The 144,179-nt window shown below is 31.5% G+C and overlaps 14 protein-coding genes across 22 annotated transcripts in view; 5 read left to right on the top strand and 9 right to left on the bottom strand.

The window, feature by feature from the left end:
• LOC107926655 (tetraspanin-12) overlaps positions 1-875 on the top strand; it is a 6,258-nt gene extending 5,383 nt beyond the window's left edge. The window contains exons 3-4 of the mRNA XM_041118070.1: positions 1-114; positions 564-875. The exon at positions 1-114 is cut by the window's left edge and continues 78 nt beyond it. Of these exons, the coding sequence (XP_040974004.1) occupies positions 1-114; positions 564-875 (426 nt within the window). The remainder of the gene's footprint in view (positions 115-563) is intronic.
• Positions 876-2,216: 1,341 nt separating this feature from the next.
• LOC107926613 (calcium sensing receptor, chloroplastic) lies at positions 2,217-5,895 on the bottom strand. Its single transcript, XM_016857506.2, has 6 exons — positions 5,377-5,895; positions 5,057-5,302; positions 3,746-3,938; positions 3,425-3,566; positions 2,628-2,759; positions 2,217-2,529 (listed from the first exon to the last, which is right to left on the bottom strand). Exons 1-6 carry the CDS (start codon positions 5,632-5,634, stop codon positions 2,298-2,300), a joined length of 1,203 nt encoding a protein of 400 aa, XP_016712995.1. The 5' UTR covers positions 5,635-5,895; the 3' UTR covers positions 2,217-2,297.
• A 2,212-nt stretch (positions 5,896-8,107) lies between these two features.
• Positions 8,108-8,938, bottom strand: LOC107926672 (probable calcium-binding protein CML15). The gene has a single exon (XM_016857563.2). The coding sequence runs from the start codon at positions 8,786-8,788 to the stop codon at positions 8,303-8,305; it is 486 nt and encodes a 161-aa protein (XP_016713052.1). The 5' UTR covers positions 8,789-8,938; the 3' UTR covers positions 8,108-8,302.
• Positions 8,939-23,318: 14,380 nt separating this feature from the next.
• On the bottom strand, positions 23,319-24,137 carry LOC107926674 (ethylene-responsive transcription factor ERF073). Its single transcript, XM_016857565.2, has one exon. The coding sequence runs from the start codon at positions 24,063-24,065 to the stop codon at positions 23,379-23,381; it is 687 nt and encodes a 228-aa protein (XP_016713054.2). The 5' UTR covers positions 24,066-24,137; the 3' UTR covers positions 23,319-23,378.
• A 3,275-nt stretch (positions 24,138-27,412) lies between these two features.
• LOC107926702 (putative phospholipid-transporting ATPase 9) lies at positions 27,413-33,672 on the bottom strand. 2 transcript variants are annotated; one of them, XM_016857599.2, is made up of 12 exons: positions 33,347-33,672; positions 32,143-32,675; positions 30,433-31,781; positions 30,209-30,319; positions 29,829-30,105; positions 29,659-29,747; positions 29,467-29,575; positions 29,147-29,356; positions 28,873-28,998; positions 28,669-28,767; positions 28,390-28,581; positions 27,413-28,298 (listed from the first exon to the last, which is right to left on the bottom strand). In XM_016857599.2, the coding sequence occupies exons 2-12, from the start codon at positions 32,533-32,535 to the stop codon at positions 27,666-27,668; spliced, it is 3,588 nt and encodes a 1,195-aa protein (XP_016713088.2). In that variant the 5' UTR covers positions 32,536-32,675; positions 33,347-33,672; the 3' UTR covers positions 27,413-27,665. The 2 variants fall into 2 exon arrangements, with proteins under 2 accessions (XP_016713088.2, XP_016713089.2); XM_016857600.2 differs by having other exon boundaries at positions 32,143-32,558.
• An 11,874-nt stretch (positions 33,673-45,546) lies between these two features.
• On the top strand, positions 45,547-49,316 carry LOC107926602 (protein Dr1 homolog). 4 transcript variants are annotated; one of them, XM_041117455.1, is made up of 6 exons: positions 45,547-46,012; positions 46,092-46,155; positions 47,150-47,239; positions 47,839-47,933; positions 48,455-48,523; positions 48,824-49,316. In XM_041117455.1, exons 2-6 carry the CDS (start codon positions 46,101-46,103, stop codon positions 48,983-48,985), a joined length of 471 nt encoding a protein of 156 aa, XP_040973389.1. In that variant the 5' UTR covers positions 45,547-46,012; positions 46,092-46,100; the 3' UTR covers positions 48,986-49,316. The 4 variants fall into 4 exon arrangements, with proteins under 4 accessions (XP_040973389.1, XP_040973390.1, XP_040973393.1 ...); XM_041117456.1 differs by having other exon boundaries at positions 45,567-46,012; positions 48,827-49,316; XM_041117459.1 differs by lacking the exon at positions 48,455-48,523 and having other exon boundaries at positions 45,639-46,012; positions 48,827-49,316.
• Positions 49,317-54,629: 5,313 nt separating this feature from the next.
• On the top strand, positions 54,630-60,133 carry LOC107926589 (DEAD-box ATP-dependent RNA helicase 51). The gene is made up of 12 exons (XM_016857475.2): positions 54,630-55,044; positions 55,467-55,652; positions 55,917-56,102; positions 56,627-56,710; positions 57,401-57,445; positions 57,632-57,703; positions 57,795-58,094; positions 58,800-58,838; positions 58,927-59,031; positions 59,319-59,387; positions 59,473-59,598; positions 59,727-60,133. The coding sequence occupies exons 1-12, from the start codon at positions 54,709-54,711 to the stop codon at positions 59,907-59,909; spliced, it is 1,731 nt and encodes a 576-aa protein (XP_016712964.2). The 5' UTR covers positions 54,630-54,708; the 3' UTR covers positions 59,910-60,133.
• A 597-nt stretch (positions 60,134-60,730) lies between these two features.
• On the bottom strand, positions 60,731-63,038 carry LOC107926604 (piriformospora indica-insensitive protein 2). Its single transcript, XM_016857498.2, has 2 exons — positions 62,667-63,038; positions 60,731-61,935 (listed from the first exon to the last, which is right to left on the bottom strand). Exons 1-2 carry the CDS (start codon positions 62,886-62,888, stop codon positions 60,874-60,876), a joined length of 1,284 nt encoding a protein of 427 aa, XP_016712987.1. The 5' UTR covers positions 62,889-63,038; the 3' UTR covers positions 60,731-60,873.
• A 2,241-nt stretch (positions 63,039-65,279) lies between these two features.
• Positions 65,280-68,864, bottom strand: LOC107926591 (probable serine/threonine-protein kinase WNK3). Of its 4 annotated transcripts, none has more exons than XM_016857476.2 (8): positions 68,592-68,864; positions 68,352-68,389; positions 67,896-68,123; positions 67,589-67,812; positions 67,334-67,491; positions 66,812-66,998; positions 66,598-66,735; positions 65,280-66,456 (listed from the first exon to the last, which is right to left on the bottom strand). In XM_016857476.2, the coding sequence occupies exons 1-8, from the start codon at positions 68,676-68,678 to the stop codon at positions 65,681-65,683; spliced, it is 1,836 nt and encodes a 611-aa protein (XP_016712965.2). In that variant the 5' UTR covers positions 68,679-68,864; the 3' UTR covers positions 65,280-65,680. The 4 variants fall into 4 exon arrangements, with proteins under 4 accessions (XP_016712965.2, XP_016712967.2, XP_016712966.2 ...); XM_016857478.2 differs by having other exon boundaries at positions 68,606-68,857; XM_016857477.2 differs by having other exon boundaries at positions 67,896-68,137; positions 68,606-68,838.
• A 5,396-nt stretch (positions 68,865-74,260) lies between these two features.
• LOC107926588 (50S ribosomal protein L19-1, chloroplastic) lies at positions 74,261-79,253 on the bottom strand. The gene is made up of 5 exons (XM_016857474.2): positions 78,956-79,253; positions 78,542-78,763; positions 78,364-78,450; positions 78,130-78,263; positions 74,261-74,611 (listed from the first exon to the last, which is right to left on the bottom strand). Exons 1-5 carry the CDS (start codon positions 79,133-79,135, stop codon positions 74,512-74,514), a joined length of 723 nt encoding a protein of 240 aa, XP_016712963.1. The 5' UTR covers positions 79,136-79,253; the 3' UTR covers positions 74,261-74,511.
• Positions 79,254-81,168: 1,915 nt separating this feature from the next.
• LOC121232072 (uncharacterized) lies at positions 81,169-83,656 on the bottom strand. Its single transcript, XM_041117453.1, has 6 exons — positions 83,338-83,656; positions 83,042-83,087; positions 82,859-82,932; positions 82,623-82,732; positions 81,876-81,980; positions 81,169-81,341 (listed from the first exon to the last, which is right to left on the bottom strand). The coding sequence occupies exons 1-5, from the start codon at positions 83,444-83,446 to the stop codon at positions 81,876-81,878; spliced, it is 444 nt and encodes a 147-aa protein (XP_040973387.1). The 5' UTR covers positions 83,447-83,656; the 3' UTR covers positions 81,169-81,341.
• A 2,715-nt stretch (positions 83,657-86,371) lies between these two features.
• Positions 86,372-88,164, top strand: LOC107926634 (uncharacterized). 2 transcript variants are annotated; one of them, XM_016857528.2, is made up of 2 exons: positions 86,372-87,396; positions 87,828-88,164. In XM_016857528.2, exons 1-2 carry the CDS (start codon positions 86,598-86,600, stop codon positions 87,899-87,901), a joined length of 873 nt encoding a protein of 290 aa, XP_016713017.1. In that variant the 5' UTR covers positions 86,372-86,597; the 3' UTR covers positions 87,902-88,164. The 2 variants fall into 2 exon arrangements, with proteins under 2 accessions (XP_016713017.1, XP_016713018.1); XM_016857529.2 differs by having other exon boundaries at positions 87,785-88,164.
• Positions 88,165-104,227: 16,063 nt separating this feature from the next.
• LOC107926608 (high-affinity nitrate transporter 3.2) lies at positions 104,228-105,301 on the top strand. Its single transcript, XM_016857503.2, has 2 exons — positions 104,228-104,505; positions 104,585-105,301. The coding sequence occupies exons 1-2, from the start codon at positions 104,376-104,378 to the stop codon at positions 105,064-105,066; spliced, it is 612 nt and encodes a 203-aa protein (XP_016712992.1). The 5' UTR covers positions 104,228-104,375; the 3' UTR covers positions 105,067-105,301.
• A 12,270-nt stretch (positions 105,302-117,571) lies between these two features.
• Positions 117,572-122,672, bottom strand: LOC107926686 (quinolinate synthase, chloroplastic). The gene is made up of 7 exons (XM_016857576.2): positions 121,706-122,672; positions 121,331-121,615; positions 120,281-120,499; positions 119,993-120,172; positions 118,285-118,797; positions 118,024-118,185; positions 117,572-117,945 (listed from the first exon to the last, which is right to left on the bottom strand). Exons 1-7 carry the CDS (start codon positions 122,462-122,464, stop codon positions 117,880-117,882), a joined length of 2,184 nt encoding a protein of 727 aa, XP_016713065.1. The 5' UTR covers positions 122,465-122,672; the 3' UTR covers positions 117,572-117,879.
• Between the last annotated feature and the right edge of the window lie 21,507 nt (positions 122,673-144,179).

The raw sequence follows: 144,179 nt of genomic DNA, 5'->3' as shown, positions 1-144,179 counted from the left end.
AATCGGATTAAGAGTTGTTTGATTGATGCTAGGGTTTGTACCAGTGGAAGCAATGCTAATGGAGTTAATTATAAAGCTTTGGTTTTTTTCAAAAAGACCTTCCCTGCAATACAGGTACATACATACACATATATGTTTGTTGAGTGCGAGCGTTTGCTTTGGAGTGTTTTAACTCTCAATAGAGATTTCGTTTTCGGAGTGTATATGCTATGTTTTAATTTGGATTTTCTCCCAACTTCACAAGAAGCTTTCGATGGGTTCATGAAGTTTAATAGGAATGTCTTGATCCACATAAGAAATATTTTTAAGGTAAGTAAGTGTTATTACCACCAAGGCCAAATGATAAAAACATTTTTTTGATGGATCGAAACGTTTTCACTAAACTTTGTGGACCTGTCCAAGACTCTTTGTGAAGTTGAAAGATAAAATTTTAAAATTAAAATCTAACATAAATCCCAAAAACAATTCCTCTGTTGAGGGTGTCAGATACTCTAAAAGTAGACACAACCGTCAACAATGTTCTTATTTTGCGTTGGTTATTTGATTTGTGAATCCTCACTTAGGGTGGGTGCTGCAAGCCACCAAGTTCATGTGGGTTCAAACCAAAGAATGCGTCATTTTGGGAAGTACCGAAATCTGGTGCAGCCACATCGGACCCTGATTGCAAAACATGGAGCAACAACCCACGGGAGTTATGCTATGATTGTAACTCATGCAAAAGTGGGATACTAGCCAACTTGAGAAAGGAATGGAGGTCATTAGCTTTCATCAATATAATTCTAGTTGTTTTCCTCTTCTTCGTTTATTCTATTGGTTGCTGTGCCAGGAGAAGCAATCACAAAACTAACATGAAATATATCAGAGGCTTTGCTTAATTATTATTATCATCATCATCATCATCATCATCATCGTATGTAATTACAATTTTAGTCACTGATGATGTTCTTGAATTTGTCTGTTGCCTTTTGAATAGATTTTGGATGATTTGAGATTCATTCACCTGTGTTATTTATCGATTCTAAATCAATCCGATTTGAATGGAGTAATTTTTATTTTTTTTAAAAATTGAATGTGGGGTAAGTGATTTTTTTAGATAATTGATATCGAGCTATTATTATAATTGTTTGCCTGACATTCAACCCGCTCTATTATATGAAATTTTCAGTTTATCTTTATATATATAAACTATTAATACGGTAAAAATGTAATAATGTAATATAAAATAATCATATATTTTATGTTTAAATAATTTTTTAAAATGTTATGTTTAAATATTTACTTTACTTTTAAAATATTGAAAATATTAAAGATAAATAACAAAATTTAAATGGGAGAGAGGTTGGGTGAGGATGAATGTATCTAATATCTTTAGATAGGGATTTTCAAGATTATATGGTGATAGATTTAGCAATATTCGTCTCATTCTACTCTAGTACTATTTCTAAAAAAGATACATTACACTCTAAAAAAGAAAACTTAGATTTAAACCATAAAAATAATAGGTAGTAATGACAATCATAAATCTCAAAAAAAAAATTATATTTATGAACTATCAAATCAACATAGAAAATACCTTAATTTAAAAAAAAAATCCTAATGACTAAAAAGTGTTTCTTTGCTAGGATATTACGACTTGGCGTGTAAACTAACCGTGTTTAAGATGAATTAGGGGTAGCAAAGAAACTATTTACTCGGTTTATTTAGGGATTCAAAGAAAACCCCTATCTTTCGTCAATTATTTTTTTGCTAGCTTGATTTATATATATTATTTTATACAATGCCTTCTCTTGAAAAATAGCATTAAATGTATTTGGTCTTTTTCATTATTGTTAAGATTTAAAGCTCAATTAACTTAATTTATAATTTTTTTGAGAGTCTTAAAATTTATTTTATGTGAAAAGTATGAACTTTTTGTCAGCTAGGATCAAGTACAAAAATTAATAAACAAGTTTAATCAAGCTTGATCTTAAATATTAATGAATATAATCAAGCTTAAACTCGAGTAGCTTGGTTACATTTCGAACTAAATTTGAACTTAAAAATTGATGTTAGATCAAGCTTGAGTCAAGTTTCGAGCTTCAAATTTTAAACCGAGCTTGAACTTAACAGTATTTGAACTCAAATTGGCTCGCTTGCACCTGATTTACGTATTTTTAGGAAAAGATGAACATTAATGAAAGAATTATAAGAGATTATTCCAAGAAAAAGATGTGATCTAAACAAACAATGCACATTCATATTTCAATTTCTCTTTGTGCATTCATAATATACCTTCCCATGATTCAATCAACAAATAATTATTCCGCACCGGGAAGAAACTTGGTGCTGGTCGTACCAAAACGTTTAGCAGCTGCCGGAAACACATTAGACGGCGACAAGACCTCCACCAGCGAAAAGTTGTATGAATCAGTTCCGAGTCGACTCTGTAACCACCCTTTTCGTCCCGAGAACCCGTCGGCAACAACCCAACAGTTGTTGAAACCGAGACTCGCTAATGTTCTAGCCACTGTTTTTGCTGAGTCACAGTAGCTGAACATTCAAAAGATTAGTTTTTGTTAGTATGGATTTGTTTGTAAATGCAACTAAATTCATGAGATGGGGGGGGATTGAAATAATAAGACACTTACGAATCCATGATTACAATGTTTGTGCTTTTGCTGATTTTCTTGAGATATGAAATCTTCAATGCTGCAATCTCTGCTTCTACTTTCTTTGTATTTCTCACTAAGCTTCTTAACTTGCTTGGCAACTCTTCCAAACTGAAATGGTGAAAGCATTAAATTGATGGTTTGAAACAATCCAAACAACATTTACATGGTGATTTGACCCTGAGTTTCTAGAACCGGACCGGATCGATTAGACTAGGAATTGGTTGAGATAGCACTTCACAGAGAGGCAAATGACTAATTGATCCACGAACACTAGGACTAGTACAGAAAAAAAACAAAAAACCAATTGACCAGCAAATCAGTACTAGCCGCTTGAACTGAGAAAAAAATTCAGCTGAAACGATAGTCGGACTATTTCAACTACTGGTTTGGTTCCAAAAGCAAAGGGGAAAATCAAGATTTGTTTATCAAGACTCTCATATTCCTGTCGGATACATACTCTGTATCTGACTCTCATATTTAACCTCGAGTAACATACAATTAGGCGGCATTGGTCTTTCAAAACAGAAATGAACGTACCTGTGTCAGATACCTATATACTCTAATCCGAGTAAACAGAAACTAACATACCCTTATTAGGTGCATATATTCGTATCTGGCTCTCATACTCAACCCCAATTAACAGAGTATTAGGCAGCATGTGTCTACTATGATCACATAGATGAATACATTCACCTCGATGTCTGACATGAGTTACTCAATTTTGTTATATAGACATATATATTTAAAATATGTGTGGGATCCGGATTACTTACGGAATAGCAACCATCCTGTTCTTAGCACTGGAGGGAAGGCGGGGGACACCGGCCCTATCCTTGTCCTTCTCCGACCGAATATCAATCATAACATAATTTTGTGTAGAGATTAAATCAAGAGCTTGAGCCGGTGTAAGATCACCTAAACAACAACAACAAACAAGCAACATATCAATATTTCTTTTCTTAAAGTAGTCGGGTTCGGGTGAATATCAGATAAAAGCATAATCAAATTTCTAAGTTTTTCCATGTATTGCATATGGGGTAGTTGAGGAAAAATGAAAATTCCGAAGTATATATCATGCTATAAGCAATGACCACCTTTGTAACCACGAAGGTTATAAGAGATGAAAGACCAAATGGGAGGAATGAGGAGATATGCAACAAATAATGCACCACCAGTTGCTACAATTGTTATTGGCTCTGCTGATGTGATGGTTTCCACTGTTGAAGAAGCTATAGGCTTGGCTACTTCAATCACCTTTGTAGTTTGTTTCGCCGCGTCCGCCGCCGTCTGCAACCAACACCGAGCCGGTAAATGATGTTTTACTCGGCAACTTGTGCAAGAAGTTGCTTATATTAAAAAATGTCGGAGCAACATTGGTTATTACACCCTCTTACAAGCCTAGGATCCTTCTTTTTGGTAAAAAGATCTTTTTAGTTCCTCTCAATTTCCAAATTAAGCAAATAGGTCCCTCTCAAAAATTTTGGAGGAATTTAATCCCTACCAATTTTGAAAGTGAGCAACTAAGGACAATGTTAATGTCTTTCGTCAATTGTACAGTTTTGGTTGATATAGTAACAAATTTAGCCTTCAATGTTTATATATTTTTTTCATTTTGGTCTTAATTCTAAAGAATTCAATAAATTCATCCTCAATATTTATACAAGTTGCTGGTTAAATTTGTTACATTAGGACCAAATTGATAGAATGTATACACTTTGAGGGCTAAATTTATTATTATACTAATCAGAATCATATACAATTGGAAAACATTAAGGTGATGATTAATTATACTTAGTTACTCACTTTCAAATTTGACAAAAATTATGTTGCTTCAATTTTTTTAGAGAGACAAATTTGCTCAATTGAGAAGGACTAGAGAGAGATTTTTACCTTTTGTTTTTCGCCCTTCCTTCCTCACTGTGCTTTGTACACAATTCAATCTTTAAAGCCTATTGCAGCACATCCTTATTTAACATTCAAGTGCATGAACATATAGAAAGGCATATTGCACTATCCGATCAGAGCCCCCCAAAATTTTGATTTCTCCCTTAAAGTTTTTAAAAAAATTTAATTAGGCCCCTCAATTTTTTTAAAATTCTCATTATATCTTTTAATTTTTTTTTTGAAAATTTTAATTAAGTTCTGTTAAAATTTTTGAAAATTTTTATTTATCTCACAAAAATTTTAAGATTTTTAATTAGACCCCAATTTTTTAAAAAAAATTATTCTGACTCTTTAAATTTTTGAAAATTTTACTAAACCTCCAAATTTAGTCCAAAGATTCTCCGCTTAATCCAATTCGAAGTGAGTATCCAAAGCTAAAACTTTTCAAACATAATCAAAATGCAGTCTTTGGCTTTGCATTCAACATTGAGAAATTGAAAGAAAAGAGCTAGAGATGAAACCTTGGCGGCACTAAGAACAGGTTCAGTGTCAAGACCAGTGCCTTGAAATGCTTCTTGGGCTTTCTTTGAAGCTTCGGATATAGCTGGAGAAGCCACTTTCAATGCTTCTTCTCCAGCTTTCTGGGCAATAGGTACCCCAGCATCTATGGCTGGTTTCAAAACTTTTCCGACAACATCAAATATCTGTTGTGCTACATCCAAGGCACTTGAACTGGCTTCTTGAACTTGATCAATGGTTTTCTCCACCTGTAATGAAAGAACCAAAACATAAAACAAAACATTGTTCAATCACTATTTTGACAGCAGTTTGGAATTCTTACTTCATTGAGAGATGAAATAATTTGTTCTTTGCTAAGATTGATAGCTTTGGCTTCATGGGGAGGTGAAAATAAAGCTAATAAAGAGATAGCTGTGGATGTTGGGAGTGATAGAGAGATGGGTTTAGGTTGTTGGGGTTTTAAAAAAGGTTTGGTTGAGATTGTGGATGATGGTACTGAAGGAGAAGGTGGTGATGGTGATGGTGGTGGAAGAGAAAGCCTTGCAGTGGGTGAAACTCGGATAGCCATCTGCACTGCCATTGAAGAAGACCAGTTTAGAGCGTTGGGTTTTGGTTGTTGCAGTGTAAAGTTTTGAAGCAGACATGCACTGTTAAAAATGTCTGGTCAATGAAGAGTTTGAGCCTTTGAGGATTGTGTGATGAGAAATAAAAGGTTGAAGATTGAGGGGAGAAAGTGGAAACCAATATGTCCAAATTGGAATAATTCTTTGTGGTTGGACCCATCATATCTTACAAGACATGGCAAAGGTTTCATTGGAGCCACCAGTGTCTCTCCAACATGGCATTGCCATAGCATCCCGTTTTCCCCGCTTTATCTTCCACTGCCACTTCTATTACATTGCGATCAGGTGAACAAAATTAAGTGGTAATTTGTCTAAACAAATTCAATATCAATATAAGTACATAATTCTTCAGTTTGTTTTCTCTTCCAATGTATGCATTGTTTTTATATTTCCTTTGGGTAGATTTTGATGATGAAATTTACTAAAAAAAAAGGAGGAATTGTAACATCTTCAAATTTGTCGTGACGAAAAGTTTGTATTTTTGCTGAAAACCAATATTACAATTCATTCATCCACAAATTTACCTAAAAATCCGACTTTGCATTTGTTATTTGGATATCCAATCCCGCATTTGTTACAAAATATAATCAAACTTAGTCCTTAACTTTAATTAAAGTTTACACAAACTAATAAATAATATACAAATATCAATAAAATAATTTCTAAAATTAAATAGAATAATTAATAATAAATTTAAATATCTTTAAAAAAATTTATCAGAAAAATATATCTCATTTATTATCATCTTATTCTCTTCAATCTTATTTTTTTATATTCATAAACTTAACTGAATAATAAGATGAAGTCATCAGAATTTCTAGAACGCACGTTGTAATATTATAATGTTACAATAATTATTATACATTCGCAATTTAATTAAATAACAATTGATATATTATATGTCCTTAAAAGTGTATGTATACTTCTTTTATAATATAATATGTGCTAAAGATAATTATGTCATGTTACAAAATAATTTCATATTATAATATTTATATTGATTATATAAATATTAGTTCTGTTTAAAATAATTTAACTAATTGAATTGCAAATGATAAAAGGAATAATCACAAATCTATAAATTATGATGATTTTATCTAATTGTTCAGTTAGGTTTACGAACACAGGAGAATAAAATTTAAGAGAAGCTACATGAGATTTAAGAGAATAATATGTTACATAAGATCTATTTTTTGATAATTTTTAAGCATATTTAAATTCATTGTATTTATTATTAATTGTTATATTTAATTGGGTAAACTATCAAAATAGTCACTTTTGTTTGCCTCAGGTTACATTTTAGTCACATATGTATGAAATGTTACGTTTTAGCCACTTACATTATCGTGTTGTAACATTTTAGTCGCTCAGCTGTTAATTGATGTTAACGGTGTAATGGTAAGTTGACGTGGCACGTTAAATCATCATTTCGAACAAAAATTTTAGGTTAAATCTACAATTGGACCTTATATTTTTTTTTCATTTTGAGCAATTTCATTTTTATATTTTTTTAAATTTCTTTTTTTTCTTTATTTTCCATTCTCTTCTGTTTTTCCCTCTGTTTTTCTCCCTTTTTTTATTTCTATTAACATAGTTTGTCTATGTTTTCCCTTTGTTAAAACTAGTCCATTACGAGACAAACTAAGTCATCTACTAGCTTCCTACTAAAAGGAATTCTCTCATATCCTCGAACCTCGAATTGCTTTGAGTGTAAGCTTAAACAAAATAAACCAATTGCACTGAATGAAAACTTTTCTTAACTTCTAGTGGAAAAGTTAAATCTCTTATAGAATTGAAAGCTACGAGCTTTTCAAAAAGAGTATAATTTATTTTAAAAATAAATTACCACTATTTTTCAACAGAATAACAATGCTCAACAGCTTGTATAAAACTTATTAAGTCTATTCATAATTTCTATTTATAGAGAGCCCATACAAAAGTTCTAGTTGAATAATTATTAATTAAATAATAATATTTTAATACCGTTATTGAGACAAGGGTTTGCCACCCCCTTAACATGAGACTGGGCTTTTGAGCCTATCTCATGTATTGGGTATAATTATGTATGATCTAGACTTTTATCGAACAATTATAATTTATCCAACTCAATAGTGACTTTCTATTTCTCAAAATATTATTTGTTTTATTAATTATTTTTTTCAATGACTGTATTAGAATTCATGAGGAAACTAATTGAATTGCCTCGTTCAACAGATTTATAATGATTAATTAATTTAATTCTCACTTTAGACTTTAATTATTTAATCTAAGCCATTTTTAAGATGTTATATCAAATATTTGATATAAAATAAGTGAATAAGATAGAAAAATATAGAGTAATTAATTTGGAGATGGAATCAAAAGTTCATAAAATGGCTACCAGCTGCTTATTCCTGTAATATATATTGATGAATGGAATTAAAGACTAAGTTAGAGATACACAATCATGTATTTTTAGAAATTCACATTTACACACAAAAAGGAAAAAGAAAAATCCATGATTTAAAGAGTGGCCTACAAACGTAAGATTATGATATTTACGATGGATATGAGTATGACAGCAATTTAAATCTGGGACCCAAATCAACCATGTCACCTAAACATTAAAACCAGAAAAATCTTTGGTTACATAGATAAACGAACGCCTAGAAAATCCAGGGCTGACCTAGCCATTACTGTAGAAAACTCATTGAAGCTAATCACACCATCTCCATCCGCATCAGCCTCTCTGATCATCTCCGTTAACTCTCGGTACGATAACGGTTGCCCCATTTTAGCCATACAACCCGCCAATTCCGCCGGTGTGATGTAGCCGTTACCGTCACGATCGAACAAATGAAATACCTCCATGAGTTGCTCTTGATTTACAAGTACCTGTTCATTCATATGAGGTACAATGGCATTCGCTAATTCTTCAAACTCCACTGCACCATTGCCATTAGAATCCATGTTGGCCAATAGAACATGGATTTGATCCCCCGTCGGTTTAAGTCCTAACGACCGGAGCAACGCCGCCAGCTCCAAAATCGTAAGGCTGCCATCGGAATCCATGTCGAACCTCGTGAAAATGTCCTTTAATTGATTGAGTTGCTCCACATGCATTGCCACCATCTTCAAACTCCCTAAATTCGTAACACTAATTACCAATTTATACAACAACAACAACAAATTGGAAATTTGTTTATAAGATAATTGATGTTAATTAATGTCTTAAAGATGGCGGCCTTAGCCAGCAACGGAGGAGAAGAAGAAGCGATTTGAAATAAGAATAAATTAAGTTTGGATGAAATGTTTTGCTTTTTAGACATTTTTGGGAAATCGATAATCTGTTAGGAACATGAGGTGTAAATTCGGAGATTGAATATAGAAAATTTTGTGGTTCACGTTATCTTAATTACCATATAATTATATCATACAAATTTATTAAACCCAATTAAGAATTACTTGTATATGTTTTAAAAAAATATTTTTATATTGGGTAAATTATACTAGTAGTCATTCAGTTATTATTATCTTTCTTTTTTGTTTATTTAATTAAGAAAAATTACAAAATGATCACTTCATTATTTAATTTTGTCTTCTTTTTTTTGTCACCAAATTGACAAATGGTGACAAATTTTAAAATTGGAAAAAATAACGGTTTTAACCCTCAACATTTATAAGTTATGTCGATTTAGTCTTGACTCTAAAAATTTAACTCTCAACATTTACACATTCTGTAATTTGGTCTTTTTTTTCTGCAGCTTTGTTTTTCTTTGCGATATTGAAGGTTAATTTTAAAAGAATGAGAAAATATAAAAATTATGATTTTGGATTTTTTGGTGTTTCAATTTTTTGTATATGTTTAATCAAATTTAGTTGATAATTTTATTTTTTTAGCTTTTTAGGTGAAAAAGTTACAAAAAAAAAAAGTAAAAGTGCAAAAAAGACCAAATTATACAATGTGTAAATGTTGAGGGTTAGATTTTTTTAGAATCAAGACTAAATTAACACAATGTATAAATATTGAGGGTTAAAGTTGTTATTATGCTAATTTTAAAAGTAGCCACCGTTAGTCGGCTGGTGACCAAAAAAGACAAATTTTAATAATTGGATAACCATTTTGTAATATTTCATAATTGAGTGATCAAAAATGAAATTTATTAATAATTGGGTGACTATTAGTGAGTTTACCCTTTTATATTTAGTGCATTGTATTTTATTAAATTTATGGGAAACAATATATTAATTTTAAGAATCATATATCTATATTATAATGTAACTTTTTATTAGTCAAATTATGAAATGATAAAAATTTTAAAACAAAAAACATATATTAAAGGATTATATAGATAATTTATTTTATTTTAAAATAAAATAAATCGTTCCTCTAAGAAGAATTTGGGCTTGTGTACATAAAATTCTAAGATTTTAATCTTACAAAATTTAATTACAAAATTGACTTTATCAATAATTATTATTTTTAAAAATTATATAAAATTATATATTAATTTTTCTCTCTTCCATTCACAATGTAGCATAAGATTTGTACAACGTTATGTTAATCTATGATCAGTATGATGTTAAGCATTTGATAATGGTTTTTAAATAACTAAAGTAAGACATAATATAGAAAATGTCATTAAGAGTTTCCAGAAAATCTCCTTATTGTTTTATTTTTAAAATTCTTTTGGGGATTTTTTAATTATTTATATTGGAAATTAACCATACTATCTATCATGTTATATTCGGTTAAAATTTTTAAAGGTGTAAAAAGTTCTTAAACTTTTTTTAATAAAGTAATTAACTCCCAACCTTTTTTTTTTGCACTCACTTGGTACTTCAACTTTCACAATGCATCAAAAAATACCCTTAAACTTTTTCAAAAAAAGCAATTAAGCCCCTACTTTTTGTTTGCACTCAATTTGGTACTTAAACTTTTAAAATGCATTAAAAAGACCTCAAACTTTTTCAAAAAAAAAAAGCAATTAAGCCCTTGATTTTGTTGCATTTGATTAGGTACTTGAACTGTAAAATGTGTCAAAAAGGCTCTTTAATCGTTAACTTTAACAGTTGATTGTTAAAGACAACCATGGCGTGGCATGTGGCAAAAAATATAAAAAAATTAATAAAAATTATAAAAATTATTTAATTTTAATAAAAATATAAAAAATATTTATAATTTATAATTAGAAAATAATTATAAAATGCATCAAAAAGACCCTTTAACCATTAACCGTTAAAGTTAATGACCCCCAAGTTTATTTTCCAATTAAAACCATCATATGTTGCAACACAGTGGGACATATGACGAAAAATGATTAAAAAATAAAAATTATAGAAAAATTATTAAATGTTTCTTTTAGTACGATAATTTTTATATTTTTTTAATGAATTTTATATTTCTTTACATTTTTATAATTTTTTTACAAATTTTATATTTTTTTCTAAATTTTAAATATTTTTATTAAAACTTAATCATTTTTATACTTTTTATTTATTTTTATTTATTATCATTTTTTTTTCAAATGTCACGCTGTGGTTGTGACATGTATTGGCTTTAATTGAAAAAAATTAGAGTGGTTCAAGTATCCAATTGATTGCAAAAAAAAATAGGGGCTTAATTGTTTTTTTTTTAAAGTTTGAGGGTCTTTTTGATGCATTGTAAAAGTTTAAGTACCCAAGTGAGTGCAAAGAAAAAAAAACAAAGACTTAATTGGTTAATTTTGAAAAAATTAAAACTTTTTACATCATTAAACTAATTTTAAATTTCATTGAAATGAACTAAATAATATCCGGCAATATAAAAAATAATTTTATTAGTCGATGTTAAACCTAGGGATTGTATTACCCCCAAAACTGATAAAAATTTCAGTATATTCTTTTTAAAATTTATAAAATAACACAATAATAGAATAGTACTTCAATTAGTTTTTTGCCGTACGATGTAAAAGTTAATTGTGTCTCCTAAGTAAAATATATTAGATTAGATTATTAAAAAATGTAAAAATTTTGAAACATTTCATAAATTTTATTATTAAAAATTTAAAATAATATAAATATTTAACTTTTAATAATGATGATAAATTAAATTATAATCAAGGTAAAAAAATTTAATACTAAAAAAAACTTGAATGATTTAATACTACTCCTAATTACTCTTTTTAGAATATAATTTAAGTACTATTAAAAGAGAAAAAAAACTATATAAATCAAGTTATAAAATAAAAATTACATAATGAAAGATGTATAGAAAAAAATACACTAGTTCAAAAAGAAAAGGAAAAAACTAAATTAATAAATTAATCTGTATAATTTCAATAATATCTTTCACTTTTATATATTAAAGAAAGAAATATTTTATATATATTACATATGAAATTTAATTTTCAATAAATAAAAAAATTGAGTGGATGAATAAATGAGTAAAATTTAAATTCTAGGAACTTGAACCACATATTTATATTTTCCTATAATGGATATTAAAAATCATATATAATGAATTAATATTAAAAAAATTAATATTGAATTAAGTGTGCAAATATTTATATTTTTTCATAATCTATGAATAAATTAATTATATATAATTATTTTTATATGAATAGGTATTTAATATTGATATATTTTCATAAGAAAATTAAATTAAAATAATATTTATTTTAAATTTTAATCAATATAAAAGCAAGTGACCAAAAATAAATGTGTCAAATGATAAAGTCTTAGACTTGCCACATAAGAATTATTTCCTTTTATTGTAACCTTATATGTATAGATTCTCAAACTTTAAAGTAATAAAATATTTCCTAATTTAAATATTCTCTCAATTTAAGGTTCAATTGGTAAATTTTAAAATTTTTATATGATATTAATTAATTATTAATTTATCAAAATTTATATATAAAGTATCTTAAACTGCGAACATATAAAATTTTCGAATCGGCTTTTTCTTTGACAAAAACTAAAATGAATATACTATAGTCTTCAACATATAAAGTATCTAAACTAGATCAGATTGATCAGTCAAATTGGGAATTGACTCGGGTTCTAATCTGTAAAAATTTTTAGATTAGTTGAGTCGTAAATCAATACGGTCCGATTGAATTTGACTAAACACCTACAATTGAACTAATTTTTAATGTTTTATATTTTTATAAATTTTTATAATTTATTTAATTAAATCATACAGATTAATTAAATTTATAAACTAATGATCTAATTTATTCGATCACCAATTTAATTTTAAAAATTTAATATTAAAATAATATTCTAAAAGTGTCTCGTAATTCCATCCATTAAAATAATTATAAATGAACATATGGAGAATATATAATGCAGAAAATGACAAAAGAAGTTATACGTTGCAGAACAAACAATAACTTAGGTATGATTTCTTACATCATATTCGTTTACTTTATTGTAATAATTAAATTAAAATAATATGTTGATGAGGTATCAAACAAGGGAAGGTAACAATGGTTTATCGCGGTTCATCCTGCTTAAGGTGATGAGGTATCAAATAATATATGTAAAATTGAACATCGATAATAGTAATATAAAATGATCACAAATTAATAAGGAAAAATAAAATACTATGTAGAAATCTTTTCAGAAAAAAATTACGAGTAGAGGAGAATAAAATTTACTAATGTTAAAAATCTAGTGATATAAAAAGAGTTTCGACTATATCTATTTAAAGGTTGAAAAATCTGAACTTCAATCAGGCCTCTTCAATAGCATGCTTAGGGTAGAAACGCAGCCTAAACTCTTTTTGGAAGGCCTCCCAAATATCAATAATCTCACCCCCCACGCCTTGCATTTTCACTCCTACGACGTCACCAAAGTAAAGCAACATCAGTTAAGTATATCAAAGCAGTGCTTAGCTTAAGAGCATCTTCCTTGATCCCGATCACACAGAAGTTTTGCTCGCACCTCCAAAGGAAGTTGTCCACATCTTTGGCATCCCTCGTGCTTTTGAATGCCTTTAGCTTCGGCACATCTCGATAACTCGACCACATCGGCATGACATCACCCTTTGTCTACCTTAACACTCAAAAGATCATTTGTTTAAATTAAACACTGATTTGTTTAGATTATTTTATTATTATTTGACTAATGAATTTAGCCTATAAATAGACTATTTTACAACCTTAGAGAATACACCCATTAGATATTAAAACTCATAACACATTTAGAGAATTTTGTGTTTAAATTAGAAGGGTTCTTTATTTTTAGGTTTTCAGGGTTTAGTTTTTATCTCCATCTTTTTTACACTTCATTATTTTGCCATTATAGTAAAATTATCTTTGCCTGTGGTTTTTTATCCTCTTTGGAGGGGTTTTTCCACGTTATATTTGTGTGTTCAATTTCTCAATTTATTCCATTATTTTTTTACTTGTTGCTTAATTGAGTCGATCGTAACAAGTGGTATCAAAGCTAGTTCAATTTTCATAGATCAGCCCATTCAGATATGGCAGCAACAAGGTTTGAAATTGAGAAGTTCAATGGTGAGACAAAGTTCAATCTGTGACAAGTTCAGATGATGGCAATTCTAGTTCAAACTGGCTTGAAAAAGGTTGTTACCGGGAAAAAGCCTAAGAATCTAAATTAAATAGAATGGGAAGAGCTTGATGAAAAGGCCTTGTCTGCAATCCAGTTGTGCCTCGCGAATACGGTATTGCAGGAGGTATTGATGGAGAAAACCTCATCAGCCTTGTGAAAAAGGTTAGAAACTCTTTATGCGACTAAGTCTCTGCTAACTGTTTAGTATTGAAACAACGTATATTTATGTTTCGCATGAACGAATGTGAGCTTCTTAGAGATTACATCAGTCAATTCATTACTCTTTTAAATGATTTAAAGAATGTTGAGGTTCATATTGACGATGAAGATCAAGCTATGCTATTATTGTGCTCTTTACCCCCTTCATACAAGTCTTTCAGGGAGACCCTGATTTATGGCAGAGAGAAACTCTCGTTCGAAGATATGAAGGGTTATTTGTTGAGTAGAGACAAACTCGACAATGAGTTTGGTTTGGATAGCAAGGCAGATAAGCAAGCTTCCGTTTTGGTAGCATCAAAGAAATGAGACAAAAGGTATCGCTATTGTAAAAAGTTTAGTCACCTCAAAGCAGATTGTTATAAACTGCGAAATAAAAGAGCTGCTGAAAGTAATGAGAAAGATGTAGCTGGTGCTAATTTGGCCAATGAAAGCGGTGATGATTTCTTGTTAGTGTCAACGAGCGATAACTCCAAGCTCACGTCCGAGTAGATCTTAGATTCAGGATGTTCTTTCAACATGTGTCATAATAGAGAATGATTCTCCACATACAGTTCGGTTGAAGGTCGAGTTGTGCGCATGGGAAACGATTCTTCTAGTAAGGTAATTGGTATTGGCACTGTTAAAATTAGGATACACGATGAGACGATTAGGATACTCTCATATGTCAGGTATGTACCTGATTTACAAAAGAATCTCATCTCATTGAGTATTTTAGATTTGAAAGGATGCAGAATCAACATCAAGTCGAGCGGCATTAAAGTATCTCGTGGAGCTCTCATTTTGTTAAAAGGTAAAAGAACTGAAAATCTTTATATTCTAGAAGGTTTTACAGTGACCGGTGAAATCGAACGTCCCTCGTCTGTTACAAAGTCGAAGTCAACTCGTTTGGAGCGAAGGCAACTTGGTTATAAAAGGGAAAAGGGTATGACTGTTTCGTTGAAGAGAGGTTCTCTTTTAGATGCAGGTTTTCAAAAGTTAGGGCACTATGTTCCTGAAAATCAAACCCGAGTTAGTTTTGATTTGGCAGTGTACAAGTCGAAGGATAGAAGTCTTCTAATTTCTAAGCACAGATTCGACTTAGTTAATTCACTGCATGGTTCAAGATAGGCTCATGGCAGGCTTTGGCAAAGATGGCGTTGTGGAAATATGAGTCAAGGTGGAGATTTGTTAAGTATGACTCCTATTTAAGTCAAATTTAAGAAATAATTTTCTAGTTAAACTCTGTTTATTTATTTAAATCAAACACTGATTATTTTAGATTATTTTATTATTATTTAACCTATAAATTTAGCCTATAAATAGACTATTTTACAACCTTAGAAAATACACCTATTAGATATTAGAACTCATAACACATTTAGAGAATTTTGTTTTTACGTTTTGAGGGTTGTTTGTTTTCGGGTTTTTGAGGTTTAGTTTTTATCTCCATCTTTTGTACTTTTTGTTCTTTTGCCATTATAGTAAAATTATCTTTGCCCGTGATTTTTTATCCTCTTTAGAGGGGTTTTTTAACGTTAAATTTGTGTGTTCAATTTCTCAATTTATTTTGTTGTTTTTTTACTTTTTACTTAATGAGTCGATTCTAACAGTTTAATTCACAACTACATCATCTTCGTATAACGTCTTCCTCGCACCACTAAGTCTTGCTCAGCGGACATCATTGTCAAAGAAAGCCACAAAGTTTATTAGCTTAGAAATGTTTTCTTTAGACCCTTACCCACCATAATGAGCCCACATCTTATCATCAAGCTCTTGAACAAAACCACATATGGATTATGAAGCATCTTCCTCCTGATAAAAGGGACATCGGGTGTAAATGGGTCTACAAAATAAAATACAATTCTGATTGTCAAGATCATATCAGTAGATGAAAGAACTTCATAATACTTTCTTCTCTGTTCATTAACGTGAGAATACAAGACTTTAATAGATGGAAGAGAGATTAACTAACTTGACAGTTAACAACTACTTTTGTTAACTAACTAACTTCTAACTTCTTATCCCTAACATGCCCCGAACTTGTTCTGTTCTGCTCAACTACAGTAGCTTGACTAACTGTTACTCGGAGCTGATTTCGAAACTTGCTAAACAAACTTGCTGCTAAAGGTTTGGTCAGCATGTCTGCGACCTGCTCTTGGCTTGGTACATGACCTACCTGAAATATGCCTTGTGCAACCTTCTCCCTTACAAAGAAGAGATCTAATTCTACGTGCTTGAATTTCGAGTGCATGACTGGGTTCCCTGCAACTGCCACAGCTACTGAACTGTCACACCATACGAGAGCTTTGCCATGAGGAGAAACACCTAACTCGGTCAACAGCAACTTGATCCACACCATTTCAGCAGTAACATGGGCGAGACTACGGTATTCAGCTTCGGCAGTCGACCGAGAGACCACCTGCTGTTTTCTAGAGTTTCAGGAAATTAGACTTCCTCCAAGAAAAACACAGTATCCAGATGTAGAACGTCGATCATCAATGTCAGATCCCTAGCTGGCGTCCGAAAACCCTTCAAGTAAAAACTTCGAACTCTTTGTAAGCTGTAATCCATGATCTAAGGTCCCATGTAGATAATGTAAAATTCTCTTAACAGCTTTGAAGTGAACGTCCAAAGGATTGTGCATGAATTGGCACACTTTGTTGACTGCAAAAGCGATGTCGGGCCTGGTAATCACCACATATTGTAATGCCCCTACAATGCTCCTGTATACATGAGCATCTACAACCGGTTGTCCTTCATTGGCTGACAGCTGACATGTTGTTGTCATGGGTGTAGGTGTAGCTTTAGACCCCTCCATAGAGGCTCGTCACAAGAGATCCAGTATGTACTTCCTTTGGTTAAGAAATAAACCAGTGGTGGTGTATTGGACTTCAATGCCTAGAAAGTAACTAAGGCGACCAAGATCTTTGAGGGAAAAAGTCGCATCAAGTTGTCGTACAAACTGATCTATAGCTTGGTTGTTGTTCCCTGTAATTATAATATCATCGACATAAACTAAAACATACATGAGCTGGGAGTCCGATTGGTAAACAAAGAGGGAAGTGTCAGCTTTAGAAGCAACAAACCCAGTAGTCACTAGAAATTCTTTAAGCTTATGAAACCAAGCCCGAGGGGCTTGTTTAAGGCCATAAAGTGCTTTCCTCAATCGACACACCAATTGTTGACCCTTGTCCCCTTGTCGTTCAAACCCTAGTGGTTGAACCATGTAAATTTCTTCTTGCAAGTCAACATTCAGGAAAGCATTATTGATGTCCACTTGGCGAAGAGACCACCCAAATGAGACAGCAAGGGCCAACACTACCCTAATAGTTGTTGGCTTAACAACAGGGCTAAAAGTATCTCGAAAATCAATACCAGCTTCTTGGAGGTATCCCTTGACCATCAATCTTCCTTTGTATCGAGCGACAGACCCATCAGCATTGCGTTTGACTTTAAAAATCCACTTGCAACCCACTGCTTTCCTTCCAGCAGGTAGAGGCACAAGGTCCCAAATGTGGTTGGCAAGCAATGCAGTGTATTCAGCCTGAGCAGCTGCTGTCCAGGCAGGGCTTTGAAGTGCTTCACCAATAGAAGTGGGCTCATAATCAGAGAGGGCAGAAGTAAATAGTTTGGGCTTGAAGATCCCGCTTTTGGATCGAGTCTGCATCGGATGTGTATTAACAACAGCTTGAATCTGCCTAGAAGAAGACGAGGAACATGTTGGAGATGGACAAGAACCAGGCACAACTAATGACTGAGCAGGACCAGATGTATGTGCCAAGGGACCAGGAGGCAGAGAGGAGCTGGGAGATAGTTGAGAATCAGACTGTTGGACTGAAGAATCCACAGCAGATGGGGACCTACCAAGACCTGCCTCGTGTGCCAAGATATCATGTTCCATGGAAGAGCCTTTAACCACAACAGGAAGAGCAGACTGATGATGAACTCCCCGAGCTGACCTCTCAGAAGAGAACTCATGTTGGAACGGAAAGTGATCCTCATCGAACGTAACATGCCGAGAAACAAACATTCGACCATCCCTGTCAAGACACCTATAGCCTTTCTGATTGTGCCCAATACCAATAAAAATGCATAACCTGGACCGAAACTGTAGCTTGTTGGGATGATAAGGTCGTAAACACGGATAACACGCACAGCCAAAGACTTTAAAATGTGAGTATGACGGTTTGACTTTATACAGTACTTCATAGGGACTTCGTCGCTGTAGAATAGGTGTGGGCAACCTATTAATCAAGTGAGTAGCATGTGCAAAAGTATATGACCAGAATTGCAAAGGAAGACTTGCTTGAGCTAGAAGTGTCAGCCCCATATCAACTATCTAGCGATGTTTCCTTTCAACAACCCCGTTTTGCTCTGAAGTATGAGGGCAAGTAACCCTATGCTTGATGCTTAGACGATCTAGTTCCTTAGATAGGGAACGATACTCGCCTCCCCAATCAGACTGAAGCATTTTAATAGAACCACCAAACTGAATATGGACCATCTGATTAAACTGTAGAAAACACTGAAATACTTCGGCTTTTGACTTGAGAAAGTAGACCCAGGTGTACCTACTGTACATATCCACAAATGAAACATAATAGGGAAAACCATTTGATTTAATATGGGAAGGACCCTAAACATCAGATTCTACTAATTCAAAAGGTGTTGAGTGCACTGTGCTAGAAGCATTAAAGGGCAGCTTATGTGCTTTTGCCTAACTGGCAAGCTGAACAAACACTCGATATATTTTTACTAACAAAAGAGATGTTACAATTACACAGAACAGTCTCAAGAATCGACGAACAGGGATGCCCAAGCCTTTTGTGCCATAGAGCAGGTGAAGAGGATAAACGAGCTGTACCCCAGAACTGTGAGTTAAACTGTGAGTCTGCAGCAGGTGGGTGAGAGAACGAGCTAGACACGTTGAACCTGTACAGACCATCATGCATGTGGCCCACTAGGAGTGTTTTCTTTGTCTTTATATCCTTCACATAACACAAGTATGGGTGAAACTCAAAATAAACCTCATTATCTCGGGCAAACTGACCAACAGACAGCAAGTTTTTACAAACAGTAGGAACATGAAGAACATTTTGAAGACGTAACAACCTGGAACCAGCCAACATACTGGTAGAACCTACATTAGCAATCCGAACAGGAACACCATTTCCTATGGAAACATGACTCGTACTTGTATAAGGAGCAGCGTTCGCAAGAGATGTTATGTCAGGCGTGATATGGTTTGTGGCGCCAGAATCAGGGTACCAAATTTGGTCAGAACCTGAAGATTGTAAAGGAGGCTACCAACACGAGTTGCAGTCATGGGAACAAGGTCGAGTAGAAGAACCATCCTGGTTTAGAACCTGATGACAGTTAACTGACATTTGTTGAGTGGTGCTGACCCCTGAAAAAGTCTCATCAAAACGATGATAACAAGTCTGAACCAAGTGACCAACTTTGCCACATAGTTGGCATTGAGGCCTAGAACGAGACCAACCTCGACCATTCGCACGACCCCTGGTACGAGACCAACCTCGACCATATCCTCGATGAGCAAGCTTATACTCCTGCTGGTAGGTAGTTGTGGTCCTAGGTTTTCCATCAGTGGCTTGTTTGTGATGAGAAACCAAATTCGCTTGTAAAGGAATTTCTGTCAGAAGAGCGAGTTGCCTTGCTTCGCAGTCAAACAACATTTCAGTTAAGATATCAAGAGACACTTAAGTCGCCGAGGCAAAAATACGAATAGACTCGTATTCCATCGAAAGTCCAGCTAGAATTATACTGACCTGTTCCTGTTCAGAAATTGGACTGCCAGCAGCAATCAAGTTATCACACAATGTTTTCACCTTGGCCAAGTATTCTTTCACTGTAAGATTTGCCTTCTTGACAGAGTACAAGGCATGCCGCATGCTAGAGATTTTGACATTAGATTTTACACCAAATCGTCGTTCAATGATTGTCCACACCTCTAAACTAGTTTTGGCCATTGTAAGATGGACCAAGATTTCATCAGTTACCATGGAAAGTAACCAAGAAGCGAGGAATTTATCTTGCTTCTTATAAAGAAGAAAAGCTGGATTATTAACAGGCTGCCCGTCATGTCCAGAAATAAAAGGAGAGGGAATAGAAAAAGTACCAAGAACATACCCTTCAAGCTCATATCCCTCAAGAATGAGTAAAATTTGATGTTTCCACAGCAAGTAGTTTTGCTCACCAAGCTTAACCGTGTCATGTTTCGAGAAATACTGAACGTTCGACAACAGAGTAGAAGTCTGACCTTGCGAAGCATCATTGGACGAGTGACGTGGTGTATCACTTGGATGTAGGGCTTCAGTATCCATGGACAAAGCACAAGAAAAAAAAATTAAAGAAGAGAAAAACTCAGCAATGCCAAGAACTCACTGGCTCTTGATACCATGTCAAGATCATATCAGTAGATGAAAGAACTTCATAATACTTTCTTCTCTGTTCATTAACGTGAGAATACAAGACTTTAATAGATGGAAGAGAGATTAACTAACTTGACAGTTAACAACTACTTTTGTTAACTAACTTCTAACTTCTTATCCCTAACACTGATTGATCCATTTAGTGTTTCAAAGCTCGTCCTGTTCCCAAGGGTTACACTCAAGTTGAAGGTTTGGATTACACTGAAACTTTTCTCCGGTTGCTAAACTTACTACTGTTCGTATGCTTTTGGCTCTTGTAGCTATTTGAAATTGGGAACTTCACAATTAGATGTGCATAATGATTTTATTCGTGGATATTTACATAGGAATTTTACATGCAACCACCACCTGGATATTTATCTACAAACGATAATAAAGTCTGTCATCTCCGTCGCTCACTTTATGGGTTAAAACAAGCTCCGCAACAATGGTTTGCCAAGTTTTCCACTGCTATCTTGCAGTTTGGTTTTAATTAATCCGAGGCTGACTCTTCTTTATTTATTGATCATCAAAGAAATTCTTTTGTAGCTACCCTTGTGTATGTGGATAATGTTATTGTTGCCACTAATTAATTATTCATCAAAAATTGAGCTTTAAAGTGCTACTTAGCTTCTTGGTTTCCCATTAAATATTTTCTTTGTTTTAAAGTTGCCCCGAGTTCAAAAGGAATAGTTCCGATGGAGTAACACCATCATTTAGCTTTGAATGAAAGTTCTCTTCTTAAAGATCTGCTCCTACCGAAGGTTGATTTATCTCACCACTACTAGACAAAATCTTTGCTATTATGTTCATTTGTCATCTCAGTTTATGACACAATAACTAGCTGGCTACTTTGTGCATATTGCACTATCTAAAACTTGCACATGGTCAAGGCTCGTTTCTATAGACTTCAAGTCCTTTGTCACTCAAAAGCTTTTTATGATTCAAATTGGGCAAGTTGCCCACTCAGTGGCTATTTCATTTTTTGTGGCATTCACCTATTTCTTGAAAGAGCAAGAAACAGGTAACGGTGTCGCGTTCTTGAGCTGAAGCAGGCAGAATATCGCTCTATGGCAGCCACTGCTTGTGAGATTTGGCTACAACAATTACTTGCAAATTTATGTGTTAATCATTCAAATCCAATTCCTTTGTTTTGTGATAGTCAAGTTGCATGCCATATTGGTAATAATCCGGTCTACTATGAACGAACCAAGCATATAGAGGTGGATTTTGTCGTTTGTCCGAGATTACATCCAACAAGGTTTAATAATTTGCCATCATATCCCTACGCACAATCAAATTGCTAATTTTTATTCACAAAAGCGTTGGAAGCTGTCAAGATTCTTCTCTTTCTTTTTTCCCTGTTGTTGACTCATGAATGCATGGTTCTGTTAGCTATAAAAATCCCACCAAATATTTGCCTACCTTGTATAAATGCACCATATGTACTGCTCACGAGTTTTGGCATAAACAGCTTGAGCCTTCTTGAAAGCACTTTTGCCACAATCTTGTAAAAGGATCAGATAAAGAATTCTTTTTCGATGTGACATTGGTTGCTCTATGAAGAAAATCAATCTAGCCCAACTATTCACCTCGCTACTGCTCCTATGAAAATCCCATTTAACTTACTTTTTGTTTGGAGATTGACTACATTGTCCAGCCAAAATAAAAAGAAAAGAAAACTATGGTCATCAAGCGCAATGGACAATATATAATACAAATGATGACAAAAGACGTTGTACATTGTAGAACAAACAATAACTTAGGTGTCATTTCTTATATCATATTATTCTATTTTATTGTAATATAATCAGTTAAAATGCTAAACAAAAACCTTGAAAATATGACAACTCCGCCATTGATACATGTCTGATTCAAAGGAGAATTCAGTTACATAAAACTTGAAAAACTATAATAAGATTATCATTACCAAAAAAATAAAAATGATGTCGAGGGAACTCAAACTTGCTCTGGGGGATAAGTTTTTGAAGTATCATACATAAGGAGTTGACAATACTTAGGATGTCTATGCTCAATTTTATTTCCAAGCTTTGTCTCTCAACTCCGTGGAGAGTCTCGAGAGAATCATAGAGTGGGAGTACATTTTTTTGGCAGGTGAGGTGCTCTCACTCTATGAACTTGTCGTGATTCTTCGTAAAGTCAAAAGACAAAAACTGAAAATAAAATCAAGTATAGACATCTCAAGTACAATACCAACCACGTTGAGGGATTCATTGGCTTCCACCTTCAAACCTTTAAAAGTTTATCGTTAAAAATGGAAGAAACATCTTGAGAAATTAACATAAACTTTGAAATTGTATGGAATAAACAGTAATCATCTTTTTAAACTTATTTTTCTCTTCCCATTTGATATATATAAGTTGAAATTAACATAGAATATTGAACAATATAAATTTACAAAATAAAAAGAACAACTTTTAGACAATCCAATTTAATTTCAACTGATTTGCATGAGAAAAAAAAAAGAAAAAGAAAATCCCACCAAAAAAAAAACATGTGATTCAACTTAATTATTACATGTTATTTTCCTTTTGTCCTTGTTGATCTATAGAAGAAGAACAAAAGGAAGGAGCAACAACAACAGAAGAATAAACCTTAGAATTCCCAAGTGAAACCTTACAAAGCTTGTTATTATTATTATTACCACCTTCATCATGATCATGGTGATCATGATGATCATGATGGTGATGATTATCATCACAAAATATAGTTTCTTCAACAATGGTATCGAAACCATCAACATCAACAGGATCCATTCTTTTCCCTTTAATGAATCTCAAAGCTGATCTTGCATGGTTCTTCATGATTGTTAGCTGAAGAAGCTGATAAACCCTTGGATTAATATTAACCTTTCCTATTAGATTCAAGTTTCCCTCATACTGAAAATTGGTCTTGGCATTATTTCCCCGTAAAACCATGGCGGCGTTATCATAAGCCAAAGCTGCTTCTTCTGGTTTGTCGAAAGTCCCTAGCCATAATCTTAGCTTTTGAGATGAGTTTTTGATCTCAGCCACCCATCTTCCGGATGGTCTTTGTCGGACCCCTAGGTATCTTCTTCTTCCATTGTTGATCACCTTCTTGTTGCTTCTTTTTTCACTGTTTTCAGCCATGGTTTGTGCTTCATGTGGTTCAATGGAGGTCTGGTTTTTGTTAGGGCTTTGATCTTGTTGAGACACCATAGTCAATCTTGAGCTATCCATTAGAGGAGGAGGAAAGGGTTATGGGGGTAACCAAAAAGAATGAACTGCTATGTGATATTATGGAATAATAATGGTGATTTAAAGAATGATTTTGAGATAATTGCATGTTGATTGTCTGCTTGTGATGTATATATTTATATTTATACATATAAAGAATGAGTAAAATATAAGTGAAAACACTAAATCCCTGCTTGCCAAAGCAATCACAATTTGAATTAGGTTTAATTAGCAAGGTGCCATATATCTATTATATATTATTGGACATCATGAATGAAATGAAAGGTATGTAAGCCATATCACCATGATTTAGGTCTAATAGGTGTAGCACGTGTCGGATGCAACAATAAAATATATTATACTCTTAAAAGAATACTTAAGTTTAAAATTTAGAAATAAAATTATTAAAAGGGATAATTACGAACGAACTTTAAAAGAATTAGTCTTTTTGTGAATAGTAAAACAAACTTGAAGTGTAATTTTTTTTTTTTTTGAAGTATATCAGTGTAATAATTCTTTTTTATTTTCACAAATATTCGAAGGAGTGACAAATATGAATATATCAAAAGGATTTATATATTCAAGGGTGATGTATATATATAAATATACTCGAATATATGTTTGATACAAGTTTAGTGAGAAGAGGGTGTAGGGCAGAAAACTCCAAAAATAGCCAATAAACAGACAAAAAACCAAAGTATTATTATTACATTATATAATATTACAGAACTTAAAAAGCAGATTATACTCTTAAGTAAATACCCTGTGTAACATAAATCCAACAACCTACAAACAAAACTCACACCTCAAAAGTGCCAAAAAAAAAAAACAAAACAAAGACAACTTTGCTATCTTGAATACCATTTTCTTTTTCTTTTTTTTAAAAAGATGGGTCTTTTTAGTTTTTGTCTGGTAATAGGTTGTCTTTGCACTTAGTCTTTAAGAACATGGCATATATCCTTTGGTCTGCTCATTTTGCTTTTCAAATATATATATGTTGTTTGTGCAGTTCTGCAATTGCCTCAGAACAACCTTTTAGCTTTCTTGTTGGATTCCTTGTGAGCTAACATTACATGTGAGTGTGTATACCTTGTTTATTTTATTTTATTTTATTTTTCACCTTTTCTTTAATTAAATTGTGCTCTTCACTGCTATTTTCAGATACAGTTTATATATATATATAAAGGTGATTTAGTTGTTTAGTTGTTGGATTGTTTAGGACAGAACCTTATTATCTTAAATGCTCCTCTCCTTGATGTTGTGAGAAGTCAGTCATTCATAATTCATTTTTTTTGAAGTACATAATTCATTTGTTGTTTTGTGCACATCATGCATACATTTAAAACACATGGTAGTTATGGTATTCAATTTTTGGGTGAATCTAAAAACGAAATACATATATATATATGTGTTAAATATGTGTGTTGATGGTGATGTTTGATACCAAATATTTTAGGGAAAATAGAAGATAAAATTAGAGGATAGATTCTTTTTCTAGGTGTTATTTTTGGTTTTTATAAGTTAAGAATAATCTTATTTATATTGTGGGTGGTATTCAAATAAAGTGCTAACTCTTAATAATAATAATTTTAAAATTCGACGTGAGAAAGAAATCCACAAGAAATTAACTTTTAATTAGAATTTTTGTTTTTTAGGTGAAATAAGATTTATACTATTTTCTCATGAAAATTAAAATGTATGCCTACAAAAACAATTTAATATTATTCTAATATTAATATAATGAATCTGTGATTACTATATATTAAACATTTTAAGGGTGTTGTTTTATCTTTTTATATCTTTTATATAAAGAAATATATGTACGTAATGTATAAAAATTAAAATTAAATTTATTATTATATCAATTTTATAATTATCACATCAATCGAATTAGATTAAAAGAGACAAATATAAACTGTGAGTGATTATTTTATAATTTTATAGTTGGATAAGAAAAACTTAAGCATAATTCAGTGACTGGTCGTGTTATTTTACACTAATATAATAATAATAATTTATTATTATTATTATTATTATTGAAATTGCACTTTTGTGCTTTTTTTTTTCTGAAGTAATCAGTAATTCCAACACCATGAAAAGTCCAATTTTGATGAAATTCGAGAACCTATTTTATTCTTTTAAAAAAATTCAAATATTCATAATATATTAATATTTATATATTATAGTTAAATCTTAAATAAAAATTTATGAAAAAAAATAAATTTAAGTGGTGAGATCAACCGAATTTTTTTAATAAAATTTATCAAAATTTATCTAAATCCATCCAAATTCCAACAAGATCTATCTAAGACCAAACAGGAAATTGGACAAGTTAACCATTTTTGTCAAAAAAAAATTTATCTAAATCCGTCCGAATTTTTGTATTACTTTTCACATTTCTTTGACGAAAATTAAGTGGAAAAATCAACCATTTTTGTCAAAAAAAAAATATATGCGTATTTGTCTTTGATCAAATGATAAAATGAAATAAAATTGGAAAACTATTTTTTTTAAATTTAGTATTTAAGTTTAATTCTCACAATAAAATCTAATTAAAAAAATTAACACTAACTTGATGTGTTTATCAACTATTAAACAAATTTTCAGATTTCCAATGACCAAATCTTAATAAATTAAAATAGAAAAATAAATTTTTCAATTTTTATCAATATTGTTTAAACTAGAATAGATTATTTAATAAAATTAGTTAGATAAAAAATTGACTAAGATATCTATTCGAATAAAGAAATTAAATCGGTTAATACGTGAACCATTCAAAACCAATTGAATTAAGCTAAAAATCGAATTAATCAACTGAATTTTTATAATTAACTCGTATATAATTTATCGTAACGTGTATCTAAATCACAAAACAAGTAGTGTTAATTGTTTTACTTATACGAAACGTATAAACTTTAACATTAAAAGCTTTTGGGTTTGACTATGTTACTAAGATTCATATATAAAGAGTTGGATATGAATTTATTGATTTTTTAAATTATTTTATATTTTTAATATAAATATACGTTTTTAGTATTTATATTATAACATAATATACTTAATTTTCATACCAATACATAAAATAAAAGGAAAAAAAAACAACAACAACAACATATTATAAACTTGAAAATAGATTATGCCCGACTCAAATTCTAAATATTTGATGTCGAGCTAGACCCATATTTAAGTAGGCTTTAATTTTTACTCCAATTTAATTTTTGAACCAAACTCTATCAAACATGAATCTAATTAAGATGGTAATAACAAATCTCAAAATACAAACTCTTTACTTTAAAAAACAAATTAAAAAATAACTTAATCACTTTCATCAATTTTCTTTAAAGATTGAATAAACAAATAGAAATTAGTTTACTTTTATTTGTATAACCTTACATTTTTCATACAAATCAAAACACAAAAATGATGGTTCTAACTTGGAACTTAGAACCCCAAATGTTGGATACTACTAGGCTGCACCTCTTACAGACATAATTTTGTTGTCAAGAAATACCTTTTTCTTGATGTTAAATATGTACATTTGAAATAAACTCCAGCAGCACAAGTAATAATGTACAAACCATATTCCGGTCAAATAAACTGTGATCATTGATGATCCTCGCCTCCCTTTCTTGAGCTTCTTGATTTTGCTTCTAACCGTGCAGTATACCCTACTGTTGTGGGCCGTAATGATCTCTGTCGCACCATATGACAGTACTCAGGGTCATCGGATTGACCATCAGATCGAATCCATTGTATCATCTGATGATACGAGGGGAAAAACCGGACTTGGATAGCCGAGTAAATGAAATACGGGAGAAGTGAAGATATCAACACAAGGAGAGTAAGAAGCCAATACATTCCAGCAGGCGCACAGGATTCGATGAACACCTTGTAGGCAGTAGTCGATATGCTCGGGTCCATGGCTCCATATGCCATGAGGAAGATGTACCATAATATTATGCTGCCCCATATGAAGAGATGTTGTATGTACGTAAAATAAGATACTGATAATGCCATTTGGCAGTTTACGACCCATACCACGCATGTATACATGGCGGTGCCGAGGATCTCTAAACCGACAACTTCCCCACCTTTGCGGAAGGCTTGATGTTGCACTGCTCGGATGCAGAAGAAGAAGATGACCGTAGCACTTAGGACTCCGTTAAATGCCCACGCAATGATCCGAAGCCAGCTAAATAGGACATTTTGAATGCCTTCTTGATATAATAGAGGAAACTGCAACATTGAGTCGAAGAGAATCGAGACATCATTGTTACAGTTAAAACGTACACATATCCGACATTATAGAAACTTGTACGAGGGATACCTTAAGACATAAACGGGATGAGACATCCTGGTCGAAAACTCCAAGAGCGATCACAGGCAGTGATGTGAAGAAAACATTATAGAAGGAAAGAAACCAATCGTTGTATACAGCTTGTCCCGAGAATGATGCATATATCTCATAGAAGAAGAGGGTGAAACCAAAAACAATATTCTTGTAAAAGAAATAGCATATCTGCAATACAGTTCAATCATTCAGTTTTACCAGTTGATATCGGATGTTGTTAAAAATAAAAAAACATCTAAGAGTAACTTATATTACCATTGATGAAATCCGTCTATAACACCAATGTCCATGCACCAGAAGCAAGCGCTCCAAAAACCGGAACTGGGCGATTGCAATGTCACTTGACATGACAGCCTACAAATTTTGAAAAGTCGGTATTAGAAACGCGAAGGAAAAAGCATCAAGTGAAACAAAACAAATGCACCATTTTTATACATGGAGCAATTTATTTAGGATTACCTGCATTCCTTCTACACCGCTGATACCAACTCCGATATCGGCTTCTTGAAGCATACCGACATCATTTGCTCCATCACCGATTGCAAGAGTTGTACTTCCGGTTTTAGTTTTAACCAGTCTTGTAACCTGTGAATTTGTATTTTTCCAGTTAATTAGTTTGAATTCTCCTCAGAATTGCAAAAACAAGTTTCAGTCAGAAAACAACCATTTTTGTGCTTACACACACACACACACACACACACACACACACACATATAGGGATAAAATAACTTACTAGAGCCTTTTGTTTAGGAGATGAACGACAACAAATTACGGATGCACACCCAATGGCAAGTTCTAAGAAGGCATCTTTGACATCATCTTCCAGAGCATAAGTTAATGATTTTCCATCAACAATCAAAGCCAATGCCTCAGAATTTTCATTTGACGATGTAAGCAACAGCCTCCCTTCGGCTATCTGCTGGAGAACGCTTGCTTTATATGCCTAGAAAAAAAAACTCATCAGCTGGCAAGCACACTCAATATGTCGGATTTATCCAATGAAGAGAAAGACTAGTGAGATAAAAGAAAGTATTCATTGAACTAAGAGTTTACCGCTGCAGCAGCGGTTTTATCCCCAGATTTCTCCAATGCCTTGTCCTCCGGTGTATCTGAATTTATTATTATTTGCTTCATTCCTTGTCTCAGCAAACTACAGGCAAAGCTGCAAAGTTCAAAGTTTTTGAAATCAGCATTCGAGTGTTATAATCAAACTTTATGGTAAGCATTTGTGATATACAATCATACCCAATATTAATGGCTGTTTCCATCTTATCTCCTGTCAAAACCCATATCTTGATCCCAGCTTGTGCAAGTTTGTCAATGCATTCCGGAACCTATCCAGCACGAAAGGCAAATATGAGTATAACACAAAAAATAGACAAAAAATGCTTTCAATAGGTGACCTTTCAACGCACCCCATTCTGAAGTTTGTCTTCAACAGCTGTAGCACCAAGAAGAATCAAATCCCTCTCAATACTCTCCGCCACTTCCTCGATCATTTCCTCCCTATCTGCACTCACTATGTTCTTGGCTTCTGTGAATTTCTCATTGAACTCAACATATTCTTCCTCATTTATTTCACGGTATGCAAGTACCAAAGTCCTCAAACCGGCATCGGCATATTCTTCAATGTGCTCCTTGGCTTGCTCTGCGAATTCTTGTCCATTCTTTGCAAGTCTTTCAAACATGACACTGAGCATAAGAAGAAAAAGAATGTACTTAATATAATCCGTTGTTAAGTATTTTTATGCCGAAAAGAACTACAAAGAATGATTAATTGTTTCTGATTACGAACCTGTCGGCACCTTTACAGAGTAGCAGCAGCTTGCCTTCCTCATTCTGCAAAATCACAGACATCCGCTTTCTCGAGCTACTAAACTCCAAGATATTCAAGAGTTTATAAGATCTACAAAAGATAAAAATGTTACATCATTTTCATTACATATATGAAATATCATTAGCTCCAATGGATGGCCTTGAAAATCATTTATAAACAAATAAGGATTATAGTTTTTTAACCTTTCAACTTTTTTCCCGGAGAGATCGAACTCATATAATGAAATGCTTGTTTGTGTCCTTTCATAAAACTCGAATCCCAATTCCCTAGCTGCAACCACAAATGCTGCCTCATCTGGTGACTCGGCTTCATATGAAATTCTTCCGGTTTCTTCATCCACTTCAGGTATTGCAGTATGACAGATAGCCAATAGTCGTAAGAACTTCTGAATCACATCAGCATGAGGTTCTTTTAGCCAATTACCGTTCATGATTCTTTCATCCACAAAATTAAACCCTTTGACCGATGGCTTTTCTTTCTTAAACTCCTCTACTTGGTCATTGATCTCTGGCACCTCTCGAGCCAAAGGTGAACCCTTTCTCCATGCGAGAGCTCTTTCAACTTCAGTAATTCCATGACCATACGATGTTCCAGCTATAGAACATTTGATAAATTCCATGGAGTTGCAAGTCAAAGTTCCTGTTTTATCGGAAAGTATAGTGTCAACCTGGCCAAGTTCTTCATTTAGATTTGAGGTCCGAGCATGTGCTGGCTTGTCGGTTTCTTCGTGGTACATATGCAGATCTTGGTTGATGAAAATACTCTGGAGAACTTTGACAATTTCGATGGATACATACAAGGAAATCGGAATCAAATATGAATAAAGCATGAGAGCTGTCAAAAATTGTAAAATTGCTGCAACGGCTGCCCTTTTTGGGTTATAATAAATTGTAGTGTCATCCGGCCTAAGGTACCATCTCCTCATTTTTCCATTTTCCAAGTCCTCTCTAGTTTCTATGCCAAAGAAAATTGACCCGATAATAGAAAGCCCAACTAGGACAGCAAACAGAAAGTACACAATATTATCCATCCTTTTCTCAATCTTGCTTCTTTTTGAAGGAGGTTCCGTTGAATTTTGAATAACTTTCGTGTCACGGCCTGTGAAGATAACTACACCAAAAATATAATCCGTGTTCCGTAATTTGGAGTCCCTAAGTAAAAGCTGCTGAGGAGATAAAGGATATTGTTCATCTCCAAGCTCGAGACTACCAACAAAAGAGTACAAGTTTGCATTCGGATCTTCACATCTAATGGTAGCCTTGAAATCTTGAAAGCTTGCATCGTCGTGCAAACTTGAAGTTACATCAGATGCTTGTTTTAGTTTCAAATTGGTTTCGCCATCAAGGTTCATCGTTTCAACATAGCAAATAGCTTCCTCGTAACTCGAAGAGAGTAAAATGAGATCCGCAGGAAAGAATTCATCCTTTTCAACTTTGACTATATCTCCAACTTTCAAATCCATCCATTTAGTAGGTTCAAAAATACCATCACTTTGATGCATCTTAACTTTCCGGTTATTGACCTCAGTGTCCTGCAATGTCATCAACAACTATTTTACGAACCCGAGAAACATAGACTACCAGAAAACAAACAAAAGACACTAGCCCCAACCATTTTTTACACAAAGTAGCAACCGATGGGGATTTAAACACTTCCCCGAGAACACTATTTCAGACAGATAGAGCTACTGCATCTATACAGAAAGATGTCGAAGACCTCCACAACCCCTTCCCACTATCTCGACTTTCCCTCTGTCTCTCCTACATGATAACCGCTATATACAACCTTCTCAGAAACCGGTTCAGTTGTAGCACCAAACAAGTATGTTTTCTTAAAGTACTCAATTATAAATTCTGACTCCGAGCAACATCGAGTTTCATAAAGTTAATTACCTGTTTTTTTCGTCTCCAATCTTCGACAGCCTCCTTTCCCATAGTAGCTCCGATGACAACAACTAATGGAAGAACATTACTAACAGCTGAGTAAGGAGACAACGGTGTAAAAGACAGTATAGCACATATGAGAAAATAAAAATTAGCCACCCTCCTGAATTGCTCAAACAACGATTTGGGAAAGAACGTCGCAAGCGTATACTTTGTACTTCGAACATAATTACCAGCATAGTTACGAAGACTGGCCTCAAAGCATTCAGGGTCATTACAATATACAACCCTTGAGAAACCAGGTCCTCCAATCAATGAATGATCCCCTTTGAATGATGCTTTCCCACATGAGAAAGCATGTATTCGGCTAAAATGCTGCTTTCTTCGCCTTCCGCCCGTCATTGTATTACAAATTTAATCTGATTCTAATTGATACAAATAATCAAACACATAGTAAAAACTAAATAAACATCCCCATTTTTTCTCCTTCAAAAGATGCTTTGAAAGCTTCAACAAATCAATGATTTTATAAACAAGATAAGCTGCAACACAGCAATCAAACAAGATCTTTTAGTCTTTTTTTGAAAGGAAAGAAAATTAAAGCTAGCTAACACACATATAATCCCAAAAAAACACTTAAATAATGATTCTTTTTTATAATTTATTTTAGGTTTTTGGTAGAAATGGTAGACCAGTCAGCCATATCTGAACATTGACTTTAAGCTAGAAGAAACAAAAGCAGTTAATTTTACCCATCTAAGCATATTTACTTTAAACTCAACCACTCCATTATAAATCATTTAAACCCAACATATATAAATAGTAATAAAATAGAAAGATAAATAAGATCACCAGCTACAGAGAAATAACCTAAACCAGATAAAAATAGAAACTAAAACTAAAACAGGTAAAACTTTGAGCTAAATACTGAAATAACTTGTAAATTACATATATCCCAAGTCTTCTAGAAAGTCAAAGACAAAAGGCTGTAACTTGTAAGAAAAAACATGAAGAAAAAAAAAAGAAAACAGCTTTTAAAGAAAAATCCCATGATTTATATGCTTTCAAACAACTACTCTTATAAAAAAGTACATCCACCCATAGATCTGAACTTCAAAATCAACTAAAGAAAACAACATATTTCATATGTAAAAGGCTTCAAAAAAACAAAAACAGAAACAAAGAATGGGATTTCTAAGTTGAAAGAACATACTTCATTGACAAATTGGGTTCTTCCTTTTGGATACCAAGTAGCAGATGGAACAGATTAGGACAAGATAATAAAACAAGAAAAATGGGATCTTTTTTATATTTAATGGTGTGTGTTTGTTCAGGTGATTTTTAAAGGGAGAGGGGATTTAGCTGAAATTGTAACAGAGGGAAGGACAGAACAGAGCAGAACAGAGAGATGTAATGCAAGATGAACTTAAGGTTGTCAGAAATGGACAATTTTATTTTTGGGTTTGATGGGAAGACAGTTAAGAGAAAGAGCGATGGAAAGAGAAAGTTTTGGGGGTTGGATTTGGTACGTAAAATGTTCAAAAATTGGATGAAGGCAGCGGCTAAATGGAAGAATGGTCAAACATCCCTGTTCATTAATCACATGTTTTAATTATTTTTATCTCTCTTTAATCATTATTATTTTTCCCAAATCAGGTATCTATAGTGATTAATTCTTTTGTGGAGGGTATTTTTCGAAAAGATAAATAATTAGTCATAAAATGTATTTTATTTTTATGAGGATTAAACCTTTAATCATATGATTAAGTATGAAGTGAGCAATTATTACCTAAAAAGATGTGTAAAAGTTAGGTCAAATTGATCGAACTAATCAATTTCAGTTTTGTCCGGTCGATCTATTCAGCTGTAGTTTAAAGTCAAGTAAAATGGTTTAGTCGGTTCAATTTCGATTGTAAGACATGACTTCGAGCACATTAAAATGTATTTATTCTCTTATTTAAAGGTTGGAATGAATTATAGGTAGTTCCAGTCATTATATCAAAAATATATATTATTGGAGCTCAAAATTCAATGCACCCAAATATATTATCTAAACTTAAACCAACTAAAAATTAAACCTAGCACTAAAAAAATGATTATTTTGGTTAAATTAATTAACCGAATAACAAAAATCAATTCAATTTTATTCATAAAGTTAATCTATTTCAGTTTCTAAAAAATTGAATTTGAGTTTTGAATTTTTTGAACCGAACCAATTGGTTGCTCACCCTTGACCACGTGCACCCCTTTGTTTTAATTAATATATATCTATCTATATTTATTTACACTACTAATAGGAGTTTGATTGAGTTAGTGTCGCACATTAACCGAATCCTAGTTTAGTTGTAAAATTATCAAAATTTCATTCTTTTAACAAAATATCAACTTTTATTTTTAGAATAATTATATATTTTATTTTTTTACTATCTCAAATTTTATTATTTCAACCAAAATTACATTTTTTTTATATTATTTTTTAATAAATTTATGACATAATTTAACATATATTTTTTAAAAATTCATACGAATTATCTATACCTATGCATAAATATATCCCTAAGAAAGGAGGCAGGGGCAGCTATCTATTTTTCTTCATTACAAAAATAATGGTCAATTTTCACTTATGGTACTTATACTATTCAAAATTAAAAACTAGCCCTACACTCTAATTTAACATAATTTAAATCCCTTATTTCTTATAATATCATTTATTAATCCAAATAATTAATATCAATTGACTCTTTCAATTAAAATATTGATGTGTATATGTCTTAAAACACTATTCTAACACACACAAAAAATTGGGAAATCATACTTGTTAATTATTAAAGTTCATATGAATCTTGCTAAAAATAACAATCGTTTTTTTTTTCTCAAAGTATCAACTAGACTATTAGAGCGAGTTCAATAACTAATCTTTCATATGCTATTTATATTTTAGGTTTTAATTGAATTAGTGTCGTAGATCAATTGAGTATTAATTCAATTTAAAATTACTAAAATATTTTTATATGCAAAATAAATTATATTATCACGAAAATACGGTCTTCTTTTATAAACCTAATTATGGTGAAGCTTAAAACTGTAACATAATAAACTTTTACCATTTTAGCTAAATAATTATTTGGTTTTTATAATCTAATTACTAAATTTTATATATACTATATTAGTTAACATTAGTATAGGTCTTTTTTTTTCTTAATTGTGGGAAGGATTTTGAAATTTTATTAATAATTCAAAGTAAATTCTTTATGGTTGAGGAAAAAGAAAATGGGTTGGCGCCGCCAGATTGAACCAGAACTATAAACGTGGCAAGAAAATTCAAATGACTGAAAATTTCTTCTGTATTTTTTTATCATTATGCAGAATTACCATACCCTTAACCTACAACCTTTATTGTATACCAACTATTATTATTATTATTATTATTAAGGAGTGGAAGAAAAAATATGTAATAAATATATTTATTAAAAACTGTGTTGATTATAAAATAAATATTTAATTTCAATTACAAAATATATTAAAAATATAAAATAATCTTAATCTATAATATCTCTATATATAACTAACCAATATAGTCTTTGTTGTTTATCATATGGTTGAATTTGTATTTTAAATATTTTATTATTTTCAAGATTTATAAATATAAATAATTTAATTTTACTAAAATATTTTATTTAAAATTTATTTGAGAAGAAAATTTATCAAGCCTATAAATAAAAATTTTTATTCTATTAAAAGACAATTACTAAATAAATTTGTATAATAATAAATAAAAAGTCAAATTTTATATTTACATTATTATGTCTCCATTATTATGTTTCCATTAATCAAAAAGTAAAAAGAAAAATTATATTACCTTTTTAAAATACTATATTTTAATTATTTATATAATGAGTAACTTTATACTATATAAAATTTTATAAATAATACATTTTTATAATTTTTTATAATAATATAATTTAATATATTATATTTATACCAATTATATTATCTACAAATTATTGTGATCAATTTATTGACTGTTAAGAGAAATAAAAATTGAATAGTAAATAGTTTAATTTATAATAAAACATTGTCCTGACGGGACAAAAATTGACATTTATCCAACCAAAACACCAATCAAAAAGGCCAAAAATTGGCTAGAGAGAGAGAGAAAGTATTAAAAATAATTTTGGTTTATCTTCTTAATTTCTCTCATTTTAGGGTTTTATTTCTTCTCCCCCATAGCTTAGGATTTTAATTTTCTGTAATTTTCTTGTTCTTTCTTTGCACTCTTAGTGTTAGTTAACACTACAACTTAGGTTTATGTACATGTTTAGTATCTTAAATTTGGTTGTAATCACATTTTAATATCTAGTTTAATGCTATTCCAGTTTGCTTTCTTTTCATCTGTAAAAAATATTAACTTTAATGTTCTTGGTTGCATATTTTGCAGCTAGTTGTTTGCCTTTACATTTTTCCAAGTAAAAATTCAAACATTCATCTTTTTATTGAGTTTTATGTCAATGGTTTTCATGGTTTTTTTTTCTTTGATGTTTATTAGCTTAGAAACGGTAATAAGTAACTAAATCCCATGGGGTTGGTTGATGGAGATGTTGGTAAAATGATTTTTGGGTGAAGGATTAAATTGCAATAAATTGGACTAAATCGAATGAACCTATTGGCGCCCCTGTGGGAAAATTAAAATAAGTGAGGCCAATAGATAATCTCATTGGGCACCAATTTATTAGTCTCGGGTTAGTTAGGTGAGACAAGTGATAAATCGGACTAATTTGTGTAATTTAGTAAAACTGAGACTGAAAGGTAAAATGGAGCCACTTTAGGAGTTTAAGCAATTTAGATCCCTATTTCGATTATTAATGAACCACATCGAATTCAACCAACCATTGTTTGTTATTGATTGGATAGTTTTATAACTTTGCATACTTTACGATTTAGTCCTTTCATTAATTAGCTAGTTAATTAGTTTAAATACTCTCAATTCCATGGCATGTCGTATTATGCTATCTAACGAGTAGTTTCTAGACTCTTTATTTGCATGTTTGTAGCTAGAATTCGCTCAATCGCCAACTCCTGTGAGTTCAATCCTCAAAGCACTCGTGTAGCCCTTTGTACAAATTATATTATAACTGACATGTCACACTTGCAGAAGTTATTCTAATTTGATTGTTGTATTAGTGTTGATTCTCGCCCGCCGCAATATTTGTGCACCAATGGCAGTCGAGGCGGTCACCTATACTTTTATTTCTAAGAATTTAGTCCATTTACTTTTTAGATTCCAAAATATAGGTTTGATTGTTAGCATTATTAAAATTATTTTGTTAAATTCAGATTTATTATAATGTTATTATTTTAGTTACATGGCTACTAATAAGTTAGTTTTTTTTTTAAATTTCGAAACGTCACTCCAAAAAGTTTAACGGTATTAAAAATTAGACTTGAATTTTAAAATTTTAAAAGTAGAGAAACTAATTCTTATAAACAAAAATGACTAAATTCTAAATTTGAAAAGAGTATAGGGACCGAGGTTGTATTTTAACCTAAATTCTTCCAAATTTACCCTAAACAAGGAACTAACCAATAAAAACATAACGTGTGACGTGTTTTTATTGAATGTCATAAATTTTTTTGATAAAATAAAGACTAAATTAATAATTTATGTAGTACTTTTGAAAAAAGAATATTAAGCGAAAACAATTCATGAGTTTACTGCAATTATGCATGTCAATTATTTAATTTGAAATAAATTAGCAATAATAATAAAAATATGTGTAAATTTTGATGATTTAAAATTATATTATATGTCGCATTCCCTTTTAATTATTATTTCAAAATAAAATACGTAAGTATATTCCTAAACATGTACAGCCACCAGACCAGAGATTGCCGACAGAATATTCGGAGCCTTTAATAGCTCCATTCCAGCATTTTGCTACCAAAATCTCATACACGTGTATACACCTACATGGATAAAATTTAAATAATCTTTTTAATAATTTAATTATAAGTTTTGATTTCTCTTAATTTTTTATATAATATTTAAAATTATTCATAATCTCTCATTAATCTATAAATAAGAGGATAATGCGTTTCAGTGCACTCGAATCAACATCTTCTTATATTGATACTAATATTCACACCATCAATTTAAGATTCAATCGAAAATTAACAAATTTTGATATTAAAGACATTTAAAAAAGATAAAAAGCTAAAAAAATGAATTGTCAAATATATATATATAACTTTAACTTGCTTTCACTTCAATTTAATTTTTAAATTACAGTAAACATAACCAATAAAATTAGCTGCAATCACACATTTGCATATCATTTTTGACTCACCAAAAAATATTGTTATCATTCCATTGTAGATTTTTTTCCACAAGCTTTTACACTAATATATTCAAAAAAAAATTATTCTCTCTATATATTAACAAAATTGTTAATCACTGATTATGGTTATATTTATGAGTAAAAACATTATAATTATTCCTATTAAATTTTTTTATGATTTGCTAAAAAATGTACATTCAAGTTCAACTATTTGTAAGTTTATATTTTGATCACTCTTTTTTAAAAATGTAAAATAGTCACTGAACTACTCAAAAGTTATCATTGAAGTTACTAAATTATTCAAAAGTAGGCTATTAAGTTTATATTTTAATCATTGGGCTATTAAGTTTATGTAGAAGAGAAGAGGAATGAAAGCTTCCGATTGATGCAAGTAGTGCAAACAAATAATGCCGTGTAACAACGGTTTTAACAATCCAGTGACTTAAATTAAAACTTTCGAATAGTTTCAAAGATAATTTTGTAACTTCTTTAAGTTGAGTGACTAAAACATAAATTTACTAATAGTTTAATATTCTTGGAGACAATTTATCCATAAAAATAATGTTGAATATTAAAAAAATAAAAAAAATTATTGAATTGTTGTATAAAGAAAAAAAAAAGTTTAGAAAATTGAGTACCAAAAATATGAGAGAAGTGAAAATCATAATCATAAAAAAGAGAGTAGAGGAAAGTCGAGGATTTCACGTATATCATCATTGATAATGAATGATATTGACTCTCAATATGTTTCCTCTTTTTCCTTTTCATTCCCACTTCTTTCAATAAAACAATTTTAAATTTGGATAATAAAATTAATATTTTTATTTAAATTTTATCATAAAATATATACATGTACATATAAATATTTTATTTCCTTTCTTATAACAAAATAACTAATTCAAGCCAACTCGACCCTAACCTAATAAGTTTAAGTAAAGAATTTAATTTTTTCAAATTATGACCGGACCTAACATAGCTTTAGTACTTAACACCTTTACTTTTAATTTATTAAAATGCTTTAAAAAACTCCTTAGAAGAGAAAATTTCACCCTCTTTTTTTTTCCGTATAATATCAAATTTAGCCATCAACATTTATATCTTTTGTTAATATATTTTTTTAATTAAATTTTAAATTGTTATTTTTTAACGAAAATATTAATTAAAATATTAAAACTAGCATAATAATCTATATGTACTTCATGTTATTTTTTAATTTTTATGAATTTTTTAAAATTTTATTTATAAATTTTAAATCATTTATTGACAGTATTAATACTTAATCAAGACTTAGACTTTGATTAAGAAATGAATTTTATATAAAAAGTGTTTATAATAAATTTAAAAAAAGTTATATTTACAATTAAATTATATGAAGGTGTAAGTTTGGTGGAAAAAAACTCCAAAAACCCTTGAATTAATTAAAGCAAATGGTGATAGATGGGGTCAGCTTGATTTAAGCCGCCAAAAATGCTGCAATAAATAATAATAAATGATGTAATCCAACATTGATTTTAATAAAATAATTATCCTCTTAAATTGTTTAATTGTGTAATTTTGTAAAATGACAAAAATTATTCCAGCCCAAATAGTAGACGTGGCATTTTTTATTATATAATTAAACTACTTTAATGGTATTTGTCAATATAATTGGTTTTAAAAGGTAATAAAAAATTAGTGTAAATTTAATGTTAACATAAAAAGTTAATGAGTATTTAAATAAAATATATGTTTTATTATGAAATTTTAAAATATTATATTAAAATGATTATAATAAATAAAAATGTCAATTGTTATAATCGGAAAAGTTTGGATGTCAAAATATTATTTTGTATGTCTATTTTTTTATTATAAAATTTTGCATTAATAAATAAATTAATTTATGAAAAACTATTATAATTAACCGTAAAAAATAATTTTATTATAAAAAACAATAATTTAAAAAAAGAGTTATAAATAATAATATAAGTATAATAATTAAGTTATGTTTATAGTAAATTATCTAATATGATTTTAAAAGGTAAGGAGTGAAAGAGTAATTTATCCAAAATGAAAATTAACGCTTTAAATGAGATATATCACTTGTCAAAATAACTATAACATGAACACACCATATTTATTTAGAACCTTGTTATATATATATATATCTAAACTTTAAAAAAATGTATAGAGAAAATTTATTTATAGGATGTGAAATCAAATTAATCTATTTATTCAAATTAATTTATGTCATTAATTATTGTTGATATTTTAATATATCAATTTAAATTTATTGAGATAATTTATAGAATGAGAAATCAAATAAAATATTAAATAATTATTGAAATAAAATTATTTAGATACTTTATTATATTTTCTTTAAAAATATAAATTTAATAAGTGAAAGTCCATGTGTCAACATTATAGATATACCAGGTGTTAATAAGTTAGAGGACCATGTCAATTGAGATCTTAGATGTTGTAATATAATATATATGATTTGTTAATATCTTAAATATATGTATATTACAAGTATATATTAAAAATGATATTAACCAAATATATTTTATTAATTTATGTTTATTTAGGGAGAGTTAGTTGGTTTAAGACTTTTTCACAAATCATGGCGAATTTACCTACCTCTACTCTAATTTCTCATGTTCGGCTGCCTAAACACACTATCTGGACTTCCCTCCCAAAATAAAAAATAAAAAAACCCCAACATTATTAATTATATTAATTATTAAAAAATCACATTAAAAAATATTTTTTTGATATTAATTAGAATAATAAAATATAGGTTAAAAATAATTCAATTAGATTTATGGACTATTCAAGTTATATTAAGGTACTTAAATTCAGCTCACTTAATAAATCGAATTGTATGAGCTACCTTAACGCTTAATAGTGATTAGTTATTTTTATCCGTAAGTTATAAATTTACGTAAATCATTTTCTATTTTTTACTAATATTATTTATTATTAATTTTTTTTCCTAAATAAAACTCAAGAAAAACAAAAATAAATAAAAATCCGAAGTTTTTTTTTTTCGGAACATTTGCACATTTATATTAATTTTGGGTGATTAATTAAAAAGGGAAAGCAAACTATGGGTAAGACAGTGAGTGGACTAGGCCCAATCATGGATACAGCCCCAAAGATTTCCTTCCTCTATGCCCAAGAACAGTGTTAATGGATTTGATAGTCTTGTCATTTAGTAGGTGTAGTTGTTTTTGGATCGAATCAATCTAAAACAAGATACTTTTGAATTGAATATTTTTTTATTAATTTTGGTTCGGTTCAGTTCAATTTCAATATTAGAGATTAAAGTGGATAAAAATAAATTTTAGGACCAAAGTGGAAAAAAAATATACTTTAAGGATTAAAGTATACATTAAGCCTTAAAATTATATATATTAAACCAATTGAATAAAGTGTTTAGAAAACAAGCAGAGACCGAAGCTCTATAGGCAGTTAAATCTCGCTAGTCCCCAAGCAGATTCAACAAGGGGACAAAAAATGAGACCATGTTCTATTTATTCATCTTCGTTCCTACATCGCGAACAACAAGGATCGACATATTAAGATCTTTTGGCAATATTTTCTTTAGTAGCAACCGCATTATGACATACTTTTCATAAAAATATTCTTGATTTTAAGAATGGTTGAGTTTCCAAAAGTTTTGCCAACTATTTTCAAAGCTATCGTTACCTGAATGAAATCAACTTGGATCAACACTTGGTTGAGAATGCATGAAAAGTTGTTGGCACCCCAAGTAAGGATTCTAGATTCCATTATTTAAGAAGTTCCAAACATGCAGGATCATAACTTGCTGAAGCATTGATAGAAATTTTCTCAATTCCATTACATTCCTAATAGTTAAACCACCTTCAGAACGAGTTAAATTTTCAAGATGATAAATTTGCATCTATAAAGTTCTTATCCACCAAAAGCCTCGAAACATTGAAGGTGGGATGAGAGAGAAGGGCGTAAAAAGAAGGTAATTTTGAAATCCACCAATCATGTCGTATAAGAATGTCCTCCCCACTACCAATAATTCTAATGAAGGCCTTCTTGAAGAAGATCAAGACCCTTTCAAATGTTTCTTCATGTCCACTGTTGGGATCGACCTGATTAAGCAATAAGAAAAAAACGAAATAAATTGAGAAATTGAACACACAAATTTAACGTGGAAAAGCTCCTCCAAAGAGGATAAAAAACCACAGACAAAGATAATTTTATTATAATGGCAAAAAAATGAAGAGTACAAAAGATGGAGATAAAAACTAAACCTCGAAAACCCCAAAAACAAAGAACCTTCAAAACGTAAACACAAAATTCTCGTGTTATGAGTTCTGATATCTAATGGGTGTATTTTCTAAGGTTGTAAAATAACCTATTTATAGGCTAAATTCATAAGTCAAATAATAATAAATTAATTTAAACTAATCAGTGTTTGATTAAAACAAATAAACAGAGTTTAACTAGAAGATTATTTCTCAAATTTGACTAAAATAGGAGTCATACTTAACAAATCTCCACCTTGACTCATATTTCCACAACGTCATTTGTGCCAAAGCCCGCCATGAGCCTATTTTGAACCATGCAGGGAATTAACTAAGTCGAATTTGTTCTTAAAAACTGGAAGACTTCTAGCCTTCGACTTGTACACTGCCAAATCAAAACTAACCCGGGTTTGATTTTCACAAACACAGAGCCCTAACTTTTCAAAACCTGCATCCAAAAGAGAACTTCTCTTCAACGAAACGGTCATACCTTTTTCCCTTCTATGACCAAGTTGCCTCCGTTCCAAACGAGTTGACTTCAACTCCGTAACAAACGAGGGACGTCCGATGTCACCGGTTACTGTAGAACCTTTCAGAATATAAAAATTGTCGGTTCTTTTACCTTTTAACAAAACGAGAGCTCTACAAGTGACTTTAATGTCGCTTGACTTAATGTTGATTCCGCATCCTTTCAAGTCTAAAATACTCAAAGAGATAAGATTCTTTCGGAAATCAGGTACATACCTGACATCTGAGAATGTTCTAATCGTCCCATAGTGTACCTTAATTTTAACAGTACCAATACCAATTACCTTACTAGATGAATCATTTCCCATGCGTACAACTCCACCTTCAACCGAACTGTATGTGGAAAACCATTCTCTATTGGGACACATGTGGAAAAAACATCCCGAAACTAGGATCCATTCGAACGTGAGCTTGGGGTTATCGTTTATTGACACTAACAAGAAATCATCACTGCTTTCATCGGCCAAATTAGGACCAGCTACATTTTCCTCGTTACTCTCAGTAGCTCTTTTATTTCGTAGTTTATAATAATCTGCTTTGACATGACCTAACTTTTTACAATAGTAACACCTTTTGTCTCGTTTCTTTGATGCTACCAAAACGGAAGCTTGCTTATTTGCCTTGCTATCTAAACCAAACTCATTATCGAGGTTGTCCCTACTCAACAAGTGACCCTTCACAACTTCAAACGAGAGTTTGTCTCTGCCATAAATCAGGGTCTCCCTAAAAGACTTGTATGAAGGGGGTAAAGAGCACAATAATAGCATAGCCTGATCTTCATCATTAATATGAACCTCAACATTCTTTAAATCATTTAAAAGAGTAATGAATTGACTGATGTGATGTCTAAGAAGCTCACATTCATTCATACAAAACATAAATAAACGTTGTTTCAACACTAAACGATTAGCTAGAGACTTAGTAGCATAAAGAGTTTCTAACCTTTTCCACAAGGCGAAGAGATTTTTTCTATCAATACCTCCTGCAATACTGTATTCACGAGGCACAACTGGATTGCAGACAAGGCCTTTTCATCAAGCTCTTACCATTTTGTTTGATTTAAATTCTCAGGCTTTTTCCCGGTAATAACCTTTTTCAAGTCTATTTGAACTAGAATTGCCATCATCCGAACTTGCGCAGATTGAAATTTGTCTCACCATCGAACTTCTCAATTTCAAACCTTGTTACTGCCATATCTGAATGGTCTGATATATGAAATTTGAATTAGCTCTAATACCACTTGTTGGTGATTGACCTGATTAAGCAACAAGACAAAAAAAGTAGCAGAATAAATTGAAAAATTGAACACATAAATTTAAGTGGAAAAACCCCTCCAAAGATGATAAAAAACCACGAGGAAAGATAATTTTACTATAATGGAAAAAGAACGAAGAGTACAAAAGATGGAGATAAAAATTAAACCCTGAAAACCCGAAAAACAAAGAACCCTCAAAACGTAAACACAAAATTCTCTAAATGTGTTGTGAGTTTTAGTATCTAATGGGTGTATTTTCTAAGGTTGTAAAAGAGCCTATTTATAGGCTAAATTCATAAGTCAAATAATAATAAAATAATATAAACTAATCAGTATTTGATTAAAACAAATAAAGAGAGTTTAACTAGAAGATTATTCTCAAATTTGACTGAAATAGGAGTCATACTTAACATCCACAATAGAGTGCATGTCATACATGCATCAAAATAGGAGGTCGAAGGGAAATGATCCCTTTGAGAGACAAGCGCAAAGAGCATATGGATTAGAGAAAAGTCTCCAAACTTGTTTAGCTAGAAGAATCATGTTGACGTTTTTCGAAATATGGAGAACTCATACCCAAATTTCTTTGACCTAATTAGCTTGACTCAATTCATCTAATGAATAACTTTATTTTTCAAAATAAAATTATCCCACCATAACTTGTTAAGTATTTTATTCAAAGATTGATAGGTCTTCGAAAGTTCCAAAAATTGAAAAAAAAAATCAAGATAGCCATAAGTGCTTTGTACTTTGTATCATGTTTATGTATTAGTTGTCATTTATAATTTATATTAATAAAAATATGTAATTAAAAAATTATATATGGATCATATTTGTTCTTTTAGACAAATCCGCTTCAACACACTTAACTTCATGTTATTCTGCATTGGAAACAATGTCAACATCAATCAAGTTAAAGACTCAATCGGCCAATTGTATTCTATTATTGAATTTAAATAAAAATATTTTTTCATAAAAAAATAAATAAAAATATTCTTAAAAGACGAATAAGTGAATAACTAGACGTCGACAAGTTTAGTCTCTCATTGGCATTTCGTCGAACACTTTTATTACCAAAAGTTTCATTTTCCTCGTCGATCAAAAAACCAAAGGAAAAACATTAAAATCCAGATATATGGAAAGTTTGAATAGTGTTTAAAGACACAATACTCCACGCGCTATACATCGGATTTTCAAACACGAACCAACCATCAGATCCACTAAGTACGCCAATTTAATAAAATAAAGCGCGTGGATATCCATCGCGCCCCCTTGGATGTTTGTTATTATTTTTTTAATTTCCCCCCTAATCGGCTGCGATGGAGAGCTACCTCTCTTATCGTGAAGCGCCAATGACCTTCCTCTGATAACTTCCATAAATCAACCATGTCTTCCTTCTTCTTGATCTCTCACTCGACTCAGATCACGAATCGCTTGACTCGTTTTAGAGTGTTTACATCTATAGAAATAATCCCCCGTGTCTTGACTCAGTAACTCGGGTGAGTCCATCCTCCCTGGGTTTATTATTCGCTCTCACGTTTTAGATCTGTTTTGGATTTTGATTCTTTTTTTTTGCAGAATTAAAAGATGGAGCCGATGGATATCGTGGGTAAGTCGAAGGAGGACGCTTCGCTTCCCAAAGGTATATATATTTCTTTCATATGTGTTTCTCGTTGTGATTTCCGCTTTATTTATAATTAATTATTCGGTGAATTTTGATGATATATATGTTTTTTTCTATAGGATTTTCATCCGTTTCATTTATTTTTCGATTTATGTATTTGAAGGCTTAAATTTGGTAGGGTTTATGAATCATAACAGTTTTGTTGCTTAATTTCGGGGTTTTTGATTGTCCATGTGAGCTTTGTGCTTTCAATAAGTAAATAAGTTCCTTTTAAAAATTAATTAGGTTTTTATCCAAAGTTAGCTACCAAAGGGTAAGTATGATGAGATGAATTCAAGAAAGGTGCATCATTCATGATGTAAAGGATAATTTTGTATTCAAACCTAATTTTTTGTTTTGCTGGCTTTCTAGTGTGAGATTCCATTTTTAGATTCATGGGAAGAGTTAGTCTTATATAAATTCTTTGTCTCTCAAAGGTGTCAACTGGCTTTTCAAATTTTCTTAAAATGTGTTGGTTGATTGTTCTATTTACAAATTCCAAAAGAGGTTTTTGTCTAGAACTTTTATGTGGGGGATTGTATTATGCTGTTTGAGAGATGTGATGGTTTTGAGGATCAATGATAAAGTTTATTTAGAAAGGACCTGATTTCAATGCTACTCAGGGCATTATTAATTGTGAAACAGTGCAAGTGTGTGGAATACTAAACTCAGACTGCTATATGTTTTTGCTTTTTTTGGTAAATTTATGTTACGTAGTGAAATGGGGTTTATGAGCTCATAATGAGGCTCTAACATTTTACACACTTTAGATGGTTCACTTTTGGTGTAAGGATTAAGATTCTGTTATTCTTTTTTCTTTTCAATGTTTTAAAAAGAGAATTGGGTTGCTGTTCCTTGGCTGCATGCAGATTTAGTAATCCTATAAATTTCTGAACATGGGCCCTATTAATTTGTTCAGATTTGTTTCATTCCTCTGAGATGTAAATTATATATTATTACCTCCTTTTTGCAGCAACTATGACCAAAATTATAAAGGAAATGTTACCACCAGATGTACGCGTTGCAAGAGATGCTCAAGATCTTTTGATTGAGTGTTGTGTAGGTAAGATAATAAGTTTAATCCTCCTTTTCTTTTTAATCAGTACCAATTTATTGTCATACATTTATACTAGGTCTCTGTGGCTTCCATGTATTCTATCAATTTTCAACACGTCAAATTCTTTTCTTACTTTTATTCAGAGCTGAATTGTTGGCTTTTGTGTTAGTGATCATTTAACCGTTATTCTTTGTGGAGACTTTTTTCAGCATCACAAAGCCTTCTTTTGCATATTATGGTCGATTTATTTTGCCCCAAGAGTAATTTTTGAACTGAAAGTAAATCTTGTCTAAGTATAAATTTGATTCGGTCTGATTTCATTTCTAAACATTTCTGTTTTGAAAAAGTTGAAAGAGGATCTATTGTTTTAGATTTTCTTGTGGTCTTGAAACCTGAGTTGAGATTCATATAATTGGTAGTCTTATATTGAAGATTTGGGTGTGTAACTTTTCCCGGTTAGATTTCCCCCCCTTCTTTTGGCAGGTATATTGACCATCTATATTCACTTTTTTACATCATCGGAGTTTTACAGTCTCTAACTATAATGCAATGATAGTTTAACTTCTTGTTTCCTGTAACTAATGGAAACTTCAGTACTCTTGCAGAGTTTATTAATCTTATTTCATCAGAGTCCAATGAAGTTTGTAATAGAGAGGATAAACGAACAATAGCACCTGAGCATGTACTCAAGGCTTTAGAGGTTACTCCCTCCCCAACCTACTTTCACCTTTCAATTTGGTCCATAATGCGTATTTCTTCTGTACTTTGTTTTATTAAGTTTGAAAAGGTAATGCCTTGAATGGGACCTTTGCATATGTTGTTATGGTTCAGCAGTGTCTTTATCTTCTAGGTGCTTAATCAAGCGCCATGTATTATATATATTATCTTCATCTGATCCAGTTATCAAGTGTCTGAAAGGGAAATTGTTGCTTTGATATCAAGCTATGGCTTTCCTAGCCCTCTCTTTCTGTTAAATATGTCCTACGTATTTCTTTTTCCTCCGCTATTACGAAGAAGTGAGGGCAGCTTTAAGCAGAAGTTTTGTGATTTTCCTTTGATGATTGAATTGGTTTATACTGCATATTTCATTCACTAAAAAAGTCATCTGGTTTCCGTTGTGTACTTTATTCTTGATTGTACCATGTTAGTTCTAAGGATGCATAAAAGATGTACTTGTAATATACTTGTTATTAAACTTTATGCATGCATGTGAATTTTCAGGTTCTTGGGTTCGGAAAGTACATTGAAGAGGTCTATGCTGCATATGAGCAGCACAAGATTGAAACACTGGTAATTTGCAATATAAAATTTTCAGAAACAGAATGATAGTTTCCTAAAAACGAGATTGCCAGCTTGTTTTAACTTTTAACCCTTCTCTTTCTTTCTTTGTTTTTGACCAATTCCACAAAATTGTGTAAAGACTGACATACAGTTTCTTCCCTGACTATTATTGATCTAGAAATTGGCTATTTCTTGCTATTCTTTGCTGCTAGAATCTTATTCACCGTCAAATACAATGCAATACTTGATTCTGTACCTGAAGCACAACCCAACATAATTCACTAATATTATTCTTGAAATGCATTTCAGCAGGACTCTTTGAAAGGTGGGAAATGGAGCAATGGGGCCGAGATGACCGAGGAAGAAGCAGTAGCTGAGCAGCAAAGAATGTTTGCCGAGGCACGAGCAAGAATGAATGGTGGTGCTGTTGCTCCCAAGCAACCAGATCCTGACCCAAGTTTAGAGAGCTAACCATTTAGGACTTAGTTTTCTTTTACAATAGGCAAGTATCCTTGGCTCTTCCATTAGTGCTTCTAAGTTCTGATCTCATATATTATGTACAAAAAAAGAAGAAAAGCCATTGGTTAGTGTGCAGTGGCCTTTGTGGATTTTTGTACTTTTTTCTTAATCTATGGAGGATGTCTATAATTTGATGTAGTGAGTGAGAGTTTGTTCACTTTCTGTGCCCAAACCTTTATAAGTAGTATTTTAGTTGTTAATCAATCAAGCTGTATTAGGATTTAGTGTTCTTTTGTTTTTACATAAAATTAAACTTGTATATAAGATTTGATTTCATTTTGCACTGTTGGATACTTTCAAAATTGGTGAAGTCTATTTACTGCATGCTAGTCTGATATATTTATATTTCTGTGTGTGTTTCGTTTGCAGTTGTATATATGATTATAATAGTAATAAATACATTCGATCAGATGCATTCATAATCAACCTGATAGTTAATATATATCTAATTAACATTAAATCAACCAATACTTAACTATCTTTATGAAAACCACACATAAAAAGGTGCATTTTGTTTCAAATAAATGGTGGAAGTAGGTTTGTTTTCTTAAAAAGAAAAGAAATAATGATATTTTAAAAAAGATTAAGCTTTTAAAAGAATTAAAACATACTTATAATTATTAATAATTATTGGTGAAATGATGAAGAAATTGTATATAAATCATATAATCTCATATATAGAATATTGACTCTATCTGTTCTCTCTTGATTTATGTGCTGGTTTTTAATTTTTGTTTAATGCATAAATTGTCTCCTAAAATTTATTGATTTTCTCATTTTGATATTTTAAAAAATTTTATATAACGATTTAGGATTTAAAGTCTTTCCGTACACAGTTTACCCGAAGTGTTGTCTTGTGATGGCAATTGTTCCCTTCTAACAAAGGATACAAAACTGCCTACTTCTCCCCCTCTCATGGAACTTGGCTTAAAGCTTCCCCTATTAAAAGTGATTGTAAGGACTCAAGTCGAGTATTTTCGTGGTAAAAGGGTCTGATCCTTCCTCCCTTCTTATGTGTCTTTTGCATTCTTTTGATATTGCTACTGCTTCAGCCGATTTGCATACTACTACTTCACTGGCTATTGTGACTAAAGGTTTTCAAAAATCTTTGGTGCCTTCCCAGGCGAAGGACTCCCCCCCCCCAAAAAAAAAAACTGTTCAATTTAGTCCTCGATCTGAATCAAAGATTGTTAACAGACAGTTTGTTGATGAATCACTTCCCTTGCGAATAGGGGTACAAGACTCCACAATCGTTACCCTCTTGGCTAAAAGGAATTTATCTGCTAAGTTCTCTTAGGATGTCGATTATCTTATGCGACCTTTGGCTTCCCTATCTTCTCCTATGGCATATCCTGTCTCTCATGTTGTTATCCATTCTCCTACTGTGTTGTCCAAGGCGTACTTTCTCCTGTTACCCACCCACCTATATCTGCTAAAGATCCCTATTTTGACCCCCACCGGATGTTTTTCCTCTTGAAAATGATTCTGCAAACGTGGTGAACCATGTATCTAAACCAGGATCATCATGGAAGAGACGTGACAAGAAAGTTGTTTGTCCTTCAAATGTCCGACAACCTAATTGTGGAAAATGTCAGCCTTGTTGTTCTGCCACTGGATATATGGAAATTGATGGTCAACTCACTAAATTACCCCATTCTAGTCAGTCTTATGTTTCAATTGACTTGAAATCGACCAACACTGTTGAATAGCGTCGCTGAGAATTATGAAAACCTTGAGTTGGAATTGTAGTGGGTTTGGGAACCCACGTGCACTGAGATGTTTATGGTCTTTGTTGAGGACCAAAGTTCCCCATATAGTTATGGAAAACAGATGGAATTGGTACGCCAAAAATTGGGGTATCTACCCAGAATCGATGTTAGTGCTTCAGGCATTCGGATGGTTTATCTCTGGCTTGGAAACTTGGTACATCTGTTACCCTTCTCAGTTACATTGATTCCCATATTGATGTAGCGATTGAAGCATTTTTGGTCATGACAAATGGAGATTCACAGGCTTCTGTGGTAATCCGGACGAGTGGCATCCAGGCGAATCTTGAGCTCTTATGCACCAATTGCATGATCACTCATCCCTACCTTGGTCATTTAACCTTTAGTGTTTGAACAATTATTTTTGCTACTGGTGAAACCACTGTTAAAATAATAAATTTGAGGATATTTTTCTAAAAACTGAGTAGTGAAGTAGTTTTCTATTTTTGTAAGAAATCAATTAGACACAACATTTTCAGCCATGGTATTAAATAGACAATTTTAAGATAGCATTTGAGGCGCTATTTATTTTTTTTAATTAGTAAAATTTGCATAATTTAAGCAATTTAATCACAAATCCCACCAAGAAACCTTACACATTGCAATTGGTCATACCATTGCATTTGTTCATATGGCCAACAAGCTAGATGAGAGAGATCTTAAAATTTTCTTCTTATTGCCAGTTAAAACAAAGCAAAATGTCCATCTAGATTTCTGTACTTTTTCTTCCACATGTTGTAGGCTTGTTTCTTAAAGTCGAAATAACAAATGATGTCTCATTATGATCGTCATGGATTTGATCGAACCAAACATTGAAACTTCCCTCCATGAACTCAAACCCCTTTTTTTATATCCTTTAATCTCTTGCTGGTTGCTAGCATCGACTAGTAGGTTAGGCATCAAATATGTGCTTTATTACATCATTAGCTCCATAATATTGGTTATCTTCGTAGTTCAGTAAGAAAAACTTTTGAAAAAAGTTTGATAGGGTCTGATATTTTAAAACCACCGGAAGGTTTCTCTTTTTGAAGTATCAAGATACAAGCCCATGAATCTTGAGAATTAGTTATTGTAGCAATAATAGATTATGAAAGTGGTATTTCATTTGTAAAGCAGGGGCTAAGATTTTTAAGTGATTATGATGTTATTGGCTTCACAACATGTGTGGAGATTAAAGGGTCTTATTATGAATATAATAGAAACCATTTTTAAAAACTAGTGATTTTCGTATGTCTTGTAGTGTTGGAGACACCAAAATTGACGTTAGAAGAATAATGGAACAACTTATTAAGAAACTTTAAAGCCAAAATTGTGTTTTTATGTCGTTTCAGGAGTGAATGTGTTTTAAAAAAAAGACTAGTTCCAAGAATTGAACGTGTTTACCATTCCTGGTCGTCTTGAGGCACTCTTTTGTAACTTATTGTAGCTTAAGGTCGTTGGCAGAGGCAATGGTGAATGATTATAAATTAATGTCATTACCTCACATACTAAATAATTAATGCAAGATTAAAGGTTGGTAGCCAGAAAATCAAAGTTGAGATAAATGAAAAAGATGGAATATTTACGAAGGGCAATGTGTGCAAGGTAGTGAAGATTGGATGAGAATGAAGAAAGAGTCAATCATGCAAAAAGGAAGCTGATCCTTGTAGAACCAGGACTGAAAACTTCTATACGGATGGTTTTGTTAGGAAATTGCATGGGTTCCTTTTATTTTCATCAAGTATCATGTGTGATTCTATTTTATGGTTTGAATATGATTTTGTTTGAGTGGAGTGGTAATTAAGTAAATTATTCAATAATTATGATAATATTTAAATAATTTAAAAATAATGATAATATTTAAATAATTGGAAAATAATTTTATTTAATAGTTTACAATATTTTAAAGTTGAAATGATGTTAATAAAATGAATTTTAGGATTTTTTCTTTTCTAAGTGTTTGATTTTATATATTTTCTCTTTCTATTTTAATTAAATTATTATTGTCTATGTTTTTCATTTTTTTTCGGTTTTTTTACTCTAATAATCCAAAAAAAAATTATTATCTCAAATAGTATGCATATGATATTATTTACCAAAATGATATGTTTGCAATAGTTATCATGGGTAGTGCCTTACAAGTTGGCACTACCATTTTTTCCCCCCACAATCATCAGGCTATAATAGGGTTTTGAAAAATCATTTTTTATTGGTGGTGCCAACCTATAAGACGACACTAGTATTGGAGGGGTGAAAGAGATTTGTCAAGCACCACGCAAGTTGAGGGACACTGTTAGGCGGCACCTAGGTTGGTTGTAATTTTAAGAACAACAGAATTAGTATTGAATATGGATCATCAATTTTTCATATGCGTTTATTTCGATGGAGTAATTTTAAGAATAACAATTGGTTGTTTTTTTAAATCTCGCCAACAAATAGTAATGAGATTTAATAGAAATATGTTTGTTGGTGACATGAAAAAGAGGATTAGTGTAAAAATTATTAGACGTTGTGGGAGGAGGATGTCGAAGCTATACTACAAATTCCCAATTTTGTCAAATCCCATTAAATTTACATAGGAAGTGCCACCGCTGACTTTCAAGTTTGCCTCAAATAAGGGGTTACATAAGACGTCGAAAGGTCGCCTGCATGCCACCAGAATTCATGGTAAAATGGACTTGAGGGAGAAAACTAACCCTAAATGTTGCGGTGTGTGCAAAATAGTTGATTATAATTGGGGGAAATACCCTCATTGAATCTACCATCTCGGACAATCGTCTCGATCGAGTGGAATATGAGCTAATGTACTTCATGTTCAAATGAATGTAAAATGTTATCAATTGAAGTAATATTTTATATTACGTCGTGATTTGTATATACTTCTAGTTTTATTAAAATTTATTTGATTATAATGAAATTTTGATATTGTTTAAACACGTTCAACTATAAAATAAAAAGACTGCACTTTAATAAATATTACATTGAAATACAGAGAAAATGTCTAATCTATATAAATTATACAGACTTTAAAATTTGAATTACAATTATAAAATATATGCAATAAAGATAATGTTACACACCCTAAAATTGATGGTTTGATGGTGTTGTCCATGAGGTAAACCATTGTGTTGCCCAACATTGGCGTTGAGGGTGTTCGTGGTGGTCATTGTTCTTCTCACTTGGACCATCGTTCACAACATCCATTGATAAATCTTAGGGTGTGCTAAACAAACTCGGAAAATCGGACGTCCCAAAGGTTTGCCTGGGAGGGGTGGAGCACTGGAGTGATAATGGGCTAAAGATATCAAACATCATTGATGATCTCGATTCCTGATGATCAGAACTAGAATCGAGAATCTTCGAGTAATATACGTAGCTTGACAACCTTGGAAGATAATTATCTACTCCAAATCCCGATGATAAGAACTACCAGCAAATTATGTATAAGACTGCTTAAGTTCGAGCTCAAGCTCGAGACACTTAGGTGGTGCCTGACAAGTCTTCTCCAGCCCTCCAACTCGTATTTTGTTAAGTAATACTAATGTCGCCATATAAGTTGACACTACTAATAAAAAATAATTTTTTAAAATCCTATTGTGGCCTCAGGATAACTTGATGATTGTGGAAAAAAAATAATGGTCTAAACTTGTGAGACACCTTAATCATTTTGGTAAATAATCTCGTGCACATGCAATTTGAGATAATATATATATATTTTTTGTACTAGTTGGTAAAAAAGCTTTTTTTTTTCAATTTTGTTTTTTTTTAAAATTATTAAATATTTTAATTAATTAAAATTTGTAAAATATGTCAAGACAATGGAGGGAGTATATAAGTATTAAGATTCAGGAAAACAGGGCAAACCCTAGGTTCTACAAGCTAGAACCTGAAAATTATTATTGGCTAGTTTTTAGCTTTGGTTCATCAGCAATGGCGGTTGTGCAAGAGAAAATCTCAAAGTCTCCCTCTTTAGAAGATAGTAAGAAGAAAAGGAAGCGAAAGCGAAACAGAGAAGTTGAAATCAAGGACAAAAAGAATAATAATAAGAAAAACAAGAAGTTGAGGAGTGAAGAAGATGACGAACAAGAGGAAAGGGGAAACAATGAAGAAGAAGAAGAGGAACAAGAAGGAAAGAAGGAAGAGATAAAGGAGAAAATGAATATTGGGGGAAGTGGGATAATGAGCACTGAGTCATTTGAGTCTTTGGGATTGTCTGAACCTACTTTTAAAGCTATTAAAGAAATGGGTTTTCAGTTTATGACCCAGGTATCTTTTCTTTAGTTGAATTATTTATTTAAACTTTGTATCGAAATTGATTGCTTTTATATCTCTGTTTATAGTTAGTTTAGCTCAATTCAAACTTCCATAACACAGGATTGAATACCAAGCCTTGAAATATGGTGGAAAATTTTATAAGAAGTTGCAGTTGAATATGTGCTATTGCCTGGAGTTTGATTCAACTATAGGCCAATAAGTTGAAAAAGGAAAATGCATCCATTGTTCTGTTATTGGATTCAATACTAAAATTTGATGATGTTATTGTAAATTTTATAGTTTTTGGGCTATGCAGTAAGCTGATTTTAGAAGTATATAGTGTTTCTTTTTTTTTTTTTAAAGAAAATTCAATGTGGCTAATTATGGAAGACTTGCAATTTTCTTTAAATTGACCTGTCAAACTAAAAATGCAGATTCAAGCTAGAGCAATTCCTCCACTTATGGTTGGCAAAGATGTTCTTGGGGCTGCAAGGACAGGTTCTGGGAAAACCCTTGCCTTCTTGGTACCTGCTGTTGAATTGTTATATAATGTCCGATTCACTCCTCGCAATGGAACAGGTGTTATTGTCATTTGTCCCACAAGGGAGCTTGCAATTCAGGTAAATGTTTGAATCCCTTGTTTTTGTTTTTCTTTTTTGGGTATTGACGCTTGCTGTTTCATTTTTGTTGCTATCAACTCTTTTATCTGGGCTAAAGTTTCTTGTATGTCAATGGACTTTTCATCAGTTCAATATGAAATCTATCCAATTCTTGAAAGTAACTTATTTAAAAACTTTAATATTTTAGTTTTGGCTGTATGTTATTCCTTAGATATTTTGCAGGTTCATTCATCACTTAGCAAATGGACCCTTAAAACATTTCAGACTCATGCAGTAGCAAAGGATCTTCTCAAATACCACTCTCAGACCCTTGGATTGGTTATTGGCGGTTCAGCCAGAAGAGGAGAAGCAGAGCGGATTGTGAAGGGAGTAAATTTGTTAGTGGCTACTCCTGGTCGGCTACTTGACCATCTTCAAAATACAAAAAGATTCATTCATAAAAATTTGAAGGTAACATTAATATTTGAAATGTAGTTCGTATGGTCATTTGATTTAGATGTATAATGTATTTGCTTGGTAAACAAACCAAATTGTGCTGTATATATTGCCTAATACTGAGGTTGTACCTGATATTACTTTGGTCGGAATGTAGTTTCACCAATAAGAGTTTGACCTCAAATTATTATTGTAATGTATAATGATCAAACTTGATGATAGACCAACTAAAAATTTGCATTTTTGCTCTTTTTTTAAGGGCAACTGGATGAGCTAGTGGGTTCCTTGTAACTGATTGAGATTTTGGTATTATAATTTCATTATAATAGCTGGTAAAATGTCTATGCAGTAATGAATATGATATAGTGGAAGTACTTCTAGTGAATTGTTATTTCTATTAACTATAGAGCAGTTTAGAAATGCATTATTTTATAGCTGCCTGCTTCATGCAGATAACTTGAAAGCCTTCTGCTCCATGACAAATTTAAATAGTCATTATTATTTTCAGACTTATAGTTGTACATCATATAAGTTTGCAGTGTCTCATGATTGATGAAGCTGACAGGATATTGGAAGCGAATTTTGAGGAAGAAATGAAGCAAATTATCAAGTATCTTCCCAAGGTAAATCTTTTAGCAGTTTATATTGTTATTTTAGGAATATATATGGACTATGTCATTTAATTCATGTCTAGACTAGAACTTCTGGAAATGAAATGGATGTAAACCCAAATAGTGGTACTAACATTTTTTATTGATTCCTTTAGGCTGAATGTCTAGTACACAACTAGGATTAAAATGCTTAGCTTTCTGAAGAACCAAGTTCCATTAGTTAACTGACTTATTGAACAAGTTTGAATTGCTTTGCGTTGTCTAGGTTTTATCAACGTGTGATAATTGTTATTAAGGAGAAATGCACCAAGCTTCTAAAAAACGGCAAATCTGCTTGGTCATCAATATTGTTGATTATGAAGTTATTTGTTTCAAGGGCTTTTCTTGGAAATTAATTTTAGGGGTTGCCAGAATAATTAGTGCAATGTTCTTTAATAATTTAAACTCATTGAGTTGAATGTTAGAACATATGTTTTGCAAGAGTAAAAAAAATATCGAGGATTAACGGACGTTTGCTTTTTGAAAATGTTAGTAAGCTCAACTGCATGCATATTTTTGGTTTAATTGCAAGCTAGAGGAATAAATTGTTATTAAATGCTAGTAGATTTTTTGTTTAATAAAATAGGTTTTGGTTACGCATAAGTCTTAAATTTGTAACATCTAAGGTGTTTATAGCTTACGGGCCTCCTATTCGATGTGCAGCAAAACAGGCAAACAGCTCTTTTTTCAGCTACCCAGACTAAAAAGGTTTGTCCTTCATTCTCATGTTTTTGTACAATTTTTTACACACTTCAAGTTTTATTGTTAATCACATGTATGCTGGCATTCTTCAGAAATTGTTTGGCAAGTTAAGTTAAAGCTTTCTTCACTTTTTGGAGTGAAATTGTGGTTTTAATCATGTGACATCTGTTGTGACTTTCCCTAAACCTGCAGGTTGAGGACCTTGCCCGCTTGTCATTTCAGACAACTCCTATTTATATTGATGTAGATGATGGGAGAAAGAAGGTAGGAAACATAGTTGAATTGGATCCTTAGATACACTGTCAAGTGCACAACCCACTTCTCGTTTTGACTTAAGTGACTATCATCATTGTAGGTCACCAATGAAGGCCTGCAGCAAGGCTACTGTGTTGTGCATAGTTCCAAGAGATTTATCCTTTTGTATTCGTTTTTGAAGAGGAACATGTCCAAGAAAGTGATGGTCTTTTTCTCTTCATGCAACTCAGTCAAGTTTCATGCTGAACTTCTTAGATATATTCATGTGGATTGTCTTGATATCCATGGAAAGCAGAAACAGCAAAAGCGAACCGCTACCTTCTTTGACTTCTGCAAAGCAGAAAAGGGCATTTTGCTTTGCACTGATGTTGCTGCTCGGGGACTTGATATACCTGCTGTGGTATGTTTCTTGTTTAACTAGGTTGCCTGTGGCTCCAATTATTTATGATGTTCTATTTGTCTTTTCTTCTTATCACTGGAAAAGTGGTACATTAATGTTAGTATGTTTCTACGTTACAAAAAAAAATGTTAGTATATTTCTGGTTCAAGTTCAAGCATTCTTAACTTGCTTTTTTGCTACTTCTTATTGGTATGATCAATTATATATTTGAAAATGCACAATGCATTGGCATCTCATGCAACATGAGCAACTTCATGCTACTTTAGAAAGACAATTATAGTCTCAATAAAGTCTTACACTGGATACTGGGGCTGCTGTTGGTATATTTATTCCAGTTATTTTTTTTTATCCTATATTAGTGTTAATACACGCCAGTTTCCTAGTTATTCGCAAGTAGACTGGCATTCGATTCTTGGATTAACCTTATGTTGGTAGAAATGTAGAGCCAAGATGAATGTCTATTTGGTTTGAAGGACTCTGTTATGGTGTGATACCATATTTTAAGCAATCTTTTCACTAACTTCATTTAAACATGGCTTGCTCAACTGACCTTGAGCTATAGTTTAAACTTGAATGACTACCATTTAGGTTGTTTCCCCTTCTAAAAACCCAATACATGGTTGCATATAGTTGTATTTTGAGTACCTCAGTTTAAACACGAGGAAGAATCATTTTGACCTGATTTTTGTTTTCAATACTGTGCAGGATTGGATTCTGCAGTATGATCCTCCGGATGAACCAAAGGTGTGTGCTCTTTATATAAATACATATTGCTGTTCTTGTGTTTTGCTATGTACCATCCATCTTGAGTACTTTGGATTGTTGCTTTTAGGAATATATCCATAGGGTTGGTCGAACTGCCCGTGGGGAAGGTGCAGAAGGAAATGCTCTTCTGTTCCTGATCCCAGAGGAACTGCAATTTCTTCGCTATCTAAAGGTGCATTATTTCTGCCAAATGGCTTATTATTTTTCTTGAATATAGAAATGGGGTGAGGACTGAGGAGAGTAAAGGCACTTTTCTTTTAAAAAACTGTGAACAATAAAATATTTAGGGTCTCAAGAGAGAAAAAGTAAGCTGTACTTCTGGTGTGGTGCATGGTTGAACGGATGTTATTAAGATTTAAATGCTTGAGTATGAAAAACAGCACGGCCCGAAATTAGTGGTGGGTCAATTAAAGAACCGATTCTAATTTGTTTATTTCATTTCTTTATTTCTAATGGCAGACAGCAAAAGTTCCTGTAAAGGAATACGAGTTTGATGAGAAGAAACTAGCAAATGTGCAGTCTCATCTGGTAACTGTTTGCTTTTCTTATTCAATATAGTTTCTTAAAATAACAAAGTTTGAAGGAACTAAGATTTCTACTCGGAATAATGCAGGAGAAGTTGGTAGCAAACAACTATTATCTAAACAAGTCAGCTAAAGATGCATATCGATCCTATATTTTAGCGTACAATTCACACTCAATGAAAGATATCTTTAATGTGCATCGGCTTGATCTGCAGGTACAGTATTTTTCTTCTGACATCGTAAAATGTAGATGTCCCTGCTGCATAAGTGTTTGTGCAATGTGTTAGAATTTAAATAAGTGTTCAGCTGACCAATAAGAAATGTAACTGTTGTTTTTGAGCAGGCGGTTGCTGTTTCCTTCTGCTTTTCATGCCCTCCGAAAGTTAATCTGAACATAGACAGCAATGCATCAAAATCTAGAAAGAAAATGCGCAAAGTTGAAGGAACCAGAAACAATTTCAGTGAAAGCAACCCTTATGGAAGGCAGGGAAGTGAAGCTGAAACACGGCAATTTGTGAGGTATTAACTAAAGTATCATATTGAGAGGCCATTTTTAAGGTATTAGCAGAAGCAGTAGTGGTGAATAGACACCACTTGAGTCTGCAACAATTTTGCATTTGTACCAATTTTTATATTGAAAATGAGTGTTTAATATAGCTTTATTAGGTAATCACTAGTCTTATAAGTTGAAACATGAATACAAATTCTTGGTTTGAAATGAATCAATATTTAGTTGAAATTTTATGTAAATTGTGTTTTCTTGCTTAATGATTCCATGATTTATATGTTCAAAGAGGCTCTCTATGAGCTTTATGCCAAATATATTTATACATTCTTCATGTAAAAGTACCGTAAATATTTTACCATTGAATTGCATTTTAGTCTTTCTATTGAAAAGGAGCAAGTTAGTTCTTATACGTTAAATGAGTGAGCAAAACGGTCACTTCATTAAAATTGCACCATGAAATGTTTGTTTTATGTTTTATATATAAGGTATAATAACAAATTTAGTTCTCAACTTTTATAATTTTATTCAATTTGACCCATATTCTTTTATGATTTTTAACAGAGAAGTTTTGCTCACTAATCTAATGTATAAGGATCAATTTGTCTATTTTTTCCAGTTTTTCCAGTTGAGTTAAAATGCAATTCAAGTATAGTATAGGAATTTTGTGATACTTTTATCAAATTCTTCATTTATCTTGCGTTACTTGGATTATAGTACGAGTGTTGGGTACGAGCACATACATATATATGTCTGGGTTTAGTTTTAAGTTTTTCAAGATGTTTTTTGATAATGAAAAAAATAGGGTTTGAATAACAAGCCATGCAATATATATCGTAGACTGGCAAAGAGATAATTTAATAATTTAAGGGGGAAATCCACATGGTGAAATTTTAAAAAATATATCCACTAAAAATTGAACTGAGAAAATAAAGCCTCTAAAATCCGTTTTACTAGAACTGTTTTTTCTCCTTTGTGTTTCTTGTTAACAAAGTTTAACCCCATTAAGACCATGGCTTGATGATGATGATGATGGGATCATTTCACGCTGATAGCAAAGATTTGAATTATTCCAAGCTCTGAACTTTCTCCCCATTTTCTTATAAAACCCTTCTGCAAACTCAAGCTTCCCTGTCAGATTATTATCATTAACATAAAGAGCATTCAGACAAGGAAGACTTGCAAGCTTTGGTGAAAGATTTCCTGTCAGACTGTTGTCATTTAGCCCCAAATATCTCAACTTTTTCATCCCTGCCATGGATTCTGGTACTAAACCTGTTAACCCCATACTTGAAAGATCCAATATCTCCAAATTCTGCAACTTTCCCCATTCAACACCCATGAGATCACCCCCAAGCGGATTATTTGATATCACCATCTCTTTTAAAGAAACCAGTTGTTGAAATGACTGTATCAACCCACCTGAGAACTTGTTTCTGCCAAGGTCCAAAAGTGTTGCATTCTTTAACCTTCCAATCCCTTCAGGTATCTTTCCTTCCAACTTGTTGTTGCTTAAGTCCAACTTCAGCAATGAAGTGAGATTACACCCGAAAGTCAACATCAAGGTCCCTGTTAGACTGTTTCTACTTAAATCCATTATTAACAACTCAGTTAACCCTCCTAAACTTGGTGGGATTTGACCAGTAAACTTGTTTCCAGCCAATACAAGTTGCTTTAAATTCACCAAGTTCCCTAATTCTATAGGCAAGTCTCCTATTAATCCATTTTCTAGTAACACTAATGATCGGAGCTTTTTAAGGTAGCTAATGGAGACTGGAATTGTACCAATGAGACCACCATTGGATCTAAACTCCAAGGATTCTAGGCTGTTTGAGAGTCTTTCCCAATTTGAGGAAGGGATTCTAATGGGGTTATCTCTAGGCGAGGAAAAACAATGGAAGAATGAGAGTGATCTTAAGTGAATAAGCTCAAACAGGTGATGTGTGAACTTTGCATTTGGGCTACATTGAAGAGAGTTGTCAAAAACTAGACCAATATTTAAAACAGTGACATGCCAATACCCATCGAGCAGATCACAGTAAACTCCCTGCATTTGTAAAGATAAAAATTGAGCATAAATGTCATCTAATTTTTACATAAAAATGTTTGAAATTTATACATGTATATACTAGGTGTTAGATTGTATTGTCTATTAAAAAAAAGGGTAAATTAGTCCCTTTCTAGTAAAAAATTATCCATTTTTTTTGTTAAAAATTGACATAACTAATAGAATATTCAAACGGTGGCACATGATATGCTGTGTGTATCTCATGCTGACGTATAATGATAATTTTTTAACAGTGAAAATAGATGAAAATTTTAATAAAAATGACCAATTTATTCTTAGATCTAACAGGATCATCTATTTTTTTAGCAGAGGAGACAAAATGAAAATTGATTTTTAGTGCAGCCCCTCTATTTTACTAAATTTTCACTTTGCAAGACTTGATTTCAAAGACAAACTAGAATACCATACGTATAATTCCATTGAATATAGATTTCAGTTTTCAACACTAACATAGGAGAAACCTAGCTTACATTTACTTCTCAACATGAACATTCATGACCTTTATTTATTATGTCAAATGAGTGCAGCACATATGTGTGTATATACATGCATGCATACACACATAAACATATACATATAAAAACATAAATAATCATAAACTTTAAAAATATACATATCCGAAACTTATTCAACACCCTTAGTCGGTAAGCCTAAGCAGAAGCATTGAAAAAAACTATATATTCTGATATGTGTAAGTGATTTATATGAACCTGTATAGGTGTCCATCCACAAGGATCTGGGTAAAGATCCGAGCCATTCCATGAATTCCCCACAAATCCTTGAATAGCTGAGTATAATGCCTCTTGTTCTTTCTTCACCATTGGAGATACAGGTAAGAACTGGTCTTCATCTTCACATTCACACAAAACAAACAACCCAACAAGCAAAAACACAAGAACAGAACTCTTATTCATGACAATAAGATTCTTCATGGCCTAAGCAGGCAATTATACAAACAGGATATAAACTGAGCAATACCAACTTAACAATATGAGAAAAGAACTACAGTAATGATAACAAATGGAAGATGGGTTTTGTAGTTAAAAGAAAGGGCAAAAGGCAACAATGTTTAAGGACACTATGGAGTGGCAAAAGGTGTATTTAATAGAGTTAATGGAACCTATAAAAAGTAAAACAAAATAACAAAAATAATAGCAGCCTTATTAAGTGAAAAAGAAACCTAGAAAAGGCTAAAGCCTTTTAATGACCTTTAAACTTAGGCTCTTGCATCCCCCCCACCCCCATCCAGACTGCTATTTTAGCTTAGGCCAGGTTTCTTTTTGGTCTATCTTTCTGCATCAGTATCTGCTTTTGTGGCTAATGGAACTGTGTTATTAAATAAAAACTAAATGCAATCTAAATGGTTGAAGAATAAATATTGTAACCAAATAAAAAATTGAAAAACAACCTTTAATATATTGATGGGTGGTATAGAGTTAATTTGTCGTTGTGGAGAGACCATTTTACCATGCATGCATCCATTCATTGCCTTGGCAAAACTACCAAGTATAGCTTTATATATTCATTTGTTGAAATCTTTATATCAAAATTTTAAGCGAAGTTATTTCATCTTTGTGAGGATATATTCAAATGAGAAGTTGGTGTATGACATATTAAAATCTTTGTTATGACGGAGTTAAGGAACTGAGGATTATTTAATAAATATATCTATAAATTATTGATATTTTAATTTAATGGTAAAATATAAATATAAAAAACTAATAAGTCACAGCTTCAAATTTTTTTTTAATTGAACTAGTGTCACAAATTAATCTGATATCAAGCTATTAATATTATGAGTATGAGTTAAGTGATACCATGTTATGATACGTAACCTCTCAAAAATAAATATTATGATATATATATTTTTTGATACAACTGTGATTTTAACCTAGATTATTAATTTTTGGAAATACTAACACTTTTAAGTTAAAAAAAAATTAGGTTTAAGTCCGTCAAAGGTCCTTGTAATTTTTTTAAAATATAAAATTTAGTTCCTATACTTTTATTTTGAAACATTGAGTCCCTCTACCTTTTTTATTTAAAGATCTTGGTCCCTCGACTTAATTTTTCCACTAAAGTTAAAAATAATTGTTTTACCTATTGACATTTACAATTTTTTTGTTAATTTAAAAGTACAATAAAAAATTTAAAAATTAATTTTTCATATTCTAAATAAAAAATATAAAAATTGAGAATTTTTAAAAAATAAGAAAAATTATGAAAAGAAAAGCATTCAAAAATTAAATTAAAATTATAATAAAAAATTTTCAACATTCAACATTATCTAAATCGGATTAGATTAGCTAGTCGGATTGAGAACTAGTTAAAATATCAATCTAATGAGAAGTATTAAATTAATTAACCCTCGAACCGATACAAATTGGTTGAACTGAGCTAAAAAATTAATTGAATCAACAGTTGAACCAATTTGAACTTAGTTTATCTAATTAGCTCTCAGAACAATTGGTCTAATCGGTTCAAAGTAATAAATTATTAAAATTAAAAAATCGGTTTAATTGCCAATTCAACTGATTTTTTAACCCGATTTAACCAGTTCATACTAATTCGCAAGTCAACCAAATTTTAAAATTTTTAAAATTTTTTCAACCCTCAACATTTATAATTTTGTTATTTTGGTCCATCTCCTTTAAAAGTATGTAATTTTCCTTTTAAAAAGTTTATAAAATATTTTTTCTTATTTTAAACAAAAATCATAAAAATTTAAAAGTTTACTTTTTTTAAAAATTTAAAAAAAACAACTCTTTAAAATTCATAAATAAAGAATAAAAATATTTTTTTTAATTTTAAATATTAAAAAAATTAAAATCTAATATTATCTAAACCAGATCAAATAAATTAAATCAAGAACCAATTGAAGTACCGATTCAGTTGGTCTATTATTTTACTAGTCTGACCAGTCTTACTGGTCAGATTAAAAATTATTAAAATTCAAAAAATTATTAAAAAAAGACTCAATTCAATCATTAAAAATCATTCTCTGAATTAATAACCTAATCGATTCTTGATCCAATCCATAAATGTATAAAATCTTGTATCAATCCCTAGCACCGCTTAATAACAAGTATAAGAATCATTTGTATAAAAATATAAATATATATATATTGAGAATGACAAACCCGTAGTTATCTTTTATACAGAATAGGTGACAGCTTAATTATAGCAGAAAAATTGCAAATATTGGTATTTGTGCAAACTTATAAAAAGAACTTTTGGACTACACAAAGCTACATTTCCAGAAAAAGGAATCTATGAATGTCTATACCCTTCAAACATTGTAATTTGAAGCAAACAAAATCAAGTAAATGAAAAAGAAGATAGAATCATATAAACAAAATCTAGCAATTGAAGAACAAAAAAACTGTATCAATGATGTGCATATATCCTATAAGACATTCAAAACTATATTATACACTAGCAGGAACAATGCCTCACCTCGATAGCGCCTCGAAACCAAAGTTTCGGTTTAATCTTCCTTTCCATTTTAGCCAATATGTGGTGCCAATACAGAGCATTGTCGCTCTCGTCTCACCGCTGAATAGCCGTATACTGGGAATTCCTGCAGATTTATCAGCTCCCAACACAGATAGTCGAACTTTACAAACAAAACTGAAGCACTTCTAAGCAGTAATGGAGTGTCTATAAAGATTACGGACTACTATCAAACTGCAAATGTCGGAGAGACTAAATGTGAAATCATATCCTATGTAGAAGTGCATTTAGCGGTTTGAATAGTATAATCTGGAATCTTTATCTTACATGTAGCCACAACCTTTTCACGGGTTTCTGGAGTAAGTTCTTTCAGAAAGTCTGATATGGTTAGTCTGTGCTGCTTCTTTAGCTCGTCTATCTCCATTTGCTGCTTTACCAGCATAGACTCGAGTGTCTCTGTTGTTACCCTCACCACTGATTCAGTATCCTTTAATGGCTTACAGTTCTCTTTTAATGATGATTGTGTTCCATTACTGTCATCATTATCATCTTTGCCATTGTGATGTGTGAACTCATTGTCGGGTCGTTCAAGTGAAGTACTACTGTTTATTTTCCCTTCGCTTTTGTAGCTATCATGTGATTGTTCGTCAAGTTCAACCAAGTTATCTGCTACAAAATCTACCCGAGAAGCAATGTGCGAAACACCAAAACTGGCTGGAGAGTTTCCACTAGCTGCCTTTGGTGGGTCAGACCAGTATCTTCGACCTGAAGGTAATCTCTCTAGTGAAAGACGAACTGGAGATGAGGTTCCATCACCCTTATTTTCAGAGATACAGTTACCAGAATTTGCAATTTCACCAAAACAATCAGTGGGAGTTTCGTTTGGAACCCAATTGGGAATATGGGACCGGATTTCGGATTCAATCATTTCGGAAATTGTTGGAACATCTTGATCTGTTAAATCCAATTCCTCAACCATTTCACTGGCAACAGCAGTCGCTGTATCTGCTCCAATATCAAAAGGGAAATGGATGTTGCGAATTTGACCTAGGACCATGTCGAAGCATTTCCGTTTTCAATAAGAAAAACATCTACAAATGCTCATGAATGAAATATTGCCTACCATGAAAGGAAAATGAAGAAAAAGCAACCAAAAGTTATGAACATATGAGAGAGAATGAGAAAGACCTGTAGAATCTGTTATCCTAAGTTTCAGAAATATCGTGTTAACGTCTTTCCTTTGACCTTGCACTTTGACATCCACACTTGTCTCAGATTGAAGATCCTTGGAATTTCCCCTGAAATTAGTCGGATCAGAAGTACTATCTGCATTTATCATATGAAAATGTGAGGCCCAAAATACTGAAACCTTTCAAGCTCCAAAAAAGCTCCTCAATTCTACCTGAAGAAGATTGAGCTTTAGGTCGTAAAGAACGACCTACACTGTCATTTTCCTCATCAGGTTGGAGAAATGGATCCCCTAAAAGTTCCTTCGCAGACAAACGTTCCGAGGCTTTAGCAATACATTTTTCAATAAATAACTTCACTCCAGGATCGGTCACTTTTGCCAATGATGCTGGCTTTATTCCCTGCCCAAGGAAGGAACCAACCATGAAAATCATATAGCATTGTTTGCACCATCAACAAATTAAATTTACCTCTACCATAGAAAATGTTGATAACACAATTTCGTTCGATTTAATACTCAAGACTATACGAACTATATTCTAAGGGAATCAACATTTTTCAGGAACTTGTTATCGAATTGTGCCTAAACTTCTTCAGCAAAAGATGCATCCATGTGTGATGAGTTTATATTTGATACACCATTATACACTGACAGTGAATATAATATGTCGAAACCTCATAATTAACCAACTTAAAAATAAATGTTAAAAAACAGGAAAGATCAAGACTGCCTTACTGATGTCACTTTCTTGAATATTTGAGCAGCATTAGTGCATTCAACATATGGATACTCGAAGGTCACTAACTCCAGCAAACACATGCCGAAAGCATAAATATCTACAAGCTCATTATATTCCTCCTCATAGAGTTCTGGTGCCATAAACTCAGGTGTACCTACATCACATTAACAATTGCTTTACTAGTTGTACTCGAAATCTTTGATGGCTATGTATGCTTCAGTATAGCCAGTTATTAAGCGCATGATCCGTACCAATAACACTATGTGCAGAACGAGCTTGGCGAAGAATAGCAGCCAATCCTAGATCTCCGATCTTGACTTCACCTTGGTTACCATTCACAAAGATGTTATCACATTTTAGATCCCTATGAATCACCGGGGGATCATGACTATGAAGATAAAGAAGACCCTCCAAGATCTGCTTAGACCATTTTTTCAATGCCCTCAAATCAACATGCTTATGCTTCTTTCGATACCTACATGATTGAACACAAGCTTTTCAATGAAGCCAAAATGACATACAAAATTCCAAACACATTAAAGGATATACAGAACTTACTGTCTCAAGGTTCCCGAAGTGAAAATCTCAGTGATGAAGTTGATATTTTCATTCTTGGTATCAACCCAGGAATTGTAAAATTTAATTATATTCCTATGCTTCAAAGTTTTGAGCAAATGAACTTCCGAATAAAGACGCTCCAAATCTTCCGAGTTTCGCAATAAATCCGTGACCTTAACCTGATTCCATGCTACTTCTATACCTTCAAGTTCATCAAATGCCTTATATCTAAGTTCCCACAACTTAATCAAGGATTAAAGCTTAAACTCACAAATTAACCCTCAAAATACATTCATAATACAATGAAAAACTTCACAAATGAAGCTTAAAAAATGTATTCATATATACCTTCATGTTCATCAAATGCATTATATCTAAGTTCCCAAATTAAGCCTGAAAATACATTCAAATACAAACAAATAAACTATGAAAAACAGAGGAAATTAAAAAGGATACACTTTTTTGAAAGCTCCTCTTCCTAGAACCTCCTTGTACTGCAAATAATCAATTCAAAAAACACAAAAGTTAAAGACAACCCATTAAAGGTAACATTAATTAAAGCTAACACCCAAATGCAAATAAACATCAAATATAAATCAAATGAGCTTCATTCTAAAATGGAAAACTTCGTTTAAATCAAACAGCAAACCATAAATAGAATTTTAAAAAATGAAATGAAACAGTGATAAAACTAACCCGACCGTAACGACCTGTAGGATCAACCTCAACGAATTCAACATCTGAATCATCTCGTTCTTGGTCGGACGTTGTTTCTGGCGGCATTGTTGTATTTTTTGTAAACCCAAAAAAAAAATTCCAATAAAATTCAAAGTTCTTTAAAGAAATTTTCAATTTTTATCTCTATGTTTATTGGAAAATTAGAAAAAGAAAATCCCAAAGTCGTGGATTCAAAGAAAAATAAATAGAAATTCGAGAAAGAAAAGGTGATGGGGATAGGGATTGGAAATGGAGTTCGTTTCGTCAAAGAGAAGCGTTTAAATATGGTTCAGGTCATTAGCAAACCGACCGTGACTGATTGACTCTCGCTAAAATAAAAAAGATTAAATTCTACTATTAGTCCCTGTACTTTATGAAAGTTATAAATTTAGTCTCTATACATTTATTTGATATTTTTAGTCATGTACTTTTCAAATTTAGAACTTCAGTCCTCGTCTAATGATTACTGTTGAATTCATTAAGATAAGTTTTGCCATCTTCAAAATATGATGCAACAAAGATGTTATCATATGTGCAGTGCCACGTCAGCTTGTTATTCCACATCTTATTCATTAAAAATTTCAGTTAATTAATTAACGAGTGTGATTTACATCAAACATAAAATTTCATAATTCAAAAAGTACAGGGATGTAAAATGATCTAAAAGGAGAATATGAATTAAATCTACAACTGTACACATAATACATGACTAGTAATTGAATTTAACCAAACAAATTTACTATTACTGTTTGGGTTAGGACTGAAATTGACTAATTTGAAAAGTATAGGGACTAAATTTGATCAAATTAAAGTATAGAGACTAAATCTATAATTTTATAAAGTAGGGGGACTAATAGTAAAATATTAAACTTTTTAACCATTTTTCCATTTTCTTTCAATTTTATAATTTGTTTTTTTTTAGGAATAATTTTTTGAGATTTCGAGAAGATTTATGTTTGTTTCTTTCTTAAGGGAAAAAAAAGATGGAATATAAAACAGAAAAAATAATAAAAATATATAAATAAGATTGAGGATCTATTTCAAATATAAAAAAGTCAATTCATCAAAAAATTAAAAAGTCAACTTTCTACTAAGATTTTGCCACCTCACGCTGGGGCCCACCCATAGCTGTTGTAGATGCTACGTGGCACCTTTATGATCGGGTTTCTTTATATATATATTAGGCGCCAAACGGTTGTTGTTCCATGAAATTAAAACGAGAAGCAAAAGAAACGTGCAACTTTTTTCTTTTCCACGTTGTTATTAGAGGAATAATTCGGAGGATAAGGATTCAAGTTCACTTAAATATAATTTCTTCCGGGTTAAAAAAGTTAGATATTATATCTAAGTAATAATATTTTTTAAAGTATAAGTATGCAACTAATAAATATTTGGGGTAATATTATTTTTTCAATTCACTTTGATATTTGAATTTGGCAATTAGTTTCATTTTCATCTCTCATCTTGAAAAATATAAAATTGAATGATATTGCACTTTGAGATTGTGTCAGATACAATGTTCTAATAATCAAACTAGTGATTGAACCGATCAGATCATTGGTTTGATTGGTTAAAGTATTAAACCAATAATAATTAATTAAATAATTAAAATTTCATATTTTTTTTAAATTATTAAATTGGTTCAACCTATTTAACTACTATTTTTTGTCTTAGTTTTAGATTTTTACTAGCTTCGAGCTATTTTCGGTTCAATCAATTCAACCCTTTTGTTTGGACTAGTATACCGATCAATTCTGTGTCTAATCGGTCTGACCAACCAACCCAGTCATGTTCTAAAAACATTATTCATATCATTAAATCTTGATGAAATCCAAGTTCATGGGTAAAAATGAATCTAATTGTCAAGTTCAAGTACCAGAATGAATAAGAAAAAATATAGATACTAAATTGAACCTAATTGCCAAAGGCCAAAATTTATATTATCCTTAAATATTTTAATATTTTATATATTTATTATTTCATGCTTACTAATACGTGGTCGGACAAAATAGCAGTTAATCCTCAAACATTTACACCAATCTCAAATCCTAAAACTATCATTATTTTATAGATTTACTTGAATATCATATTGTCTATGTTTGATTTATTCTGATTGAGTCTCCCGCCTTCACTAAAAGTCATCACTGATCAAGAAAATATCACTCTTATTCCCTCTTTTGGAGGGAGGGTCTCTTCAACCCTTCACTTACAAATGTCATATAAATGCATGCACTCTTCTTTTGTGAACCCTCATGACTTTCGGTGAAGATGGAAGATAAAATTTAGGAATAAAATTAAATATACGCCTTAATCCAAATTAGACCTGTTGAAGGAATCAATTGACTCTTAATGAATGACAATTCGTAAACTTTTTACCAATCGATCAAAATTACCTCAACAATAATAATAACATTAAACTATTAAAAGATGTTACCACAAACAAGTATGTGTATATATCTAAAAAAAAATAGAAAGGGATAAATTTATAGACACATAAAAGATCATGATCAGCATGAGAAAAAAAAGCATTTACTGTATATATATATATTTAACTTTTTCTTTTATCATTCTCAAATTGAACTTGAAGTCTTATATTTTATTTTAAGAGTGAAGAAATGGTAGAATCCTTCAAGTTCAAGGTTACAGATGGTTCAAGTTATTTCCATATTTTTGTATATATAATTGAGAAATGCAAAACAAATTCTTTTTCTTATTATTATTTTTGTATTCAATAGAATGTAATATTTATGTTTTAATTTTTATATATAAATAAAGGGTGAGTATTTGATATATTGATAGTATATTTTTCTATTTTATGAGCAATTTTAAAAGTTAACATTTTTTGAAAATATTTTACTAAAATACTTGTCAACAGTCTGACTCTGCTTCTAAAGTTTAAAAACTTCACTTACAGTATAATAAATAATTTTCCATAAATAAATAGAAAATTAATTGATGCAAGAAAAAGTTTAAGATAACCATTAAAAACATAATAATAAATTTAGCTTTTAATATTTTGAAAAGAGTCAAATTTAATATTAAATTATTTTTTCTTTTAATAAAAATATAGAATAAAATATTACAATTTTTTTAAAATGGCAGCTTGTATATTTTTTTAAATTTTATTATTTTTAAAATATTAATATTGGGGAAAGGAAAGAAAACAAAAGGGTTAGTGGATAATAGGAACGGCAATTGTGAAGACATAAAGAAGAAAAGGTAGTGGGAAAAAATAAAAGATAAAATGAGATGTTGGGGGTTGCAATGATGATAAATAGCTAAGCTTCCCACAACCAACCATAAACACATCAATAATAATAACCTACATTAATACTTGTCCCTACCAACACCAACAAAATAATTTGTCCCAATAATATGTTAAAAATAAAAATTGTCCAAAGGACACAGTTTGAATTTTAGGTGCTCTTGGGTAAGACAAACTAAAGTTTAGGGGCTATTTAGTGTATTTTTTTTTCAATGAGGAAGGGTTAAAAGAAATGAGAAATAGGAAAGAAAATACAAAATATATATTTTTATTTCTTTAATGTGTTTAAATAAAATAAATTGGATAACTATTTGATACAAATTTTTTAATTTCATGAGCAGAGTTAAAAAATGGTAATATGTTTTTAATTGATATTTGAAAAATAAGAAATAAATAAATGGGGCAAATGATGATAAATATCACAATAGGAGAGAAAATTTCTTCAAGTCAAGTCTCACTCATACTCTTGTAATTAAGTTTCAAGAGATTATTATCTAATCTCTCTTTTCTCTTCGGTGTTCATACAAGAAAATAAGCCATGTAACCAACATACTTTATTCTTGAAAGCTAGGTGTTATGCAACTATTAAGTATATAGTAAATAAAGTAGGTTAGCATGCAATTCCTCGAATTCATTTGTCACATTCAAAATTTCTCATGATTTTTTTATTACCGATCATATAATATATTTTTTTATTTTCTAAAAAAAATATTTTTTATTTGCAATTATGTTCATAACATCAAGCATAATTGGTTGCCCGATGAATACAAGTGATGAGACATTATAATGATCTTCCATTTTCTTTAAATCTCTCTCTATTTCAATTTAACCATATATGGTAATTAATTATAAGCATTAAACTAAAACTTTAAGAAACAACCAAAGATCATAAGGATATAACTTAATAGAGATATCTAGTTGATTTTATAGATCTCACACAACTTAGAAGCAGAGATGAAAACTTCTACTACCCATATTGGTTGTATAATACACATATGGTACGAAACACATGCTAAAATATTACTCTCTTTTTCCTTGGGGCATTTTGCTCTCTCCAAATTTTAATAACATATAAGTGATAATTCGGATACACTTAATATCTAATTAAAGTCCATAAATCTACTTTTTTTTTAAATAATTTCACTGGTAAAAAATAAATAAAGTGAATTGTTCTTATAATTATTTTATCACTATATAATCTCATTTTGAACTTTTTATCAAACAGGCTTGAGCTTTCATTAAAACTTCTAATTTCAAAGCTTAAAGTTAATCTCATCTCTATGTAACACTAAGCCATAGAAGTAATTTTCAATGTGAGAAATTATCTGTCAAACTTACCTTTAGTCCTTTAGTTCATGACATATAGCATTGAACCTAAATGATTCAAGGATGTTTTAAGCTCAACAACCTATTGCAATATAGTCTAAATTTCCACAAACTTAGTGGGCAATGCAATACAAATATTTTTTCGTAACATATTGACACATCTGCTTTTATTTTCATTGCAAGTTGACTGGAATATATACTATTCAAGGTACACAAATATTTAAGTATTTTTTTATGTCTCATTGCTTGACATATCACCATCTTTTATATTAATTCTATGTGGATCCCTTTGTTGAAAAAATAAATAATAAATTATTTGAATCATAAAAAACTTTAAATATTTTAATATTATTCCACTTTAAATATATAATGTTTAAAAAACAACTTTACATAATTAATTACATGAATTCCAATTAATTTTAAAAATAATAAAATATTTATACAATAGTTTAATTAATAAATACAATTAATCCGTGCATTGAAAAATAAAACCAATAATATTATAAAAAGAATTCCAAGAAAGACTATGATGTATTTCTTTCTTTTCTACGTATCGAAACACATAAAACCTTTATTCATTAGAAGATCATACTACCTGAAATCCAAAGTAAATATCAAATACAAATACATACATGACATAAGCATATCATTTTTTAGATATATTCTTAATTAATATATGAATATATGGCCCCAAATACAAATACTTAAATCCATACCATAAGCCTAGGGTACATGTGCACCACAACATGTAATGTCTCCTTCCAAACAGATTCACATGTTATTAAGATGCATGCATGCTCTATATATTAGTAACTTTTCAACTAGTCAAGCAACGACACATGCTTACATTAATTATTCGTTATTATTATTATCAACTCATATTTTTCTAAAAATATTCATTTATGACACTTGTATCCAAAGCATATTAAGACAAGGGTATAATAAAACTTCTAAAGACCCTCATATATATGAAAAAACTTAAAAAAAAAAAAGAAAGAAAGAAAAAGAAAAAAAAAAGAAAAGAACCATATTCATATCCAACACTCACAGAGCCACATTTCTTTTTAACACCCTTGTTATCATAAGAATAAAACGCAGACCAAGAAGAGTTCATAGTAATAAGCATAAATGTATGCTTTACCAGCTTGAGCTTGCTATGTTTTCAGCTGCAACAAGGATAGATTCAGAGTTTTTGTTTAATAGAACTAAAAAAAAAAAAAACAAAATATTAGAAGAAAACAAGATAATTAGAGAGATTTCTGAGCTAAAAATTCAATATTAAGCCATGTTTGATTTCTTATTTAAAGATTATCTAAGAGCATTCATCTTGTTCCTGAGATAGTAAAGCTTGGCTCTTCTCACTTTTTTCTTGTCCAGCACCTTTATCTCCTTTATGTTAGGGGAATACCTGTCATCCATTACAAATCTTAATTAGCCAAAGTGTAAGCAAATTTATCAGATAATCATAAGATATGTTACTCGGACTTTTTTTTTTCTTCTTGAAATACCCATACAGGGTTGTTGATATAACCCTCCAAAGATTCTCTAAATACATGAGAAAACTTAAGAGAAAAACATATTCATGTTTGGACGCATACCTATATCCAACAATCAAATCTAAGTCCAAGTAATATAGATCATTAGAACTAAAAGATTGTTTTCGAACTTCTTTCCATAGCAAATCACTTGTCAGTCATTTGAAATGGAAAGAACACACAAGGTATAAGGATTTAGGATTGTTGATGCGAAGTAAGAGGTGGGGAGAAGGAAGAGTTGGAGTGGAAGGAGGTTCTCACAGGATTAGATGTCCAGACAGCCTAGAAAGAGTGTTTGTCCCTTTCTCCTAACGAGTATATAGATATTCATAGGACAGGTGTCCTACCAGTACATGAGAGCTGGATCACGTGGTCTAGCCTACACGTGTGTTATGATTTGGCTCTTAAGTCACGCTGTTTCACAAGGTTCTCCTGATATGTATAATGATGGGTCAGCGTACTTCACAAATGGCAGATGGTCCATGCCAAGGTTCCTGTTATTGGTGAGGTGGTGAGCTTTGGCGGGATGAACATCTGATGTGGTTCCATTGAAGCAGGGTAAGGCACATACCAAGGATATTATGAGAAATCACAAAAATCACCTAGAATTCTTGGTTAGCAATTGTGATAAACAAGCATACCAGAAAGAACAAAAATAAACAGCCTATTTTATTTGGTCGTAAAACAGAAATGATTCTCATAACTGAACCTAAATCTGAATTGGAGGATGAAAGATGCAGTTAAAATTAAACCATTCATTAGGGGTGCTTGTTTCTAGTTTGGATAAGAGGCATTGTGCATGTCCTTATTTATTATAGAATCTCTTAGGACTGATAAAGTTGAATAACAAAAACTCCCATATGGAAGCTGGTTTACAGAAACAACTATTGGGAGTAGTAGATTAGATACACTCAGTTCACAACACGATTGATGGGAAAGTCAAACTCAATCGTCTTCCCTTTACCTCAGTTCCTGTAACAACTCAGTTCATCAAAGGGAAATTGAAACCTTGGAACTTGTTAGAGAGCGACTGAAATCTCTTTAGGGTTTTTGATAAAAGTTCTGCCTAGGTTTTATTATTCCATATGTCCTTTTAAATAACGACTGGACTTATCACATAACTAAGACCCTATTCTAAAAAGGAAATAGATCTACTGAAATAAAAGTAGAGTAAAAGAACCTAAGGGGAAAAAAAGAGTAAAAGCGCAACTGAGCCTTAACTAAAGAATCCAAATTAACAACGTAGGTTTGGCCCATAACATTACCAACCTCCAGCAAAAAGAACTAGTCCTCAAGCTCGAAATTATGATTTCCAGCCAAAAGAACTTCTAACATTGATGCCTACATGTATATGGTTCATCGCAATTACAACACAGGCCATTTGCCTTTCTCTCTGTCATTTCTTCCATTGACTATAAAAGTTGTAGATGAACTTACGAAGTTTGCTCCAATAGTTCCCCCTAATAGATTGTCACCCTCATTACCTTGCCAAGTTCCTCTGCAGTTATTTCTGACATGTAGCATTTGTTGCTTCTACTGAAAAGCTCTAGCGAGACTCATAGCCATGTCTAAATCAAGAGGCTTGTGAGTTTGAACATCCAATTGAATGGCATCATCCTGCCATGAATAACCCAACATGTTGGTCTACCTGAATGTACTAGCTAGCTCGTGCTAACTTCTCTTGGAATTGTCGCTGATAAAATTCCACTGTTCTTGTTTGTTTCAAACTAACCAAATCTCCTAAAGGGTTGCTGCCTACCGGCGGACCTAAACAAAAGGAGCAGTAATTACAAAATTCTAGCCAGTTCATCACATGCCCCTCCAGTTTAATCTAAAAATACCGAAGCTATCTCTCCCCCAACATGTGGAAGGCTGCCAAACTTACCTTGTCTGTCTCATTAGTCTGTTGATTTTCAAAAAACTGTTTGCACCCACGCAACTAGATCAAAGGACTCGACCCATTGAAAGTAGAGAAATCCAATTTTGAATACCTAGAAACAGCTCCCCCAATTGGTGAAATGACACCACCTTGCAGTGGCGGCACCATGCCACCTCCAACAGCCAGTAGGAAAGGCGCTTGGTCTAGTCCAGTTGCAATACTACTTGCACTACCATCCCCAATTATTGCTTTACCCAAATAATAAATTAGGGTTCTGATTTGTTAGTGGAAGAGGGTTTTCATCTGTTCCTAGAATTGTAGAGTCATTTGCTGAAGGTGGTTGTCTACACAGCCTTTTAGCTTGGTAAACCTAGCTTCAACAGGGATTCTGACATAGCTTGCTCTTCTTGTAACAACATAGTACATCGTTGCCTGTTGTGGTAGGCTTTGGTACGAAATTGTTATGATAGTACATCATTGCCTATTGTGATGGGCTTTGGTACCAAATTGTTATGATAGTACATCATTGCCTATTGCGATTGGCTTTGGTACCAAATTGTTATGAATACACAAACAAGATTGAGTCACAGCGTGATCGATGGGAAAATTAAAGTCGATTGTCCTCCCTTTATCTCAATTCCTGTAACAATTTATTGTGATTGATAGTTTAACTCTTCAAAGGGAGACTAAAACCTTAGGACTCTTTAGAGAGAGACCAAAATCTCTTTAGGGTTTTTATAGAAATTCTGCTTAGGTTTAATATGTCCTAAGGACAAGTCTTATTAGATAAATAGGAACCTTATTCTAGAAAATAAATAAATCAACTGAAATAAAAGCACAACAGAAAAAAGAAAACCCTAAGGTTTGAACCTTGAACAAAAATAAAACCACTACCTAAGCCTTAATTAAAAAATCAAAATCAATGGCCTTTCCTAAACAGGTTCAGCCTATAACACACTCATGCTTGAAATAACTATGTAAATAAAACTTGAGGAAATTGAATATCAGCATGAACTACCAGAAACCTTCATTATTCACACTTTGTGATACACCTCTAGCAGCAATGAAATCATACAAGAGCACAGCTCTTGGAAACAACATTGAAGCAAACACTTTTATAGTGAGTTATGTGATAGATATGCTTTTCCCAAATTCCCATATCTTTAATAACATATATCCTAAAGTACGGATATTCCTTTCCCTTATCTTCAATAACATATCTTGTGGAAAAATTTGTTTCAAAGCAAACCTAATTTACACGATACAGATTCTAGTAATAACTTCTGCATAATACATAACCATATTTCTCAATGCTAAGTATTTCATCGATATAGTCAACCTCAAAGTTCTTACATAAACATCGGTGCAACTTCATTGCATTTTGCTTACAGGTAATCCAACAAAACATTAACATGTTTTCTTTCTAAGCTGATACGTCAATGTCAAGTAACAAACAACAAGCTTTTGAAGCCTAATAGAATTAGGAGGACCATAAACATGAATGATACTTACAGTGGGAAGAGAGATTCAACCCCAACTCCGGCAACCATTCTCCTTATCCGGAACGTTGTATTCAGGCCAGCATTACGTCTAGCTATAACGATACCTTTTATGGTTGAAACACGTCGCTTGTTTTCAGGTACTTCCTGCTTTCACCAACGGCACATCAATTACCTTAATCTGCTCAAAAACATATTAACAATCATATGTAATAATAACACCTCCAATCTAAGAAACATATCATACCACTTTGAGTTGCACAATGTAGCCAGGCTTTATTTCAGGTATCTCCCTTTGGCCCTTTACTTCCTCCACTGCTTCCTTATCCACAATCTGCAAGTACATAAACCATACTAGCATTTAGCCGGTCCGAAATTCAAATAATAATAAAAAAAGAACAAGAACATTAGAGAAAGGAACTTTCCTGCATTATGTGCCTGGCAGTTTTGTCAAGCCTTTTAAATTTAATTCGAGTAGGCACATCAGTGACAGATTCAGAAGAATCCATTGTAGGTGAGGCAGCTGTTGTCATATATCTGCTAGAAGATGAAGACATCATTGCAGCCAATCGAGACAAACTTGGAATCAAACATCCACCAGAACTGCTGGGAAACATCAATTCTTTTGTTTGGGATCCAATTCTTGTCTGCTTAAAACAATTTGCAAGCTTTAATAAAAAAAATCCCCCCAAATTTACCTCAAAATTAAAGTTATACGGAACATTAGAAACAAAGTGACTAGCAACATTTTAACTATCAAATTATATACTTTTGAGGCAAGAAAATCACTTATGCAATAAAACCCAAAAAAATTTGAAGCAAAGAAAAATAACCCATACTCCTAGAAGTTGCAGGAGATGATTCTCGGAAGAGATTGAATCGTTCGTTCCATGGATTAGGCTGTTGCCACTTTGAGTACGCAGAAAAGCTCTGGTAGAGGCTTTGAAATGTGCACTGTTCCATCTGCAGAAACCTTGTCTTTGACCCAAGCGGATACTCCCACTAATGAACGACTGCATTATTGCTGCCCCTCACCCCTGTTTGGTTGCTGAGAAAACAGGAGAAAATGATGGAAAAAATAATTAGTACGAAATTCCTGCAAAATCAACGATCCCCGAAACTCAAAACCCTCCCTAGAGCGGACTGGGGTTTAATGATCGATAATTGTTATGACAAAATTACCCCTAGTTTGATTGGGAATTACCGCATTGATCCAAGTACTTTAACTATGAATGCCAAGCTCAGCCCAGCCCATCTCATTAAATGCACAATTAATTTTTGGGATAATATAATTTTTAGTCTCTAAATTTGACAATTAGGTCTACTTTGGTATCTATACTATTTTATCCACTTTAATCCTTGAACTTGAAAATTAGATTCATTTTATATTTGAACTTGGATTTTGTCAAGATTTAACGATGTGACCAGTGTTATTAGAACAAGACTAGATCAGGCAGACCTAAATTGATCGATAAATGGTCTAAACAAAAGGATTGAATCAATTGACTCAAAAATTGTTTGAAATTAGTAAAAACAGAAAAAAAAAGTGGGACAAAAAAATCAAGATTTAACCAATTTAATGGTTTTTTATTTTAATGTCTTTAGATTTTATGAATTTTATTTATTTCTTTAATTATTGTTGGTTCGACAATCGAACCAGTTGAATTAAAAACTGGTGGCCTAACCTGTTCAAAACTGATCTAGTTAATAAAACACTAACGCTACGTTTGGTTCACTGTAATGAAATAGGGCTGTAATTGAATAGAGTTGTAATTGAATAGAGCTGTAATTGAATAGAGTTGTAATTAGTAATTCAACTATTTGGTTGAATGGAATGGAATAGAACTGTAATAGTATTCTTGTGTTTGGTTGAATGAAATAAAGTTGTAATAGCAAAAGGAAAAAAATTAAAATAACTAGAATACCCTTAGCAGAATTTTTTTAGGTAGATGACTATTGTTATTGTTATTAAATTTTAATAAGATTATTATTGAAAATAATTTAATAAAAATAATAAATAATTTAATCATATTTTAACATAATTATTATTAAATATAATTTAATAAAAATATAATTTAATAACATTCTTAATATAATTATTATTATATGAATTAAAAAAATCAAAATATATAATACTATAAAAATATATAATCTACTTTCTTATTTTTAAATAGCAATACATATTTAATGTGCTAAAATATCATTAGATCGAATTAAATCACCCGAGACAATCTCTTATAATATAGAAATTTAGATTGGATTGACATGCAATGAGATTAGTTGCCAAGAGTCCATATTTAGTTTATTCTCTATTATTCTAAATATATTATTATATTATTGTTTAAATGGAATTGTTATAGACCTTTTAAGTTAGTAAGTTTCAAATATAGATCTATTTAAGGGAGATTTGTATAGGTTTTTGTACTGATAAAATTTAGCACTTATTTTATTTATGTTAGGGAACTTTTCTTAGAGCACAAATTGTTAGTAAAATCGGTTGTGTTGTAATTTTACTTGTTGAATTCATAGGGGTAAACTTAATGGTGAAAGTATTGCTCTTCAAGATTCGAAAGTGAGAAGAATTATCACGAAATATGTGATAGTTTAAGTTTACTTGTTGTAATTGTTAGAGAGAGTGAATATTGCTCACTTAATTAAGTTTCGCAAACATAGAGAAACCGAATTGTGTAAATAATTCTTATGTTTTGTGTGTTTTCAATTTCCAGATTTGGAGTCAGAAAAGTGCTCACTGTCGCGTCACTCCTTCAAATGCAAAATCACTACTAACGATTTAATAATTACAATCTACATTGCATTTTACATTTAATATTAAAAAATTGTACAAATTAACCTTTATAAGATAAATAAACGTTAAAATTAATATTTTTTATTAAATATTCCATCAATTTGTACTTTTTTTCTTTAATAATGTCGAATTAAATGAGGATTAAGATTATATTTTCAATTACCCATTTATCGTTTTTAAAAAGATTTTTTTCCATAAAATAAAAAATTAGATTTAATTTGTTTTCAAATAAAAATTAATTCAACCTTCAATATTACCTCCTATCATTGTTTAACAGTGAATTTTATTAACAAAAGAACTAATTCACAAAAGGTTGGTTCTAATTCACAACACTCAATAAAAAATTCGCCCACCAGTGGTCTCCACAATAAGATGATTCATGCGCACCAATAGCAACAAGTAAGCTCGTCCTTTAGGCCCTGTATGCATCAATCAGAACTTGTCAACTCGGGTTTTAGATGTTAACCATTTACATGCTATGTTTGAGGTTTAGACAAAATGAATTGGCCATATCTAGTTGAGGATATATCCGGATTGCAAATAATTAATCTAGGACATGCTTTGTTCTAAGCCATCTCTGGTTAAGGATATATCCGGATTGCAAATAATTAATGTAGGACATCCTTTGTTCTAACTTCTAACAGCACAACTTGCCAGTGCAATAAATGTTCATACTGATTATGTGGCTTCTAACTTTACATTTTTCTTGAAATATCTGTATCTGGCACATGCATCCAATGCATATTCGAATATGGGTATAAGTATATAATCCTCCCAAAACACGTATCTGGACATGATCCTCTTAAGACCCATCTAAGTATATGAAAATCTTGAAAAAGAAACTGAATATATCATACCAGACAGAAATCCATGTTCAATGTTACACCAAAAGCCGTAGGAATATAAAAAAATATAATCAAACTACAGACAAATAGTAGGATGCGGTGCATTACCTAAGCCCAGGGCTTCAATTTCATCTTGGTAGAAGTAATTATAACCTTTTTTTTTTCTTTCTTGTTCAAACTTGAGTTGAACTTCTCCACAGTTGCAAACAGATCCTGAAAGCCCCTCAACAAAAGAAAAAAGGTAAAAATAAAAATGAAGAAAGCATTTTGTATTATATGATTATCATCCAAGAAGGCAGTGGTTATGCTTTCTTTAAATAGAATTCACAATTAAAAGAAAAAAAAAACCAAGAATTTTACATTCAGCATATTTCATGTTATTAGCACCTATAAAGAGAAAGCTTTAAATCAGTTAATACCACCATTCTAATGCCTTAGCTAAACCAGGTCAGGTTCATTGTTCACATACAAGAAGGAAACAATCTAAGCATCATACCAGGGACATGGCTCCATACATTCAGTTATAACCCAAAAGAAATAGAATTGTACATTACTATGCAAATTGGTTTTTGTTCTCAGCCTGTCCCTCACCCCATAACACATTTGAATAGCACAATATCAAGAAGCAATTGTTTCAATTCAACAACAGGCTGTAATTTAGTTTTTTTACCATCTTAATTTTGCTTTTACTATTTTCAAAATTTTTATCATGTCCTATTTAATGTGCAAAGAGTTCTTTGAAAACCTTCTCGCCATTGTGGCTCAACCATAAGAGCACAACTCTAGCATAGCATTTTATGTTTAAAATATTAGTTAGAATAGAATCCTCAAAAACCAAAAGCATGAGCTGCATACCTCCCACGATGCTAAACTAGTCATATACGAAGGAAGACTTTCATAACCATCATTGGATACTTGTAATATTGACCTCTTAACTTCAACTTGATTTGGGTCATTTTCTCCTTCTGTTATGTATCATGGTGTAAAATAAATAACATAACACTGATTAGAGACTTCTATTGCTAGTCATAAACCCAATAATGGATTGTCAAGGGCAACTTAAAAGTGTACAAAAAGTCAGTAATCTCTACCTTTAGTTACTTCTATAGAATCTGTAGCAGGCTTATTTGTAACCTTGATGTTGTTTACTTTATCTCCATTATACCTGCAATTTTAGGTTCAAAGTTAGTTCTAAAGGAAATAAAAAAATGACCAGCAAAAGAGAGAGTGGCTTTTATACGATATAAAGAACTTTCAAGACTCCAAAAACTTACATATTTTCTCCAAAGGATAAATCAGAGTGATCAACCTTTTGATTAGCTGTGAAGACAAAGATGGCAATATAGAAGCTCATTCATCATCTAAAATGGTAATAAACTTTAAACCTCTTTCGAAAGGGTAAAAATCCAATCCACATTCAATAGATTGAATCTGGGTTTTTAACTCTAAATCCCTCAAAAAAATGTGAAAAATCAGTTCATCTTCCATAGACATAATAAAAAGTAATGGTTCAAACACTGCAATGAAAGAGGAAAACTAGGAAAGAGAAAAGTAAGTAAATTTTGCAAACCTTGAGATGCTAAAGTGGCAAGACAAACATCAGAGAGCCCAAAATTCTTTAGACTCATTGATTCATCAAGACTACAACAAAGAACATCAAGGGAAAACACTGATTCCATTTTTGGTGCCGACTTACGAGCAGCCTGAGCAACACATAATAGAAAAAAAACGAATGGATACTTGATTTGGGGAGGAAGAAATTTGGAGAGAATTTGGGAAGAAGAGAGGCAGGGTATTTTGGTCCAAAAACCTAAACCGTGTGGTGTTGAATAGGTATTCAGACCCCCAACCCTTGAATACCTAAACGGTGAGATGAGGGAATGAGCATGTAATAGCAATTCCGTGGAATCACCTAAATGGTGAACCAAATGGATGCTATACTATAGCGCGCGGAATTAGGGCGAAATGGAAAAGCAATTCCATCCAACCAAACGTATTGTAAATCTTACACTTTGATATTGTACCACATCATCTTCTGAAACCTTATATAATTTTTTTTATAAAGATATGCTATTCAAAATCAACAGCATTATCTCGATCACACGTCCACATTCCAAGGACTTAATTTACACACACGAATCCAATCCAAACTTCAAATATCGATGATCGGTTTCCATAGATGGACCGAATTATCTTCAATATAACAACACATAACTAGGTCCAAAGATTTTCTTTATTAAATTGTCAAACCAAATAATACAAGTTTTTAACCACCTCAATGGTAGTCTGCAGTTGGCACTGCTAAGTGCCACTTAGCAACTCTCAACTTATTACCTCAACAATGTTATTAGTAACGTGGAATGTGGATTTTGTGAGATTATGGAGAATTGTACATGTGAATAATATTTATGTGTTATATGAACTTATTGTGCATCTTGATGAAGATATAAGAACTGCAATAAAAATCTCACACTTAAAAATTTAGGAAATTAAGTAGGATATAATTGATATGCTAATCGATATTAGATTATGCACCTTAGAATGAAAATGTGATGAGATGCATTTTAGGTGTAGCACATGTGTGTATATGGACCCCCTTTTACGTATTTGTGTATGTGTATGGTGTAGGGTTGGATGCAATATGTGAGGAGTAAGGTTTGTTATCCCAAGTGTTCTAATTGTATTTTACCAAGATTATCAAGAGGTTAGAATTTAAATGTGAGTTAATCTGCTTATTGGTTGAACATTGAGTAAGAATTTAATTGATAGATGTCGTTTGTGGTTAATCTTGAATATGAAATCATGATTTAGTATGTTAACGTGCTTTAACTACTAATTCTTTAATCAAGAACTTCATCGTTGGAAAAAAAAGTAAGTAGGTTAATTTCCATGAGCTCTTGTTAAGCTTTTAAGCTTAACACACTTTTGTTTATTTGTGCATAAATTTTTTTGAAGAGTGTTTGTGAAATTAACTACCCTTTTTAAAATCATATCATTGCTAACAAGGCTTAAAGAGTATGAAATTTGCTTATTTGTATAGTTAATCTTAGTGGTATATACTAGAGAATATATCATATGTGTTATCATATCATTGCTGACAAGGCTTAAAGAGTATGAAATTTGCTTATTTGTATAGTCAATCTTAGTGGTATATACTAGAGAATATATCATATGTATAGACTAGTTTCATTTTACACTAAGTGTTATTAATACAGATGATAGGGGTTTATTTTGTAGGCTCTATGCTCTGGTTGATTCACAATTTATTTAAAGCATGCATGCAAATCTCTTAATTGATTTTGAGCTATGATTTAGATCAGTAATGAACTCGTTTTAAATGTTATTATATGGTTTTAAAGTGCTTCATTACCTGCATTGATGATATTTGGTCATAATTGAAGTTGAGGCATGTTTTGGGTTGAAATGGTATGATTTTTAAATGAACCTTAGTGTGCCATGTGATTGTTTTATTAGGAGGTGTTTTGGTGTGTGATAGAGGTATCTCATACTTGGATTTTGGCCATAAATTCATTTTACCACATGATGAGATCCGAATTACCACATGATTAAAAAGAATATATTTTACCGTCTATGCTAAACAAATTTACATTTATACATCATGTTTTCTATTTTATTCACATGTTTGACTATAACAATAATTGTATTTTTTGACATTATAATTTTATATTCTACATTAAAGTTAACATGAGAAATTAGAAGACCTTAAAAATATATCCAATTAGCAAATTAGACAATAAAAAAGAACCACCATCAAAAACTTTAAAAACTTAGTTAAAAATTTGCAATTTTCTTATTAAATAGAAAAAAATAATAATAACTTACTGTTGTTGTTTTTGTTAATAATATTTATAATGTTTTAAATTTTTTTTATAATTTTAAAATTTATGTTTAAAATGAATTTTCGAGGAATAAATGTTTAGATTCAATATTTTAAAAACTTTAATTTTTAATTCAACAATCAACAATATTGCGCACTAATATGGATTGTTATGGTAGCATCAAGATAGTTGAGTCAACGATTATTAATGATCACATCACACAATAACAATCAACAATAAAAATTGTACCCCTTCCAACGATAACATCTTCAAAGTTTAAACTCCATTTTTTTTAAAAAAATGCAATATACATTATCATTACACCCAACACTTGTTGATATTTATCTCTTTTAATTAACCCTATTTACATTTCACAATAATTCATATGTTAATCATACTAATTGTATTTAAATATTTCAAGTTCTATTTTGCATATTTTCATAAATGTGATATAGTAGTAAAACATATAATTAGAGTTCAATCCTTAATAAAACATATTTTATGCTAAAAAAATTTCCTGCCCTAAAATAAATGTTTCACTTCTATCAATGATAATTATCTTAGTTTCGAAAAGAAAATTAAAAATTTCAAAGTAAAATGGATGAAAAGGAAAAAGATCTAATAGGATTGTGGGTTTATAGGGTGAATGTCCTCGAAAACTCTAACCAGGAACGTAGAAATCTATACACCAAATCTGGTGAAAATTTTTGGGGTTTTCTTCACTTTTCACCATACATGGAAGTAGGAGAGTTAAGTATTTAAAATTAGCACAAACAGAAACCCACCTAGGATTCAATGAAGTTGTCCCGGTAAGATGAAAGAACACAGAAAAAGTAGAAGTTAAAAACAAAACAAAACAAAACCAATAATAATAAAGATCCAAGAAATAAAAAGTAGAGGAAAACAATATAAAAAAGCTTTGTTCTTCACTCACTCACACATTCATTCATTCACTGCCAAGAACACCACTGTCAACTTCTTTCAAGTAACCATGCAAGAACCTGTTGGGATTCCTGCTTGTTATCCAACAACAATAACCAGGTCTGGGCAGAGTGTTTTCATGTCTGTTTTTCGTACAAAGATCGCCGACCAGTGCCATTTGATCACCATCACTTGGTGCAAGAACCTGTTGCTTAATGGTCTTTCAGTATCAATCTCAGGTCCCGAAGGAGAGAGTACTCAACAATATACCTGCAAAGTTGAGTTTAAACCATGGTATTTTGGGAGAAAACAAGGCTCCAAACTCTTCATCATCGATGGTAATAAAGCTGTTAATGTCTTTTGGGACCTTAAAGCAGCTAAATTCAATGGCGAAACCGAACCCAGTTCTGAGTACTACGTTGCCGTTGTTTGTAACGAAGAAGTTATATTACTTGTTGGGGATTTAAAGAAAGATGCTTATAGGAAAACTGGTTGCAGGCCTGCACTTATTGACCCCATTTTAGTTTCGAGAAAAGAACATGTATTTGGGAAAAGGAAATTTTGTACGAGGATTAAATTTGATGAGAAAAGTAAGTTCCATGAGATATCAATTGAGTATAAGAACAAGGATGAGCCTGAAATGGAGATAAGGATTGATGAACATTTGGTCCTTCATGTGAAGCATCTTCAATGGAAGTTTAGAGGGAATGAATCCCTTCATGTTGATAAAGCAAGTGTCGAAGTTTATTGGGATGTTCACGATTGGCTGTTCTGTCCTGGGTTAAGGCATGCCTTGTTTATATTCAAGCCTATTCCGCCATTGTTGACTCAGAAAGGAAGCTGTGGTTCATTGGAACAGGTGAATCCAGGTGAGTCATCTGAGTTTTGCTTGTTTCTTTATGCTTGGAAGACCGAATGAGTAATAAGTTTTAACGTTTGAGATGATATTATCGAAAGTGTTTTGAGGGGAAATTTTGAGTTTTAGGGGACGTTGATTTGGGCCTCAAATTCAAATAGTAGTGATATTGTTGTTAGTATGTTTATATTTGATTTTATTTTCAGGATTTTATGTCTCTACTTCGACAAGAGTAGAAAGGGAAAGCTTTTTAGGTATATCAAAAAATCGTTTTAGTATTTTGGTCTGGTAGGGAGATAAAATCATGAGATTAAATCGAATATAAACATCTATTATTCCAAAGTTTGATTTTTTTCGTTAAAAGAGAGTATTCTCCAAAAGATAACCATAAACTCGAATAGGTACAGTAAAACATGAAAGATAATATGTATGTCGACATGAAAGGTTCCATCATCGTCATCGTCACCAAATGGGGATTTCAATCTTCGTGTTATATATGGGCCAGCATGGAGTGGTGAGGAAGCACATTGGGTCGATAAGGGTGTAGGAGAGATGTCGGGAATTTACAGCTGTGATTGAAACAAGTGGCTAGAATTGGACAAGACAGATTGTATCACAATCACATACTCTTTTTTTTTTTCTCATTATTCTCACATCTAGATTCATCTTGCCATTTTAGACCTTGCAATTCGTGTATCATGTCTGTTGAATGTAAATTTTAAGATGATGATAATCAGTTTATCTTGCATAAATTTAATACTTTTTTGTTACTTTTGTATTATATTTGCTGAGTATAATCAGTGCAAATACTAATCAAATGTATGTTGATTTAGCAGCGAGGTTATTTTATTAATTAGATTTGAACCGATTAAAGAATGTAGTAAGTTAAAAATTGCGATAAATGTTATATTTATTTATATATTTAAATTTTTAATTTTATGATATTTGTCAAACTTTTAACTTTTTTATAAAGTATAAAAATTTTTATAGGACGAAAATTATTTGATACAGGGCTTGTGGAGTTTTTTAGACTCCATAAGCAGATTAAGGGTGTGATAAGTGTTACATTTAGTTAAATATTTATTTATTTTTAAAAATTATTACACCCTATAATATACTTGTCAAACTCAACCTGCTGGCATTGTATAAGTAATTTTCATTTATCAAAATTAGTTTTTATTTGTATTAATCTAAAAATTAATAATTAAATTATACACTTTTTTTTAAAAAATAGTTTTAACCAATAATAGACTACCACACCATATAAATGGTTAAAAATAAATTTTGAATTATTTTTTCATTTATATTATTTCTCTCTCTCTTTTTTTTCTCTTCTTTTATAGTGTCTAGCAAAGCAAACAATACTAGAAATTCACATTAAATGATATGATAAATGAACGAAAATGATAAAAGATAAATAGATTGCATGTATTACTATCCACATTAAATACATTATTAGTTAATTTATTATAATTAAATAATTGAGTTTAAAGTGAAGAATTAAATTAATTAGTCATTGCAATTTTAATAAACAAGACGATTAAATTATTTACTTAGATTTTAATACAATAAAATTGACATAAGTTTGATGGAATTAGAATTGGGGTTAATAAAATAATTTAATGGAATAGAATAATATTTTTAAAATAGAAAACTAATTATTGGGTTAGATAATTATATGAGCTTTATTAAAATTAAAATTGGACTGCACATATAATTATACTCAATACACGATAAAGGCCCAATAAGCCCATTACAACATGAGGTGGGCGACACACTAGGTGTTGAAAACTCAATGTGTATTCCTCAACCTAATGAGTCTTCTATTAACATATTATTTTCTCTTTTTTTGTTAAAGTAGAACTCTTATGATATTTCCCTATATATAAGGATTATAAATTACTAAAACAGACACACCTAACATAAATGGACACTCTTCCAAAACTTAGGAAAATTTATTTAGTTAAATTTTTCATAAGTATTTGTGATAGTAATTTTGGTTTTGGTTCCCATAAAGAAAGTAAAGTTTTCCTATTAGAAAGTTATAGTTTCCATTTTGTGTTTAGTTCATGATGAGTGCCCACTCTCTTAGCAACTGAGGGTTCAAAGATAACAAAAAAAATTGTTTTAGTTGAAAGCCAAGAACCTACAAGTCTCGCTGGTCTAGAAACAAAGGTACTAAGTTTGGTAAAATTAATTGTCATAGACAACACAACAAATGTTCATATTTTATGAAAATTTTTAAATTTTCGTTGTGCAACAAAATCATTTTTATAAAAAATTTCTAATAACTGGTTTCAAAGCCAAGTTGTGCTATGTCTTATAGTATAAATTGATTACCAAATTTTCTCTCTTTCTCTATTGATTGATTAAATTGATAGAAAGTGACTTTTTTTATCTTACGCATATTTTTTGAGGATATATATGTGAATGAATGTTGATTATATTGGACAAAATCTGATTTGAAAACGATTTTCTTGCACAATATAAAATAAAATTTTTGAAAATTGAGCCAAATTGTGATATTTATAGCAAAAAACCCTTTACCAAAATCGCACCTACGTTTTCGGCTAGACAGATCCTTATCATTCATGGCTTTTAACCGAACAGTCTTCTCTGCTATTCTCGTATCATGAACGGATTCGAGTGTGGGCTCAAAAAATACGAATCAAACACATAACCAGAATTTTTTTTTTTTACTTTCAATGTGAAAGCAAAATCTCTCTCAACAGAAACCGACAGAATTTTTATTCTGGAAAATAGAATTAATACTTAAAGAATAAACTTTCACTATTTTCGAGTAGAGTAATAATATATCAAATTTGTATATTTAGTCCTATCGGTGCCATCTATTTATAGGGAGAAGAGGTAAAACTCTTGTTGAATTGTAAAAGTTTATTTCAATAGCAAAACGAACTTCTAGTCTAACTAGAAGTAGGTGGGGAGGCAACCCTAGTTAAACAAACTAGGGTTTGTCGTCCCTCTCTTTAAACATAAGGGGCTTTTGGGCCTCTCCCATATCGAGTCCAATTACAAGTACTATAATATCCCGAAAATTTTTACAGTAATATGTTATCCTTGATATAGTAAAATAAGGAAATAAAGTGACAAAAAGGGAAAATTATGAGTTATGTCAATATTGGGAAGTATATTATGGTATATTAATTCAAGAAAGGACTAAATTGTAAAAGTGAGAAAATTTGTTGCACAAGAGTAAATACTCAAAATTTGAAGGCTAAAGTGTAAATATGAAAATTTGAAGGACTAATAATGCAAATATTTTAAAGGTGGAATGATCTAGAAACTAAGGAAAATGAATGAATTAGAACTAATTGAATAGGAAAAGAATTATGAGGGACTAAATCGTAATTTTACTAAATTAGGTGATGATTCAATCATGGAATTTTAAAAGATCGCAAAGGACAAAATGGTCAATCGGAAGAAAGAGAAATCTAAAAAGTAATGATGATGTTGATGATATTTTATAATTATTAATTAGATAAATATTATTTTATTAATATTTTAATAAGATATTTTATTATTATTTATTAAGTATAAAAGGAAGGAAAGATGAAGAATTTTCATCATCTTTCCCATGCAAACCAACGTGAGAAGAAGAGAGAATAAAGAAAGTTTTAGTCTCTTTACAATTTGGTCCTTTCTCCTAAAATCCACTATTTTCACCTAGAAATCAAAAGAATTTCTATAGCCATCAAGAGAGAAAGATCACAAGGAGACTATGGGGAGCTAGAATATTAAGTTAGATTCAATAAAATAGAAGCTGGAGGAGAGAGAAAATCAAGTTAAAGATTGGAATCAATGGAATAAGGTAAAAATATCAAGATTTCAATATATTTTTAAGATTAATATTATTGAAAAAGCATGGAATTGATGTTAATATAGAGTTTTCTTATATATGGTATTATGTTCTTGATATGTTAGTGAAGAGAAAATAAGAGAAAGTAATGAGAAATAGTGTAGAGAAAGAAAATAAGGGTGTTATAAACATGGTAAATAAACATCTTGCACTGAAACAGTTTTGAATAGCAGCAGTAGGCTAACTTTGAAAAATCACCATAAATTGCGAAAATCGAATTAGAGGATGAAAAAAACATGGAATTAAATCTTATTTAGTCTAGTTTCTTATAGAAGAAACAGTGTAAGCAATGGAATTGTGAATTGTGAGATATAATAAATTTAGTAAGATAAGGTCAGAATGATTTTGGGTTCCCCTGTTCTGACTTTGAAAAATCATCAAAAATTTTAGAAAAATAATTAAGAACTTAAATTTATATTTTTAAAATCTTTAATGAGTCTATTTTCAAGAGAAATAAGCATTAACATCATCTGAATCTTGTACGATGAGATAATTAATTCTTAGTGAAGAAGGGTTGGAACTATCAGACAACAGAACAAGGGTAACTTTAAAGAATAAATTGTACTTATTGGTTAAACCAAAAATTCTGAAAGTTTTATGGTAAGAAGATATATGAGTCTAGTTTTAGGGAAAATTAGCGTATCTTAATTTGGAATTTTGTATCTTAAGATAAAAATAATTTAGTGACTATGATAACTTTGAATATACATATAAGTCAATAGTGAAATTATAGATAATGTTACTTATAAGCATGATATATACATCAAGGATGTGAAATGGAGAGGAGGAGGAGAAAAATATATATGAATATTCAGCTAGCACGGCTAATTTGCATGTTTTAGGCTCAGGGACTAAATTTAATAAAAGTAAAACTTTATGAGAAATTTTGTAAAAATTTAAGAAGTGACCAAATTGCATGAAATGGATTATCTTATTATTTAAATTACAAAATTGAATGAAATTATTAATTTAAATCAAGATCGAGTGAAAACATGTTTTAGGGATTAAATTGAAAAGTGTTGAAATTAAGGAAAATTTTGTTATTTTAGAGAATTCATCGGTTGTTATCAATATATATAAGACTAATTAGGCTCGAAATAAGGATTAAATTACAAGAACTTTATTTTTCTGAGCCCAATGATGAAATCGTCATTAATCAAAAGTTTAGGGTAAAATGGTAAATTTGCCTAGAGCATTAATTGAACGTATCAGAATATGAAATAAATAAAAATGATGATCAAATTTATTTATAAAGATCCGAGTGGCTCAAATATGAGACTTGAACGTGGAAAAGAAAAGTTTTCGGATTAGTAAAATTATAAACACGAATAAGTAACGAAGTAAATTCGTGCAACTTGAATTAAATTATTGAATGTTTGAATTGTATATTTATGTGACATGAATGTGAATTGAATGCTTAATGTATGTTTTGGGCTTCAAGGGCCCAATAGAGGGACGTTATGATTATTTTCTGAATATGAATAATAAATGATTCAGAATTATCTGAAATGTTCAGTAAACTTCGGTAATGCCTCGTACCCTATTCCGGCAACGGATACGGGTAAGAGGTGTTACAAGTACTTCTTGGACTTTTAACCTAGTACTTTATAATTCGATTCAACTCAATATTTGTTTTTTCTATTTCCCAAAATAAACATCTCAAATTAATTTAAATATATTAGTTTCCCAATTAAATAATTTTCTCAGCCCAATTCTAATTCCGTTAAAATTATAACAACTTTATAATAAAAGAATCTACGAGAAAATATTTTTAATATTTCTGCATTCAACAGATTTAATATAACCAAATGGTTTAATTCTATTTTCGAACTTATTTGAATTCGAAAAACCATAAATTCATTTCCAAGTCATTTTCATTTTGGAGAAAACCGTATTCATTTTCAAATGTTTTTCATTTATCCATTTTTACCATTTCTATCAATTTTTGTTCATTTGATTCAACATGCAATTCATTTTTTATTTCAACGAGCTAACGGAGTGATTGATTGGACATATACGATTATGGCTCAAATTATTTATAATTAAGTTCCAACTTTTTACCTATTAATTATAAACTTATTTAGTCATGAAGTCATTCCACTATAGTATTGTGATTGGGCTCTCCCCAGGGATATACCATTACGAAAACAACTCGATCAATACTCATCTAATAACATTGTCATAAGTGTGTTACCCTTATAAGATACATTTAATCTGTTTGCGATAATTTTGTTCTCCCAATATTATCCTATTTTATCTCATGCTAACAATTACATCTTCTTTCATAAAAAGTCAATTACTATCAAATAGCGATCAAACCATTCATCACAAAGACGAATGACCATTACAAGTGTACATAAACGAAAATACTACACTTAGGGCACTACATCCAACAGGGTGAGATTTCTTAGAGAAAAAGTCAAACACTTTTAGTAAATTCAAAAAATTGTGCAAGAGATTTCTGAATGAGAAGTGGCAAATAATTAGCACAATAATGAAAATTAGAAATGACCATGGCTGGGAGTTTGAGAATGAAAAGTATTTTGAGTTTTGTAATAAGGAAGGAATAAGCCATGAATTCTCTGCACTTAAAACTCCACAACAAAATGAAGTAGTTGAATGGAAGAATCACATTATTAAAAGAAATAGCTTGAAGGCATTGCACGCAGGTTTTAGGTTGAGGGTTAATAGTCTATGTTATTAATAAGGTTCTTCTTAAACCAAAACCTCATATTACATCTTAAGAGACGTGGAGAGGTAGAAATCCCAATGTTAAGCACTTTCATATATTTGGGAGCACAAGTTACATTCTCAAAGACCATAATCTTCAAGGAAAATTCGATACAAAGAGTGAAGAAGGAATTTCCCTAAGACACTTAAGCAACAATAAAGCTTTCAGAGTTTACAACAAGTTTACTCAGAAAGTAAACTCTGAAAGTAACATAGTTTATCAATACAACGATTAATGATGAATCCACTCAGATGCTTACAGAAGATGAAAAGAAATGAGTGACACAAGCAATGCCAAGTATAGTGGCCACTGCTCTTGACACTAAGAAAGTCGTACAAGAGCCAATTGCAAGTCATGATGTTAACCAAGATATGATCAAATCAACAATGCTGAGCAATTCCAACCTTCATCCCAGGTTAGAAAGAATCACTTAGTTGATGATGTTATAAGATACCTCAATAATAGAGTAAAAACTAGAGAAAGACCAATACCAAATTATAAACAAGGTAAGACTAGCATGTTATACCTCACAGTTTAATCATAATGAACTTTGGCAGCTTGTACCAAGACCTTGAAATTGCAATATTATTAGTACAAAGTGGATAAGAACAAAATTTATGAAAATGGGTACATTTCTAGAAACAAAGCAATGTTGATAGCCCAAGGTTATAGACAGATTGAAAAGATAGATTTTTAAGAAACATTTTCTTTAATTGTTGGGTTGGAAGCTATCAAGATGTTAGCAATTACCACTTATCTCAACATCAGTTGTACCAGATGGATGTCAAGAGTGTCTTTCTCAATGGATCTTAAAGGAGGGGAGGTGTATATGGTTCAACCAAAGGATTTTAAGGACCATGAACATGCTGATAATTTGTTCAAACTTAATAAAGTCTTGATAAGCCCTTAAGCATGGTACAGGTAGTTTCCCAATGCCTTCTAAATCAAGGCTATCAAAGAGATTTTGTGGACAAGACCTTACTCATCAAAAGGCACAGAGGCACAATTATAATTGCCCAGATTTATGTTGATAACAATTTTGTGCCACTTCAACCAATGTTAAAGACAATTTTGTCAAGATGATGTAGAGTGAATTCGAGATGAGTATGGTGGGGGAATTGTCATGCTTTCTTGGCTTCCTGATCAAGAAACATGACAATAGTATTGTTCTTTCTTAAGGGAAGTATGTTAGAAATCTAGTAAAAAAGTTTGATTTGGAAATTGTGAAGCTTGCTAAAAATCTAATGTCTCCAAGTGAAAAGATAAATGAAGAGTGTCAAATCCTTCAACCACTTATATGAGTATAATTGGAAGCTTGTTATACTTGACTGCAAGATTACTAGATGTATCTTTCATTGTTGGTGTTTGTGTTAGGTACCAATCAAATCCCAAAGAAGCTCATGTCAAGGCAATTAAAAGAATAATCAGGTATATTAATGGGCTGATAAACTTAGAAATTTAGCTTTCAAAAGATAGTGCAATTAGCTTGGTTAGGTATAATGATGCTGATTGGGTAAGCAATGTAGATTATCAAAAAAACACTTCTGGAGGTTTTTTTTTACTTGGGAACTAATCCTGTGTCTTAGTACAACAAGATACAAGTATCGATATCTTTGTCAACAAATTAGGTAGAGTGAATTGTTGTAGGGATTTCTTATGTTTAGCTCATTTGGATGAAACGGGTGATGGAAGATTTTGGAGTGGCATTACCAGTGGCCACCATTTACTTTGACAATTTCAGTGCCGCCAATATATCAAAGAATCCTAAATGTACTCTAAGACCAAGCACATGGATGTTCAACATCATTTTATTTGATAATTGGTTTAGAATGACACTGTTGAACTAAGGTATGTGTCTACAAAAAACCAATTGGTTGATCTATTCACCAAAGTTTTAAACTTGACTAGATTTGAAGTTTTAGGAAATTCAATTGGGATATGTTGAGTTTGATACTTAGCAATTGATTGGTGTCATCCAAACATAGACCTTTGATGTCATTTTGATTTATTTTAGTTACTCTTTTCAATTATTTTCACTTTCCAAATCTTGGAGAGAAAGTCTTTAAAGGTATTGCCTAGTGAGGTTTGGGTTTAAATATCCTTTTTGTGTTACGATTGGTATCTATCACTTATCACCAAGTTTTTAGTCTCCTAAGCTTGCAAGAAACCTCAAGATTTTTTATAATCCCTACATTCAAGTTCTTGCTCTTTCTCACAAAACCCTTTAACTTCTCTTCGTTGCCATGGCTTTTGGCAAAATCAACTCTCAATAACAGTTTGTGAAAACTTAACAAGAAGCCCAGTCTATTGGGATTGAGATATCAATCCAAGGGAGATCAAAGAGTGGAGATGTTCAATCTAATGTATTTGTACAATCTATCTCAACTACAAAAGTAGTAGGCACTGCTTTTGGCATTACTCCTGAAAGAGTGTCACAAGGGTTATCTGCATCTCTTGTACTCTATGATTCATTTAAGGATGTTGAGAAAAAAAATTAAATGATTAGGAAGTTCTTAAGGAAAAAGGAAAAGTTGTTTCCAACCATGTTGTTGTTCTTAAACATACCACCAATATAGTTCAACCCTCTGAGAATGTGGTTCGCTCAATTACTAAAATTAATCACTTACTCAAGAATCCATCAATCCAATGACGTAAGGATTGTATTGAATCCTTAATTGATGCTATCATTCATCAATGTAATATCAATTTAACTCTTGTTTCTAATTCTATAGCCAATGAAGTTGTTGATCAAAGTAGGATAGAAGATAGTTCAAACACCCATTTTTTTGAATTTGTAACAAGTATTGTTGAACCAAATGTTACTATTATTGATAACCCTTCTATTGCCTCTCATGATATTTTTGTTGAGGAATCTGATATATTAATAGATCTTACCATTGAAGAGGAAGATTACATAGTGACAACTACGATGACAACTATTGCTACCACTACTTTAGTTGAATAGAGAAGAACTCATTCTACCACCGTAATAAAAATCAAAGAGATCCATGATAAATGAAAGAAGACAGAAGAAAATTGAAAAACACCATTGATTCCTGAAGTTCCAAAGAGAAAGAAGTCTTTGATTCCTCTGCAATAAAGATTGATGAGAGGTTGAAGAAACATATTCCTCTGTAAAACCTGATTCGAACAAAAAGTCCAAATGTTCCTCTAGCTTTCACACAGAAGAACAAAAAATTAAAGGATGTTGGGTTTCTCTCAATGATCTAAGAAATTATTGTAAAAGCCAGAAAAGTAGAAGCATCTCTAAAAAAAAAGTAGGAGCAAACATTTCTCTCAATAGCTTGTGCTAACATGTATTTAGCTTTTTATAAGAACTTTATTGAAGAAAATAATACTGAAAAGAATGGTTTCTTTTATCATGAGATTGATGCATTCTTAGAAAAGAGTGATTTGTTGTAACAGCCCGTTTTTGAGTCAAATCAGAACAGTGGTTTCAGGACCACAAATCTGAGGTTAAAATATTTATTTTTTTATTTTATTAAAGTTTACAGCATGATAGAATTATTGTCTGAAAGTTTCGTAAAGAAATTTTATTGTTTGAATGCTTAATTCGGTAAAAAAAAGGACTAAATCACGTAAAGTGTAAAATGCATGTTCTATTAGTTAAAGGTATTAAATAGCTATGAATCATTAAAATGGAAGTCCTTATGTTGTAATTAGACCATAATTAAATTGCATGGACATTAATGAGCATAATAACATGATATTTGGTGGTTTTTAATTAAGGTTATTTTGGTAAAATGTTTATTAATGTTAATATTAATTAAACAAGACCAAATTCATTTCATTCATCTTTTTTATGAACTGAAAATAGAAAAGAAAATAAGGGTTTGAAGCTTCCATGGTTTCGGCACACTCCTAGCTTGATTAAGGTATGGTTTTAGCTCTGTTTTTGATGATTTTATGTTTTTGTGATTGTTACTTCGTATTCTAGCTAGCCCGTACCTTAGATTTTGAAACTATTAAAGATTTAACATGCTGCCATTGTTGAATACTTGAGTAATTTGATGGTTGGTGATGGATTTTGATTAATTGTTAATAGTTAAACTAGTTTTGTAAAGTGATTTTTGACAAAAATGCAAAATAAGGATTAAATTGTGAATATGTAAAATGTGGTGGCTAAAAGCGTGAAATAATGAAAGATATGGGCTGCTAGGAGTCCTTATGAAATTCTGCTAGGAATGGGTTGGTACTAAATTGTATGAATTTACAATTTTATGTGATAAGGACTAAATTGTAAATATTTTATAGTTTAGGGGAAATGTTTAAATTTTCCAAAAATATGAACTTTGGGCTAAACCGAATAGATTGAATACTAAATATACTGAATTTGATAATATATAGATCAAGATAAATCGAGATCAAAATTGGATCGGGAAAAAAGAAAAGTGGACGAATAACCAATAGTTGTTATTCGAGCGACTCGATGTAAGTTCGTATAATTAGAATCGAACTTTTAAATACTTGAAATAATTATAATAAATGTATATAATTGAGTAGTTGATTTATTTGGAATGTAAATGCCTTATCGATATAGTTTATTTGTTACCGAGCCCCGTTTGAATCGTAAGAACTCGTAGGATACAAGTGACATGTCACTAGGGTTACCGTTTTCGTCTAGCTCTTGCATTTGTTGCGGATTCACCACAGCTCGTATGAGCTTACCGATATATCAGCTCATAAGAGCTTACTGTTCTCAGCTCGTATGAGCTTACTGTTCAATTTTTCAGAGCTTACCGTTTCAGCCCAATAGAGCTTACTGCTCATCAGCTCAGGAGGAACTTATCGATCATGACTCGAAAGAGCAGAAATGATAATGAAATTGACGGATTATTGATGCATATCACCCGAGCATCCTTTGAAGTTCTAATAGGTTCAACGGGCATAAATACTGTTTATACTGATTAGTACTGTTATTGAGTAAATTATTGATTATATGATTGAAAGTGAAATGTTAAGTATAATGTCCATGATATATAAATTTGGTATGATATGTATATATATTGAGTATTGAATTGAGATTAATAATGATTTCATGTATCTATATGACTAACTTATTAGTGAATGCTTATGTTAGGCATTTGGAAATTGTAATGAGTTTACCTTATTTATTTATCTTGATTTGGTATAAATGGTAAGTTTAATTCTAAATTATACGGGCTTACTAAGCTTTAAAGCTTACTCTGTTTCTTTTTCTATGTTTTATAGAGGTTTGTTAGCTCGCTCGTTTCAGACAAGTCGGAGTTTCACATCACACCATCCAATTGCCAATTGGTATTTTTGAACTTGTAGATAATTGTAAATATGGCATGTATAGGCTAGTTATAATGTTGTTAATTAGGTTACTTGAGATATATTTTTTGGTACATTTTGTGTATAGGTTAAGCCATGTGATTTGGCTAAACTTGATGTTATGTTTTGGTATGTTTTGAAAAGTAGTAGATTGAATGGAAATAAGCAAATATGTTTTATTATATGACAGTCACATGAATGGAAAATGCATGATGATAATTAGGTATTTGAATACTATGTTGAATTGGTAATATATGTGTATAAAATGTTATGGAATGGATGCCTATTGAGTTATGAAATGATGCAATTTATGCTTGTGCATGTATGTGGAAATAGGGTGGCATAATGGCTTTGCAAATAGCCTATTTTTGTCCAGACTGGCAGAGACACGGGCGTGTGTCTCAACCGTGTGTGATACACGGTTAAGTACACGACCGTATGTCCCCTGGTATTGAAATTGAATTGAAATCAGTATGCTCCACACGGTCTCACACACGGGCGTGTGATCGGCCATGTGGTACAAGTCAGTATATCCTCTAAATGACACACGGCCTAGCACAAGGGCGTGTGACTTAGCCGTGTTGATAAGTCAGTATACTTTGCAGTTTTCACACTGCCTGGCACACAGGCGTGTCTTCGACCATATGATACAAGTCAGTATGTATGCCCTATTTCCTCACGGCCTATAACAAGGGCGTGTCAATTAGTCGTGTGAGGCACACGGCCTGTTCACACAGGCGTGTAACCCTTGAAATGTTGAAATTTTTCTAAGTTTCTAAAATTTTCATATGTTATCGGTTTAGTTCCAAACCATTTCTAAAGCATGTCTTAGGCCTCATAGGCCTTTATAAGGGATAACATGACATTTTTGAATGGTATTTGTATATGAATGTTTGAATGTATAAGATGTGGATATTAAATGATATGTATTGATTGGTAATACCTCGTAACCCTACTCCGGTGACGGATACGGGTTAGGGGTGTTACATTTGTTGGGTACTATAGGCTTTGTTCAACATATGTAAAGAATATTGTTTTGAAATTTTATGCTAATTTGCTAAAAAACATCAACAATCCTCAGAGCAAGTTATACCATAAAGCTTTCTTAAAGGGAAAATGGTATGATTTTGGACCAACACAAATTCAAAAATTATTGAATCACCATTATGTTGCAGATATGGAGTTAGATGAATCATTTGATTCAACTATCAATACCATCACAAATAATGTGCACCCTACTTGGCCACAAAAGCAAGAGCTCCAAGTTTCAATATTGGAACCTACATATGCTACATTGTTTGTTATGATCTCAAGGAAAAAGATTCATAATAGCCAAAGGAATATAATAACTAGGAGGATGAAAATCATATTGAGGAAGAATATTGAAGTGGTACAGTTTGATCTTAGTGAAATCATCTTCTAAGATTGTCAATTCTACTAAATGTTATGAGAGGGAGTCGCTTGAGTTGAAGTACTCTTACAAGTGGCTTAAGGGAAAAAAATGTTGCAGGGAACCTTGACACACAAGATGAAAAAGGTCTTATTGTTAATGAAGGAGTGCCTGATGTAGTTGGCACTAGCTATGGGAACTACTCTTACCTAATTAGCTTTTAATCAAAGGTTGCTTTAACACTTAAATGCTAAGATAACTGCTCAGGATAAAGAAATCGCAAACATGAGGCTTAGATCAAGCTGGCACAATATATTAGAGATTGTGCTATGAATATAAGGAATGATCTTTTGACCAAAAGGAATTGGTAGCACATTTGGCACAATTGTTAAACAAAAAGAAAGAGAGAAAGCTTGGGGTACTAATGTTTTATTTTGGATAATTGTTTTGGTGAACTTTTATTTGATCTGGGGATAAATTTTATATGAACCTTATCTTTCCACTTAGTATTATATAAAGCTAGTATTTTGATTGTCAATGCATTTATCCTTCAAAACACTAATGATTGGTTTGTTTGGTTATGTTATTAGTTAAGTTCGAATGATTAAGGGGAACCATTTATTGTTTTGATGTTTGCTGCTCTGTTGTATAAGTTTTGTTCAAAAATTACAAAAATGAGAGAATTGTTGAGGCAAAGATGGGAGCAGTGCCACGAACAGTTCTAATTGAGTTTGGCATTACGTAACTCTTTCAACTAGTCATATTTAGAGTTGACAATCTTTTGAAACAAATTCTTTGAGTTGTAATCTTTGTTGATATTTTGGATGTAGGCTAGCCCATCTTGGAAGAATAACCCATATGATGCAACATATTTTCAAGATTGGATTGGATCAGATCATGTAATTGGATCCTTTGTATTAAGGAGATCAAATCGAATTGGCTTAAAGACTTATCTTGGATATCTCAATAATATCTTGAACTTTATTAAGATATTGTATGTGCTTCTCTAGCTACTATTTTGATGGAGAGATTAATTGTATTTGATTTAGTATGTTAGTAAGTCAAAAATTATAGTTATACTTGAGACTTGTATAGATTATGTACTTAGAGTGTAGCACTTATCTATTTGTAAAGATGTTCATTTTAAGTGTAAACAAGTGTATTAGATATGTGAAGAAATAAGATTGCATAAACATCTCTGTATGCATCACGCACAATCCCACAAACAGTTGACATTATTCATAGCATAAGACTATAAATTATTTGTAACTTTTAATACATATATAAGATATTTTATTAGTAAACAACTTGGCCCTTATTAAAAATAAATAAAAGGTAAGAGGAAGCTAAGGATAAAGAAATGGAATGAAATTGGATCATTGACTATCTAAAACTTGGATGCTTATTTACTATTAATAAATTTCAACTTGAGTTGGTAACCTCAACAGTGATATTTTCATTGAATAAGAAATAGGATGGCATTGATAGGTTGAATAAAAGAATTAATGGGCTTCTTTGGATATTTTATTTCAGTTGATGACAAATTAATCCATTTTTTTGTAAAATTAAAAATTTTTAATTAATAAATTTTAAATATTAAACATTAAAAATTAGATACATATTTTCAGGAGCATAAGCAAGTATATGGGTCTTGCCCTTTTATCTCTTTCATTGAACTCATTTTTTTTCTAATCTCAAAACATATGTTGTAATTATTAAAATTAATTACATCAAATATTTTCAAACTATAACCTTCATTTTAAATTTATCCTTAAATTTTAAATTTTAATTATATCTTTAAATTATTGATATTATATTAATTAGGTTTTTTCGTTACAAAAATCGGTAATTTAATTATTAAAAGACACGTTAACTCTTATGTGACATAATTTTAAATGAATATTATAAAAATAAATGTTTTAAAAATCTTAATTTTAAGGTCTACAAAGCTTGTACAGAAACTTTATCGTTCATTCTTTTTTTTTTTAGTTTTTACTTTTAAAAATTATGCGACAACGTTTTATTTACTTAAAATTTTTATTTTAAATTTAACTATATAAGATTTAATATGTCATTTAACGATTTTAATAATGAAAAGACATGATTAATATAACAGTGATAATTCGAGAGTGTAATTAGAATGTTTTGAACTTTAGAGACCAATTTAAAATAAGAGTCATAATTTAGAGATATCTGGTGCAATTAACTTTAATTATTAACCATACTTATTATTTATTTATATTCAATCTTCAATATTAGAATTTTTTTAATCAACAAATGTTTGGTATAATGGTAAGGCACATTGTACTCTCATTGCGAGAGAGAAATTCAAACATTGGAGATGATATTGTTGAAAAAAACAACTACAAACCTAAACATGAACAATAAAAAAAAATACAAAAAAATTAAATTTATTTAACCTTGATCATTTCATGTTGCTAAATTTTAGTAGATAAGAACTCTCCCCCTTTGAGAATCCTTTTGTAATTTATTCATATATCATAAAAAAAAAAAAAGAAAAAAAGAAAAAAGAGAGCCACCCAATTTCAAGTTTCAACCATAGAATCCCATCACATGCAAAGCCTTAATAACAATAATAAAAATATTAATTATTATACTTAATAAATTTGACTAAATTCCCAATCCCAATAAATTAATTAAAGTCTGACGTTTTGTTTTTGTCCACCGTACGGAACTACTTGTAATAACAAGCTTAAAAACATATCAATATAATTTATCTAAAATTAAAAGAAAAAAAAGAATTACGTTTATTTTAATTATCATTAAGCCATCCCCACAATTTTTATTTTCTTTAAAAAATTAATAAAATAAAATAAAAAGTTATATTTCAATATAAAATTTGTTGGTGTTGTAACAATTACGCCAACTTGGTGAATGTCTTCACTTCTTTTCAAATTTCCTCAGCCTTAGATAATTTGTTGCTCATTTTGGACTTTCCTACACATCTGGGGACAAACCCTTAACATCCCATTTAATTTCTCTACTTAAAATATTAAAAATCAAGTGTTTCCATTTTTTTATTTAAAAAAATTAATTTAATCGTTAAAATAATAAATATTTTCTGTCAAAATTAATTAATTTAAAATTTTTATCAAATTATTTTCATATAACATGATATACGATTGATATGGTAAGTTAAAAAATTTTTTTGGTGAATTATAATAATACGACAAAATTCAAATAACAAACGCAACTCATATCCAAGTTACACCTGAGACGGTAAACACCTTTACTTATCAAACCATCATATGTACTCAAAATTTATAAATTTTAATAAAAACTATCAAGATTATAATTTTTAAATTAAAGAAAAAGATAGAAAATTGAATTTTTAATCTATTTGTAATTAGGATACGTCTAACTTTAAAAACACACCACCACCAACAACAAATACTTTGAAACCCCACCTCTTTACCATGTTAGAGGGACATCATTTTGATTAAATTATTGGTGGAAAATAATTAGAATCTCTCTTCAAATTCGTAAGAAGGTGGCCAAGCAGATACTTTGGGCCATTTTGACTTTTTATTTTTTTTTTCATAGAGGAGGAAAAAAAATCAAATCCCCACTATTTTGTCTATATAAATGTCTTGAATTTCAACTTGGTTGATCACCAGTTCAATTGAGGAACTCATAACTCCTCAAAAGTCTTCTTCAATGGCAGCTCGAGTTCTTGTTTTGGCTTCAATTCTTATTTTCTCTTGTTTTGCAGAGACATGCTATGGGGTGATCTCTTTCTCATCCCTTCAAAGAACACTTGTTGTTACTGCTTCTCATAGACAAGGACGTAAGTGATTATCTCAAAACCATCCTTGTTACATAATTTCATTGCATTATTGATAAGAAAAAGATCATGATTCATGCAGTTTTGAAAGCCGGGGAAGACAAGATCACAGTGAGATGGGGATTGAACCAGAGTTTCCCGGCCGGGACCGACTCGTCTTATAAGACCATCAAGGTCCAGCTTTGCTATGCACCCATCAGCCAAGTCGACCGTGCATGGCGGAAAACCGAGGACCATCTTAACAAAGACAAGACATGCCAGTTCAAGATCGTCAAGAAACCCTACACCAACGTCAACGAAACCCTTGAATGGACCATCGAACGAGACGTGCCGACGGCGACGTTCTTTATCCGAGCCTACGCTTTGGACTCCGACGACCACGAGGTGGCGTACGGTCAAAACACCGACGCCGAGAAGAAAACCAATCTGTTTGAAATCCAAGCCATCACCGGCCGCCATGTTTCGCTCGATATAGCGTCGGTTTGTTTCAGTGCTTTCTCCGTTGTGTCGTTGATGGGGTTCTTCTTTATGGAGAAAAGAAAGGCAAGGAAATCTCAGCAGTAGTGTGATATATTATGGTTTTAAGAACCCTAATTAAACCTTTGAAAGGATTTTTATAGTAATGGGTTTGATTTGCATGTCTTATTTACTTTCTTTGTGTTTTTAATCCTAGATGATGGGAGATAAAGAGTTAAGTTGAATGGTTGTGTTTTAGTGGGAATGGGGTGAATAAAAGAGTTGGAATTATCTGTGATCATCTCCTTGTTATATATTAAAGTTGAAAATTGTCTTTTTGTTACTAGTGTTTTCTTCTTGTTGCTAAAAACAATTTGTGATTATTAGTTGGATGTGTTGAATTTCTTTGAAAAATGGATGAACAAGAACTAGTTTGTTTGGTAACTAAGAAACAAAAAGGAAAATTCTATAGACTGAGAAAATTCAAGAAATGAAGATGTGAATACATTTCTGCTATTGATACTAGTTTACAGACAATTGTAAATTTAGTAGCTGCTATCATTGACAGATTAACCAAGTAACTGCTACCATACCAAACTTCAACGACCTTAGTGCCTTATAGCTGATACTTTAACATTCCCATCTTGCTTAAACTTTTGCACATCAGTGTATGCAACTACTCTAAGCTTATTACTTGTCAAATTTAGCTGGTGTAATTGGTTTAGTAAGTACATCATCTATTTGCTCTTCAAATTGAATGAAGTTAACTTGAAGCTTTCCATCTACAACATTTTCTCACAAAATGAAAATCAATTTCGGCACTCTTGATCCTGGCATGATGTGTTGGATTGGCTGCCATATTATACAAGTATTATCACCCCAAAACAGTAAGCATTCTAGAAACCTTGACTCCAATCTCTAATAGCAATTAATGAATCCGTGCCATTTCAGACATTGAGTTTGCCAAGCTAAGATACTTAACTTCTGAACATTACCTTAAGACCACACTTTGCTTCTTACAACACCAGACAATAGGATTACTACCAACCCAAAATCTCCACTTGTATAATACATGCCATGATCCAATGTAGCTTTTAGTAACCTAAGAGTTCTCTTCACTACTTTCCAATGAGTATCCAGAGGAGAATTCATATATTGGCTGAGCTGATTGACACAATAAGCAAGGTTTGGTTTAGTCAAGCATATGTACTACAAAGCACCCAATAGAGCTGCCCATCCTCGATTGGTGCACCTTCAAGAGGTGAGAGTTTCAGTGAACCAACCATAGAAGTTGGTGTAGGAGTGGCTCCTATCATACCAATTATGTTGACAAGTTCCTTAATGTACTTCTTTTGGCTAAGAAAAATTCCCTTAACGTGTGATGATGACAAGGGTAAGGCAGTAGATGTGGTAGGTAATGTGTTTGTTGAACCATTGGGAGAAGTGACATTGGTAGTGGATAGGTGCCAATCAGAAGAACTAACTTGAGGTATAAGAGAAGAAGAATTGGATGTGGTAAATTTGCTTGGTAAGAATAATGAACTTAAGTTATTGGTGACTGGGGATAGTTGTCTACGTGATTTGGTATGAATAACAAAAAGTGAATAAGAAGAAGAGGGCTGTTGGAAATGTTGTATATGATGTTTTAAGTGTAGTATTTTCGTTAACATACATTTATAATTTTTTTAAACAGATTAGTTAATAAAATTATTCATGAATTACTTTAATAATTTGTATAATATCATCATATGAGTTTTGCACACAAAGCAAAATAGAATCAAATGTTACTCATTGGTTGTCTAACGTTTAACTGATACTAAGGGGTATTACATGGTCGAATTGTAATACGAAAAGATAGCTTATATTACTAGACGAACATAAACATATTCTTAGTCTAATCGGAAATGAGTTTATAATTAATAGATGAAAAGATGGAACTTAATTATAAATTATTTGAGCCTTAATTGCATATGTCCAATCAGTCTTTCTACTAGCTCGTTGAAACTGGAAACAATTTGCAGAATTAATCAAATGAACAGAAGTAGATAGAAATGATAAAGTTAGAGAAATGAATTACATTCGGAAATGAATGTGGTTTTCTCACTAAGTATAGAAATGACCTGAGAATTTATTTATGGTTTTCTTGACTTATTAATTAATTAATTGAATTTCGAAACTGGATTTAAATGAATTGGTCGTTGTGAATCCAATTGAATGTAGAAAAATTAAATATATTTTCTCATAGTTTCTTTTACGGTAAAGTTATCATGATTTTAATGGAATTAGAATTGTGTTGAGAAAATTATTTAATTGAAAAATTAATTAATTTAAATTAATTGAGAAAATAATATTTAATTTTGGAAATAAAAAAAATACTGGATTGGAATAAATTATAAAGTATTGGGTTAATGTCCATGAAACATATATAAAGAGAGGCCCAACTCCCGTTATATGAAATACATGGGACGACAAACCTCAGTATTCCCATCTAGGGTTACTGTCCCTCTCTCTAAATAATGAGTTGGAGTTTTTTCTATCAAAATAATATTATTTGTATTCTGCCACTTCAACCAGGATTCTATCAACTCTCCCTATAAATAGTAACGTCCCCTAACCCTATACCGTCTCCAAAATAGGGTTACGAGACATTACCAGTCAGTACAGTTCAATCCCGGTCATTAATTAAAATAAATATTCACACACATCCTAGTTTTAAGATGTCGTCCCTTTAATGGGCCTTTGCGGTCCAATATGAACAGTGAATTCAATTCGGGACTAATTTAGAATCACTACGAGTTTTTAGTAAATTTCAAAATTCATACTACATACCGTTGACAACCATAATTTACTCATTTCATCAATACTTCTACAACTTAAATGACTCTCATGAAACATTCTAGGTATATGCCATTACCAATACTCAACATACTTTACCTCATTGAATTTGGGATCGACCTGGGATGCTGATTCAATAGTCTAGCCTTAACTTAACCTGCGCACGGAAACAAACCATACGCTGAGTATACACTCAGTGGTATTTCTATAATCTAAACACTTAAACAATTATAAAAGTTATTAATTTATATATATATTGAACTATTCAAACTCAATGAGAATTCAAACATTCACTTTCCAACCAATGTTTTGGTCTACTTTAAATTCAAAATCATTTATTATTTTTCAATAGCAATTAATCAATTAGTAATGTTCATTAACTCTCAGAACAATTATTTATTCAGTAACAGTCAGTTATTCGGTAACAATCAATTATTCAATAATAACCAGTTATTCAGTATCGATCAATTAATTGGTTATCCAGTAACAGTCAATTATTCAGTAAAATCAGATATTCAGTAACAATTAAGTTATTCAGTAGCAGTCATTCATTCAGTGACAATCAGTTATTCAGTAATGATCAATTATTCAGTAATATTCAGTTATTTCATAACAGTCTAATATCCAGTAACAGTCAATTATCCGGTAACAGTAAATTATTCAGTAATAATCAGTTATTTTATACCTTTATTTACCCCTATTAACATGACTAGGACTCAGACGGGTACACGGATCCAACCAACACACCAGTACGGCACATAGTGCCTCATCGACTGAAGCCGGAACAGTAACAGTAATAGTAGCAGAACGGTACACAGAGTACCTCATCGGAACAAATCCGAAACAGTAACAGTAACGTAACAGTAACAATATCCGACACACAAAGTGCCGAATCGGTAACAGTAACGGTAACAGTAACAGTAGTCGGCACATAAGTGCCTGATCAGTAAGCCGGCAAAAACCCGTACTCTTTCATATCCTATGGCATGCCAACTATATCCGACTAGCCCGACTAGTTAATAGGGTATTTAATTCACTTTTCAGTTTTCAATTAGTTCATATTTTAATTAATTAATTATTTATTTTTTTCAATTCAATATAATTCTATTCACTTTTCACTAATAAATATTCAATTTCACAATAAACACATGTTCATAATTATTTCACCACATTTTCAAATCAAATCATTTCAATAAAAACACAATACCAATAATTCATACTTTAATTATTTACCATAACATTCAATTAAAATACAACAATTATTAATTAAATTCACCCTTCAATTTCAATCAATATTCATTTTGTTTCAAATAATTTAATCAATGCACCTACCATACATAATAAATAATAAATTCAATAATTAAATATTAAGTTCGGGTTATAGAAATACAAACCGTAATTTTCGAGCTAACTCCCGTTGACTTTGTCTTGTCCTTTCTTAGCCGAGATTTCCGGTACCACATTGACTACGGAAGTAATACAATTCATAATCATTAATACATTACTAATTTATATCTTGAGTTACAGAATTCTAAATTAAGATCTGCTAATTTCTCCTGAAACTAGACTCACAAATCTTCTTACCATAAAATTTTCAAAAATTTTCGTTTAGCCATTAAATACAGTTTATTCTTTAAATTCACCCCTATTTTGCTATCTGACAGTTTTGACCCTTCTTCACTTAAAATTAATTATCTCACAGTGCAGAACTCGGATAATATTCCCATTGATTTCTCCTGAAAATAGACTCATTAAGGATTTTAAAAATATAACTTTAAGCCTATAATTATTTTTCTCCAATTTTTGGTGATTTTCCAAAGTCAGAACAGGGGAACCCGAATTTATTCTGACCTTGTCTTACAAAACTCATTATATCTTATAATTTACAATTCAATTGCTATACCGTTTCTTCTATAAGAAATTAAACTCAATAAGATTTAATTCCATATTTTACTCATCCTCCAATTCAATTTCTACAATTTTTGGTGATTTTTCAAACTTAAACTACTGCTGCTGTCCTAAACAGTCTTAATACAAAATGTTGATTTCTTACTTTAATTTCAATTTAATCCTAACTAAATTCACTTACTTTTCTATCTTAATTCATACTTTATTCCTACCCAATTTTTAACTAAACTTAGACATAATTATCTATTTTTCATCATAAAACCATAATTTTGAAATTCTTTCAATTTAGTCCTTAAAGCATAAAACTTATGAATCACTTTACAATTCAATCCTTATTTCATTTCTAACTTGAATTTCTATCAATTTAGCCCTTAATTCATCTTTTTGTTCAACAAGAACAATGTCTTATAATCAACTATCTTACAATATATCAACTTAACTTCATCAAAACCTTGTTCTAAAGTTTCTAAAACATAAAAATTAAGTAAAATGGGCTAAATTGACTTACCTATTTAAGCTTCAAGCATCAAACTTTCAATTTTCCCTTTCTTCTTTCTTTTCTCCTTTCTTTCTTTTTTTCCCTGCTTTTCGCTTTGCCTATTCTGTTTCTATTTCTATTTTTTTTCTTTATTTCATTAAACCATTATATATATATATATAATATAATAACCTAATAATTATCTATTATAAAAATCTATTTAATAACAAATATTCTTTTAACATTTGTATCCATTTATAATATTACACTTGTCTTTCACTAATGTATTTATTATATAAATATCTTTTACTTAATAATAATATATAATTTAATAATATACTTATATAATAAGTAAATATACATGTATTTTACAAATGTACATATACTAATATTACACATTTCACGATACATACCATACACTTGTCAACTTTTTATTTATTTTTCACATAAAAATCTTATAATATAATTATTTAATTAATAAATACCTTTTATAAATAATTAATATCTATTAATACTTAAATACAAGCATTACAAGTGTATGTATTTTTACTTTTTTATTTTTATTAATACACTTGTACCCAATCATTACCACACATTTGTCTTACTTTTATTTATTTATCATATAATATTAATTTAATAATAATAAATACACTAATATTTACTTAAATAATAAGCAAATACATACATGTATTACAAATGTGTGTATTATATTTGTTACATTTGTATTTTATTTTTGCCATATACTTAGCGCTCTTTTTGGCTTATTTACTTATTTAGTCCTTTCAATTTTGTTTATTCTATAATTAAACTTTCACACTTCATTCAATTTAATTCTTTTATCCAATTATCCTTAATTTAAGCTAGTTCACTTAATTAAACTCTAATTAACCACTCGATTAAATTTGTAAATATTTTTAATAAATATTTACTAATCCATTTTTCAGAAATGGAGACCCAAAAATACACTTTTTCGGTAACGGTAAAATTCGGGTCATTACAGTACTAGTAAACTTCAAATCACACCAACAGAAAGATAAAAATATTAGTTTATCTAAAGTTTTCAATATTGCTATTCTGGTAGAAAATAGTGGTAATTTATTTTAAGAATAAATTCTATTTTCTAGGAATTGCAATTCTACCGATTTCTATTTAAGAGAGATTTACTTTCCCACTGAGAGTAAAGAAAATATTTCTAGTTTTGTGTTTGATTCAATTTGTTCGAGTCCACACTCGAAGCAGTTTGTGATATGAGAATAGCAGGGAAGATCATTTGGTTGAAAGTTAGGAACGACGAGGATTCGTCTATCTGAAAACATAGGTACGAATTCGGTCTAAGGTTTATTGCTACAAATATAAAAAACCGGGTTGATTTTCAAAATTTTTATTTTTCGCTATGCAAGAAAACTATTTTCGAACTGGATTTTTTCCAACAGGAATAGCTTACTAAGTGTAGATTGAGATAGTAATGAAGGCTAAGTAAAGGGAAATGCATGTTTAACAAATGTAACATGTCTAGATATATATATTACCTAAAAGATCCAAGCAATGATAGTTATTGAGGCAAGATGTGGAGAATGTAGCTGATTGGCGCTCTGCAATGCCCACTAAAAGTTGCCATTGAGCCATTTTATTACTTGCCTTATTTGGATTGGTAATTTAATGAAGAAAATCTATAGTCCAGTTAATGTGTTGTTATTTTGAAGATATTATGGTCTATTTATAGAAACCAATCCTTGGATTTTGAAGATTGGATTGGTTTAAGGTGAATCAATTCAACTCTTGGAATGTAAAAAATTGATTGAGATTGAGTCGTTGATTTGGAGATCATATCTTCGATTGATTGTGTTTTGAATGTTAATGATATAATAGTTATTTTCGAAGTTACTTTGTATTCACTTAGCTTCTACGTTAGCAAGCCGAAATTCATATATGTTTTGAGGCTTGTCTAAGTTTTGTAAGAGAGTTTATTGAGTGCATTCTAATTTGTCCATTTGAGGAACTATTTTTGTAAGAGAGTGCAAATTGTTATTGTAAACGTTGTTGAGTATTTATTGTCCAAGTTCCTAAGGGGAGGATTTGGAGGTGAGTGTTCTAGTCTTTAGGTACAAATATGAGGTCTCTGTACTTGAGGAATGGTAGAGTGTGAATCATTTTTTGTATTGTGGATTAAAGATAGTGAAATTACTCGTTGAGCTAAGCTTCGCAGATGTAGGAAAACAGAACTGTGTAAACAAACCTTGATGTTCTTTGTAATTTTGTTTACACAGTTTTCGCAGTGCTAAGCCATAATGGCCACTACTTTCTTGCAAATCCATTACATTCATTTCAGCAAACAAGTAACTTAAAGTAGCAACAATTGATATCAGAGCAGACACTTAACATGTCTAGTGGTGAATCCTAGTCCTATTGTTTGTTGATAATAGAAGGTTCTTCAATTATCGTCCCCTTATACTTAAGAATGGTAATTATCGCTACTGGAAGGCTATAATCAAAGCTTATTCTAAGTCTGTTGATAAGAGAGCATGGCATTTTATTCACATTGGTTGGCAAGCCTCTGCCGGTAATTCTGATGTTGGACAGGTTCCTAAGCTTGAGGTTGAATGGACTACTAAGTAAGAGAGAGTTGTTAATGCAAGCTTTAAGGCCATATATGTTATATTTTATGGTATTGACATGCAAGATTTCAAATGTATTTCCAAGTGCATTATTGCAAAGGAAGCTTAGAAAATTCTCTAAACTGCTCACGGGGAACATATATTATCAAACAATGTAAGATGCATGCCAACCACCAAGTTTGAAACCTTAAGAATGCAAGATCATTCTACTTACTCGGAAATTTAATAAAGCTTTTAAAAATCAAGTTAGGAGGTTTAAGAAGTTTGAAACATCAAAAAGCACTCCTAAGAACAAGAGCAAAGGTGTTGCTATCAAAGAGGAGAATGAGAAAGAATAGAAGAAGGGCATTTAGTGTCATGAATGCCTTGGATATGGTCATATTCAAGCTGAGTGTGCTAACACTCTTAAGAAAAAAAAGAAGGTGTTGTGTGCTCTGTGGAGTGATGAAAACACTTCTAACAATTTTGAGTCTAATGAGGATCAAGTGAATAACTATGTAGTCTTTGCTTCAAGTGTGGTTTCTGATTCTAAGACTGATGATGATTTTAATAAAGGTTCTGATAGGGAATTTCTAAAAACATATAAAACCATGTTGAGTAAATGGGAACAAGTATGTGAGTTGAACTGTAACGCCCTGAAAAAAATATATTTATGTTTCTATAAATATTCAACACAACTGTCTATCTGCTTCAGTGGTTAAGTGTTCTGGGTGTGTGTGTGAGGTCTTGGGTTCAAGTCTCACATTTGCTAAATTTTGTTATTTTTGGGATCTAAGCCCTATCTTTGGTCAGTGGGCTTATATTAATTTGTCTGCTAAATTATATCAGAATAAGCCTGTTGGTTCGAGTGGCAAGGAGTTGGTGTGTTGGAGGTCCTGAGTTTAAATTTTCGTGCGAGCGTGGATGTTATTTTTGGTTCGGTTATGGGCAAGTATTTCGGTGGAGTTGGGATTCTGAGGTGGTTGAGATGTAGTGGGATAGTGGGGAGTTAGGATTTGAGGGGTTATCGAAATATTTTATTTTTTGTTTTTGTTTTTAAATTTCGTTTTCTCTCTCATCCAAACTCTCTAGCATTTCTGCTTCCTCTTTCTGCATTTTCTTTTACGTTTGCTTTCTTCCCTTTTTGTTCAACCAATCGTTCACTTTTATCCTTGGGACTCAGTGTATCATTTATCTTGGTAAGTTGTAGATTCATCTTGTAGCGTTCGTTTTTTTGAATGGGTGTTAGTATTTTATGGTTTGGGAAAATAATCTTAGTGAGTGTCTATTATGTTGGAGAAGATCGTGAGGCTGTGGATTTTGTCACTACAGTTTAGTTCGTATTGGTGATTTTCGCTCATCGATGATAAGTTAGTTTCGTGTTACTTCCTTGTTATCGAATTCGTTAGTCAATCTGCTAAATCGTTGTTCGGTATTTTGTTTATAGGCTTTGGAAGGTTCAAGAGTGTTTTTACAATGAAATGGTACCAGGTGTGTACTTGAAATGCAGAAAAAAGAGTGTTGGTAAAAGTCGAAAAACCTTACTGCCGAGGCCACACGGGCGTGTGTAGTCACCCGTGTGCAAGAACACGATCGTGCGATTGACGAAGTCATGGCCGTGCACAGCACACAGCCGTGTGGTGGCTCGAGTGTGGTAGTGTGAGCCACACGGCTTAGCCAAGTTGGGCTTGTGGGCCGACACGGGCATGACACACGAGCTTGTGGATTTTGGGCCAGGCTGTGTGGGCCACACGGGCAAGGCCAACCTGCGAGTGTAGGCCACACAAGCGTGTGGGCCCACACGGGCATGTGGGCTCATAATTCTGAAATCTTCCCTAGGGTCGCACAGGTCGCTCCGATCCACTGTGGGCCTATTGTAGGGTCGGTAAGGGCTATTTAAACCTTTTTGGATGTTATGCTATTCTGAGAGAATGATTTGAATAGTATACTAAATGTATGTATGACTATACTGCCACATGTATATCTGTTATTTGTATGTATGACTATACTGCCACATGTATATCTGTTATTTGTTTAAAAGCATGCCGAGCATGTTTAATTTGATAATTTTGTATTTGATTTTCTGTAGCTGATTTGGGGTGGGATTTGTATTTGAGAAGGAATTATTCTAATCGGAGTTAATCGCCTATACTTTGGCAGGATGGCTGCATATAATTTGATACGTGTCTTAATGGCACAAGTTGGTGTGTAGAGATGGGTGGGTGTTTTTAACCCCACATGGTGTGATGGGATGACCAGAGATTGTATGTAGAGGATGAGGGTAGGATTTATGCATGTCTGCTTCTGGATCTGATTTTGAATCTGAAACCATATCTGCTCCTGACTGTGTTTATAAATTTGTGTGTTTGCATGCTTAATTATGTTTGGTTAAAACACTGAGTTTACGTAAACTCACTTCTGTTTGTCTATTTTGTCAGGTAATCTACAAACTTAGGCGGATTGGTGTAGCAGAGACTCAGCGATGACCACTCTTCCGTAAAACTGCTTAAAGTTATTGTTTATGGCTTTTATTTACAATTTTGACTTTATTTGGAGAGTTTGTCAATTCCGGAACTCTCTGGACTTTATGATTTTTGACTGTTGATTTTTGGTTTGTTAATATTTTACATGCCATGATAAACTATTTTATGAAACCGACGTTTTTTTACGCAAACTAAAGTTTTCTGAAAATATGAACTAGGTTTTTGAAGTTAAATGGTTTTACAAATCAATTTTTAAGACAAATTAACTAAGTAAATAACATTTTGACAATGGATATAAGCAAATTGAGATTGAAAATTAAAAAGGCTTGGTCGTGATGATTACGTTTCAAAACCCATTCCTTGTGACACCTACTAATTCGGCCATAACGTCTAGGCCGGGTTTGGGGTGTTACATGAACACTCAATTGTCACAAGAGAATGCTCAACTGAAGGAAGAAAACAGAAAGTTGATCAAACATGTTAAAGCTAAGGAGTCTTTTCTGACGGAAGAGTTAGACAATCTTGTCAATACAAAGAAAGAGTTGGTTGAAACTAAATTGCTTCTAGAGAAATTCAAAGTTGGGAGTAATAAATTAGATGAAATACTTTCCTTTGGTAGAATAGATCTAGTAAAAGGTGGACTACAATTTGTCAACAAAGGGAAAGCTGTCATGGAAAGTTTAGTTGTGTTTGTGAAAGCATCAAAACAAATTGAAATTGGTGAATGTTTAACCATGGCTATTGTGATTAAGACTGACAAAAAGGTATTGATCTACCATAAATTGATATGGTAAATTAAGTTCTTTTTGACACTTAATGAGCTTGCGTTTAATCATTTTATGGTTTTATTTTGTTATTTTTAATAGTTATTAAATTTTCACCTTAGTATTTAATTATGTGTGTTTTGTGTATTTTATGACCAAAATGGAAAAATCTTGTCTTTTGAAGTTTAACGATTAATATTAGCTTGTGTGGAAAGTGCCTAAGGAAATAACGTGAAGAAGCCTTGATGTTGTCCTCCAGGTCGTGACACCAGACTCTTGGTGTCGCATTACTGAAGTTGTTTGTCACTTTAAGAGTTTGAATTTTAAGGGATAACACGATGCACATGAACTAGTATTTGTTTGTAATTTTCTCTGCTCGATGCATTTTCAACTTGATTGTTTTTGAATGAGGTCCTAACCGTGAATAAAGTTGGCATGAAAGACTAATATCACCACATGGTTGTTTTTGGACAGTTGCATGAGCAAAAGCATTAACTTCCATCATCAAATTCTATTGCCTAACTTCAACATCTAATAAAATTGTGGTAACTCCTTGAATACCATAGGGTACTTGGTTTGCAATTCTGGTGGAAGCCCATTAAGCATGGCTGTGATTTGTTCGTGTACACTAATAAACTCTGCGCAACAAACCAACTTATCACAAAAGTGTCTTGCTCTTCATTAAAAATCCTTTCACAAACAAGTCACCTTTACGCTGAGAACGCAAAGCAATCCTATATAAAATAACTTCAGCATGATCTCACTACTGTGTATATTGCTCAACGTCTGCCAAATCTGATATGTAGAATCATGCCCAATCAAATAAGGAAAAACACTTTTGACTTGTAGAGGATAATAAAGATGAGGCAAGTGCACTGTCTTGCTACTCAAAGTGCTCAAACTTGCCAGACCATTTGTACTGAGGAGGTGGAACAATAGAGCCATCGATGAACTTCTATAATTTGTGTGTTTTAAGAGCAAGAACTTGTTGATGCTATAAACGATAGTTGGAGTCAATCTGATTAAATTTCAAAATTTTAAAAATCACCATATCATAAGATTAGCTGTCACAACTTACATCTTTTAATTAATATTAGCATGGTGATGTGACATCGAATGGGTAAGAACTACAACCTTTCTTTTCTTATTTCCTTTTAAAAGGATGATCTAAATAGTTCAATTGGTTACTTGAACAATAATTAATTAATTAATTAAAAATTAAATTATTAAATCGATTCAACTGTTTATTTTTATCTCAAATTTTGAGTTTTATTACTTCAAACAGTTTTAAATTTAATCAATTTAACCCCTTCGCTAAAACCAATATATAAACCGATTCTTAATCCAATTAATCTGACTAACCAATTCAATTTTATTTCAAAAACACTAATCACATCCTCGAATATGGACAAATACATACACACACGGTCCAACTAATTAATCCAATCCCCACACGCTTACACAAACATAATCCGGTTCATACAGAATGCCCTTAAAAAGTGTCTGAAATTTCAGATCAAAATGATATGGAAGGAAAAATTAGCTCGAGAGTTTAATTGAATAGAATTGTAAGGGTATTAAGTATTTTTATAAGAATTAGTCTTGAAGATGATTTCTTCCCTGTAAACTAACAGGGATACAATCTCTATAAAATAAATCAGGATTGAATCCATTTAATTACCTGTAAAAGCTAGCACTGAGCTCAACACCTCAATCTTATTTTAAGCAACTTCGGCTAATGAAGTAAAGAATCTATCACTGAAATTGTACGTTAAAACTTTGTTGTGAACCTCAGGTGGATTCAATATCCCTAATCAAAACCCGGTTACAGTTCATTTACCAGCTCAGGTTAGCTACACCTATTTCCCATTACCGTGTGAACCAAGAACCTGGTAGACAAGTTCCTCTGACAGTTCTTTCTTTGCCTGGTTAAGTAAGAATCATATTAGGATGAATCAGTGAACCTTGGATGAAAAAGTACAAAAAAGAGAGCAAATGCTAACCTGAAAGTGTCTCATATGCAGTATAGGCTGACATCCAACATCTGCAATAGATTTTCCTTGCGGGGTTTGCGACTTGAATCGTTCGGTTTCGTATGCTTTAAGATTGTTTCTTTCATCAGGTAAATGGTGGCAAACGTTTAAGAGCGAGCCAAGAGAGTTCATCTGTCAGGTAAAGAGTTTAACCAAATATGAGAAGCTTTAACTTAAAGTAAACATTAACCTATTTCCTCGTAATAACAAACCAAATCCGAAAATGCTAACCTTCATGTAGGGACAAGATGCACAGCCACCATGAATAGAACATCCTTCACCGCTTGCAACTCCGGGTACAACAGGGAGTATAATATCATCACCAGCTTTAACTGATTTAAGTGCAGGTGATGCTCTTGTAGATGTTTTTGTCATAGAGTCTGATGAGACCGGAAAGACAATTTCAACGTTGATTTTTGTGCTAGAAGTAGAGTTTGAAGAATCTAACAAACTGCGAACTGCAGCAACAATTGAAGTCACCATTCCCGATTCTGTACCCAAGACAAATTGGAGGTGGTCATCGACATTTCTGTCTAGTGCTTCCTGAACCCTTTGTTTTATGAAATCCAAAATGTTCTGAGTCGAGCCTACAACACCCATTCCTCTTCTCTTGGCTTCCATTGCCAATGAGAACATTTCTCCGGGAACCTCAAAATGTGCTGTGAGAAATGCATCACAGTACATTTCATTTATCCTCTCTACAACTTCATGCCCAAAAAGATGATGCACAATACATGTTCCATTCTGGTAGAAATAAGTTAGGTTCGTTATTAAAAGCAAAGCAGTTGAATATATACATAAAACATATGGAAGATATACAAGGACCACAGCGGAAGTGTTATGTATATGTAAAAAGGGTTAAATCAACATTTGGGGCCTGAACTTGGCAGCTTTTTCCACGTTGGGACCTAAACTTTTTTTTTCAAGTTAAGGCTTGAACTTGGCAATTGTTCCAACATCGGGGCCTGAAGTAGGCAACAGTTCCCACATTGAGACTTGAACTTTTGTTGTCCGAGTCAGTCCTTAAATTTAGTAATTGTTCTCATATTAGAGCCTAAACTTGACAATTGTTCCCACATTGGAGCCTAAACATTAGGGTTTTCAAGGACTATCTTGGGAAAAAAAAGTTTAGGCCCAATGTGGGAACAATTGCAAAATTCAGGGCCTAACTTGGATAAAAAAAAGTTCAAGTCTCAATGTGATAACAAATACCAAGTTCAAAGCCTAACTTGGACAAAAAAAAAAGTTCTGGCCCCAAAGTGAGAAAAGTTGCCAAATTCAGGCCCAGAATGAGATTTAATCCTATTTAGAAATGACAGAAAAACAGGTTAAACCAAAGTAACAAACTAAGATATATTTTTCTTGACCTACTCCGACTTGTGGTAGAGTATCAAATACAAGTATGCTCCCACCACGGATATGTTCAATTTTTTCTAAGTTTTCCATGCAGTTGGAGGATCCTTGGAGTCATATTCTTATAATCATGTCTGAATATGTGTCTCGAGCAAAATGCACAAGGCTGAAGGATGGACACTCTCCCTTCAAGCGCATTCCACAGAAATGTTTCTCACAATCATAGTTCTTCCGTTTTGCATATATTATAATGAATCATATATCCATTGCTGTATATTTGGGGGAAGGAGTACTGTATGAAAGGCAGAGAGATAGAGCTACCATGAAGTTCATGCTTGATAGCATTGGAAAAATAAATATGGTTTTGTTCCATGAAGTTCATAAGATGATAAATTCATAATTCATTTTTTTAGTAATTCCTCGATTTACTATTCACATAAGATATTTCAATCAAATGAATGCCATTCCTTAAAATCGAAATGACCAAAAGAAGTTGGTCTTTTCAATGTGATAAATACAATTAGTGACAATCCAAATGCAAAAACCAAGTTTCTATTTATGCATAAGACATTATCATTGAAGTTACCTCATAATAGTGCAGGCGAGGTAGCAATGATTTAATAGAGTCTCTGTTATGTTTTGGGTGTATTTCAGCAATTTCCTCATCGGACATCAAAGTCATCTGCTGGAACAATTCTTTAATATTCGCACCCATGTAGGAATCGGGTCCATACCATATATTCAAGTCTGGAACTTGAGCAAAAGCCTGATGAAACCAAGAGAAGTGAATTAAGAACAGAAGCCTTAAAACAAAAACGAAAGCATTGAACAACAAAGGAGAGGAAAAACAAACAACGTTTGAAACACAACCCACCTGGAGAATGGTTGGGACAACATTTGAAGAAGTACAAGTGATTGTAGGTACAAGCTCATGAGAATAAGCTTTTGTTTCTAGCGACGTATTAATGTAAACAACATGCAAGGAAGGAAGCGAGTTAGAAGCTGACTCAAGATAGTCCATATAATCAGGAGTAGCGGCAGCATCAGCCAAAGAACAACCAATGCGTTCATTTGACATCCTGTAAACACCAACCTGAAATTCCATTTTATAAAAACAAAACATATCCATTAACAGCATTGGTACTTTGGAGCAGAGAACAAAAAAACATTCAGCTCAATGCTCGATAAAACACACCATTTGCCATAGAAAAACAACAGTACACAATTCAGTGCATACCACAGCCTTAAATTACATATAATTTATGTCCAAAAGAATAGAATAACCCCAACTGCGGATTCTAAAAAGCTATAGAATAACTCTCATCCATAAGCTTATACAATATACATACATTATAAATAAAACGTCATATACTATGTGATACGGACCTTTGGAGAACCACACCCCAAAAGTTAGCTATTGAGGTAGGAGAGCCTAGGTCCTTATAAACCCCACCAGAAAATCTCATACATTCCTATGTGGGATCCAAGTCCCATACCTTGCAATTGGCACATAACAATCCACCACGCTCTGCAACCTCGGCACCCAAGCAAGCTGGCTTTTTGCTAGCTTAATCTAGCCTCGGGACGATTGCAACTAAGAGACATGATGGTTGACTCTGATACCAATTGATATGGACCTTTGGAGAACCACACCCCAAAGACTAGCTATTGAATTGGAGAGCCTAGTCCTTACCCACTAGAATACTTTCCTACAAGGAATCCAAGTCTCATACCATACAATTGCACATAACACTACGCAGTATACATCCTAGTGCTTTGTTCTATTTACTTGACTTGGGTGTGAGTATCACATACAAGTATATTCAATTTTTCTAAGTTCCTGGGGGACCCTTATACCTATGTCCGAATATGAGCCAGGCACGGATACTCCATACAAAATGAAAAGCAAAGAAAGAAAATATACCTCTCCAAAGCCAGCTTTATCAAGAATTGCCCGTACATTTTCTGACATAAAATCAACACCCAAAACAGTGATGAATTTACATCCAGATTTTACCATCTTAACAGCTGAATCAGCCATCACCAATGAGTCAGATATATGAATGTGAGGCCATTCTTTCTGAGCTTCAGTTAAGATGCCTTGCACTTCAGGGTCCATATAAAAATGAGCAACCACACCAATTTGCTTTTCTTTAAGAACATGGACAAGTTCTTTCACCTTTAACTTGTCAGGGGATAAATACCTTGCCTGCAATTCAACTAGATTTGAAACTTAGGATCTTAAACAACCATGTAAACAAAATCATAAAAAAGGGTACAAAATCAGTAAGAAACTAACCTGAGCCTCGGCATAGGTTCCCTTTGGCTGAATACCTTCAGTAGTGATCACTAATGATGGAAATGGCTCAAATGGTGTCTTTCCTTCCTTTTGAGCAACCAAAGCCCTGGTTCGTTTCTGCATACTAACTAAAACATTATGCCAAGTGTTAACACGAGACCTTTCACCACCGGGGAGTCCGACGTTAAGCGCCGCTAAATCCTCTGTTTTCAACTGCAACACTTCTTCCGGCCCCGCCCCATCAAGAACCGAAACCAAGCAAGCACAGAACCCTTTGGTAATCTCGGAATCACTGTCGGCCCAGAATCTGATGTTCCCTTCGGAGTCCATCTGGGCGTCGAGCCAAACTCGGGCTGTACAGCCCATAACCCGGTTCGAATCAGTCCGGGATGAAGCAGGGAGAGGAGGGAGAAGAGAAGCGTAGTGAAGGAGACGCTTGACTCGATCGAGAGGTTCTAGAAGGGACTGAAATTCGGCAACGAGGGTCGAAAGCTTCCGCGGTGGGAGATAGGAGGTCTGGGTTGGTGACAGTGTAACAGCAGAGCATGATAACGAACTGGGGTTTGAAGGAAGAGAACCAGGAGGAGGAGATTGAATGCATTTAAGGGACTTGAAGAAAGAGCTTTGATGGTTTCTGGGTATTCCATGAAAGTTGAAAAGGAGTGGTTTGGGGCTTGAATTTTGGGCTCGAGAGATTGCAAACAACGATGAACAGCTCGAAGAAGAAGGTTTAATGGCCATGGAAGAAGAGAAATCCATGGATGAGAGAGAGAGAGATAGAGAGAGAGAGCAAAGAGAAGACCTTGAAATGCGTAAAGGTGAAAGAGAAAAAGCGTGTTAATGGCGACGGATGGGTAATGCAAGGCAGTGAAGGAAGAGCCGTGTGTTAAAAGGTGAAGAGGAAACAGACACCGCCACCAATTAACCTATAAAAGCAAGTAAGCGCCAAATGGTTCAATCGTGGGATGTAATTGACTAGGTTTTTTATATATATATATATAAAAATAACCTTAAAATATTAATTTATTATGAAAATGATTTGTAGTACTATCATTATTATGTCAAGCAGCATTAGCCTATTTTTTAATTGCAGTACCGGTACTGAATTGAAATAAAAATAGTGGGACAATATAGGCACCAAATTAAATGATTTTTAACTTTTGGGCAATTTTTATGTTATGTCTATGTTATTTTAAAATTAAATTTAAATAACTTTTAAAAAATACAATAATAACAAAAATAAATTTTTCTTATTTTTATTTTTTAAAAAACAATAAAACTAGAAACTATATAAAATTTTTATTTAAATTACCTAGATATATTCTTCAAAAAATTTCCTTAAGTTTATCTAAATTTAAACATAAAGCGTAATTGTTTCATTAGGTCCCTCAATGTTTTATATAATCACATTTCAATTTAGTGCCGCATTTTAAGGGTAATGATTAAAACATAATTCAAGGGAAAGTAAGCTGGTGCCGCCTGATATAATGGTGGCACAAGCAAGTACTGTAATAGCCTGAATTTTCAGTGGTGTCGGAATAGTGATTCGAGATCACTAAATCCGAAAAATGAGTAGAAAATATTAATAATTTAGTGAATATAAGTTAAGTGTGAAGTTAGGAAAATTTTTGAAATAACGAATAGTGTACTAGAAATAAAAAATTAAATTAGAATCGGAAACGAGATATCGAGAGCTTGAAAATTTTTAAAACGACCCATAAATATTTTTATAAATATTTATGGAGTGTTAATAAGTTAGTATTAAAGTTTTGTCAAGAAATTTTAAAGTTTCGATAGTTAATTGAATAAAAAGGATTAAATTGTAACAAATGTAAAATTATGGGAAATGATTAAATAGCTTAAATGATAAAAGAAAGAGGGTTTAAAAGCCAAATAGACCCCAGGTCTATTTGGGCTGGACGGCAAGGTGCATGAAATCAGCAGGAAAATTGATGAATTAAGGGCAAAATTGGAATATTGTAAAAATTTACTTAATAAACTAGGACTAAAGTGGAATTATCTAGAATTCTCATTATTTTTCTGCATTCTCATCAGCAAAAACACCATAGAAGGGTTTTCCTAAGCTGGTTTTTCATATTTTTACTGCAAGTAAGTTCAATTCCAGATTATTTCTTGAAATTTTTGTGTTTTTATGACTTTTACAACTAGGTCCACTTGTTTAATTCATTAGTTTTTAATTCTATGAAAGAAATTGAAAGCTGATATGAATATGTGCTGGAATTATATGATGATTTAGCATGGAATTAGAGTTTTAAATTGTTTATATGCTGATTTTATTGAAAGAATTGAATAGAAAGTGAATGTTTGGGATCTAAAGGTGAAAAAGTTTGAAGTTAGGGTTTTATGTGGAAATTTTGAATTTAAATAATTGTGAAATAACTTATAAGTTAAGGTAAAGCATTAATTGGGAAGAATTAGCTTCATTGAGGGATTAATTGAGCAAGGACTGAATTGTATGAACTGTGAAATTTGGGGCAAAAATCGAAATCAACATTTGCACTAAAACAGTTTTGGACAGTAGCAGTAGTCTAACTTTGAAAAATCACCATAAATTTTATAAATCGAATTAGAAGATGAAAAAAATATGAAATTAAATCTTATTGAGTCTAGTTTCTCATAGAAGAAACGGTGTAAGCAACGGAATTGTACATCATGAGATATAATAGATTTTGTGAGACAATGTCGGAATGATTTCGGGATCCCCTGTTCTGACTTTGAAAAATCATCAAAAATTGCAGAAAAATAATTAGGGGCTTAAATTTGTATTTTTAAAATCTTTAATGAGTCTATTTTCAATAGAAACAAACATGGACATCATCCAAATTCTGTACGAAGAGTTAATTAATTTTTAGTGAAGAAGGGTCGGAATTGTCAGACAGCAGAACAGGGGTGAGTTTAAAGAATAAACTGTACTTATTGGCTAAACCAAAAATTCTAAAAATTTTATGATAAGAAGATATATGAGTCTAGTTTCAGATAAAATTATCGGATCCTAATTTGGAGTTCTGTAGCTAAAGATAAAAATAATCTAGTGACTATGACACCGATGGACAACATTGGAATATACATAAGTAAACAATTAAATTATAGATAATATTACTTATAAGCGGGTTGAAGATGAAGTCAATACTGATAAATGAATGGTTTTACAATGATAGATTGAGAACCCGAAGCAAGTCGAGGAAAAGAAAAAGTAGCTGATTAGTCCCTGAATTTTCACAAATTTTACAAATCGACCCAGGTAAGTTCATATGGTTGAAGTTTAATGATTATATGTTAATTTTATGAAATATATAATGTATGATGAAATATATTTATTGATGAATAGAAAATAAAATAACAACCTGAAAATCGAATAAATGATCAAATTGAGTGGAATGTCGGATTTGAGTACTTCTGATCAGTGACAAGTGATAAGTGGTAGCCTCAGCTACACTTATCTGATCAGTGATAAGTGACAAATGATAAGTGGTAGCTTAGCTACTCTTATCTGATCAGTGACAAGTGATAAGTGATAAGTGGTAGCTTTAGCTACACTTATCTGATCAGTGACAAGTGATAAATGTGATCAGTGTAAGACCGTGGCAGGACTATGATTTTAAAAAGTGATAAGTGATCATATGCAAGACCATAGTTATACTATGGCAAAGTGAAAGTGAATTACTCAATTTTCCGTTACCATTTCCTAATTTGGTTAAAGAATGATATATGACAAATGGGCCCAAAAGAATTAATGGAAATGGGTAAGTGGTAGTGAGTTTATACAGGGAACTCACCAATGACTGTGATTGACAGGTGAACTTAATAATTGTGTATATAGTATAAGTGTATAAATATTTAGTAAGATTTATGTTTTATCCCTATGAACTTACTAAGCTTTTATAAGCTTACTTGAGTGTATTCAATGTCTCTTGTAGATTGACGTGAAAGTATACGGAGGATCGGATCAACACAGAGGATCACACTATCCAGATTATCTCCGGTAGCTTTTGTAAATTTCCTTTTTGATTTATATGGCATGTATAAGGCTTGGTGATTATATAAATATTAAGACTTGCTTAATGACTATACATTAAAGTAAAGAATGATGAGTATGTTAAATAGTATAATTATGATAGAAGTATAATTTTGTATTAAATTGATTGAAATGAATTGGTTGGTTGGATTGGTCTCGGTTTTAAAAATTGCAGGGAAGGTTAAATATTTATAAAGGGGTTATATTGAGCAAAAAAAACACTTTGGGATTTTGCGAAAAATTCCCTATGGTTTCGATTTAATTCTAGTCTGGTCTCGAAGTATGTTTTGGGCTTTGGAGGCCCATCTAAAGGACACCATGACATGTTTTAGTAAATAAATAGTATTTAACTCGTATTAACGGAAAATTAATTCGGTAAACTCCGGTAATGCCTCCTACCCTATTTCGGCGATGAATACGGGTAAGGGGTGTTACATTTAGTGGTATCAGAGCCCTGTTTAGTCGGTTCTCGGAACATGTGTTATGTGTAAAGTGTTTAGAAATACATGCCATATAAATCTGTGATAGTGTGATGTGTATGATCCGATCTAATCTTTGTCATTTTTATAGATACTCTCCGATTATAAAGATGTCAGATAGACCTGAACGTACTGAATAGGAGGAAGCTAACAGTAGGGTGCAAACTCCAGAACAAGGAACAAGTAGTGATATTCCAATTTCTATGATGCGAGAGCGAGAACTTAAAAATATGATTTATGGAGTTATGAATCAGTGGTATAAGGAGATGATACAAGAAAGAAATCAGTCTCAACCACCTCCTCCCCCTACTGCACCACCTATGGTACCTCCGGTTGCTCCTCCACCTCCTTCAATAATTGAAACTAGTAAACATTCTCCGATCGAAAAGCTCAGGAAGTTTGGAGCTGAGGAATTTCGAGGGAGATCAGATGATGACCCTGTAAAAGCTGAGTATTGGCTACAAAGTTTGGTAAGAATTTTTAAACAGATGACTTGTTCTTCGGAAGATTATCTACGATGTGCCGTTTCATTGTTAAAAGAAGAAGCATATAATTGGTGGAAAACTGTGGAAGCTGTAGTACCTGCAGAAAAGCTTACTTGGGAATTTTTCCAGAACAAGTTTAAAAAGAAATATGTGGGGAAAAGATATCTAGATAAGAAAAAGAGAGAATTTCTTGATCTACGGCAGGGAAATAAGTCAGTGGCCGAATACGAAAGAGAATTTGTCTACCTCAGCAAATATGCTCGAGACATTGTACCTACTGAAGAAGAAATGTGTATCAGATTTGAAGAAGGGTTAAATGATGATATTAGAATGATGATTGGGGCTAATGAAATACGAGAGTTCGTTGTTCTGTCAGACCGTGCTCAAAAGCTTGAAGAAGTATATAACAGAAAAATGCAAAGAGATCGGAAAAATAAAGAGTCATTTAAAAGAGGTGCTTCTAAGTCATTTTCAGATTTGCCGGTGAAGAAATCTAGAGAAGAAATTAGTCGAACTACATCCGTGCCGGGAAGATTGGGTAGAGGTAGATCAAGACAATCTGATTTCAAGGTATTTGATAGACCTGCAGCAAGTGTGAGCAGTGTTCAGAATACTCCCCGGCCTAAGTGTCAATATTGTGGAAGACATCATTTCGGTGAATGCAAGACTAAGATGGGGGCTTGTTATAAATGTGGGGCTACTGATCATTTTATTCGAGATTGCCCCCAGCTGCAAAAAGATAAAGTGGATCAGAAAGAGATACAGAGAACCACTCCCCAAAGAAGTAGACGTTCGGGCCAGAGCAGTGCTACAGGGGCTACCCGTTCGAGTATAAGAGAACCAGTTAGTCAATCAGAGAATAAAGCACCAGTATGTACTTATGCCATTCGAGCAAGGGAAGAGGCTACGGCTCCTGATGTAATTGCTGGTATTTTCTATCTTTATGATGTTACTGTTTATGCATTAATAGACCCTGGGTCTACTCATTCATATATTTGCACTATGCTAGCATCTGAAAAGAAATTATCTGTTGAGTCCACTAATTATGATATACAAGTCACTAATCCGTTAGGTCAAAGTGTGATGGTTAATTTAATATGTCGTAATTGTCCACTGAAAGTGAAAGGCTGTGAATTCCCTGCTGATTTGATGTTGTTACCCTTTTGGGAATTTGATATTATTCTGGGAATGGATTGGTTAACAAAACATGACGCTGTAGTGAACTGTCGAGAGAAACGGATTGATTTGAAAAATCAGACAGGAGAAATGATTTCGGTTGAGTTTGGAAATATGAAAGATAATGTCCGAATTATTTCAGCCTTTTCAGCTCAGAAGCTAATACGGAAGGGTAATGAAGTATATTTAGCTTACATTCTTGATATTCGGGATTCTGAATCAAAGTTTAAACAGTTGCCAGTTGTTAATGAATTTACTGATGTGTTTCCTGAGGAATTGCCGGGTTTACCATCGTGAAGTTGAGTTTGTGATTGATGTGATCCCGAGAACAGCTCCAATATCTGTAACACCATACAGAATGGCACCGACAGAATTAAAAGAGTTGAAGACTCAGTTACAAGAATTATTAGATAAGGGGTTTATTAGACCGAGTACATCTCCTTGGGGTGCACCTGTTTTGTTTGTGAAAAAGAAAGATGGCTCGTTGAGATTGTGTATAGATTACAGACAGTTAAATAAGGTTACAATCAAGAACAAATATCCTTTGCCCCGCATTGATGATTTGTTCGATCAGTTGAAAGGTGCTACTGTGTTTTCAAAAATAGATCTTCGATCTGGGTATTATCAGCTGAAAGTTAAAGAATGTGACGTGCCAAAAACTGCCTTCAGAACTCGGTATGGTCATTACGAGTTTCTGGTAATGCCATTTGGTTTAACTAATGCTCCTGCTGTATTTATGGACTTGATGAATCGAATTTGTCAACCATTTGGATAGATTCGTGGTTGTATTTATTGATGATATACTGATCTATTTGAAGACCGAGCCTGATCATGCACAACACTTGAGAAGTGTGTTGCAGACCTTGAGAGAGAAGCAGTTGTATGCAAAGTTCAGCAAGTGTGAATTTTGGCTACAGGAGGTTGGATTTCTGGGTCATATTGTTTCAGCTGAAGGAATTCGAGTAGATCCAAGTAAAGTGTCAGCAGTGGTGAATTGGAAAACACCAAAGAATGTAACAGAAGTGCGGAGTTTCTTGGGATTAGCGGGATACTACCGCCGATTTGTTAAAAATTTTTCAATGATTGCCTTGCCGATGACTCGACTACTTCAGAAGAATGTTGAATTTGTATGGTCTGAAAAGTGCCAACAAAGTTTTGACCAGTTGAAGAAAATGTTGACAGAAGCTCCCGTGTTAACTCAACCAGAATCAGGTATACCATATGTTGTGTATAGTGATGCATCTTTAAATGGTTTGGGTTGTATTTTAATGCAGTCAGGGAAAGTAGTGGCATATGCTTCTCGGCAATTAAAACCACACGAGAAAAATTACCCTACCCATGATTTGGAGTTGGCCGCGATTGTGTTTGCTTTAAAAATCTGGAGACATTATTTATATGGGGAAAAATGTTATGTGTATACCGATCACAAAAGTCTGAAATATTTGATGACATAGAAAGAGCTAAACTTGAGACAGAGACGGTGGCTCGAACTATTGAAAGATTATGATCTTGTTATTGATTATCACCCAGGGAAAGCTAATGTGGTCGCTGATGCACTTAGCCGAAAATCATCATTGTTTGCACTTCGAGCAATGAATGTTCATTTGTCTGTTAATGAAGATGGTTCAGTATTAGCAGAATTGAAAGCAAAATCTACATTCCTTCAACGAATCCGTGAATTACAGAGTGATGATCCAAAACTAGTGCTGAAACGACAAACGGTTCAGGATAATTTGAGTTCAGAATATAGCGTTGATGATGGTGGTATGTTGCGTTATCGTAATAGAATTTGTGTCCCGAATAATTCAGAATTGAAAAATGATATTCTTGCTGAAGCTCATAATAGTAAGTATTCTATTCATCCGGGTAGTACAAAAATGTATTGCGATTTAAAAAGAATGTACTGGTGGCCTGGTATGAAACGAGAGATTTGTGAATTTGTTGCAAAATGTCTAATCTGTCAGCAAGTGAAAGCAGAGCATCAAGTACCAACGGGTTTATTACAACCTATTATGATTCCTGAATGGAAGTGGGAACACATTACGATGGATTTTGTATCAGGATTGCCTGTGACTCCGAAAAAGAAAGATTCAATCTGGGTTATCGTTGATAGATTGACAAAGTCGGCACATTTTATTCCAGTCAGATCAAATTTTTCATTGGAGAAGTTAGCGGAATTGTATATTTCTGAGATTGTGAGATTACATGGAGTTCCAGTATCTATTATTTCGGATCGGGATCCGAGATTTACTTCGAGATTTTGGAATAAATTACAGGAGGCTTTGGGCACTAAATTAAATTTCAGCACAGCTTTTTATCCTCAGACAGACGGGCAGTCAGAGCGAGTGATTCAGATTTTAGAAGATATGTTAAGGTGTTGTGTACTTGAGTTTGGCGGCAGCTGGGAAAGGTATTTACCTTTAGTCGAATTTGCTTATAATAATAGTTATCAAACTAGTATTAAAATGGCACCATTTGAAGCTCTGTATGGAAGAAAGTGTAGAACTCCATTATATTGGTCTGAATTAAGTGAACGGAAATTAATGGGAGTGGACTTGATTCAGGAAACCGAAGAAAAAGTTCGTATTATTCGAGATTGTTTAAAAGATGCCTCCGATCGACAAAAATCATATGCAGATTTAAAGAGAAGAGATATAGAGTTTAATGTGGGTGATCGTGTATTCTTGAAAGTGTAACCGTGGAAGAAAGTTTTGCGGTTCGGTAGAAAGGGAAAACTCAGCCCACGATTTATTGGGCCGTATGAAATCATTGAAAGAATCGGTCCGGTAGCTTATAGATTGGCTTTGCCCCCGGAACTTGAAAAGATTCATAACGTGTTTCATGTGTCTATGTTGAGACGGTACAGATCAGATCCATCACATGTAATTCCTCATACGGAAATAGAGGTCCAACCCGACATGACTTATTCAGAAAAACCGGTGAAATTCTAGCTTGGGAAATTAAAGAGTTAAGGAACAAACAGGTACCGTTAGTAAAAGTGTTGTGGCATCGACATGGTGTGGAGGAGGCAACCTGGGAAACAGAGGAATCAATGAGATCACAATATCCGAACCTATTTTCAGGTAACAAATTTCGAGGACGAAATTTCTTAAGAGGGGGAGAATTGTAATAGCCTGAATTTTCAGTGGTGTCGGAATAGTGATTCGAGATCACTAAATCCGAAAAATGAGTAGAAAATATTAATAATTTAGTGAATATAAGTTAAGTGTGAAGTTAGGAAAATTTTTGAAATAGCGAATAGTGTACTAGAAATAAAAAATTAAATTAGAATCGGAAACGAGATATCGAGAGTTTGAAAATTTTTAAAACGACCAATAAATATTTTATAAATATTTATGGAGTGTTAATAAGTTAGTATTAAAGTTTCGTCAAGAAATTTTAAAGTTTCGATAGTTAATTGAATAAAAAGGATTAAATTGTAACAAATGTAAAATTATGAGAAATGATTAAATAGCTTAAATGATAAAAGAAAGAGGGTTTAAAAGCCAAATAGACCCCAGGTCTATTTGGGCTGGACGGCAAGGTGCATGAAATCAGCAGGAAAATTGATGAATTAAGGGCAAAATTGGAATATTGTAAAAATTTACTTAATAAACTAGGACTAAAGTGGAATTATCTAGAATTCTCATTATTTTTCTGCATTCTCATCAGCAAAAACACCATAGAAGGGTTTTCTTAAGCTGGTTTTTCATATTTTTACTGCAAGTAAGTTCAATTCTTGATTATTTCTTGAAATTTTTGTGTTTTTATGACTTTTACAACTAGGTCCACTTGTTTAATTCATTAGTTTTTAATTCTATGAAAGAAATTGAAAGCTGATATGAATATGTGCTGGAATTATATGATGATTTAGCATGGAATTAGAGTTTTAAATTGTTTATATGCTGATTTTATTGAAAGAATTGAATAGAAAGTGAATGTTTGGGATCTAAAGGTGAAAAAGTTTAAAGTTAGGGTTTTATGTGGAAATTCTGAATTTAAATAATTGTGAAATAACTTATAATGTTAAGGTAAAGCATTAATTAGGAAGAATTAACTTCATTGAGGGATTAATTGAGCAATGACTGAATTGTATGAACTGTGAAATTTGGGGCAAAAATCGAAATCAACATTTGCACTAAAACAGTTTTGGACAGTAGCAGTAGTCTAACTTTGAAAAATCACCATAAATTTTAGAAATCGAATTAGAAGATGAAAAAAATATAAAATTAAATCTTATTGAGTCTAGTTTCTTATAGAAGAAACGGTGTAAGCAACGGAATTGTAGATCATGAGATATAATAGATTTTGTGAGACAATGTCAGAATGATTTCGGGATTCCCTGTTCTGACTTTGAAAAATCATCAAAAATTGGAGAAAAATAATTAGGGGCTTAAATTTGTATTTTTAAAATCTTTAATGAGTCTATTTTCAATAGAAACAAACATGGACATCATCCGAATTCTGTACTAAGAGATAATTAATTTTTAGTGAAGAAGGGTCGGAATTGTCTGACAGCAGAACAGGAGTGAATTTAAAGAATAAACTGTACTTATTGGCTAAACCAAAAATTCTAAAAATTTTATGATAAGAAGATATATGAGTCTAATTTCAGATAAAATTATCGGATCCTAATTTGGAGTTCTGTAGTTAAAGATAAAAATAATCTAGTGACTATGACACCGATGGACAACATTGGAATATACATAAGTAAACAATTAAATTATAGATAATATTACTTATAAGCGGGTTGAAGATGAAGTCAATACTGATAAATGAATGATTTTACAATGATAGATCGAGAACCCGAAGCAAGTCGAGGAAAAGAAAAAGTAGCTGATTAGTCCCTGAATTTTCACAAATTTTACAAATCGACCCAGGTAAGTTCATATGGTTGAAGTTTAATGATTATATGTTAATTTTATGAAATATATAATGTATGATGAAATATATTTATTGATGAATAGAAAATAAAATAACAACCTAAAAATCGAATAAATGATCAAATTGAGTGGAATGTCGGATTTGAGTACTTCTGATCAGTGACAAGTGATAAGTGGTAGCCTCAGCTACACTTATCTGATCAGTGATAAGTGACAAATGATAAGTGGTAGCTTAGCTACTCTTATCTGATCAGTGACAAGTGATAAGTGATAAGTGGTAGCTTTAGCTACACTTATCTGATCAGTGACAAGTGATAAATGTGATCAGTGTAAGACCGTGGAGGACTATGATTTTAAAAAGTGATAAGTGATCATATGCAAGACCATAGTTATACTATGGCAAAGTGAAAGTGAATTACTCAATTTTCCGTTACCATTCCCTAATTTGGTTAAAGAATGATATATGACAAATGGGCCCAAAAGAATTAATGGAAATGGGTAAGTGGTAGTGAATTTATACAGGGAACTCACCAATGACTGTGATTGACAGGTGAACTTAATAATTGTGTATATAGTATAAGTGTATAAATATTTAGTAAGATTTATGTTTTATCCCTATGAACTTACTAAGCTTTTATAAGCTTACTTGAGTGTATTCAATGTCTCTTGTAGATTGACGTGAAAGTATACGGAGGATCGGATCAACACAGAGGATCACACTATCCAGATTATCTCCGGTAGCTTTTGTAAATTTCCTTTTTGATTTATATGGCATGTATAAGGCTTGGTGATTATATAAATATTAAGACTTGTTTAATGACTATACATTAAAGTAAAGAATGATGAGTATGTTAAATAGTATAATTATAATAGAAGTATAATTTTGTATTAAATTGATTGAAATGAATTGGTTGGTTGGATTGGTCTCGGTTTTAAAAATTGCAGGGAAGGTTAAATATTTATAAAGGGGTTATATTGAGCAAAAAAAAAACACTTTGGGATTTTGCGAAAAATTCCCTATGGTTTCGATTTAATTCTAGTCTGGTCTCGAAGTATGTTTTGGGCTTTGGAGGCCCATCTAAAGGACACCATGACATGTTTTAGTAAATAAATAGTATTTAACTCGTATTAACGGAAAATTAATTCGGTAAACTCCGGTAATGCCTCCTACCCTATTCCGGCGATGAATACGAGTAAGGGGTGTTACAAGTACTATAACAAACGGGTCATTTTCTTAAATAATTTTTGTTCTAGGTCATTTTCATAATTAATTAATATTTTAAAGTTACTTTTATAAAAAAAATCCAATTGAATAAATTATTAAAGATTATAAAATTAGATTAGATAATTTATTTTTAAAAATTTAATTTCTTTAGTTTTTAATTTTTAGAATTCAGGTATAATGATTAGCATTGTTAACAAATTTTCATTAAACTTGTTGGTGTGACATTTTAAAATAAAAAAAATATTCAATTGGTACTTATGTACTTAAAAAATAACGTTGTAATTAACTTAAATTTAATAAAATTAATTTTAACAATGTTTAACAATTTGACCTGAATTTTGAAATTTGAAAATAGAGAGGGTAAATTCCTAAAAACAAAAGTATAATAACTAAATTTCAAATTTACGAAGAGTATAGGAACTTATGACATATTTTAACCATTAAAATTTGTATGTGGGAATTTTTAATAAATAAATAATATGATATATGAAATTAAAAATAAATTGTTATGACCGACTCATATCAGTTTGCAAACCCATCGATACAATCATTTATTCCAGACTGATATCTCAACTGATTCTTGATTCAACCAGTTTGACAATCTAATCCAATCCGATTTTGAAAATAGTGCAATTAACCAATAAACCCAACCAATCTAACTTTCAGCTTTTTTCGATAGAAATACCACAAACCCCTTGCACTATACCTTGAATTGTATTTTAGCCTCTCTACTGAAAAATGGGTAAATTAGTCCTTTTATGTTAGATGAGTGAGCAAAACAAACTCTTCGTTAAATTTCAGTGTTTATATATAATGTTTAATAATAAATTTAGCCCTCAACCTTTACACATTTGTTCAATTTGACCATTAATGTTTTATTGGAAGTAAATTAGAAATTTTCGAAACTAATAAAATTAAAGGGTTCAAATTAAAAAAAATCAATTAAGCCCTTTTAAATTTAAAAAAAAATATTAAAAAATCATAGGAATGAAAACAATATTTATAACATTTTTAAAATTATAAAATTTTTAATTAAAAATAACAACACCAACCCAATAAAAGAGTTGTAAATTCCATTAAATTAAATTATTTTCTTTTCCTTTTTTTTTGGAAAAGTACTTCATGTGTCCCCATTATTTAGGGATGCAAAGATTTCTTGAGACGTGGACGGCTTATTCCTTCAAATTAGAAAGTTTTAATTTTGGAAAATAATTATTAATACAAACTAGGCTCCCTACCACACCTTTAATGTGGAGGAATCTATTACTTTAAAATTAAGAAAATTTTCAACCGCTATTTGTCTTACAACTATTCCGCCTATCTACTTAAACTTAAAAAGGATATGAATAAAAATATTAGATTTAGACTATTTTTTAAATTAAATCAAATTTAAATAAATATAAATATGTTAATTTCATTTTTACCGTTTAACTTTTAATTTGATTGAAATTTTCAACTCGCTGTACCCAAAATTTAACTAGGGAGAGAAGTTGCAGTTAGGCTTCTTTTGGATGTCCGATTGCTTAGTGAAACGCACCTTAGTCATTCGTTTGGATGACATTAATTTTTGCTAGTGAAAGAGATTTTATTGCGCTGGGCACTTGGTTTTGGACTGAAGCATAGAGCTCCAGTAAAGAAAAAGAAGCTACGGTGGTTTTGCCTTTTACCATTTTAACCTGTTTTGTTTTGGCTGTATGGTTGTGCTTTTTGTTTAGAAAGTGGACTCCATAAAAGTTAATTATATTATAGTAATATATAAACTTTTTATTATGATGAATATATTTTTAATTATTCAAAACATATATAAATATTTAACCTTAACAAAAATATGATTTTAATTTTTTGAAATTAATATTTTATTAAATAATTTAAAAAATTTCTATTATATATAATTTCTACTCTAATGTCCTTAAAAGTAATTTTCTATTCTCATCTCACCGCTACACCTGCGTTCGAATCCAAATACACCCTTCACCGCTATTTTTAATCTCACCGCTACAATATCCAATCTCATTGCTATAGTAACTAATTTCACCGTCACCACTGTTTTTAACCTCACTGGGGGTAAACACACCGCCCATCCAAACTAAGCCTTAGTAAACTGAAACCCCAATGGAGGAAAAAAAGTTCATTTTACCCCTTTCATTTGTAGTTCATTTAATTCTTTATTTTTAATTTATAACCTCTTATCATTTTAAATATTTATTTTATTAACTTGTTTTTAATAAATATTATTTTAATAATTTTAATGATTATTGTTTAACATAAATATAGTTTTAATATATGTTAATTTTTATTTGGTATATGTTTTTATTATAGATTTCATTAATAAATATAAATATTATTTTATTCTTTTTTAATTTATTTATTATATTTAAATATATTTTTTAATCTAATGTCCTTAATAGTTGTTTTTTTTTCTGGTGAAACCTTAATAGTTGTTTTTATTCTCATCACAACGCTATCGTCGTGTTAGAATCCAAATGCATATTACATGATAATCTCACCATTATAGTACTTAATCTCATTGCTGTAGTAATTAATCTCATCTCTATAGTAACTATATTTTATAGTTTTTAGATTAATTATATTTTAGTTTGGGTTTACTTGCTATTTTTCTTTCTGTATTGTATATATTGGATGAATAATAGAAGACTCGGATCATGGAGTTAAAAGTGTTGAAGAGAAACCTTCAACTCCACCGGATTTAATTCAGTGAAATAGAGCATACTCTTCAATTGAGAAATTTTGGTAGCAATTAGTATGTACGAACTCTAAAAACAATGATAACAAAATTCAAAAGAAAAATGGAAAAAAGTAAGAAATCACTTGGAAGCAAAAGAAAATTTCTCTCACACTAAATAAAATTTCAAGCTTGCAAAGATGAGAAGAAAATAAGATTCGAAAGGCTCGACATAAATTCTTTAATTATTTTCTCTCTAGATTATTTCTTTTTACTTTTATTGATACAAGTTTGTTATGCATCTCTTTTTGTGTTGTTTTCTCAACTCAATATGTACTAAACTCTATCTTCTTGGAACAATGATGGATCTTATTTCTTAGGTAATTAATTTTTTTTCTCTTCAATTGTTTCTATCCTTGTTAGTTTTTTACTTTGTTATGAACTTATTTGGATTAAGCATTTGGAATACCCTAAAATTTCGGTTTTTGAGAAAGGATAAATATTTTAAAGGAGAATTAAGTATTTGAAAATGAAGTGTGAATGATAAGAATTAAGGACTAAATTGAAATTTTTAAAAGTTTAAGGACTAAAGTGCAAATTTTTAACTTTTTTAGAAGCAAGGGCGAAGCCAAATTTTATTTTTACGGAGCCGAAATGAAATTTTAATTTTTAATAGTCTATATCTTTATAATTTTTAAAGGATTAAATTAAATTTTCAAAATTTTAGGGGGTCAAAGTGCAAATTTACCTTTACTAATTTAAATTTTTAAAATTTATAAATGACCAAAACAACAAATTTTCATTTTAGGGGGCGGGGCCCTGCCAGCCCCCTGGATTCACCTCTGTGTAGGAGGGGTGAAAATTTTAACAAATATTGTTTTAGGATATGACATGGATATGCATTGACATATGAAGTTGGAAAACCAAGTTAAGGACTAAATTGAATAAATTAGAAAAATATAAGAACCAAAGTGCAATTTCTCCATTTTTGAGAGAGGGGCCAATTTGTAATTTTACCATTTTTAATTAATATCTAGTGTTGAAATTACAATTCCAGAGTTTCATATGTGTAAAGTTTTAAGGAAAAGTGAAATGATTAAGGAAGGACTGTTTAATTTTGGTTGGATTAAGTAAAAAAATAAATAAAAAAGAAAATTTAAGTAAAAATGTAGAAATTACTTGCATATTTCAGCAAGAGGGACGGCATCAAGCTAAGGAAAAAGAGAAAGAGAGAAGAAAGAAGAAGAAGAAAAAAAAAACTACGTGTTTTCTAGCGAAAAGTTAAGCCAAAAATCGCATTTTCTTGTCATATTCACGAAGCTTAGAAACATGGTGTTTGTCATCTTTTCTTTCGAAGAAGAAAGTGAAAGAAAAGGTTGGAAAATTTTAAGGAAAAAAGAAAGTACCTTATTGATTTTTTATTTTCTTACCTTATAGTTTAATGTTTAATATTTATTTTTTATGATAAATGATTTCATGTAATTAATGAATTTATTATAATAATAAAAACTTAATGGTACGATAATGAAATATATATAATAGTGAAAAATATGAAATATAATATCTGTGTCATGTGAAATAAGAAATAGATTTAATGTATTTGTGCTTTTAATGAACAGATATAAGGATATATGAAATGGAAATGCTATGTATACGATTACGTGAATTTAAAGAAAAATGTTTTATAATAGTGAATTTTATGAAAAGGATTATATTGTAAAGCGTTAGAAAGTGGTATGTGTGATTTCAAAGTAAATGATTAAAGTGATACAAGTGACAAGAAATGGTCGTGGCGTTGAGAGGAGTTGGGGGATTTGGATGAGAATCGGGCTGGTGATATTGAGATTCAAAGGGGATTAGGAGAGGAGTATTGAGATATATGATGTGTTTATTGGACTTCTCATATATTTTGTAGAGTTTCGTTATAGATTAGAAGTTCGTGTTTAGCTTGGAATCTTTACAGATTATCAAAATATTGTATATGTTTAACTAGTGATATTGATATGTATAAATCAAGTGCTTAAATAAGTTTTAAATGTAAGTGAAACGAATGAAAAATAAATTCATTAGTAATTATTTAACTGAAATAATTTAAAGATGGTTATATTACGTGTGAGAATTGAGAAAAAAATGTTTACATTTAGATAATTGAATTTGCAATTGTGATTAATAGTTTGTAGTAATGATATTTTCTATATGCTTATTGTAGTATTAATGCTATTTAGAATAATTTATTATGTTTATTGTGCATTAAATTGATAAAGAAATGAATGGTAAGTAAATGAATTCAATTTGTTACTTATTAAGTTTTACGAGATTAACGCATTTGTTTCTAAACATGTAGGTGAAAAATAAGTTCTGAGAAGAATCAAGAAAGCTATTTCAGTTCGGATCACATCAGTGCTTAAGTTTTAAGTTCAAACGCTTTGGTATGTAAATTTTGGACTTTAGTTTGACGTGTACTTAAGCTTACTAGTAATAATGTGAATTATGTCTGAGAATGTTTTGTATTATACGTTACCTCAGTTATAATGAAACAATAATAAGTTTAAGTAGTGAATTTAATGTTTAAATGTAACATCTCTTACTTAGATCGAGTGATGGGTATTATAAGTTTGTTCTTCGTAACTTTATCCAACTTGCCTAGTATATGAATATAAATTGTGGGGAATGGGAATTAACTTAGGTAGATACTAGAAGGGTCTAATTAATGCCACTAAATCATGAACTAATAATTACATAGATTAAATAATTGAAGGAGTGGTAATTAAGTGAATTTAAAATTACAATTCTAAGTCTCTAAAATTGATTGAAAAACTTAGAAGCTTTCATTATTCTAGTTTAATTTAGAATTTGTGTTGCTAATCTTGATTAGATAAAATTAAATAGTTGAATAATATCTTTTTTATCACTTTATTAATTGATGGACACAAGTGCATTTGTGTTACAAATTTGAATCATCATCACTATTTCCAAATTTTTGTACAACAATAATACCAACTGACTCAACTAGCATCCAAGTTCATATAGTAAACAAAGATTATATGTTAAAAGATCTTACTCCATTTGTTTGTAATGATAAAATTTTTTTTATCCCATTTAATTCAAAAGGATTAGTCTATTATTTAAAATTTAATAATTTTTTATATTAATTTTATATTTAATAATTAAATTTAAAAAAAATATTTGTTATTGATAAATAATAATTCAAACCAAATAAAACTAACCCAAATTAAAATTTGATATATTAAATTCGAATAGTAATGCCATCCTTAGAAAAGTTGATCCCATATCGTTAAAATGGAAGGTAAATTACACTCAAAATCACTAAACTATTAGTAGCATTACATTTTGGTCATTTAACTTTTAGAAGTTACAAAATAGTTACTGAACTGTTCAAAAGTTTTTATTTAAGCCACTAGGCTGTTAAGTTCATTTTCTAAAAAAAGTTCGGTTAGTGAGCTCCAAGCGACGAATTGATGATGGTATGATGGATCAGTAATCATTGACAAGTAGAACATACCCTAGATTCAAGTTGATCTGATAGTTATTATCGGAGATCAGAGAAGAAAACTATTTGGATTTTGGTTCGCAGATTTATAACATTCAAAGTTGTTTCATGAAAAAAAATTGAACTATAGAAGAGAAGGGAAATGAGGGCTTTCGGTTGGTGCAAGTAATGAGAATAGAGAAGGCTATATAATAACGATTTTAACGGTTTAGTGACTTAAATGAATGAAAACTTTCGGATAGTTCAATGACCATTTTATAATGTTTTGAAGTGACCAAAACGTAAACTTACTAATGATATAATGACCTTGAGTGTAGGTTACCTTAAAAAGAATCATATTATCAGAGGCCTTGGAACTTTTGGTAAAAATTGAGATTCTAAAATTTTAAACATACGTGGATTTTGTCCCAATTTATATTCAACTTAAATCATATTATAATAAGTTTTGTTTAGTGTTATTAATGTTTAATTCTACCCATAGTATTTGAGTAAAAATACTATGGAGGCCCATGTATTAAGAGTTAGATTGCATTTTGCCTTATTTACTTTTAAAAAAATTGACAAATTAATTATTGTATGTTATATTAAAGAGTAAACCGATATTTTCTATTAAAATTTTCATCTATTTCTATTGTTAAAAAATGGTATAGTTGATAGAATAACCGAATAGTTGCACGTGGTGTGCCACATGTACCTAATGTTGATATACAATGACCAGATTTTGATAGCAGAAATGAATGAAATTTTTAACAGAATGAGCAAGTTACTCTAAAGTACATGGACTAATTTATTTATTTTTGAAGTAGAGAAAACAAAATGTAATAGTGTAGTAATTTTATCCTAATTATACCACTTTAAATTATTTAAAAGTCAGAGGTGATTGATTTACTTTTCCGTTTTTCTTGTGAAACTTGTTGACAAGATGAGACAAATGATTCCAATGTATTTATTGTTTGATTGAGGATGGTCCACGTATATAAGAAAGTGGTCAAATGCATGTCGTATGGCTTTGGCATCTAAAGAGATCTTTCCACATTTTAAGCCTCCATTAAAACTAACCCACAATGACCCCTAAAAAGAAAAAGGGTAAATTTTTAAAATGATCACTTTTGTTTGTCTCAGTTTATATTTTAGTAACTTATATTATCCTGTTGTCACATTTTAGTCACTAAGCCATTAATTTTCGTTAACGGTGTAACGGTATACTGACATGGAACGTTAAATCATCATTTCAAATAAAAATTTTAGGTTAAATTCTACATTTGGTCCTTATATTTTTTTTAGTTTGAGCAATTTAATTTTTTTCTTTTATGTTCTTTTAACTTTTTTTTCCATTCTCTTATGCTCCTCCCTCTTTTTTTCTCCCTTCTCTATTTCTTTTAACGTAGTTTTTCTATATTTTTCATTTGTTAAAACTAGTTCACAAGCTCGCCTCACTTGAGAAAAATTATTTTTTTTAAATAAAAGTATAAGGACTAGTTTTAACAAATGAAAAACATAGAAAAACTACGTTAAAAGAAATGAAAAAAGGGAGAAGCATAAGAGAAAGGAAAATAAAGAAAAAAAAGAAAGTTAAAAGAACATAAAAAAATTAAATTGCTCAAAACGAAAGAATATGGAGACCTGTTGTATAAAATAACCTAAAATTTTTGTTTGAAATGATGATTTAATGTGCCACATCAGCTTACCGTTACATCGCTAATGACAATTAACGACTCAATGACTAAAATGTTACAAAACGATAATGTAAGTGACTGAAACCTAAAATTTCAAATATAAGTGACTAAAATGTAACCTGAGGTTAACAAAAGTGACTATTTTGATAGTTTACCCAAAAGAAAATTAATGGGAAGGTTAAATCATGGCAATATCAAGGTGTTATAGCTAAATTCAATCATAAACCTTTTAAAAAAATCGAATTTAATCATCAATTTTTAAAAAGATTTTTTAATGAAAATATCGACTAAAATATTAAATTTTAAATATGGCAACAAAGGCAAAGCCAAAAATTTTTTTGGGGTCGAAATAAGTTGTATATTTTTATGATAGTTAAAATGTAATTTCACCATTTTAATAGTCTACATTTTTATAACTTTTAAAAAATTAAATCGAATTATTATCATTTTGGTGTCAAAATATAATTTTACAATTACTAATTTAAATTTTTTATAAATTATAAAGAGGATAAAAGAAAATTTTTGTATTTTATGAAGGCTAGGGCCTTTGTCAACTCCATAGCACTACCTCTGCATGGAATTCCACATCTACTTCATGCTAATTTATTAAATTTTTATTAACTTTTTATATTTTTATATTTTGAATATTTTTATAATTTTTTAAAATATTTATTAACATGACATATAACACAAATAACGGCATGTCATCATGAAATCCATGTGGACTACCACACCAATATTAATATTACATAATTAAACAAGTTTGGTTGATTGAATGAAATATATAAATAATAGTATTATAGTATTTAGTTGAATAAAATGCTGTTAAAAGAATAAAAGAAAGAATAAGTGTAAAATGACATTTTATTCTCTGACAAAATAATTGATATTTTATTTATATCATTATTAAATATTTATATTAATTTTTTATTTACTAATAAAAATATAATAATAATTTTATTATAAAAATAATATCTATTATTTATTGACCCTAAACCATAAATTATATTCGAAATTTAATTATAATTGCACATAAAATAGTACTCTTTTAATATAAAAATATCTTACTTTTTTTTACTATAAATATCTAATTTTGTTTCTCATTTTTCGCCATCTCCACCTTTTTCACCTTTCTTTTTCTCCTTTTCTTCCTACTTCTCCCTTGACTTTTTTCTCACTTTGTTTATTTCTCCTTTCTTACTCCTTTTTCTTTGTAGATGATGAAATCTTCTTACCCTTTGAAAAGGTGAAGCCGAGTAAAAGCATGGTGGTAATTTTTTTAAAATTAATTAATAGATAAACAATACAAATTTATATTTTCATCAATTAAATTAAAATATTTAAGTGAAAACATTAATTGATTATTTTATCTCTAATTAATCAAATTAATAAGATATAAATACTAAATAAAAAAAAAGTTTATCCGTTTTACTCATCTGTTCCCCTACCATCTCCACTGATGAAAAACCAAACTTTCGGTCAAGCTTCATTCTTTAAATTGGTAAGTTGTTTTGAATCCGTTTCTCTTAATTTTTATGTTTTAAGAATTTCAAAAGTTTGATTTAGTTAACTCCAGAGTTCAATCCTAAAATGGTTACAATTTCGAAATATTACCATTATAAATTTTGAATCTTTTAATGCTAAATAGTTTTATTAAATATTTATAGGACTAATTTGTAAAATTTGTAAAATTTGTTATTTTTTAAGTATTAGAAACTAAGATGTGAGGTTTAAAAGTATTGGTAGTTTTCGACAAACATGATTATATTAATGGTGAGGCATATGACAACAACAAATGGATTAGAGACGTAGGAGTGTAGGTATTTTGAAAGTAAGGAAGGACGAAAAGTGATTGTGAAAAGATGGCCAACTTCCTCACACTCCAATGTCTATTTATTCTTAAGTTGTATTTCAATTTTGTTTCTTTAGTCACTTGGATGGAGCTCTAAACCCAATTCAATTTGGATTTTGTTTCTTCCTTCTAATTTCCAGCCGAACAATACGAATCATTTTCCCATTGGAAAAAGTACCTTTTGCTTTTCTACAACCTTTTTTTTCTAAAAAGGTCCTCACTATATGCATATAAAAATAATGAGTGGTAGAATCTAAATCATCCTGTTTGCCTCAATAATTTCTCAATGGGACAGTAAGTGCACGGTCTCTTGCTACAGAAAACCCCACTTGTTTGTTTAATAATTATTGTATTAATAATGCATTAAAAAAATCATGTTTATATTTTTTATAATAATTGAGATATATAAATTGTCGGAGTAGATTATGGTGATGCCACACACCACATGTGGTGCAACGTGTTTGAATG

The sequence above is a fragment of the Gossypium hirsutum genome, chromosome A07, assembly GCF_007990345.1.
Source record: "Gossypium hirsutum isolate 1008001.06 chromosome A07, Gossypium_hirsutum_v2.1, whole genome shotgun sequence".
Classification (NCBI taxonomy): Eukaryota; Viridiplantae; Streptophyta; class Magnoliopsida; order Malvales; family Malvaceae; genus Gossypium; species Gossypium hirsutum.
This window is presented reverse-complemented; position numbering and strand designations above follow the sequence as displayed.

Coding starts and splice junctions, on each gene's coding strand:
- LOC107926602 (XM_041117455.1), top strand. CDS start 46,101: ATGGAGCCGATGGATATCGTGGGTAAGTCGAAGGAGGACGCTTCGCTT. Junction 46,156..47,149: donor GGACGCTTCGCTTCCCAAAG/GTATATATATTT, acceptor TCCTTTTTGCAG/CAACTATGACCAAAATTATA. Junction 47,240..47,838: donor TTTGATTGAGTGTTGTGTAG/GTAAGATAATAA, acceptor GTACTCTTGCAG/AGTTTATTAATCTTATTTCA.
- LOC107926702 (XM_016857599.2), bottom strand. CDS start 32,535: ATGACGGGCGGAAGGCGAAGAAAGCAGCATTTTAGCCGAATACATGCT. Junction 31,782..32,142: donor ATTGGAGACGAAAAAAACAG/GTAATTAACTTT, acceptor ATGACATTGCAG/GACACTGAGGTCAATAACCG. Junction 28,582..28,668: donor ATAGACGGATTTCATCAATG/GTAATATAAGTT, acceptor ACTGTATTGCAG/ATATGCTATTTCTTTTACAA.
- LOC107926674 (XM_016857565.2), bottom strand. CDS start 24,065: ATGGATAGCTCAAGATTGACTATGGTGTCTCAACAAGATCAAAGCCCT.
- LOC107926613 (XM_016857506.2), bottom strand. CDS start 5,634: ATGGCAGTGCAGATGGCTATCCGAGTTTCACCCACTGCAAGGCTTTCT. Junction 5,303..5,376: donor TTATTTCATCTCTCAATGAA/GTAAGAATTCCA, acceptor CTTTCATTACAG/GTGGAGAAAACCATTGATCA. Junction 2,760..3,424: donor AACAGGATGGTTGCTATTCC/GTAAGTAATCCG, acceptor TCACCATTTCAG/TTTGGAAGAGTTGCCAAGCA.
- LOC107926591 (XM_016857476.2), bottom strand. CDS start 68,678: ATGCCGCCAGAAACAACGTCCGACCAAGAACGAGATGATTCAGATGTT. Junction 67,492..67,588: donor TTCTGCACATAGTGTTATTG/GTACGGATCATG, acceptor AATGTGATGTAG/GTACACCTGAGTTTATGGCA. Junction 66,457..66,597: donor TAGGATAACAGATTCTACAG/GTCTTTCTCATT, acceptor ACATGGTCCTAG/GTCAAATTCGCAACATCCAT.
- LOC107926588 (XM_016857474.2), bottom strand. CDS start 79,135: ATGCAGTCGTTCATTAGTGGGAGTATCCGCTTGGGTCAAAGACAAGGT. Junction 78,451..78,541: donor CTGCCAGGCACATAATGCAG/GAAAGTTCCTTT, acceptor ATGTACTTGCAG/ATTGTGGATAAGGAAGCAGT. Junction 74,612..78,129: donor GTTGAATCTCTCTTCCCACT/GTAAGTATCATT, acceptor AATGGATGACAG/GTATTCCCCTAACATAAAGG.
- LOC107926608 (XM_016857503.2), top strand. CDS start 104,376: ATGGCAGCTCGAGTTCTTGTTTTGGCTTCAATTCTTATTTTCTCTTGT. Junction 104,506..104,584: donor TGCTTCTCATAGACAAGGAC/GTAAGTGATTAT, acceptor TGATTCATGCAG/TTTTGAAAGCCGGGGAAGAC.
- LOC107926604 (XM_016857498.2), bottom strand. CDS start 62,888: ATGAAGAATCTTATTGTCATGAATAAGAGTTCTGTTCTTGTGTTTTTG. Junction 61,936..62,666: donor GTGGATGGACACCTATACAG/GTTCATATAAAT, acceptor TTACAAATGCAG/GGAGTTTACTGTGATCTGCT.
- LOC107926672 (XM_016857563.2), bottom strand. CDS start 8,788: ATGGTGGCAATGCATGTGGAGCAACTCAATCAATTAAAGGACATTTTC.
- LOC107926589 (XM_016857475.2), top strand. CDS start 54,709: ATGGCGGTTGTGCAAGAGAAAATCTCAAAGTCTCCCTCTTTAGAAGAT. Junction 55,045..55,466: donor GTTTTCAGTTTATGACCCAG/GTATCTTTTCTT, acceptor CTAAAAATGCAG/ATTCAAGCTAGAGCAATTCC. Junction 58,095..58,799: donor GACTTGATATACCTGCTGTG/GTATGTTTCTTG, acceptor AATACTGTGCAG/GATTGGATTCTGCAGTATGA.
- LOC107926686 (XM_016857576.2), bottom strand. CDS start 122,464: ATGGATTTCTCTTCTTCCATGGCCATTAAACCTTCTTCTTCGAGCTGT. Junction 118,798..119,992: donor CTCGCCTGCACTATTATGAG/GTAACTTCAATG, acceptor TATTTCTACCAG/AATGGAACATGTATTGTGCA. Junction 117,946..118,023: donor TGCATATGAGACACTTTCAG/GTTAGCATTTGC, acceptor TTACTTAACCAG/GCAAAGAAAGAACTGTCAGA.
- LOC121232072 (XM_041117453.1), bottom strand. CDS start 83,446: ATGGAATCAGTGTTTTCCCTTGATGTTCTTTGTTGTAGTCTTGATGAA. Junction 83,088..83,337: donor TGCCACTTTAGCATCTCAAG/GTTTGCAAAATT, acceptor TTGTCTTCACAG/CTAATCAAAAGGTTGATCAC. Junction 82,733..82,858: donor TTCTATAGAAGTAACTAAAG/GTAGAGATTACT, acceptor GATACATAACAG/AAGGAGAAAATGACCCAAAT.
- LOC107926634 (XM_016857528.2), top strand. CDS start 86,598: ATGCAAGAACCTGTTGGGATTCCTGCTTGTTATCCAACAACAATAACC. Junction 87,397..87,827: donor ATTGGAACAGGTGAATCCAG/GTGAGTCATCTG, acceptor TCGACATGAAAG/GTTCCATCATCGTCATCGTC.